At 38.7% G+C, this 144,179-nt stretch overlaps 1 protein-coding gene across 1 annotated transcript; it reads left to right on the top strand.

The window, feature by feature from the left end:
* The first annotated feature begins 64,120 nt into the window (after nucleotides 1-64,120).
* LOC149143613 (transcriptional repressor ILP1-like) lies at nucleotides 64,121-115,109 on the top strand. The gene is made up of 6 exons (XM_089446444.1): nucleotides 64,121-65,622; nucleotides 69,417-69,584; nucleotides 84,818-85,497; nucleotides 85,649-85,931; nucleotides 86,180-86,469; nucleotides 114,536-115,109. The coding sequence occupies exons 1-6, from the start codon at nucleotides 64,339-64,341 to the stop codon at nucleotides 114,726-114,728; spliced, it is 2,898 nt and encodes a 965-aa protein (XP_089302570.1). The 5' UTR covers nucleotides 64,121-64,338; the 3' UTR covers nucleotides 114,729-115,109.
* The last annotated feature ends 29,070 nt before the right edge of the window (nucleotides 115,110-144,179 follow it).

Raw genomic sequence — 144,179 nt, 5'->3', positions numbered from 1 at the left:
ATAAGAAATTGAATTTGCATCCTTTGAGAGAGGTTTGAAAATGGGGTCATTTAAAGGGATATCCAAATATCTGTAAGAAAGCATACAACAACATGCGATAGTACATATTTTTTGAACTCAACCACCTATAAAGAATCCAACAACAAAATGAAACAATTCTGGTGGAACCTGTAGCATTTTTACATAGTTTGCTAAAAGTAGTTATTTTCTAGACCTTTGTTAGAGCAGGATTATGTTCATTATGCTTCTCAAAATTTGTGGGAATTTTAGGGTCTCACATTAACATTCAAAATAACAATAATCCCGAAAAATATTGCATCCACAAGGAAACACACAAAAACAATTACTTTGTTAGGAAACTCTCTAGCAACACACCATCCATCTCGCAAATAGATTTCATTTGAATTGGAGGCTACATCACTTAAAAACCCTTCAAGGTAAGTGAATCTGACTTGCACTCTAATTCCTTTATGTAGTGTATTCATTTACGACTTTTATGCACTCTATTCCTTCTGGTACTATATATAGATTTTATGCCACAGAAGCAGGACGTTGTAGAATATCCTGATAGCTATTCCTTTTTATAGTTTTGGATTGGTTGCACATTTTTCAAGGTAGTCCATCTTAGGTTCCACCATATTCAATATTTACAAGAAGGACATTGAGGTACCAAGGAAGCATCTTAGTAAAAATAATTAACAACCAATCAAATGATTAACATAGTCTAAAATTGTTCATTGTTTTTTCATGAGTAACATTCAAAAGTTTTATCTCTTTATTTTATTGTAATTGAAGTTAGGAAACTTTTGATGATTTGTAATATTAATTTGAAATATGAAACCCTAAAAACTGAAACATATACCAAAAGCCTATAAAAACTTAATTACATTACAATAATATTAATCTAAATGATGAAACTAAATTGAGGATATTATTTTGTAAGCATTTGTGTCTTAAATACAACTGAGTTGGCTTCAAAAACCATGGATAAAGTATAAACATTTGCAACCAATATCGATCCATCAAAAATCACCCATTCATCATGTTGCATATAATCACTCTCCTAGGGAGTTTGTTGAACAATTCTAATTCCAGGGTATTACTGAAAAATAAATTATTTTTTATGCTTCACATTTCAAGATGAGATTTAACTTTACTGTACACTTTTCAAGTGTTGGGACAAATTCATCAGTGGAGGAACATGATGGTCATGAACACATTTTCTATCTTAAGGTTCAAGGGACAAATTTATCTTAACTTCTCCAGGCCTTTATTTTATGAGTCAACAACATCTTCAAGAGGATCCTCCAGCTCAACTAGCTCATTCCTCACCTCATGGTCTTTACTGTCTTCCCTAATCCTATCTCCATTTTATTCAATCAATTCAACATCCATTGGAATTCCACTTTTGGAACACCCCCTTGAGTTTCATATCCCTAAAAATCAGTTCCAACATGCTCCACTTCTTTCTCGGAATTATTTACAAATATTATTTTTATCCTTTTGTACGTATCAGACTTCTCTACAGCGGGTGATGACAAAGTTGAAACTTGTAATAAAAAAACAACAATTATTTGAAGAAGATAAGGGAAACAAACTCATTTTGTAATGTTCCAATATCTATGGAATTGAGAAGCATTTGAGCCAGGTTCATGGTTTCTTCTATCTTCAATGCAATCACCAGTCTAAGTTGCATAATCAATAGACAAAAACAATTTTTTTTACTTGAGATGAACCCAGAAACCAATTTTTATTATTTGTCACTCAAACTTCTAGCTTTTTATTATATTGCAATTGAAGTTGGTTGTGTTATTCATATTGGTAATCCAAGTTCTATAGATTAAAATAAATGAGAGCAATTGATAGCCTTTTTCTTGTAGATTAAATACTCTTTTGCTCTCATTAAATTGAACTCGCAAATATTTTAAGTGGACACTCCACCAATAATCAATATTGTATCATAATAGTCTACTAGGCTCAAATCAACCACGTGTTGAGAAATTACATGAAGTTTTTTAAGCAAAAAAACTTAACCCAACTTATTATGAAAACTTTTAGGGGGTATGGTAGATCCATTGTTTCCTTTACGTAAGAGTAACATTTCTCATGGTTCATACATTCCTAAGATTGTATTGTTATTTCTTTGTTGTGAAAGTATTGGACCTGGGAATTCAACCAACTCAATATCATGTTATATGACACAGCCAAGACTCTTTGATGACTAGCAAGTGTGTTGTAACCATATCTACCTTCCTATTCTTTGAACCTATGTAGGAGTTTCATAAAGAAACATGTAAAGTAAAACTTATTCAGTGGTAACTGATTGTGTAGTGCATGCGGAAAACAGAGAGACATGGTGTGACAAAGTAATCCTTGTTGAATCATCACATGGATACCTATGAGATTTTTTCCACAATAGTAAATATATCCTAAAAGTAATTAACAACCAATCAAACATTTAGCAGAGTCTGAAACCGTTCATTTATTTTTCATGAGTAACATTTAAAAGTTTCAGCGCTTTATTTTATTGTAATTGAAGTTAGGAGAGTTTCGATGATTTGTCATTCAAACTACTAGCTTTTTATTGTATTGCAGTTAAATTTCATTGTGTTCTTCATATTAGTAATCCATGTTTGGCGTCCTTAAAAATCACAAGGAACTTTCATATGGCTTTGCACAAGTCAATCTATATTTCCTTGTTTGACAAATTTTTGTTCCTCATAGATATGCCCACCCTGATGTGGACATTTCCAAGCATTAAAACTTACATATAATAAAATTGCAAAGCAGCTTCATGGGTTTGACTCTGTTGTATTATCTAAGATGGATCTCCATGCATCTTGGTGCAAGCTCATAACTTTTCCAAAGAATGTGGATTGAACAATGTGAAGCAAAAATTGAAAATTATTTGCTTCAAGCAGAGAAGGTACAAAAATGCACATGTAGAGTTATGTTTTTATTTTTATTTATTTTCATGTATCAGGCATTTTGTTCGAGTAACTTAACGGTAATTATGAAATGTATGTATGACATAAATCCTTCTCATCCATTCTACATTGACACGCAATAATGCATAAATCAACACATTCATAATCAAATTGTGTGCAGGTAGAATGTAAAAGACTCCAAACTTTTCATCAAGTGAAATAGTTCAATATTGAAAAATGGTCAGAAATAACTATGAGAGGATAAATAAATATGCACCAAACCTTCTCAAATTTATTCCTTACAACTTTTCCTTTGCAACATCAGGTGCAATTACTAGTTATAATTACTATTAAATTTAAACAAGCTACAACAATGCCAACGAAACTATAGTGGGCAGTTGTTTAACCTTCCATTTAATCCAAAGTTCCATTAAGCAAATGCATTAAATTAAGTTTAAAGACTCCTAATAAAACCATCTAGTTTAATTTCGTTTTAAATTTCCTACTTTAAAACCACCCTATGCTAACTAAATTTCCTACCTCGGGACCACCTTATACAATTACTATAATTAGAGTGTTTTTCTTGAATTTTGATATGCCTAGAGCTTTCATTAGAGTCATGGGTAGAACAATGTTGAGCATGCCACATAGTCAAGTGGAGTTTATGTTTGGAATTTTGATGTGACAAGGAAGATATGCAGAACTTGGGGTTGGGAACTTGTCATATTAACATTATCATCACATTACTAAATAGGGCATACACGTGTAAGGTATACACATAATTTTAACTATTTTATTATTATATTATATCACTGTATATTTGTATAATAATAATAAAAAGTATATTATCAAAATTAATATTTTCCTTTCATTTTGTTAATATGAAACATTCATATGCATCATTGTATCAACTAACATGATGTCATGAAAATTAGTATTTACATGGAAATATATTGATATAATAAAGTAATACATAGACTAATGTTGCATGTTGATCAATCTTTAATTCTATTTTTTTCAATAATTATATAATATATCTATATATACAAACAAACTAACACAACACAACACCCAACACACACGCACACACAAAATATATGTATATATATATTCATTTTTTAATTATATATCTGATTAAAAAAACACTAAATTTTAAATATTAAACCTACTTTTCATAAATATATAACGTGGACTTTTAACTAACACTTTTTTATATAAAACATTAAGTTGCATCAACATTTATGACAAATATATAATATTTAAAATTTGCCCGAGACAAACAAAAGTTTTAAGATAACATTATAATAATTCATAAATATAAGACCTTTCAAATGTAGATTAAAACACTTGAATTATGAACTCAATTGTAAGACACCATAATTACCATTGTGGACAGACATTGTCTTGTTATATGTAAAAGTGATTTGATTGATTTAAAAGGCACATGATGATAGGCTAAAATCAATGAAATCACATCATGGTGAACATTGATATTAAATAAAAAATATGTATAGAGAATGTTGTCTCGGTCTTTCGCATATACTAGGAAGTGGGGAAGTACAGGCATTAAAACGCTCATTGCTAGTCCTCATCAGTACAAGTATTAAAACACAAGTTGCAAGTACCTTGACATTTATTTATGGATTTGTACGCTTGACTTATCTATCTTCATACAGTCATTACCCTACTCTAGGAAATATAGTGAAGTACAATCATTACACAATAAGAGGGTAAAAATGTGAACCAATAAAATTTAAAATAAATAAAATAAACATTATTAATAAATAACAAAAAAATGTTAAACTTTGGAGAGGGTTGCAATTTTTTTTAGTCAAAAGAAGTTAATAGATAATCAAAGAAAAAACTGAACAAGACATATCCTGTCTGCAGCAAGTATAATAATAGCTAACAACCAAGCATAATCAACATTGTTCCACCTCTTCATCATAGACATACTCAAAGAAACATCATAACTTTCAACTCATTATTACAAACATTTACAACAAGTCAACATAGCAAAATCATGAAACACTAAATAATAATTTCATTTCATTAATAGAAAGGTAGGTACATTTATCTGGTTCTCTTAAGTTTACTGGCAACTAAAGAAGGGAGAGCCACTCTCCACCCAACCATAGGCATAGGTACACTCCAGATTTCTTACAATTAGCCACCCTTGAGATAGTACGATACCTTAAGGGAAACTTCTCTTAGGAATTTACAAAATTCAAAATCAAGACAGAGCACATGAAAGGCACTCTACTTCATGTAAGAATAGATTTTATACATTTTATAAAATTATATTTTTTTTTTATGACTATATATATATATATATATATATATATATATATATAATTTTAACTTGCAGCACTATACGAGTGGAAGATCACTAAAATGCTAGCATTTTTCCAATACAACTACCTCACAACATATAAACTACTTTAAGATTAATCTTTCTTGGTAAAATTTAAAAGGCTTGGTAGTCATACTCTACCCATTACAAAAGAACTACGGGTAGTATAAAATATCATGTATTTATCAATTTTATGTATATATGTTTTTTACTATAATATTTGCATTATTATAGTTGTTACGGGACTTGGTTGGACCCGCTGGAGCTGCGCGCCTGCCTGATTGTGTCCTAGGAGATCGACCCCAACCAGCAGTGCAGCGGCCTGGGCCTTGGCCCCTGCCATGGCCCTCCCGGATCCGCCTCAGGAGGATCACGATCCTCAAAAAGCCTTCTCAGATCTGGTAAAATCACTTCCTCCCCAGCGCCCCAGACCTGCAATTTCGAAATTTGTTAAGAAGCTAGATGTTCTTCAGGAAGTTCAGCTGCCTCCAACCCTTCCTCGCATGGCAGCGCTATCCCTTGCTGAGAAAGGACTCATAGGGCAATTTACAGGCCTTTGGCCATCGCCAAGAACAGTTCAAAGATGGGTCGAACGAAACTGGTCAGACAAGATCCCAGGAAAAATATCAATAAGATTCTGCGGAAAAGGGTATTACACATTCCATTTCGAATCCAAAGCAGACAAGGATTTGATCTTCAGAAACGGGTCGTACTTCATGGATTCCAGGGGTCTCTACCTCAATAAATGGACCCCAGATTTCGATCCGAAATTGGATATCCCCAGTGCCGTTCCAGTTTGGGTCTGTCTCCCTCACCTACCTCTCCATTGCTGGGGAGATGAGTCGGTTCGGGCCATAGGGAACGTTGTTGGCAAATACATTGACCGAAGCGAGCCCAAGGACAACATGCAAGCCTGCGCAAGGATCTGTGTCGAAGTGGATCTAGGTAGAGGACTGCCGGAAGCAATAAAGCTAAAAGTGGACGACTGGAGCCATATACAGCAACTGGACTATGAGCAGATACCATTCAAATGTAAGGTATGTCACGAATACGGGCATTTTGCTAACAGATGCACTAAAATTGTTAATGCAGAGAATGATGAGCAAGACGATCACTGGAAACCTGTTAAAAAGAAGAATTCGCCCCCCCCCCAAGCCTTCCATGGATTCTGACATCCCTGGACCCTCTATCCAGCGCCCTTCCTCTTCCTCTCCCGTTCCATTTGGCCCCCTCCTTCCCGATCCGCCCCTCCCTTCCTCCTCCAACCCCTTTCTTATCCTTTCCACTGACGATTCCGTCCCTGAAAATCCCTCCATAGAGCCCCCAGACTCCCATCAACCTCAGATCATCTCTTCTCAACCCCCTCTCGAGCCCCTTTCATCAAGGATCACCAGAAGCTCTTCAAAAGAACATGGAGCAACCAGCGATACATACAAAAAACCGGGACCTGGCAGAAAATCCGCTAAGCAACATAGGGACGAGAATGCCCAGAAGGACATAGCAATGGGCACACAAACTCCAATAGAGTCCTTCATCCTTGGACACCAAGAGAAAGAGACAAGTGGTAAAGACCAAGAGAGGCGAGCACCTCTCCGCACGCCCAATGCATCATGATGAAAATCCTTTCATGGAACAGCAGGGGTTTAGGGCACCCCTCTAAAACAGCTGCCCTCAGAGATCTAATTCACAATGAGAAGCCAGAAATTATGCTGATACAGGAGACAAAACAAGATCAGCAAGAAATGAAAAAAATTATAGATCAGCAGAAACAATACTTAGGAAGTATTAGCGAATCTAGAGGAGCCTCGGGAGGCATTGTCACCATTTGGGACAGCAGCAAATGGATCTGCACTGCAGCAAACCCCCACCAGAACTGGATCAGAACTACTCTTGACAGCAGAACAGGCAATCAAACAGTAATCATATATAATGTTTATGTACCCAACCATTACAGAGAAAAGGAAATTTGTTGGGATGATTTGAAGACAAGCATTGATGGGGAACGAAATACAAATATTATAGTCGCAGGTGACTTCAACCTGATCTTGCATGCCAATGAAAAAAGGGGAGGCACCTTCGCTTCAGATCCCTTTAGAGGTTGCCTGGAGACCATCATTCAGGACCATGAATTAGTTGATATTATTCCTAAAAACCATAGATACACCTGGAGCAATCGTAGGATTGGCAGTGGCAATATAATGGAAAGACTAGACAGATTTCTAGTCAACATCTCGTTCCTCTCATCCTTTTCTGTAGGATACACCAACATCCTCAATACCTCTGCCTCTGATCACTATCCCATCACTCTAACTTTGGAAACCCATTGTCCTCTTGGCCCTATTCCATTTAAATACAACCCTCTTTGGAATCGGATTCCTACGGCCAGAGAAATTGTTAAGGAAACTTGGAGCCAACATGTGGAAGGCTCGCCATGTTTTATTTGGGAAACCAAATTAAAAAGAACCAAGAAGGCACTAAAAGATTGGGCCAAAGAAAGTTATCAGGAGCCAGAGGAGACCAAAAAGAAAGTCAAAAATGAATTAGAAGATGTGCAGGCAAGGATTGAAGAGCATGGACTAACGCAGCAAAGCAAAGAGCAAGAGAACGCATTATACGTACAGCTGAGCTACATTAATAGGGAGGAAGAAACCAAATGGCGCATAAAATCTAGAATTATGGCTCCAAGGGGGAGACAAAAATACAACCTACTTCCACAAACAGGCCACTGCTCGAAAGCTCAGAAACAATGTAAATACAATCTTGGACAGCGAAGGAAATCGGCACAGCACTCAAGAAGCCATAAGGAATGCTGCTTCTAAGCACTACAGGGACCTCCTAACTGAAGTCAAAGGGGCAGAAGACTACTCTGACTTGCTCCAGCATCTGCCCAAAGGAGTCACTAAGGAGATGAATGACAATCTAAGCAAAGAAATTGAAGAAGAAGAAATTAAAAGAGCAATCTGGAGCCTGCATCCTGATAAGGCACCAGGGCCTGACGGATTCCCCATCTGCTACTACAGGGAGTTCTGGACTTTGATAAAAAAAGACCTGACAAAGATGATTCGGTGGGTGCAAAGGAAAGGGAAACTTGGAGGATTCACCAACTCCACCTTTTTAGCCCTCATACCCAAGGAAAACCGGCCTTCCTCCTTCTCCAGATTCCGTCCCATTTCCCTTTGCAACTCTTCATACAAAATTCTAACCAAAATCTTAGCCACCAGACTCAAACCCCTCCTGCCCTCCTTGATATCTGAAAATCAAGGAGGTTTTTTGCCCAACAGACATATCACTGACTCCATTCTTCTTGTTCAAGAAGCCATCCATTCAAGTCTATCCAGGAAAGAGAAAGGATTTGTCTTAAAGCTTGATCTGGCGAATGCCTTCGACAGAGTAAGGCACTCCTTCCTAATTGTTGTTCTAAATAAGATGGGCTTCGAAACTCCCTTCATTAATTTTATTGTTGCCTGTATATCCGGGCCCTAGATCTCCCCCCTGATCAATGGTAGACCAGGTGAAGCATTCCAATCATCCCAGGGTCTCAGACAGGGCTGCCCCCTCTCCCCCTATCTCTTCATACTCATGGCAGAATCCTTCAGTCAAGCTTTGGACCATAATAGAAGAGTGGGTCTTATAACTGGTATCAAATTTGGGAATGGAGTAAAAAATATTAATCACTCACAGTTTGCTGATGATACCTTATTAATTGGGGGAGCCTCCACTACAATTGCAAGACGATTCAAGAAACTGCTAGATCAATTTATGGGGTACTCTGGAGGCTTGGTAAATCAGCTCAAAAGTTGTATATACGGATGGAACACTTCAAACCATGTTACCCACAGCATTGCAAACATATTTGGTGTCACATGCAATCTGGAATGGACCCACTTTTCCTACTTGGGCATGCCAGTGAGTTTGGGCCCTCTGAAGGCTGAAACTTGGAACGGGATCATTGACAAAGTAAAGAGGAAAGTGCAGCAATGGGGAACACTGTGGCTCAACCCTGCAGGCAGACTCATCCTCCTTAAATCAGGTATCACTTCCCTTCCCCTTTATCGCTTTTCTCTATATCAGGCTCCTGCCATTTTTCACCATAAATTGGAAGTTGCTCTTCGCCATTTCCTTTGGCAAGGGGGAAAGAATGACAAAAGCAAGTTTAATTTAGTCGGCTGGAAGCATGTTATCCAAACCCAAGATAGAGGAGGTCTTGGTATCAGATCACCAAAATTCTTAAATCTGGCCTTTGGTGCGAAAATTGTATGGAGGTTAATAACAGGACCCTCAACGTGGTGGAAAAAGGTGCTGGAGATCAAATATCTAAATTTCCCCAGGCAGCATCTTCTTGACTCCAATATCCCCAACAGAGACTCCACTAAAATCTGGAGGTTATGCAAGAAAGCACTTCCTATTATGATCCAAAATATTTCGAAAGTCCCAGGGGGGGAGCCAGCATCAACTTTGGAACTGACAAAATCCTGGGACAACAACCCTTGATTATGCATAAAGAGGCCACTCCAGTCATCAAATACCTCAACAATAGAGGTATCCATAATCTAGCTCAAATTTCCAGCTGGGATCCTCATTCCCATGTTTGGACTGGTTGGTCCTTCCCAGAAATTCCCAACGCTTTAGAACCTAGTCTTAGCTGCCTGAAGACGCTTCTCCATAGTAAGGCTCCTATCAAAGAACATGAAACGGATGGCTTTTGTTGGGATTCAACAGGAACAAATTATACAGTCAGAGCAGGCCACCAGCACCTATGCAATAGCACCTTTCATATGAGTTTGTGGAGTCATTGGAAAATTGCTTGGCGAACAGAATCTCTCCCAAAAATTAAATTTTTTATATGGCTTTTGCTGAAAGGCAAAATCCTAACAGCAGAGAACCTAAAAAGAAGAGGCATCAATGGCCCATCCAGATGCCCCAATTGTTGTAAGGCTGAAGAGATAATGTATCATTTATTTATAGAATGCCCCTTTCCTGTAGAATGCTGGAAAAAGATGTCTTCCATTGGCAAACTAAACTGGGAACCTCATCACACCATAGCCGAGGCAATCTACAAATGGAGAAAATGTTGTCCCTGGAAAGAAAAAAGAAGTAACTTGGTGAAGAGAGTATGGAACACCCTCCCTCACACCTTGCTGTGGCGAATCTGGCTAGCTAGAAACAAAAAAAAAATTCAAGATAAGGGCTCAAATACACGAACAGCCTGCAGCAAAGCCAAAATCCTTGCTTTGGAAATTATTTCAATCAACACCACTGGAAAAATCGATGCAACACAATACAATGTCGAGGGACGAGATTTAATAAGTTACATTTTGGACAGACAGCATAAAGTACAGGAAGGTAACAGGAGTGAAGCACAGAACAAAGCAGAACCTAGATCATGGAAAGTCAGACTAAAAGAACAAGAATTTGCCAATTGGATACAAAAGAGCAACTGCTTTTCTTTGTTCTTCGATGGGGCATCCAAATCAAATCCTGGTATAGCTGGAGCAGGGGGACTGATTATTAATGCCAATGGGGAGTGCATCCTTCAATATGAGTGGAGTCTAGGGAAGGTTTCGAATAACAGAGCTGAAGCTCTAGCTTTGTTTCAGGGCCTAACTCAACTAGGTAAACTGGGAATAAAGAAAGCAGTGGTATTTGGGGACTCCTCTGTTGTAATCCGCTTAATGGTCCACCAGCAGAACTCTCCCAACACTTTGCTTCAACAAATTAATAGACGTAATCAAATCCTCCACCAGGCAATGGAAGACATTCAATATTACCATATTCTTCGAAACCTTAATAAGAAGGCTGATGACAGTGCCAATAGTGCGTGTGGAAGACCAGTTGGCACCTTAAGATGCAACTCCAGGGAAACATTTCAACCTTTGCCATGACTCCAAACAAAATCATCAGCGCCAAGCCCAAAAACACTGACAGGATCGAAATGAATCATATTCCTTGGGCTGTCAATGGGATTGTTTTCTGCAACAAGATATTCCAAGGACACGAAATCCACAATACATACATCAAGTGTGACAATCTCATCATTCTCGCCGGCAGATCTCCCAACAGATCTGATTCAAGGACCCTTCAGGATTCTTTTCAGGTTCGCCAGCAGGATACCCTCCTTCATCCCGTGACTGGACGGCCCCTCTCCCGCCTCATCTCCCTTCAGCTCCCTCCTATATTACTCCCCCTTCCTTCATTCTCCAATGCTAATTATTTCTCCCTCCGACGCTTGGCTCCCAAGCGCTCTTGTTCTCAAGTGGTTTCCTGCGGACAGTATTGTTTAGTGACGCATTGCCTCTGTTCCAGAAATAGTCTCTGCCCTCTAAGTATCGATTCGAACCTCTGGCCAGGTCTCCCTTTATCTTCCCATCTGACTGTCTTTTGCGCCTACAGGCGGTTTCAGACCTTCATAAATTCTGCTGAGTGTTATGTTACCTCCATCCTCTCTGTCCCCTGCGCTGTGAGCTTTATCCCTACCTTTGTTTGCATCTGCTACTCATCCCAATCACCCTCAACAGCAACTATGGCACGCAACGAAGACTGTCTGCATTGTGCGGACTTGCAAGCCGAATTAGAGGAAGTCATGGCCCAGCAACGCATCCTGGAGAATCAACAGAGGATCTTGGAGACAAGGTTTGAAGACCAGAACCACATCCTGAACGAGAAATACCGAGCTGAAATAGATCTTTTCCTGCATAGGGTTGCCTCTCTTTATGATCAGTTTAGTCACTTATCAAATCGATGCAGCCATGCGGAAGAATAGATTTCAATCCTGCAGTATATGATGGACAAGCAAAATAAAGCAGCCCCCAGTACCTCAAGTGCCCAAACAAGATGAAGTGGATCCAAAACCGGAGGATTCCATCGCAAGGCAAATTAGTCATATTGAAATAGATTAAAATGTTCTGCAAATGTCAATTTTGGTTGTTTCAATTTGTAAGAACTTATAGTAGCTCAGGTAATTTTAGAATTAGAACAAGCAGAAAGAGGATCAAGGAGAGATCTCTATTTTGTAACTCCCCTGATCCAAGCTGCCATCGATATCTAATGTATTTCAGGAGCTCTGACTCCTCTCCTTTTTTCAGCCACTAATACAGCAACCGACTTTGTTAAAATATATATATATATATCTGCATTATTATAAAATTGTAAAACATAATGCATTAGCTCTTCTAAATGTTTTCGTTCACACTAAAATATATAAATTTGATAAGGAAAAGCATAAATTTAATAATAAAATAAAACAAACTAAATTGTTAATTTATTATTTTTCTTTATTTACAAATTTTATTAGAAAATTATTATTATCTAAGACTTTTATGAATACTTACCATTACATTAAAATATAAAGGGTATGTATAAGTAAATTGGTTCTTAATTAGCCCTGAGGGTTAGCTCAATTGGTCAAGGTCTCGTTGCTAAAGCACCTTGCCATTGGGAGTTCACAGGTTCAATTCTCATCGATAGCCTCGGGGCTAGGCTCAAATTAGTTTGGTCGGGGGTGTGGTCCCTTCAGGTGGACCTACACTAATTTTCCATGAAAAAAATAAAAATAAATAAATAACTTGATTCCTAATTTCATTTGTTTAAATTTTGGTTTTGCTAATTTAAATTGATTTAGAGATTTCATTATATTTAAAAGTTGTAGTTTTAGGTTGAATACATTTTTCTTGTACAGTAGAATCGGTAACTAGAAGGCCTAATCGCGACACCGCTCGAAATCAAACCTGGTTGTTGCCTTATATTAGGTTGAATACTTACCATTACATTAAAATGTAAAGAGGTAGGTATAAGTAACTTGGTTCCTAATTTCACTTGTTTAAATTTTGATGTTGCTTATTTAAATTGATTTAGAGATTTCATTATATTTAAAAATTGTACTTTCAGGTTGGTGAAGTTATTGTTTTTAATTGCATATATTTGTATAGGTGGATCCTTTCCATTTTTATGTGAGAAAATGTGTTAAAAAGAAAATCAATTTGAATGCCCTTTATCCCAAGTCCATTTTTTATGATATTTCTTCTAAGTGGTTATTTTGTATAATGTTTTTTTGCAAGTGAATCATTTGTTGGATTGTTGTTTAGTGGCTAAGATGAATTGTTACTACAAAGATGATCTTGATCTAGGTTTAAATCTCAATTGGTGTATACACCTTTGCATGCATTTTAGAGAAGGTGTTGGACCTCCTAATAATGGTTTCACTTTATTTTAAAAAAAAAATGAAGTTAGGCACTTTGCATTACGTCAAAAAAGGATTACATATACCAAAAAAATTATACCACTTGTGTGCTTGAAGGGAAACTAAATCAGTAATATAAGTTCAGAGTTGCGAAGACATTGTCTTGCTAGATCATCTTGTAAATAAAAACTTATAAAAACAAGTTGGTTGTGTCAAACCTTGACATACATTAACATGAGAAGACAAAAATACTACTAGTGTTGCAAAGCAAAAACCTAGTGAGCCATAACAACTATTTGGCAAAATCTCCAGGGATCTTCATTGGCTAGCCACTACTCTCATTCAAGGAGAAGGAGATGTCCAGTGATCTCCTGGTTAGAACAATCAAGTTATGGCTTATACAATCAATTTTTTCCTCCAACTCTACCAATTTGATCGAATTCTCCCGTCGAGTCTTCTTATACCTCCAAATGTCGCCTACAATATTCAAATGATATCTGACATTGTGTCGGCTCCGTGCCATGATCGACGAAGTGACGAGAGTGCATGAAATGCGTCAAGTATAGTGAGAGCCACAACCCCCTTTCTTGTGAGCTAGAATCATATCAAGGTGGAGGGCGAACGCCCGCTCCTAGGCACCCTCCTTGGAGGATATTGGTTTCCCTTTATCATCAAAGAAGATTTTACACATTATTTTTATAAGGAAAACCTTACGAGGAAATGCAAGGGATGCTTCCCTATATTCATGGATGGTATCCCTACTTATTGACATACATAAGAATGCCTAATCTAGGGGAATTCAAATTGGGTACTTGTTGACACAAAACTAGCTAAAACCCTAATAACATTGACATCAATTAAGTAAATTGACCCCTTAAATTCAAACAACCTTAAAATATTTGACAAGCAAATTAATTTACAAATTTTTTTGTGAATCTAATAGTTTCATTTATGCCAAAAGATTACATCAATGTTTACAGTTTTCAAAAATCCTACAGACCTCACTCTTACCAAATTAATTGTCCAGTAGGTAATTGCCAAAACAAATTACAAATTTCTAGAAAAAACATGGCTAACTAGAAACAGAAGGGCGCATAAAACCAAAAAACTTTTAAGATCAATATACAACCAAAAACCATTATGAGTTTGATAAATTTACTAGAGTAGGATGCTTCGATCCAAAGCCCAGTGATGGCAGAGGCTTGAAGTCACAATGCATATGTTTCTCCATGTGGGCCAATATTCCTTCAAATTCGTCCAATTTATTCTATAGGTGCTATTGGCTCCTTTACGGGCTAGCCAATCTATCTTGCATATGCCACTGGTTTCTCTAAAGATCATTCATGAAGGCAATAATCTTGTTCCTGACATTATGTTGATCCCTACTAGGCTTATCTAAAAGCAGAGTGATGTGTCACAGATGACTGCCAAAGAAATCTTGAGCAGGGACGAGTGCTTCAATACCAGGAGCATGGGTTAGGATAGGGTCAATGACCTCTCCTTGTCCTATATCCTCCAATCGAAGTTTTCCATGTTGTCCTCTCTCACCCATCCCCCTCTTAGCTCTGCCACGTGGATATGGAATTTTGATATGGACAAAAAACCAACAAGACCTCAAGACAAAAAGGTTACTAATCTATTGAAGGTGTCAAACTCACTTAGACATCCAAATCCTCGAGCTGATCCTAAATAACCATCTACTCAAATGGATACATAAAATACCCAAGATGAAATCCCAAGAGCTAGATGGTTGGAAGCTCACAACCCTCTAATGGAAAGACACAAAGTCCTCGAAAGAACAATTTGAATGAGGAGGGAGACCCAGCAAGAAGGTGACTAATCGTGTCCAACCCAGACTAGGAACCCAGGACCTCAACTACTAGAATTAACAAACTTTGAGAGCCAAGGTTGAAACTAGAGCTAGGAAATAACCAAAACATCCACCAAAATGCCAAAATCCCAAATTAAGTTGATAATGTACTAGACAACAACCGAAGTAGTGAGGACGACCTGGAGAGGTAGTGGGTTGACAATTCCCTTGCTAGCCGCACCCCCGAGGCCTTAGACAGAGTAGTGAAACCCCAACTTCCAAAATAAGACACAGGACTAGAAAGCTCCCAAATTTCCCAACAAGAGATGAGAAAAAACCATTAAAAAAAGTGAGACCAATAGCAGTTGAGAGGTAAAACCAAGATGGGTGAACAGTTAGTCATGCCTTGTTCCAGCCCTGTGAACCTAGGATCAAACTCAACTGGCACTCAATTATGCAGGAGAACGTGACAAACACCTTAATTTTGGGACCGAACTACAGTTTTGAAAGTCGAGGAACCCTTGTGCAAGGATCCCAAATGCGCTACAACTGAGAAGTCTTAGCATCACCTCGAGCTCGGCAGCCTTCAATGCATGAGTCTCCTGGCTTCACCCCCCTCTCCAGATAAACAAACTAGACACACATATGGCTGAAGGTAATTCCATTTATAGTGTCGCAGAACCGGAGTCCTTGCTGCCATGTGAGGTTTATACCCTCTTTCATTTGCCTTTCCTCCATCATCGAATTGAGAAAATTAAACTTACCTTACATTGAAATGAATTTAATTTGCATGCAAATTTGCATGATGGAGGTGTGCCACACCACCCCACCTTAATAACCAAGGGAATCGGTGGGGTGACGGGCACCCTCCCTGATGACCTCATCCCTCCATTTGTTTAGCCCCATCGGGGAAAATTAATTTACAATATTTGTTTTATAAAATATACTTTGTTGTAGTAAAAAAATAGTTAACATTATTAAAAATTAGTATTAAAAAATACTATATTTCACATTATTAAAAACAATATGTTAAAAATAATCAATTTTAAGGAAACAAAAGAATTAGCATTATTAAAAAATAATATTAAATAAAAAATAACTAAAATAACATGTACGCTATTTTACATTATCAAAAGCAACATGATAAAAATAATTATTCTTTTTTTTAAGAGTACTACTTTGGAGAATCGATAACTTCGAAACTCTCATTATTACACCAAATACAACTTTTCATAAGCACCACTAATGGGCCAAATACAACATGTCTCTCGAGACTTGAACCCACCCAATTGGGGAAACAAATTGTTCACCAAACCACTTGAACTAAACTCCTTTGACTAAAAAAAAATCAACCTTTATAAAATAAATAAATATTTTAATGCAAATTTTCATAATTATTCACATTAAACATAAACTTCTAAAATTGAACCATGTAAATAATCTTAATCATCCCATGTTTTAAATAAACACTATGCTCATCCTCACTAAAAAAATTACATATGATTTGTTTCAATTCATTAATAATACTCTAAACTTGTAATGCACTTACCAAAAATTTCATTAATGATTAATAGTTTATTTGCTCACTAATTCAATAACTAATTCATCGTTTTTTTCTTTATTTTTCAATTTTTATTGATTTTATCTTCAATTTCAGCAACAATTTCTTATTATCATTCCCAGGAATCTTATCCCTCTAGAGTCTAGAAAATGGGCAACATTCCAAAATTAAAATAACTTCTCATTTCTCAGTAAGAATTTTTATCACCATTTTCACTATTAGTTAGCAGCAAAATTTATAAAATTTGATAATAAATTTTATTTTTTAAATATTTATAATTTCTTTCATTTAAATCTTTTTTTTCCCAATTTTTTTCCTTCTTATAATAAGGCTATTTCTTTCTTCAAAATTCTAATGTAGTTATTTTTGAAGAAAGCTTCCCTTAGATATTTCATTTTAAATGTGGAGAGCTCTTTTTATTGGAACAAGAATTTTATTTTTTAACAATAAAATTGTTGACTTCTTTAGAGTTGTAATATGGATAGCTTTTGGAGGCGGCCTCCATTGCATTTTCCCCTTCATCACTCTCTCTTGCTTTCCATAAAAGAACTCAAAGTTTTCATTCCTTTTTTATGTTTAAAAATAGTTCTATTTACTTCTTTTTTTCAACAAAAAAGAAACGTTTTTGTTATTCTAGTTGGAATAAAAAAACATACAGACGTAAACAATCATACACAATAAGTTTTGTAGCAACATAATTTACAGTATACTATTAGAAGGGTAGATGACAGCATTATCCAAGAGAGGTAAATCACTAAACAAAACTAGAGAATTTAGTTTTTTTCCTGAATATGAAATTGTCTAAAGAGAGATCAAGATATATCAACAAGAATCTGCTAAGGGATGTGTCCCCAGCACTAAGAAACATCAAAAAGTAGAAAAAATACTCTAAGATTTTTACTAAAAAGAAAACCCAAAAGTTTTGTTTAAAATATAGGCGCAGAATGAGCGCTTTCAGTTGAGCTGCTGACCAATTCTTCATAACAAATGACACCAGTGTCCATAAAGAGAGCTCTTTTCGATAAGAGATTTGTTGTTATGTTTAGTTCTTTGTGGATGTGTTGGTAGCTGATTTCCAAGAAACATTTCTTTAACTCCACAATTTTAATTTTCCAAGTAGCAAGGTTTAGGACTGCTAATTGAGCTTTACCTGCCAACCAATCCATTAGGCATTTTGAATCTCCTAGAATTTGAATGCAATTAATTTTTTTAAAATCTACTATCCCCTTGAGCAACTCCATCAAAGAAACCAACTGGGAAAACATTATGATATGATTGAGAAATTGATCTTTCTTTGGTTTTTTTTAATTTGTTTCAGGTTATATTACCTAAAAAGTGTTAAAATAATGGAAGATTGTTGGGTTAAGCTGATATTTGAATTTTTTTAAATAACCTTGTTTCTAAGGAGTCAGATTCCCTAAGCAACAAATATTGGTGGGGAAAAAATATTTTTTGACTTATTTTTCCAATGGAGAAGAATATCCTTCAAGGAGGTCTGGTCAATTTTCTCCCTTATATATAAAACCTATAAATCTGATTACCATATTTCCTTGACAATCCGAAAACGTACAAACAAGTGGCCCACTGTTTCTTCCTGAATCCTACAGATACAATATAAATTTAGCCTAGAAAAACCTATTTTTTGGAGGTTTTCCTAGGTTAATATTTTATTTTGCAAGGCTAACTAGAAGAAACATTTCATATTGTTGAGGATGTTCCAACTCCAAATATGTTAGATGATCCAAAAATACTTTTTATCATAGGTTATAAAATTAGAATAAAATAATTATTAATTTAAGATATTAAATTAATAATTATTATTCTAGAATGTTTAATTATTTAATGGAGACTTTTAGAATTAGCATATTGTTGTAACTAGATATGACTCTCCAAATGAGTCGTATCTTAGGATCTATTATAGGAGATTAGTTAGCTAGTTGGTTTGAATAGCATTTATTGTAAATGGACACTTGTTATTGAATAAGTGATCCATAATTAGAGGTAGTTAGGACATGGAGCTTATAAATAGCTCATTGCAAGAGTGTTTGTGTTGTTCGGGTGTAAGCTCTTGCAAATCAATTATGTAATTTTTTTTTTTTCTGATTAATAAAATTATGTGTCTGAGGACACTTCTGCCATTATTGTGGTATCAGAGCTATGGTAATGCTGCAGTTGATTTGAGGAAGAAATTCCAGCAGTTGATTTGAGGAGATTTCAGCTCAACAAAGTTCTGGAAAACTCCATTCAGTTGGCCAGCAAATCAGTGAGGAGGCTTTTCTGGCACTGCCTGTACAGCATCAAACTCATACCGACAGACGACTTCGACTTGGTTAGCAAATGATTGATACGGTAGAACGATACATTCTCGGCACATGCCATGAGGAGGATTTTGCAGGAGCATCTGGACGCTGAGAGAGCCATAGAGATGGACGGTTCGGTGTTTGGTACATCCCTGGGGCGTTGAATCTCTAATTTCCTTTTTTCAAATTGCTGTTACAGAAGTGAGTTCGCCAATAGGGAATTATCAGTTATTGTTTAAATTTTTTTACACTCCGGATTCCAATATTGTTTTAATAGACCCAACATTGGTTACATGGAATACAATTTCAGAATTATTTTTCACTTGGTTTCAGCCCTTAACGGTTTTTTGGAGTTATCAAAATCTCAACGAATCCTATATCAAACTCTTTGACCAAATATCGATTATCATAAACTCCGGATTCCAATATCCTTTTTACCGGCCGAGGATTCCAGGATAAAGGCACGTTATCAGCACGACTTTATTCAACTCGTATTTCCATGGAAAATAATGGGCGACATTTCTTTTTTATAGTTGCAAACATCGAATTTTAAATTGGCATAAGCCACGTTTCAGGAAACACAACAATTGGAATTGATTTCTTTGCTGTTCTGATTATTCCTTTCAACTGATTTTGTTTCGGATCTAATAGCCCAGCAAACTGTCTTTGCACCAGAACTTCAAAGGGAACCTCAGGTACAAACAAAGCATTTTCGAGCCAGTGGCATTTTGAATTGTCATTCTATCATCATCAGTCAAATCCTCACACGGTTCAACCTCCTCTAAGCTATTGACAAAAAGCAACTGAAATATATAATGGATGCGTGCTCCTCCTGACAGCCTGCCAGCGTAAAGCGCAAGTGAAGCCTGCCACCTGCCAGCTTGATCATAAAGTTTTTTGTGTGGGGTAATTTGTTGCATATAGTATTTTAACGCGGTTTGATCACTTTGTAATCTTGGGAAATTATTGTAATGGAGTAATAAGGGACATGTTTTGAATGTTTTTTTTAATAAGGAGGTTTATTTGTAATTTGTAAATTGGGGAGATTAGGTGTATCGGGAAATTTTTTTTTTTAAGAAGTTCTTTGGGATCATCAAATTGTAACTCAAAGTATTTTACTTTGAGGGGGGTAAATTTTTTTTACCAGATTGTGCAAAGCACCATTGTAAAAAGTCAAATTTTGAAAGTTGCCCTGTAAAAATTTGAGAAATTAACTAGAGCCAAGTGCAAAGCTCAGTCAATATTCTCCTGTTTTGACGACTATTCGAGGGTCAAGGCCAAGCCCCGATAGATCGTGTTTTTTGCGTGGTGTGTTGTGCTGACTATCTTGTCCTTTCTATTCTGCTTCTTGGTGCGTCTCTTCAACGCCAAAATGTCTAAGTTAATTAACTTATTTTCTGATTCCGACAAACTAGAAGGCACCAAATCTTATAAAACATGGCATCGACTCATCGAAAGCACACTCATTTATAATGAATTATGGCAAGGAATATGTGATGGCGATGTTAAGCGTAATAAACCCACAAATGCAGATGCACTGGCAAAATGGGAAATCAAGAATGCTAAAGCCTTAGCCCTTATTAAATCGTCTGTGAATGATGAAATGTATGTACATATAGAGAATGCGACAGATGCATGGACTGCCTTGAAAACTTTTAAAGACCTCTTTGATACTCAGCCTGAATCAAAGAAGGTTGATTTACAGTTAAAATTGTTGCAACAGAAATTAACTGAAGATGGTGATATTCTTGAATATCTCTCCAGACTTAAGAATATTAAGCAAGAAATTATTAATGCTGGTTTTCCCGCAATTGATGATAGCTTCATGGTTACAATTGTAATTGCTGGACTTCCTTCTTCCTACACACACTTTTTAGAGACTCTACAAGTAACTGGGAAATTAGAGAAATTAAAGTTTGATGAACTTTGTGAAATGTTAAGTCAGCATGATAAAACTTTTGGGAAGAAGAAGAAAGTTGGTGAAGATGTTTTTCTCACAGAAGCCAGCACAAGTAAGTCTTCAGCAGATAGTTCTCGAGGAAGAGGCCGATGGAATCAGAATCAAGCAACACATAATCGAGGTCGAAGCCAAAGTAGAGGCAACAATTTTAACAGAGGAGGAAGAAATAATTTTCAAGGTAGAGGAAATAACCAAGGAAGAGGAAATTTTCAAGGACAAGGCTACAATAATCAAGGTCGAGGACAATCTCCAAATAGAGGTCAAAGCAGAGGCAGAGGACAATCTTCAGGACGAGGAAGAGACTTAAGTCAAATTGTATGTCGAAGATGTAACAAAGTTGGCCATTATGCTGAAGATTGTCGAACTTCACTTAGTAGAATTCCCAAGTTTCAGCAGCATTCAGCACAATTTGCAAATGATCAAGATGACGACAGCTCAGAATATGTTTTTACTTCCTCACCAGCATCACAAATTTCATCTCATCTTAGAAGTGACTATGAAGATGCCTGGATCTTGGATTCCGGGGCAACTCAGCACATGACATGTCGACGTGATTTTTTCTGGAATTTTCAAGAATGCCAACTTAATTCAATTTTTCTTGCTGATGATACAAAACATACTCCTTATGGAAAAGGAGTAGTGAAAGTTTTTCTCCCTGACATTGGAGAAAAATTGATTTCCAATGTATGGTATGTACCTAGTTTCAAGAAAAATTTGCTCTCTTTAGTCACGATTCGACAAGCAGGACATCAGGTGATTATGGAAGATGGTTTAGTGAAGATTAATTCAGTGAAACAGAACTTGAAAACAGTTATGACAGGGTATGAAGATGGAAAACTGTTACGGATGAAAGGGACAGTTATTCCAAGGCATTCTGATTTTGCAGGGGCAGTGACTACAGGTATTTCACCTATCAGACTATGGCATGTAAGATATGGACATTTGAATTTTGAGAGTCTTTCACAATTACAGAAACAAGGAATGGTTAAAGGACTTCCCACATTCAAAAGGGAAAATGCAAAATGTGAAGCTTGCATTTATGGGAAACAAAGTCGAGAAAGTTTTCCAACAAGTTCATGGCGTGCAAACAGGCGGCTCCAACTAATTCACAGTGATGTTTGTGGTCCACTACAAACCTCATTTGGTGGTTGCAAGTATTTCTTACTATTCATTGATGATTTCAGCAGAATGACTTGGGTTTACTTCTTGAAGAACAAGTCAGAAGCATTTGATAAGTTTAAAATTTTTCGCCAACTTGTTGAAAATGAAATCAAAGAAAAGATAGGTACTCTCAGGACGGATAATGGGGGAGAATTCACTTCAAATGAATTCAAAACTTATTGCAGTGAAAATGGCATAAGACGACATCTCACTAATGTTTACACTCCACAACAAAATGGAGTAGTTGAAAGAATGAATCGCACTTTGTTAGGAATGGCGAGATCCATGTTAACCTTTAAGAGGTTAAGTCCAACATATTGGGCGGAAGCAATACATACAGCTGTCTACTTAAGAAACAGATCTCCAACTGCTTCTTTAGACGGAATCACACCTTATGAAGCTTGGTTTGGTTTCAAACCTCGAGTTAAACATCTTAGAGTTTTTGGGTCAGTGTGTTATGCCTTAGTTCCGAAAGAAAAACGAACTAAGCTTGACTCAAGAAGTTTAAAATGCACAATGATTGGCTATTCTGATGAGAAGAAAGGGTATCGTCTTTTGACCAATGGAAAATTCATTGTGAGCAGGGATGTCATTTTTGATGAAACAGAGAGTAAGAGTGCTGAAGAAATTGAAAATCTTCTTCACAAATTAGAAACTAAGGGAAGTAAAAGAAGTGGAAAAATACAAAGTCAACCAACTTCACCAAATTGGTATGAACTTGATTTTCCTTCCTCTGAAGATGAGTCATCGAGTCCCTCTACATCAACAACATCATCAGGATCTTCTAGCAGTTCATCCGCATCTCCAAGCAGCAGCAGTTCTTCAGACAGTGAGTCTCCACATTCTTCACCTGAACGACGAACATCAGTTTATATTAATCCTCTTTACAATGATGGGGACTTTACAGAAGCACAAACAAGTGAGCACCAACTTCCGAAATGGGCAGTTCAACTTTTGAAAGATGTAAAGCCTGATGAACAGAATAAAACTGGCACCAGAAGGGCACATAGAAGTGAAGGCAATTTTGCCTTGATAGCAAATGATTTTACTGAACCTTCCACATACAAAGAAGCAGTAAAACATAAAGAATGGCAACAGGCAATGGTTGAAGAATATAAAGCAGTAATTGATAACAACACTTGGAAACTTGTTGATTGTCCAGCAAATGTTAAACCCATAGGATGCAAATGGGTTTACAGAATTAAGTATAATCAGAAGGGTGAACTTGACAAGTATAAAGCACGACTTGTCGCAAAAGGTTTTGCGCAGCAGGAAGGCATTGATTATGAAGAAACCTTTGCTCCAACAGCTAAATGGAACACCATCCGATTAACACTTGCATTGGCCGCTCAAAAAGGATGGAAACTTCATCAAATGGATGTGAAAAGTGCTTTTCTCAATGGGGATTTACAGGAGGACGTGTATATGACCCAACCACCAGGTTTTGAAGTTGAAGGACAAGAACATAAAGTCTGCAAATTGATCAAGGCTTTATATGGGTTAAAACAAGCTCCCCGAGCTTGGTATGCAAAGATGGATGATTACCTTAAGAAAGTTGGTTTTCATCGCAGTGAATCTGATGATACTTTGTATGTGCGACAACAGGGAAAATGTTTGGTAATTCTTGTTATGTATGTAGATGATTTGATCATCACTGGCAATCATGATGATCATATTGCACAGGTAAAAAAGGAGTTACAAGCAGGTTTTAAGATGACAGATTTGGGATTACTTCACTACTATCTTGGAGTTGAAGTCTTCCAACGTCCACATCATATTTTCCTTTCTCATAGTAAGTATGCAGCAGAGGTTCTTCAGCGATTTGGCATGCAAGATTGCAAGCCCGTTCTCACCCCCATGGAGCAGAATTTGAAACTTTCAAAATTTGAAGGGGGGGAAAAGGTGGACAGTACAACTTACAGGCAGTTGATTGGCAGCTTGATTTATTTGAAAAATACTCGTCCTGATCTATCTTACGCAGTCAGTATTCTTTCACGTTTTATGCAGGAACCACGAGACAGCCACTGGAATGCAGCCAAAAGAGTTCTTCGATATATCCAAGGAACAAAAGATTTTGGTCTTCTTTACACAAAGACTAAAAATTTTGTACTTGGTGGATATTCTGATGCCGACTTTGCTGGGAGTATTGATGATCGAGCATTAACATCAGGTTATTTAATGAATATGGGGTCAGCAGCAGTATCTTGGAGTTGTAAGAAACAAGCTACAGTGGCCACTTCTTCAGCAGAAGCAGAGTACATTTCAGCATGGGAAGCAGCATGTGAAATTGTTTGGTTGCGCCGAATTTTGCAGGACTTGGGCATTTCTCAGGGAGAAGCTACATCATTGTTCATTGACAGCCAGTCAGCCATCAAACTTGCCAAGAACCCAGTTTTTCATTCAAAGACAAAGCATGTGGACACCAAGTATCATCATATCAGGTCGCTCATTGCCAAAGATGTCCTCAAACCAGTTTATTGTCCTTCCGAAGATCAGATCTCCGACATTTTCACCAAACCGCTTGGCAGAATAAAATTTACTAAGTTCAGGGATGAACTTGGTATCTGTTGTAATGTATCTTTGGATCCTAGGGGGGAATGTTAGATGATCCAAAAATACTTTTTATCATAGGTTATAAAATTAGAATAAAATTAGAATAAAATAATTATTAATTTAAGATATTAAATTAATAATTATTATTCTAGAATGTTTAATTATTTAATGGAGACTTTTAGAATTAACATATTGTTGTAACTAGATATGACTCTCCAAATGAGTCGTATCTTAGGATCTATTATAGGAGATTAGTTAGCTAGTTGGTTTGAACAGCATTTATTGTAAATGGACACTTGTTATTGAATAAGTGATCCATAATTAGAGGTAGTTAGGACATGGAGCTTATAAATAGCTCATTGCAAGAGTGTTTGTGTTGTTCGGGTGTAAGCTCTTGCAAATCAATTATGTAATTATTTTTTTTCTGATTAATAAAATTATGTGTCTGAGGACACTTCTGCCATTAAAATAACGTTATTCCACCAACAAACTCCCTGATCTACAGTAGAAAGAGCAATGGCTTCATATGCGTATTTTGCTTTCACCCTACCAAAAGAAGTATTCTAGCTTCATACAAACAAATCCTTTGAGTTATTTAGGATGACACTGTTGCTATATAAGTGTCCCTCAAGACCCAAATTTGCAGGATTCAACCAGTAACTATTCGAGAAAGGACAAGGCTCCACTCTTTTGACATAGTTCAAGGAGAAATAACCTTTAGAATTTAAGATATGTATTAGTTTTTGAGATCATTTATAGCAACCAAAACCATCAATAAAAATATCCTTGCCAAGGATCACCTAAGAACCATCCCCAACTTTCTAGGCAATACAATTGAAGAGAAAGGGGAAAGAGTCCATGAGGGCTTTCCAAACAATGGAGTCCTTGTTAACTGGCTTATTTGTAACAACCCCGAGTTGATTTTCCATGTAAATAAAATAATACCAAAGTCATGGGACATGTTTTCCAAGCTAAATGGTGGGCAAAACATTATAGTGGGCACCACTTGTAGTTAATAACGGTTGAAATTGGCAAAGGAAGGCAATAATTGGCATTTAATTATGAAAATAAAGGAAAATAAGAGAAAAGGAAGGTGAAGAGAAATAAATTTGCATGCAAGGGAAATTACAGGGAAAATGAAGAAAAAGAGAGATCAGTGATAAAAAGGCATCAGAGAAACAGTTCACAGTTTTTGTCACTTCAGTTTTGGTTCTATCTTTCCACACTCTCATTCTCTCATACTCTAGCACACTTAGAAAATTCTTGAAGCATCCTTGGAGCACTCAAGCATTCACTTGGATTTGGAAGAAGACAAGCAACAAAGCAAAGGAAAGCAAGGAAGTGCAAGGAGACAGTTGGATCAATAGCTACAACATGCTTACTTTGCATGTAACAAGTTGCATGTGTGATCTCCTTGTTGATTTTTGGATGCATGGTATATGCATGTGATTCCTTGGTTATGTGTTGTCATTGGCATGGAGATTTGCCTGGATTGGCAGTGGTTTCAGCCTTTCCTTGCCATTTCTTGGATAGCCACAGTGTAGCAGGTTCCCCATTGGTTTTTCTGATTAGTTCTCAGGTTTCCTATGGCTGTGGGTTGGAACAAATTCTCTGGAGCCTTGAAACAACTTGGGTTCCTTGGAAGTTGTGGGTTGAGTTACTAGTCCCTCGAGCCTGTGGGTTGGGACAAATACTCTGGAGCCCTTAAACAACTTGGGTTCCCTGGAAGCTATGGGTTGAGTTACTAGTTTTAGAGCCCTAGACAACTTGGATAGAGACCAATCTAGTTGATGTTAGTGATTTCTGAACCGATGTTAGTGATTTCTTAATAGTATAGGTGAGATCACTGTGCTTGAGGGTTGAGGTGGTTTGGCCTCTAGAAGCCCTGGTTGGTTTTATTTTTGGCTTCTTATGATCCCACATTCATTCTTGGATTATGGCGCGAGGGTGATTGGTTGAAAGAGATATTTGGTTCAACCCAATCTATGGTTGGGTGGTATGTGGAAGTCCCTAACTTGGTTGGCATTTTCATATGTTAATATGAGTTATTTTCCTATTATGATCTATGAGCACTTGTATTGATTATTATGGTGATCTTATGGTTGATTCGTCATAGTTTATTTTATGGTTTTATGTTGGTTATATGCATGGTTATATGATGTGATCTAGCAATGGATCTTGTTCATGATTTGATATGTTGTTGGATGGTTGATTAATGCATGGGCTAACAAGTTTTATTGCAGCTAGCTTGAGAGGGAATTGAGCCTTCTTGGTGATTCTCATATGAAATTCAAAAGCTTATGATCAGATATGCATTCATGACCTATAGCTTATATGATTGTCATTTGTTTAACGAAATGTTTTTCTTGCATTAAGCATGTATTGATCAAGATATGGCTCAATTTTTGTTTGTTTAACATTTTTATCCTTATTGTCATGATTCTGGAAAGTTACATGCAGTTCAAGGTAGTGGTCAGGAGGCTTTCCTAAAAAGTGGCATAAATCTCGCAACCGCATGCACCGAACTAAGGAATTTGGGTCATAATAATTGGCAGTCAGGCATATGTGTGCGGTTATAGCCTCCCAACCACATGCATGCAATGTTATGGGTGCGTTTGGGGAGTTTATCTTGTGAAAAAGAGTTCCAACTCAGGGATTGATCACCTAGGTTGGTTTGTAGGCTCCTGAGTGGTCTATAGTCTCTGAGGGACGGTTGTAAGTTTTCAGCTAGTCATCCCCACCTCCATAACTAGAACTTAGAAGGTCGAGTCATATCATAGTGACACTCAACTCATATTTACCCTAGAGAGCTTGTCAAAGTGGGTAAATGTGGGAGGAGGCATTACAGGGAGGTATCAAGCTTCCAGGTTCAGATGCTTGGAGTGGATGGGCTAAATGCATACAGTTATGCATGCATGTTAGTTGTTTATGTGTTCATCATGCATGCATGTAGGTTACTTATTTTTATGATCATGATATTTATGTATGAGTTGATATGCTTGTGAAGATTATATCGTGCTAATCTGAAATGATTTGTGTAGATGTGATAGCCTCCCATGAACTTCATTAAGGTATGATTTTTATTATGTCTCTATTTGGTTATCTAACATGACATGTTTGCAGGAGATAGAAGATCATAAATGAAGAGAAAAATGGTGGACTATAGTTCACATGAGTCCCCTTACATGCCTAATGCGAAGTCAATGGAATGGGATAGGTCAGTTGTGCAGCAAGGAGAAGAGTACCCTCCTAATTTAGCAAATACTCCGAGAAGTTTGAAGGCAAAAATCAAAAGTTGTAAGGAAGAAAATAGCAGTTTGATTGAGACGCAGGAAAGGCTTTCCCCAAGCAGAGGTCAATGTAGTTATCCTTCACAACCTTTCAGATTTGTAGAAGTAAGGACAACTGAGGATCAGTAGTGGACAAGAGAAAAAGACAAACAGGGCATATGGTAGCAGGTCTCGATTAGGATACAAGTTGGACATAGATGGTATGGTCAGAGGTGGCAAATCTTTGGATACACCTAACAGACGGGCTAGCACTCATGGATTTTATTCTAGTTCTGGTTCTAAGAGACATCATTGTCACTACCACTAGAATCCTTATAGGATAAGTGAGATGCATTTTTGTCCAGAGGAGTTCAAGGAATCCAAGCCTCCTACTTTTGATGGGGATGTGAAAAAATCAAAAGATATAGAAGCATGGTTGCTTGGGATGAAAAAGTTCTTTGAATTCCATCATTATTCAAAGAATATGAAAACCAAGATAATGATCTTCAGTCTCAAGGGATAAACAAATATCTAGTGGGAATATGTGAAACGCGTCATAGGCATCACGGTAGAGGAGCTTAATTGGAATGAGTTTAAAAGAGTCTTCAGGAAAAAGTACTTGTCTAAGAGATACTATGACGAAAAGGCCAAGGAGTTCTACAAGTTGAAGATAGGTTCCATGACAGAGGAAGATTACATGACCTAGTTCTTGGAGTTGTTGAGGTATGTGCCCTACCTAACAGATGAGAAGACAAAGGTCCAAAGGTTAAGTATGATGAGCCTCAGCCATTGGAGGAAGTCATCGGTAAGTTGAAGCATTATTATGAGCAGTCTAAGTGCAAGTCTGAGCCTAAGTGAGATTGGAAAGATAATGAGAAGATTAATGAAAGTGGGCTAAGAAGCAAAGAAGACCTCAAGATGCAAGTGACAAGGAGAATGTAGTGTCGTACAAGAAGTTCAATGTAGTTGACAGAGGACATGGATTTCAGCCCGAGGAGCAGAATAAGGGTGATGGTAGGAAGTCTTTGAGGTGTTGGACTTGTGGTGGAGAGCACCGCAAGAGTGAGTGTCCATCGCACTAGGGTGGCAGGCCTCATATTTACAGTGCTCAGGAGGCACAAACAGTTGGAGATGTTGGGAAGAGTATTCCTCGGATTTATGCAGCAATGGATAGCAGGCAGACTAATCATCAAACATCCATTATTGAGATGGAAGGTAAGCTTTGTGATCAAGTTGTTTCCATTTTGATTGATCTTGGATCTAATTATAGTTATATCAATCCTGACCTGGTGGATAAGTGTCGCTTGAATAAAGAAGTGCATGCGGAATCTTGGTTGGTACCAGTTGGCTACAGGGACCAAGAGAAGAGTTCATCATTGGGTGAGATCTTGTGCATTTGAGTTGAATGGTATGCCTACATCAACACATCTAAATGTGCTTCTGTTGGGATCATACAGTTTTCTTTTGGGCATGGATTGGTTGTACATTCACAAGACTAAAGTGGGATGCTATGATAAGGGTATTGAGTATCTGGATGATGATGGAGAAAGAAGATTCTTGCAGGGAAAGAAGAAGCCTGCATCAGAGAGAATGGTTATAGCTATGCAGGAAAAGTGTGGTTGTCGGAAGGGATGTGTATTGTTTGCAGTGCATATTTCCAGTGACAAAGGGATGGATGTTGAGGATGATGAAGTCCTGAAGAAGTACCTTATTTTGCAGCAATTTCAGGATGTGTTTCCTACAGATATTTCAGAGTCACCTCCTCGTAAAGAGGTGGATTTTTCTACTAAGTTGATGTCGGGAGCAGCACCAACATCTAAGGCACCTTATAGGAAGAGAACTCCATAGTTAATGGAATTGAAGTTGCAGCTTCAGGAAATGCTTGACAAGGGATACATAAGAACAAGTGTATCGCCATGGGGTACAACAATATTGTTTGTAAAGAAGAAGGATGATACTCTCAATTTGTGCATTGATTACATGTAGTTGAATAAAGTGACTATCAATAACAGGTATCCATTATCACGAATTGATGACTTATTTGATCAGTCGAAGGGAGCAACAATATTCTCAAAGATTGATTTGAGATCAAGATATCATCAGGTGGACATAAAAGAAGAAGACATTTACAAGACTACATTTCGTACGAGGTATGGACATTATGAGTTTGTGGTGGTTTCTTTTGGTCTTACCAATGATCAAACCACTTTCATGTGTTTGATGAATAATGTGTTGTGTCCTTACCTGGACAAGTTTATGATAGTGTTTATTGATGATATATTGATATACTCCAAGAAAGAGGAAAAGCATGTAGAGCACCTGACACCAATATTGAGATTGTTGAGAGAGCATCAGTTGTATGCCAAGCTCAGCAACTGCAGTTTCTTTTAGTCTCATATTCACTAGTTGGGACATGTTGTTTCCAAGGATGGGATATCAATGGACCCAAAAAATATTAAAGCTATAATGGAGTGGCCAACTCCTAAGAATGTGGATGAGGTCAGATCATTCATGGGAATAACATGTTATTACAAGTGGTTCACTAGGAACTTCTCATGGGTTGGTTATCCTGTTACATTCTTGTAGAGAAAAGGGAAGAAGTTCGAATAGACTGAGGAGTGTGCAACTAATTTTGAGTAGTTGAGGCATTTTCTTACAAATGCTTCAGTATCAAAGATTGCAGATCCTAATAATGAGTTTGTGCTATGTACAGATGCTTGCAAGGAAGGAATTGGTGGAGTCATGATGTATGAAGGACAAGTGGTTTTCTATGAGTCAAGGAAGTTGAATGAGCATTAGAGGAAATATGTGACTCATGGTCTTGATTTGGAACTTATCATTCATGCATTAAAGATGTGGAGACATTATCTTTTTGGCAGGAGGTTCGTTTTGATGAGTGATTATAGTGGGTTGAGGTACTTGTTTAACCAACCCAATCTGAATGTCAGGCAAGCTAGATGGTTGGTTACCCTTAGTGAGTTTGACTTTGAGATCAGGTACATTAAGGGCAAGGAGATAATATGGTTGCAAATGCTCTCAGTAGGAGAGTGCATGTGAATCACATTTTAGTTGTGAGCTCTTATGGGACATATTTGTAAGAGAAGATCTTGCATGCAATGCAACATGATGACAAGTACCACCAACTAAAGCAAAGATTGCAACAATATAATGAAGGTGATATAAATGAGGAGTATCACCTCATGACAGACGGCTTAGTCAGATTTAGGAACAAGATTTATGTGTCAGATAGCAGTGAGCTCAAGAAGCTTATCTTAAGGGAGTTTCATGTTAAGCCATATTCATGCCACCCAGGACATCAAGAGACTTTGACAGCAGTCAAGAAGTTCTATCATTTGTCGAAATTGAAGAAAGAGGTGGTTGAGTTTGTTGTGAGATGTTTGGATTGTTAGCAGGTGAAAGCAGAGTGTAAGCATCCAGCTAGTTTGTTGCAGCTTATTCTGATTCTAGAATGGAAATGGGAGGTCATTTCCATGGGCTTCATTACATGTTTGTCGAGGACATCAAGACAACATGATTCCATCATGGTTTTGGTTGACATGTTGAGCAAGGTAGCTCACTTTATTGCATTAAAGTCTACAAATTCAGTTAGTGAAGTAGCTCAGATCTTCATCAGGGAGATAGTGAGATAGCATGGTGTTCCCAAGAAGATCATATCATATAGAGATGCCAAGTTCACTTCCAAGTTTTGGAAGGAGTTGTTTACAGGCATGGGGACAAAGTTAACATTCAACACAGTTTATCATCCGCAGATAGATGGACAGACAGAGAGGGTGAACAAGATTCTTGAGGATATGTTGCAGATGTATGTCATGCATCAGTAGAGGAAGTGGGAGGAGTATCTTCCACTAGTGGAGTTTGCATATAATAATGGGTACTAGGAATACTTGAGGATGGGTTCATTTGAGGCTCTTTATTGATAGACTTGTAATACTCCTATCAACTAGAGTGATCCACGGAGCTGGATCAAATATGTTGGCTAATATGGAGTAGGAGATGCAAGTTATCAAAATAAATTTAAAGGAAGCACAGGACTTGTAGAAGAGTTATTTGGATCAACGTAGAGCATACAAGGAGTTTTAGGTTGAATAGCGTGTGTACTTGTGCATCAAGCCCAAGGGGAGCTCCTTGAGGATTGGATCATGTGCCAAGATGGAATCTCGATATTGTGGGCTTTTTTAGATCATTGAGAGGATTCGACCAGTGGCCTACAGACTTGCACTGCTGCAAATAGTGAAAGTCCATGATGTTTTTCATGTTTAATTTCTTAAAAGATATGTGCAGGATGTTGATCATGTGATTGATCAATCCGTATTGCAGGTGGAGCTAGAGAGAGAGTTCCAGCCAGAACCTCAGTGCATTTTGCAGCAGAAATAACTCATGCTCTAGAACCGAGCAATGGAGTAAGTTAAAGTGCAAATGGAAGCACTTTGGGCTCGATGAAGCTACATGGGAGTTGGTTGATGAGATGCAGGAATTGTATCCATATTTATTTGTTGGTTGAGCAGATGTGTTTGGTTTATGTGTTTTGGTTTATATTTATATATGGATATGTGTATTATAAGTGTTGCAATGAGTTGTGTTATAAAGCTCCAATAAGCAGTATGTTGTAAATAATGCATCGAGTTGTGTTATAAAGCTCCATGGGTAGCATGCTTTTCTAGTATAAGCATCATTGAACACTGATGACGGTGTTCCCCCAAAGGGGAGGGGTAGGTAACGACCCCTGGTTGATTTTCCATGTAAATAAAATAAGACCAAGGTCATGGGACACATATTCCAAGTTGAATGGTGGGAAAAACATTATAGGGTGCATCACTTGTGGTTAATAATGGCTATGGAAATTTGCAAAGGCAAAGAGGCAATAATTGGCATTTAATTATTAAAATAAAAGAAAATAGGACAAAAGGAAGGTGAAGAGACACAAAGTTACATGCAAGGGAAATTAGAGGAAAAATGAAGGAAATGAAGAAAAAGAGAGATCAATGATAAAAAGGCATCAGAGAAACAGTTCACAGATTTTTTTTAGTTCAGTTTTGGTTCTATCCTTTCACGCTCTCATTCTCTCATACTCTTGCACACTTAGAAAATTCTTGAAGTGTCCTTGGAGCACTCAAGCATTCACTTAGATTTGGAAGAAGACAAGCAAGAAAGCAAAGGAAAGCAAGGAAGCACAAGGATACAATTGGATCAACAGCTATAACAAGCCTACTTTGTAGGTAACAGGTTGCATGTGTGATCTCCTTGTTGATTTCTGGATGCATGGTATATGCATGTGATTCCTTGGTTATGTGTTGTCATTGGCATTGAGATTTGTCTGGATTGACAGTGGTTTCAACTTTGCCTTGCCATTTCCGGGATAGCCATGGTGTAGTGGGTCCCCCATTGCCTTTTATGATTGGTTTTCAAGATTCCTATGGTTGTGGGTTGGAACAAATTATTTGGATCCTTGAAACACCTTAGGTTCCTTGGAGAATGTGGGTTGAGTTACTAGCCCCTGAAGCTTGCGGGTTGGGACAAATGCTCTGGAGCCCTGAAACAACTCGAGTTCCCTAGAGGTTGTGGGTTGAGTTACTAGTTCTTAGAGCCCTAGACAACTTATATAAAAACCACTCCGATTCATGTTAGTGATTTATGGATCATATATGTGAGATCATTGTGCTTGAGAGTTGAAGTGGTTTGGCCTCTAGAAGCCATCATTGGTTTTATTTTTGGTTTAACCCTTATGATCCCATGTTCATGTTTGGATTATGGTGTGATGGTGATTAACTGAAAGAGAGATTTGGTTCAGCCCAATCTATGGTCAGGTGGTACGTGGAAGTCCTTGACTTGGTTGGCATTTTCATATGTTAAAATGAGTTATTTTCCTATTATGATCTGTGAGCACTTTTATTGATTATCATGGTGATCTTATGGCTGATTCATCATAGTTTCTATTATGGATATATGCTAGTTATATGCATGGTTTTATGATGTGCTCTAGCTATGGCTCTTGTTCATGATTTGATATGTTACTGGATGGTTGATGAATGCATGGGCTAACAAGTTTTATTACAACTAGCTTGAGAGGACATTGAGCCTTCTTGGTGATTCTCAGATGAAGTTCATAAGCTTATGATCACATATGCATTTACAAACTGTAGCTTATATGTTTGTCATGTGTTTGATGAAATGTCTATCTTGCATTAGGCATGTATTGGTTAATATATGGCTCAAGTTACGTTTGCTTAACATTTTATCCTTATTGTCATGATTATGGAAAGTTAAAGGTAGCTCTAGGTAGTGGTTAGGAGGCTTGCCTGAAAAAGTGGCATAGATCTCATGATCGCATGCACTAAAAAAAGGAATTTGGGTCATAACCGATGACAACCAGGCCTATTCGTGTGGTTATAGCCTCCCAACTACATGTATGCAGTGTTATGGGTGCGGTTCGGGAGTTTCTCTTATGAAAAAGAGTTCCATCTCAGGGATTGATCACCTGGGGTGGTTTGTAGGCTCCTGAGTGGTTTGTAGTCCTTGAGGGATGGTTGTAAGTTGTCGGTTAGTCGACCCCACTTCCATAACTAGAACTTGGAGGTCGGGTCATATCACAGTGACACTGAACTCTTGTTTACTATATAGAGCTTTTCAAAGTGGGTAAATGTGGGAGGAGGCGTTACAGGGTGGTATCAAAGATTCTAGGTTCAAATGCTTGGACTGGATGGGATAAATGCATATGGTTATGTATGCATGTTAGTTCTTTATGTGTTTGTCATTCATGCATGTAGGTTACTTCTTGTTATGATGATAATATTTATGTATGAGTTGATATGCTTGTCAATATATCGTGCTAATCTGGACTGATTTGTGTAGATGTGATAACCTCCCCTGAACTCCATTAAGGTATGATTTTGATTATGTCTCTATTTGGTTTGTATAACATGACATGTTTGCAAAAGATATAAGATTAGATATCAAAAGCAAAATGGTGGACGAAAATTCGCATGACTCCCCTTATAGGCTTGATGCAAATTCAATGGAATGGGATAGGTCAGTTGAGTAATAAAGAGAAGAGTACTCTCCTAATTTAGCAGATACACTAAGGATTTTGAAGGCATAATCAATAGTTGCAAGGTAGATAATAACAGGTTGATTGAGGCACGGGAAAGGCTTTCCCAAGCTCAAGAAAAGGAAGCGGAGGTTAATGCAGTTATCCTCCAGAGCCTTTCAGATTTTGTAGAAGTAATTACAACCGAGGATCAGTCATGGACAGGAGGAAAAGACTAATGAGGAATATGGTATTAGGTCTCGATCAGGATATAGGCTGGACAAAGATGATAGAGTAAGAGGTGGTAGATCTTTGGATACACCTAACAGGAAGGCTAGCACTCATGGATTTTATTATAGTTTCAATTTTGAGAGACATCATTGTCACCACCACCAACATCCTTATAGGAGAAGTGAGAAGCAATATTTTCCATAGGGGTTCAAGAAAGCCAAGCCTCCTACTTTTGATGGGGATGTGAAGAAATAGGAAGCTGTATAAGCATGGTTGCTTGGGATGAATAAGTTCTTCAGATTGCATTATTATTCAAAGAATATGAAATGCAAGATATCGATCTTCAGTCTCAAGGGAAAAGCATATATTTGGTGGGAAGATGTGAAGTGTGTCAGAGGCATTAGGGTAGAGGAGCTTAGTTGGCATGAGTTTAAAAGACTCTTTAGGAAGAAGTACTTATATGAGAGATGTTATGATAAAAAGGCCAAGGAGTTTTATGAGTTGAAGATGGGTTCCATGACAAACGAAGAGTACACGACCAAGTTCTTGGAGTTGTCGAGGTATGTTCCCTACCTCAAGGATGAGAAGACAAAGGTCCAAAGGTTCTGTTGTGGCCAGCAACAACCCCCCTTCTTATTTAGTGTTATCCCTAATACTAAATAAATGGGGACCCTTTGTTAAAAATCTAAAAAATCAAAGTAGTGTTTAAATTTCCTTTTTGAATAAAATCACGATCATAAACTTATGAAACCCCCTTGGAAAATCCTAAGAAGTCTAAGTTTTATGATAAGGTAAGTTAAAATCTTTCCTTAGGAAATATCGCATCGCATAAGATAGCGGGATGCCACCTTACAAGCACAATGCCAACATTTGTGAAATCACAATATGCGATAATGAACAAATATCGCATCGCATTCAGCATAACTCACGTTGAAATACTTTAAATTTTGCCGATATGCGATAGCGCCGATCGCAAGATCGCATCTCGCAGGAAACAGGTTAACGAAGATTGTCACCATAACATTTCTGCGATTTGCGATATTGCGATTTCGCGATGTGGCAATAATACTATAATGCGATGTCACGAGCGATCGATTTTTTGCGATATTGCAATGTTGCGATCTGCGATGTTGCGAATCAAATCGCAAAATCGCTTCATCGCAGATCTTTCGGGCGCGTTATTCAAGAAAATTATTTTCCTTAAGCGGACACCTGGTTATGCGCTTTAATGCTAATAAATGAGGTAGTTGCCAGTTTTAATGGATTATGGGTGCGTGCTTATCGAAAGAATCATTTCACGTAAGGTGGTATGCTTGATATGTCTGCGGCATTTAAAACTTTTCCCATCACCCTTCCTTATCATTCATTTTCGCTTCACTTGTGAATTGTAGGAACGAAGGACAGAGGCCGATACAAAGCATTACGCAGGTTGAAATGGGAAAGAAAGGCAAAGCCCCGAGCTCATAAGAAAAGGAAATGGTGCCCTTATATACAGACACGGCCTGTAACAGAGACGCAGGAATAGCTACGTAGGAAGGCATGTATAATCTGCTTGAAGAGGAAAATCCTGGGGTAATGGAAGTAGTTACTAGCGCAGGCTCAGATGATTCTTCAGAAGCGTCCCTTTCAGAGCTAGCCTGCTCATTCTTACACCGGATAGCAACAAGGCCAAAAATCCTCCCATATACAAACATGGTGAAGTGGATACTGGACAGTGCAGAAATCAGAAACAAACAGTTTAAGACTCAATGTCAAGAGTTCACAGAAGTATTATGTTTACAAATATTGAACTTTATATCTGTTGGAAGGAAAAAGCGTAAAAGGCAAAAAACGCATCAAGGAAACCTGGATCAAAGAACGGAGGCATTTTCCGATGCGCGATTCGCTGAGAAAAAATTCTAAAAAAGGAAAGTTGTTAGTTGCTTAGCCACCTGCAAGTCCCGAAAATCGCAAGAAAGTAAAACTACAGGCAGATTGGAAACAAAGAGCTCAAGAAAAGGCACAATCAATCCAAGGGTTAACCAGGTTGAACTGGGATTATTACTGGGCTTACTTGGTTAAGCCACATAGCCAATGGATGACTGTTAAGTGTATCATCAATTCGGCCGAAAAGATGGTGCCAGCGCTTGTCGATTCTGTTTACTCAGCTCAGCTAAAAGCGGAAGTCAGCCAGCCGACTCTGCTCAAACAGATGCTGCATGCGTGCAATTTCAAGGACCAAATACAGAAGTAGTTTAGTGTTAGATTTAATTTTAGCTTTAATTTTGTTTTATTTTCCTGAAAAGAGGACGGTCATTTAAACCGCATCCTACATTTTTGTAATAATTTATTTTTAGAATTAGTTAAGTAGTATTTAAACCCTTCTCATGCATTTAGAGAAGGGTCCTGAAATTTATCAAAAACTTATCCCCAGAACATGCACTTTTGTACCCTTTGAGGAGGTTTTGATGAATGAATGGAACATGATTTATTAATGTTTGCATTTGATATCTGCTACTGATGTTGCACTTTTGTACTCTTAGTGGATATTTGATCAAGGAGAGATAAATCGTGATCACTTGAAGCTCATGAGTAGGATTAGTTATAAATGGTATTTCTATCTCTTAACTATTTCTGTGTTGTGTTAAAGTGATGTTCATTTCAGTTATTTATATATTAATGTATGAATGCCTGAGTTATCATTTGGCACTTTTGTACGGTGATAGCTATTTATTTATGCTTAGTGTATGAGTAGCTCATTATGCGATATGTTTTGCACAACTGTTTCGTCTAACTTTTTATACGAAGTGGTTCATCTGTACTGAATTCTTTTCTCATAACAGCTGAATGATCTTTATTACCAGTCGTTATTTGAAATCATTTTAGATCGGATAGAAGAAAAATCACACCCCGGGTTAGTGTAGATTTACATATTTCTGTCATTAGAATATAGTTTCTTTATTATTAGATTAGAACTAGAGTAGAAGTATTCCATTTAGAAACTGTTAGAAACAGAAATATTCATCTTTCTCACACACACACAAATTGGGAAACTGGTCCCATATCCCCAGTCGGACCCGCTATACCAAACGGAAAATGAGCTGCCAACCAAGGTCCGGACCGGGCGGGTATCCCCCTTGTTGTAGACCCGATTTTTGGGGCTTCAAAATATTTGGCACTAGAAGGAGGGTCGAACGGTGAATGACAAGCAAATCCAAATCTAAATACCATTCTGAGAGTAAATCGCCCTCACCATCTCCTCCGAATTCTCCATTGCATTTAGAAACCTTAAATCTATAGTTAGAAGTCGTTGGATCAACAACTGCTGCTACAAACCTTGACATTTCAGAGCAATCTCCTATTGAACCTCCTGAAGTTGAATCTTTGATTCATAAACTTCAGCGATTTTCTATATCTCCTCAGAAATCTGATAAATCTCAAGGCAGCGTGACTTCGCAATACAACCCTACTCATCCTCTCACCAGGTTAAAGAGCGAAAAGTTTGGTATTCAACCAACCGAATTACCTCTACCTTCTAGGAAGAGAGCAAGGAAGTCTCCTAAAGGATGCGATAGTGATACTCTTTCATCATCATCATCCATCTCAACCTCTTCACCGCGAAGTCAACCATCCACTCCTCCACTTTAGATCATCGTCCATCAGCCTATTGTAACTTCCTCAACTCCTTCTCAAACATCTGGAGTCATAATATCCTCATCTTCTCAACCACAAGGATCATCTTCTGCACTTTCTTCTGTTAGTAGTTCAGCAATGGCCCAATCTCCATGGAATAATCCAGGGGCAGTCTTAATGCCTGCACCCTTGAGTCAAATACCGGCCCATCCTGAAAAATGGCTGCCTAAGTTTAACCCTGAGGCAGGCATGCTAGCAGAAGAACATATAAATAACTTTATGTTGTCCATAAATCTCAATGGAGTTACTAATGAGGATGTTGTTGTTCGACTTTTCCCTTATACTTTGCAAGGAACAGCCGGATCATGGTATTTCTCATTACCATCTGGATCTATTACTAGTTGGGACATCTTCCAAGAACAATTTTTGACCAAGTTTGGTGATGACAGGTCTACAGCGACACTGATCAATGACTTGTCTAATCTTAGAGCTGAGTCAAGAGAACCTATCAAATATTTCAATTTACGTTTCAATAAAATCCTAAACAAAATACCTACTGCTTCTCAGCCTAGTGAAGAAGTGCGATGTGAATGGTATATTATTGCCTTACCATCAAACTTAGCACTCTTTGTTGATAGGGCTAACAAAACAACTTTAGTTGAAAATATGAAAGAAGCAATAACAATAGAGAAACGTGTTACGACCTTAGAAAAGAAAAATGTGATGGAAGAACGAAAATCTAAGAAGGTCTCTTTCAAAGAAGATCCCAAGAAAAAACAACAGAAAGATCCATTCGATTTAGAAGGATTACAAAAAGTTTTGAAGACCATGTCTAACGAAATGGTTGACATCAAGAAACAGGTAACAGAAACTTCTTCCAAAAAGCCATACAGGCCTTTTAAAAGAAATCCTTCAACTGATTCCAAACCCCCTAACGCTATTTCAAATGCTGAATCAGAAGAAGAAGAAGAGGAAAACGCTACTGAAGAGCATACCGATGAAGATGAAGTTATAGAATTGCAAGGTATGTGGGATTTCATCCTCCCAAATGAGGAAGATTAAGAGGTATTCTCGGTTAGTACTCGTAGCAGAAATCAACTTGATCCTCCTCAACCTACACCTAAGCCAAAGAGCGCAAGCTCAATGACTAAGGATAAAGTCACAGCCAAGAAAACATCACCTAAAGTGACTCAAACCAGCCCAGTCCAAACAGACACATCTACTCCATCTAAAACGCTAATCGTTTCGGATGAAATGGAGTATAACATTGTTGAAGACATGAAAAAGACTAGGGAAAATATTACTCTTTTTGAATTGAGCAAGTTAAAACACCAGCAGAAAGTACTTTTGAAAGAATTACATGTTGTGCCAGTTGCACCTTTACCTACTGCTGTAATCTCTCAAGCTTCCCATGACGTGGGAAGAGCTCCAACTAATATGATAAATAAAGTTGATCCAAACGATATCGCATTAATTGGAGGAAGATCGAGATCGCATACTCCCCCTTTTCTTCTTACTTATGAAATTTTCAATAAAAATGTGCATAATTGCTTAGTGGATTCTGGAGCTTCATCGAATATTTTACCAAGATCAGTTTGTGCAAAATTGAATGTTCAACCACAAAAATCCGTTGTGCGCATAGTTTAGCTAGATCGATCGCAAGTTGTAGTGATTGGTGAGTTAAATCAGGTTACCATAAGACTGTCATCCAACCCAAAGGTATGTCAAGTTATCGACATTTTAGTTGCTGATATTCCTGAAATTTATGGCTTAATTCTTAGCAGAGATTGGTCAGAAAAACTTCATGGATACTTTGCAATTGAATGGTCACATATGTGGCTGCCTTAATAATGATAAACCCAACCAAATAAAAGTTGAACGTGAACGACATCAGAAATACATAGTAATAGAACTCGAGGGAGAAAATGAACCAGTAGCATATAATTCTAACATCATTGGCAATTATTCAGTAGATTCTTTCTTAGGAAATTTTAATGCTCATACTTCACCTTACTTAGAACATTCTGTTTTGTCTCAAGTAGAAAAATTTTCTCAAACAGATAGTTCTAAATGCATTAATTTTATAGATAGTCGTGTAAATAAATCTTTGTTTTGGAAATTATTTTTTGATGGTTCTAAGTCTAACGAAGGAGCAGGAGCACGATGTGTATTAGTAAGCCCAAAGGGAGATAAAACCATGTTAACTTGCAGACTCGAATTCGAGTGCACCAACAATACCGCAGAATACGAAGCTCTAGTCCAAGGCTTGTACAAGGGAATCGGATTAGGCGTCAAATACCTGCAAGTTTTCGGAGATTCTGAAATAATAATTAGACAGATACACAATACTATACACTATTTATCAGGTCATTTAAAGCATTACCAATCTTTAGTTCAAGATCTAACTGAACATTTTGTAGCATTTAATATCTCGTCAATTCCCAAACTCTAAAATGCTAGCACAGACCTCTTAGCCAACGTAGCTTCCAAGCTCATTCCTTCAAAAGATCTTAGCCCTGACCGATTTTCAATTGAGTTAATTTTTAGACCATCTATCCCTGATAACATCACCAATTGGAGGATTTTCAATGACGATCCTGATATCGTGAGTTTTCTCACATCTGAAGGATCCTACACCAATCAAATAATTGACGAAGACCAACACGACCAACAATTGCAACAGGATAGTACTAACAATGCTATACCTAAGTTAGTAGTCAAATTAGAGGACCTTTATGATTTAAAAAATCTACCAATTCAAAACTCCAAAGTTCAAATTTGAATTATGAATTAGTAAATCTAGGAACTGATGCTAAACCACAGAACATCAACCTAGGCCTTGGCCTAGCCCCTGAAGAGAAATTAGCATATATTCGTCTCTTGAAACAATACAAAAGTGTCTTTGCTTGGAATTACGATGAACTCAAAACATACGACACCTCCATCATCCAACATACTATCCCAATGATTGATAATGAAAAACCTGTCCAACAGAAGTTGAGAAAGATCCATCCAAATTTAGAAAATCAGATTAAAACTGAACTCAACAAGTTATTGAAAGCCAAGATAATCTTTCCCGTTAGACATTCTAAATGGGTCTCCAATATGGTACATGTTAGAAAGAAAAACGGGGATATCAGAATCTGCATTGACTTTCGAAACCTTAACAAGGCCTGCCAAAAGGATAATTTTCCTTTACCTCCCATGGAACAAATACTGCAGGCAGTTGCAGGCTCAAAATTAATGTCATTCTTGGATGGGTTCTCAGGATACAACCAAGTGTTGGTACATCCCGACGATCAGTTGAAAACTACATTCAGAACTAAATGGGGCACATACGCATATCAAAAGATGCCATTTGGTTTGATTAACGCGGGTGCCACATTTCAAAGAGCCATGGACATCGCATTCAAAGGGTTAGTTAATAAGTCAGTAGTAATCTATTTGGATGATATTACTGTTTATTCCAAGAAATGAAACAACCACCTCAGGGATTTAAAACAAATCTTCCAACGTTGTTTAAGGTATGGAATTTCACTTAACCTGAAAAAAATCCTTCTTCGCATTGAGTGAAGGAAAGCTTCTAGGATTCATAGTGTCAAAATCTGGAATTCACATTGATCCTGACAGAATCAAAGAAATTTCCGCAGTCCCCCTACCTCACAATAAGAAAGCCATGCAATCTTTCCTTGGCCAGATCAACTTTGTAAAGAGATTCGTTCCAGATTTTTCTAGAATCATGTCTCCTCTACAAGCCATGATTAAAAAGAACACAAACTTTAAATGGGGCCAAGACGAACATGAGGCTTTCAACCTGATCAAACAAGCCATTATCAACACTCCATCGTTAGCAACTCCGAATTTTTCCGATCCTTTTATTTTGTACACTTTTGCCTCAGATAAATCATATGCTGCGATACTCACTCAAGCAAATCAAGAGAAGGCGGAAGCCCCAATTGCTTTTTTCAGTTCCAATTTACAAGGTGCTGAATTGAATTATTCAGATGTGGAAAAACAAGCTTATGTTGTTTTTAAAGCAATTAAATATTTCAGACCTTTCTTACTCAAGACACATACCAAGATCATAGTACCGTTTCCAGCGGTAAGAAATCTTCTAGTACAGAAGGATGTGGGTGAGAAAAGGGCAAATTGGGTTACTGCCTTACAAGAATACGACGTAGAAATCAAACCAGCAAACATTGTAAAAGGTCAAGGCTTTTGCAAACTGCTGGCAGGAGCATCGCTAATGCCCGAAAATCCATCTGAAGAGGTACAAGTATACGAGGTAAGCCTAAACGATGCTGAGTCATTATATGCTGATATTATTTATTATTTAAAGAATGGATATGCTCCTCCAAACCTTGATCACACCAAGAAAAGAGCCCTAAGGTTAAAAGCCAAACAATATCAACTTGTAAATGACGTTCTTTTCAGAATAAATTATGATTATGTTCTACTTAGATGTCTTGAGAAAACTGAAGCTGAAAAAGTTTTGCAGGAACTCCACGATGGGCCAGCAGGCGGACACTACGCTAGAGATGCAACTGCTCATAAGATCTTACGCGCAGGCTACTACTGGCCCACATTATTCAAAGACGCACATAACTACGTAAGAAAATGTCAAGTCTGTCAAACTGCTGCCGGAAGACAAAAAAAAACCATCCTTGCCACTACAACAAGTTACCATCGAACAACCTTTCAATCAATGGGGATTGGACATAATAGGCGAGATCATTCCTCACTCTTCTAAACAGCATAGATACATCCTCACAGCGACATATTACTTTACTAAATGGGTAGAAGCAGTTCCACTCAAGACGGCTAATGCTGAAAATATCATTGAATTCATAGATCAATTCATAATCACCAGGTTTGGATTGCCTTCCGCTTTAATGTTTGATAATGCATCATACTTTTCTAGTAATGCAATGACTGAGTTTGCACTCAAAAGAGGTTTCAAACTTAAATATTCTACCAATTACTATCCATAAGGGAATGGTTTAGTCGAGTCCACAAATAAGAACTTAATTAGAATTATCAAGCGAGCCATTGACCAAAATCATAAAAATTGGCATAAGTCTTTGATATATGCTTTATGGGCAGACCGAATAACACAGAAAGCCTCTATCAGCACTTCTCCCTTTAATTTAGTTTATGGGAAAGAAGTGGTTCTTCCAACACATCTGGCAATTCCCTCTTTAGCCTTAGTTCAATACATTGATGAAGTACCAACTTCTTCTTTACAACTTAGGCAACTGGAATTAATTAAATTAGAAGAACAATGAGAAAGGGCTAAGATTACGCACGCTCATCATCAAGCATTAGTGAAAGCCTCTTTTGATTCCAATATGGTATCCAAAAAAGATTTTCAGATAGGAAATTTAGTTTTAAAGTGGGACAAGGCTCATGAGGAAAAGGGAAAACATACAAAATTTCAAAGAATGTGGCTTGGTCCTTTTCAAATTGTAGAAATCATAGGTCCATCAACCTTCATGTTACAAGATTTAGTAGGGAAGAAAGATTTTTTACCTGTTAACGGTCAAATTCTCAAGAAATATTTTCCATAGAAGATCAGTCTTCTATTTTTGTAGAATAGTTGTTTTTCTTTTCATAATAAAACCAGTTGTGAATGGTTGTAATAGGAATTTATGAAAAAGACACCAATTCTCTTTCAAATTTTGATCTTTCGCTTGTATAAATAGCAAATCTTTTGGAAAATTGATCTTTATTATTGAAAGATACAGTTAAAAACTCTAGCCTAGATATGATACTAGTTTCAACTTCATAAAAATTTGATGAACACAACCTTTAGTGAGAAATTGTTTTATATCAGTGCAACGAAAGGTATCAATAACAAAATAAAGATTCTCTGTAGAACAACTATTTCCAAAAACTCTACTATTGTCGTCCAGAGCTATCTTAAGGAAACAATGACTTCCTCCCTACTAAGGAAATCACAACTTTCAGAGGAACAATCCAAGGATACACTTTGTCTTAAAGAGTGAGAGGTCTCATCACGAGCCGGCTTATCATAATCACAGATATTATAACTTGCTGACTTTGCCAATACTGCATACCACAACAGGGCAAAGACTCAAGATTGTTGCAATCAAAAGGCAAGGGGTCTCATCACGAGCCAGCTTGTTCAGCAAAGTTATAAATCAGTGAATGACTGTGTCATGAATTGGCCACCAAACCAAGACATTGCTCTTTAAGAATAAAAAAGAAAAATTAAAGTAATAAGTGTGGATATGCATTCTTTTTTTGGGAATTGTGGGTTTCTTTAAGTAGGATACATGATAATTGCTGGGTAACAGGTAACCCTGTCGAGGCTATAAACGCCTGCTGGCAGCAGAGGCTCTACCTACGACAAATGAACATATTTAAAACTAGTTTACATAGAAGTCTTTGTTTTATCTTTACAAGCCAAGTAATGGCTGATGTAAATACAAGGACTAGCTTGAGGCAGCAAATAATCAAAGTTGAGAATAGTTGAAACAAAATGTCATTGACAGGTTAGAATATAATGTACTTTATCTTTCTATAATAAAGTTTAACTTTCTGGAAAAATTTCTGTTTTGGAAGTTCGGAAATTCAAAAAAAAAAGAGATAACTGGTTCTTCCAAGTGAATCGCCAATTGTTGTGGCCAGCAACAACCCCCCTTCTTATTTAGTGTTATCCCTAATACTAAATAAATGGGGACCCTTTGTTAAAAATCTAAAAAATCAAAGTAGTGTTTAAATTTCCTTTTTGAATAAAATTACCATCATAAACTTAGGAAACCCCCTTGGAAAATCCTAAGAAGTCTAAGTTTTATGATAAGGTAAGTTAAAATCTTTCCTTAGGAAATATCACATTACATAAGATAGTGGGATGCCACCTTACAAGCACAATGCCAACATTTGCGAGATCGCGATATGCGATAATAAACAAATATCACATCGCATTCAGTATAACTCACGTTGAAATACTTTAAATTTTGCCGATATGCGATAGCGCCGATCGCAAGATCGCATCTCGCAGGAAACAGGTTAACGAAGATTGTCACCATAACATTTCTGCGATTTGCGATTTTGCGATGCGGAAATAATACTATAATGCGATGTCACGAGCGATCGATTTTTTGCGATATTGTAATATTGCGATGTTGCGAAGCAAATCGCAAAATCGCTTCATCGCGGATATTTCGGGCACGTTATTCAAGAAAAGTATTTTCCTTAAGCTAACACCTGGTTATGCGCTTTAATGCTAATAAATGAGGTAGTTTCCAGTTTTAATGGATTATGGGTGCGTGCTTATCGAAAGAATCATTTCACGTAAGGTGGTATGCTTGATATGTCTACGGAATTTAAAACTTTTCCCATCACCCTTCCTTGTCATTCATTTTCACTTCACTCGTGAATTGCAGGAACGGAGGACAGAGGCCGATACAAAGCATTACGCAAGTTGAAATGGGAAAGAAAGGCAAAGCCCCGAGCTCAGAAGAAAAGGAAATGGCGCCCTTATATACAGACACGGCCTGTAAAATAGACGCAAGAATAGCTACGTGGGAAGGCATGTATAATCTACTCGAAGAGGAAAATCCCAGGGTAATGGAAGTAGTTGCTAGCACGAGCTCAGATGGTTCTTCAGAAGCGTCCCTTTCAGAGCTAGCCTACTCATTCTTACACCGGATAGCAGCAAGGCCAAAAATCCTCCCATATACAGACATGGTGAAGTGGATACTGGACAGTGCAGAAATCAGAAACAAACAGTTTAAGACTCAATGTCAAGAGTTCATAGAAGTATTATGTTTACAAATATTGAACTTTATATCTGTTGGAAGGAAAAAGCGTAAAAGGCGAAAAACGCATCAAGGAAACCCGGATCAAAGAACGGAGGCAGTTTCTGATGCGCGATTCGCTGAGAAAAATTTCTAAAAAAGGAAAGCTGCTAGTTGCTCAACCACCTGCAAGTCCCGAAAATCACAAGAAAGTAAAACTACAGGCAGATTGGAAACAAAGAGCTCAAGAAAAGGCATAATTAATCCAAGGGTTAACTGGTTGAACTGGGATTATTATTGGGCTTATTTGGTTAAGCCACATAGCCAATGGATGATTGTTAAGTGTATCATCAATTCGGCCGAAAAGATGGCGCCAGTGCTTGTCGATTCTATTTACTCAGCTCAGCTAAAAGCTGAAGTCAGCCAGCCGACTCTGCTCAAACAGATGCTGCATGCATGCAATTTCAAGGACCAAATACAGAAGTAGTTTAGTGTTAGATTTAATTTTGTTTTATTTTCCTGAAAAGAGGACGGTCATTTAAACCGCATCCTACATTTTTGTAATAATTTATTTTTAGAATTAGTTAAGTAGTATTTAAACCCTTCTCATGCATTTAGAGAAGGGTCTTGAAATTTATCAAAAACTTATCCCCAAAACATGCACTTTTGTACCCTCTGAGGAGGTTTTGATGAATGAATGGAACAAGATTTATTAATGTTTGCATTTGATATCTGCTACTGATGTTGCACTTTTGTACTCTTAGTTAATATTTGATCAAGGAGAGATAAATCGTGATCACTTGAAGCTCATGAGTAGGATTAGTTATAAATGGTATTTCTATCTCTTAACTATTTCTGCCTTGTGTTAAAGTGATGTTCATTTCAGTTATTTATATATTAATGTATGAATGCCTGAGTTATCATTTGGCACTTTTGAACGGTGATAGCTATTTATTTATGCTTAGTGTATGAGTAGCTCATTATGCGATATGTTTTGCACAACTGTTTCGTCTAATTTTTTATACGAAGTGGTTGATCTGTACTGAATTCATTTCTCATAACAGCTGAATGATCTTTATTACCAGTCGTTATTTGAAATCATCTTAGATCGGATAAAAGAAAAATCACAGCCCGGGTTAGTGTAGATTTACATATTTCTGTCATTAGAATATAGTTTCTTTATTATTAGATTAGAATTAGAGTAGAAGTATTCCATTTAGAAACTGTTAGAAACAGAAATATTCATCTTTCTCACACACACACGCACAAATTGGGAAACTGGTCCCATATCCCCAGTCGGACCCGCTATACCAAACGGAAAATGAGCTGCCAACCAAGGTTCGGACCGGGCAGGTATCCCCCTTGTTGTAGACCCGATTTTCGGGGCTTCAACAGGTTCATCAAGGGATTTCCTTTAGCATTTAAAGATTAGATTGATTATGATGAGCCTCAATCATTGGAGGAAGTCATCAGGAAGTTGAAGCATTGTTATGAGCAATCTAAGCGCAAGTCTGAGCCTACGAAGGATTGGAAAGGTGATGAGAAGATTAAAGGAAAGTGGGCTAAGAAATGAGGAAGACCTCAAGATGCAAGTGACAAGGAGAATGTAGCATTGTCTAAGAAGTTCAATGCAGTTGACAGAGGACATGGATTTCAACCTAAGGAGCAGAATAAGGGCGATGGTAGGAAGCCTTTGAGGTGTTTGACTTATGGTGGAGAGCATTGTAGGAGAGAGTGCCCATCGCACTAAAGTGGCAGGCCTCAGATTTGTAGTGCTCAAGAGGCACAAACAGTTGGAGGTGTTGGGAAGAGTATTCCTCGAATTTATGCAACAGTGGATAAAAAACAAACTAATCATCAAGCATCCGTTATTGAGATGGAAGGTAAGCTTTGTGATCAAGTTGTTTCCATTTTGATTGATCCTGGATCAATTATAGTTATATCAGTCATGACTTGGTGGATGAGTGTCGCTTGAATAAAGAAGTGCATGTAGAATCTTAGTTGGTGCAGTTGGTTACAAGGACCAAGAGTAGAGTTCATCATTGGGTGAGATCTTGTGCATTTGAATTGAATGGTATGTCTATATCAGCACATCTAAATGTGTTTTTGTTGGGATCATACAATATCCTTTTGGGCATGGATTCGTTGTGCATTCACAAGACTAAAGTGGACTACTATGATAAGGATATTGAGTGTCTGAATGATGATGGAAAAAGAAGAATCTTGAAGGGAAAGAAGAAGCCTACATTATTGAGAATGGTTACAGCTATGCAGGAAAAGCGCAGTTGTCGGAAGGGATGTGTATTGTTTGTAGTGCATATTTCCAGTGCCAAAGGGAAGGATGTTGAGGATGATGAAGTCTTGAATAAGTACCCTATTTTGCAGTAGTTTCAAGATGTGTTTCTTGAAGAGATTTCAGAGTTTCCTCCTCATAGACAGGTGGAATTTTCTATTGAGTTGATGTCGGGAGAAACACCAACATCTAAGACACCTTACAGGATGAGCACTCTTGAGTTGGTGGAATTGAAATTGAGAACAAGTGTATCTCAGGTTGTGCATTGATTATAGGTAGTTGAATAAAATAATTATTAAGAACATATATCCTTTGTCGTGGATTGATGACTTATTTGACCAGTTGAAGGGAGCAACAATATTCTAAAAGGTTGATTTGTGATTAGGATATCATCAGGTACACATCAAAGAAGAATACATTTACAAAACCACATTTTGTACAAGGTAAGAACATTATGAGTTTGTGGTGGTTCATTTTGGTCTTACCAACGCTCCAGCCACTTTCATGTGTTTAATAAACAATGTGTTGTGTCCTTACCTGGACAAGTTTGTGACAACGTTTATTTATGATATATTGATATAATCCAAGAATGAGGAAGAGCATGCAGAGCACCTGGCAGCAGTATTAAGATTCTTGAGAGAGCATCAGTTGTATGCCAAGCTCAGCAAGTGTTGTTTCTTTTAGTCACATATTCACTACTTGGGGCATGTTGTTTCCAAGGAGGGGATATCAGTGGACCCAAAAAAGATTAAATCTATCATGGAGTAGCAAACTCCTAGGAATGCAGATGAGGTCAGATCATTCATGGGACTAACAAGTTATTATAGGTGGTTCATCAGGAACTTCTCATGCATTGGTTATCTTATTACATCCTTGCAGAGAAAAGGGAAGAAGTCGTAGTGGACTAAGGAGTGTGCAACTATATTTGCTTACAAATGCTTTAGTTTTGAAGATTGCAGATCCTGATAAGGAGTTTGTGGTATGTATAAATGCTTGCAAGAAAGGACTTGGTGGAGTCCTGATGCAGAAAGGATAGGTGGTTTTCTCTAAGTCAAGGAAGCTAAATGAGCATGAGCGGAGCTATATGACTCATGATCTTGAGTTGGAAACTATCATTCATGCATCGAATATGTGGAGACATTATCTTCTTGGCAGGAGGTTCGTCTTGATGAGTGATCATAGTGGGTTGAGCTACTTGTTTGACAAACCCAATCTGAATGCCAGACAAGCTAGATGGTTGTCTACCCTTAGTGAGTTTGACTTTGAGATTAGGTACATCAAGGGAAATGAGATAATAGGGTTGTAGATGCTCTCAGTAGGAGAGTGCTGGTGAATCACATTTCAGTTGTGAGCTCTTATGGGACAAATTTGCAGGATCATATCTTGCATGTAGGGCAACATGATGACTGGTACCAACAATTGAAGCATAGATTGTAGTAGCAGAGTGAAGGTGATAGAGATGAGGAGTATCACCTCACAACAAATCGCTTGGTCAGATTCAGGAAAAAGATTATAACAATGAGCTCAAGAAGCTTACCTCGAGGGAGTTTCATGTCAAGTTGTATGCAGGTCACCCAGGATATCAAAAGACTTTGACAACAATGAAGAAGTTCTATCATTGGCCGAGCTTAAAGAAAGAGGTGGTTGAATTTGTTGTGAGATGTTTAGACTGTTAGCAGGTGAAAACAAAGTGTAAGCATCCAGCTAGTTTGTTGCAACCTATTCTGATTCCAGAATGGAAATAGGAGGTCATTTCCATGGACTTCATTATAGGTTTGTTGAGTACATCGAGGCAACATGATTCCATCATGGTTGTGGTTGACAGGTTGAGCAAGGTAGCTCACTTTATTGCAGTAAAGTCTACAAATTTAGCTAGTGAGGTAGCTCAAATCTTCATCAGAGAGATATTGATATTGCATGGTGTTCCTAAGAAGATCATATCAGATAGAGATGCCAAGTTCACTTCCAAGTTTTGGAAGGAGTTGTTTGCAGGCTTGGGGGTAGAGTTAACATTCAACACACCTTATCATCTGCAAACAAATAGATAGACAAAAAGGGGGAACATGTTTCTTGAGGATATGTTGAGGATGTATGTCATGTTGGGTGTGTGTTATATTCTTTCCACGACTAGCCCCACGTGAGAAGTCGGGGGGTCAGTCCCCCACTTTGTTGCACCGAGTGCAGCGGGGGGGTCATAGGGGGCGCAGTAGGCCAATTTTTTTTGGACCCTATACTAAGGTGGACGGACCTACCTATGGTTTTGTGCATGGGTTTTGCACATGGTTTTGGGCATGATGGTTTTCTACCCATGATATCTTGTAGATCCAGTCAAGGGAACTATGGTTATGTTCTAATCCAAGGTTAATGGATGGGGTTTATAAATGCTTCGGCATGTATTGTAACATTAAAAGGAATATAATGAAAAATCAATCTGATAGTCCAGGTTTTCTAATCCAGGGGAAAATATCTGTGTATATTTGTTTTATGTTCTTGCCATTGTTTATTTTTTATCTCTTAGAATTCGTATGCAGTTAATTTTTGTACAGGGTTAAAACCTACATGTCATGCATCAACAGAGGAAGTGGGAGCAGTAAATTCCACTAATGGAGCTTGCATGTAACAATGGGTATCATGAATCCTCAAGGATGAGTCCATTTGAGGCTCTTTATAGACAGAGTTATAATACTCCCATCAGCTGGAGTGATCCAATGAACATGGTATTGATTGGATCATATATGTTGGTTGAGATGGAGCAAGAGATGTAGGCTATCATAAGGAATTTAAAGGTAGCACAGGACATGCATAAGAGTTATGTGGATTAACATAGAGCATTCAAGGTGTTTCACGTTGGAGAGTATGTGTACTTGCACATCAAGCCCAAGAGGAGTTCCTTGAGGATTGGATCATGTACCAAGCTGTCACCTCGATATTGTGGGCCTTTTGAGATCCTTCAGAGGATTGGACCAATGGCCTACAAACTTGCACTGTTGCCAACAATGAAATTCCATGATGTTTTCTATGTTTCATTGCTTAAGAGATATGCGCAAGATGTTGATCATGTGATTGGTTGGTTTGTATTTCAGGAGGAACTAGAGGGAGAGTTCCAGCCAAAACCTCAGCTCATTTTGTAGCAGAAACAACTCGTGCTCCAAAACCAAGCAATATAGCAAGTTAAAGTGTAGTGGAAGCACTTTGGGCCCAATGAAGCTACATGGGAGATGGTTGATCAAATGTGGGCTTTGTATCCTTCTTTATTTGTTGGTTGAGGAGACGTGTTTGGTTTCTGTGTTTTGGTTTATATTTATATATGCATATGTGTATTGTAAATGTTGCAATGAGTTGTGTTACAAAGCTCCAATAAGTAGTATGTTGTAAATATTGCATCGAACTGTGTTATAAAGCTCTAATAAGCAATATGGTGTTTGTGGTTTCAATGGTTTGGTATGATGTAAATGTTGCATCGAATTGTGTTATAAAGCTCCATAGGTAGCATGTTTTGTTGGTTATAAGCATCATTAAACACCAAGGATGGTGTTTGTCTAGTCAATCTAATGTCTTAAATTGCTCTACATAAATTATCAATCCGGGTATCGTAAACTGATGAAGTGTGGTGCACCATATGTGCTTAGTTAACATTTTTCTTACTTCGTTGTTTTATAGATTTTATTTTGTTTTTGTTGGTTTCTTAAAGTGTCTAATGCAAATGGAAATCCTATTCTAAGGTCTTAAGAATACTTTTAAAGGACAAGTATGGATAGAGATTTCAAGACAAGGCCTATGTCCCTAATGGTAACTTCCAAAACTTAGCACTTCAAAAGATCTCAAAACATGTTATTGATGGAATTAGTACTTAAACAAAAGTGTAAATATGCAACTACTTCAATCAAAATGGAATGCAACAACCAATCAATGAGCTAGTGACTATGAAACCCAGTATCCTTGTTGCTGTATAAAAAGAAAACTGAACTTAAAGCAATTCAAAAACTGTAAGCAAAGTAAACTAAATCATATTACATCAACTCATATTTTGACCCCTCACCATTCGACTCGCTCTGGCTATAGGAGGTAATCATAAACAAATTGAGCAATCTGATATCTAATTTGCATAAAATGAAACTAATATTAAACTACACATTCATACTTCAATCCCTCACCATTCAACTCGCTCTGGCTATAGGAGGTAACTGAAAATGACATGAGCAATTCAATAACTAACTTGCAGAAAAATAAACTAATATCAAACTACGCATTCATACTTCAATCCCTCACCATTTGAGTCGATCTGGCTAGAGGAGGTAACTGAAAATGACATGAGCAATTCAATAACTAACTTGCAGAAAAATAAACTAATATCAAACTACGAATTCATACTTCAATCCCTCACCATTTGAGTCGCTCTGGCTATAGGAGGTAACTGAAAATGACATGAGCAGTCTAATATCTATCTTGCAGAAAAGTAAATGAACAAAACAAAACTGAAAGAAATAACAATGCTGGAATTAGAACTTAGAAAATAAATCAGCAGAAGGACAAGATGATTCCATCATGTCATTAGTCATTAAAAAGCTATGTGCATTACTAATCTACAATCAAACGGTTGAACACACTTGCATGAATTAAAATTGCATGAATGAAAAATCTAATCTATCAAACTTGAAAGCAATCAAATGACATAATGAAATCAAAGCAAAATTTACAAAATGAAATCTACTCTACCTTACATTCTAATATGCTCCATGACATCTACTTCACATCTCCTTCCATGTTGAGAACATCAAAGCTTTATTCAAATTCTTCAAAATTACAAAGTACAACAAAGTTCTCCAAAGCTTTCAAAAGCCATCAAGGAAGAACTACAAACTCCAAGCTAAATAACTCACAAGCTAAAAGACTAACAATTGAAGGAGAGAGATCTCCTATTTATACAAAAAGATGAGAAGCCGTCTCATTAATGGGAGTCCATGAATCTCTCCCTCTACCTCTAGAGTCCTAATCAAAATAGGAACTGATAAGAGACATGTCTTCTTAGAGTTACAATACAATTAGGAGATGTGACACATATCCTCATGATCCCATGATTCTTTCCACTCAAATTCGAATTTGGCCTTAGAGTGCCACATAAGGGTCGTCTAGAAGCCTTCTTTCAACCTACACATGTCAACAATCTCAACCCATTTGTTAGGTATAAGCATATGCACATTATTTTCTAATTTTTAACCACAAATTCACTTAAAAGGCTCAGAATTAATAAAGATTGGAAAAACATAAATGTGGCCCAATGATAATGAAAGTGGGATGAATGTGGTGACATAGTAGTGAAATGGAGGTGAAATGGAGGTGATATAATGGACATAATAGTGAAAGTGTAATGGAAATGAATGACATTTTCAAGACTCAACAATGTTTCCTTGAGGGGGAGGGGTTTGTAACAACCCCTGGTTGAATTTCCATGTAAATAAAATAAGACTAAGGTCATGGGATACATATTCCAAGCTAAATGGTGGGAAAACCATTATATTGGGCATCACTTGTGGTTAATAAAGACTATGGAAATTGACAAAGCAAAAGAGGCAATAATTGACATTTAATTGTGAAAATAAAGGAAAATATGAGAAAGGAAGGTGAAGGGACACAAATTTTCATGCAAAGTAAATTAGATGGAAAGTGAAGGAAAATGAAGAAAAAGGGAGATCAATGATAAAAAGGCATCAAAGAAACAATTCACAACTTTTGTTAGTTTAGTTTTGGTTCTCTCCTTCCACACTCTCATTCTCTCCTACTCTTGCACACTTAAATCATTCTTGGAGCACTTAAGAATTCACTAAGAATTGAAATAAGACAAGCAAGAAAGCGCAAGGAAAGTTACAGGTAGTTTTAGGCGGTGGTCAGGAGGCTTGCCTGAAAAAGTGGCATAGATCTCACGACCACGTGCATTAAACTAAGGAATTTGTGTCATAACCATTGGAAGCTAGGCCTATGTGTGCAATTATAACCTCCCAACCACAACATGCAGTGTTATGGGTGCGGTTGGAGAGTTTTGCTTGTGGAAAAGAGTTCCAACTCAGGGATTGATCACCTGGGGTGGTTTGTGGGGTTTTGAGTGGTCTGCTGCCCCTGAGCGATGGTTGTAAGTTGTCAGTTAGTCAGCCCCACTTCCATAACTGGAACTTGGAGGTCAGGTCATATCATAGTGACACTCAACTCATGTTTACCTTGAAGAGTTTGCCAAAGTGGGTAAATGTGGGAGGAGGCGCTACATCATTTACAACTGATCTGAGCCAATCCACCACAGGCACCCGTCCAAGATACTTTTCCTTTATAACTTGGCTCCAAATACCTTCACCAAACAAGCTTCTCACATGTTCTTTAGAGCCAGAGCCTTACCAAACCAAATCAGTTTCTTGAAACCCCACCCCCAAAATTTCTTTGGCTTAGACAAGGAATCCCAATTAGCAAGGTGTAGCCCTTCCATGTTTTTCTTCCCTGTCCACAAAAAATTGAATATCCTTTGCCTTATATTATTCAAGATTGATTTGCGGATCTTGGATAAGGAGAACCAAAAGACAAGGATGTTTTCCAGAACATATTTCACTATTATCATTCTTCACCCCAGGGAGAGCAAGTTATAACACCACAAGCTTATTCACTTCTTAATTTTTTTAAGTAGCCACATCTAATCTTGTTTTTGGCATCTATTTGGCTTGAGGAAGACACCAATATATTTTAGGCCTTTTTCTAGTGCATCCACCTAAAAAGGCATAAATGACTTTATGAAAGAGAGGGAATCCCAACTTACACCATTATGAAGAAAAGGGGATATTTTTACATTAATATCCATTCCAAGGGCCTGACAGAATAATTTTATCACCCTTTGGAAAACCAACCATTCCGAGATAGATCCAAACCCCAATAACAACACATCATCCATAAAAAGTAGTTGAGTAATATATTATTTTAGAGTGTAACACCCTCATCCCACGTCTATCAAAGTAACCAGCCAACCGGAGTAAATATGCAACGAGAGGCCACTGTAATGGGATTCAACCTCCTAAGTGACCTTAAGGAAGTGGAATCGATATAAACACACCACACGAACCTTTCACATCAGCAACAAAACTCCCAAGAGCCATCCCAACCACTCAGGTAGCTAGCCCTTGAGACCAACTAAAGTTTTAGATCATTAAACCCCCGAACGCTCCCTTGATATGGACAAGCATGCGTCTAGGAGGCTCTAGACGCTCCCATAATATGGGTAAGCATGCATCCAGGGACTTTTTTGCCTAGTGATGTGCCTGCATCTCTGGGATTTGAGCCACTTTTTCAGGCCCAACAGCCAGGTCACTTGCCCATAACTCAATGACACTTTCAAAACTGAAAGATAACAACATAATAAGGATACAAATGCAATTACTTGAACAAGAAATTGACTGGACCCCTACTAGCCATAACAAGCATTTCGTCAAACATGTCACAAATATGTAATCTACAGGTTTAAACAATAAATCAAGCATAGGGGTCTCGTATTTATCTGGTTTGTGGGCTTTTGAGTGGTCTATGGCCCCTGAGCGATGGTTGTAAGTTGTCAGTTAGTCAGCCCCACTTCCATAACTATAACTTGGAGGTCAGGTCATATCATAGTGACACTCAACTCATGTTTACCCTGGAGGGTTTTCCAAAGTGGGTAAATGTGGGAGGAGGCGCTACATCATTTACAACTAATTTGAGCCAATCCACCATAGGCACCCTTCCAAGATACTTTTCCTTTATAACTTGGCTCCAAATCCCTTCACCAAACAAGCTTCTCCACATGTTTTTTAGAGCCAGAGCCTTACCAAGCCAAATCAATTTCTTGAAACCCCACCCCCCAAATTTCTTTGGCTTGGACAAGGAATCCCAGCTGGCAAGGTGTAGCCCTTCCCTATTTTTCTTCCCTGTCCACAAAAAACTGAATATCCTTTGCCTTATATTATTCAGGATTGATTTGGGGATCTTGGATAAGGAGAACCAGAAGACAAGGATGTTTTCCAGAAAATATTTCACTAATATCATTCTTCACCCTAAGGAGAGCAAGTTATAACACCACAAGCTTATTCACTTCTTAAATTTTTAAGTAGCCACATCTAATCTTGTTTTTGGCATCCATTTGGCTTGAGGAAGGAACCAATATATTTTAGGCCTTTTTCTAGTGCATCCACCTAAAAAGGCATAAATGACTTTATGGAAGAAAGGGAATCCGAACTTACACCATTATGAAGAAAAGGGGATATTTTTACATTAATCTCCATTCCAGGGGCCTAACAGAATAATTTTATCACCCTTTGGAAAACCAACCATTTCGAGATAGATCCAAACCCCAATAAAAACACATCATCCATAAAAAGTAGTTGAGTAATACATTGTTTGAGAGTGTAACACCCTCATTCCACATCTACCCAAGTAACTGGCCAACTGGGGTAAATATGCAACGAGAGGCCACTCTAATGGGATTCAGCCTCCTAAGTGACCTTAAGGAAGTGGAATCGATAGAAACACACCATATAGACCTTCCACATCAGCAACAAAACTCCCAAGAGCCATCCCAACCACTCAGGTAGCTAGCCCTTGAGACCAACTAAAGTTTTAGATCATTAAACCCCCGAATTCTCCCTTGATATGGATAAGCATGTGTCCAGGAGGCTCTAGACGCTCCCACAATATGGGTAAGCATGCGCCCAGGGACTTTTCTACCCAGTGATGTGCCTGTGTCTACGGGATTTGAGCCACTTTTTCAGGCCCAGAGGCCAGGTCACTTTCCCATAAATCAATGACACTTTCAGAACTGAAAGATAACAATAGAATAAGGATACAAATGCAATTACTTGAACAAGGAATAACTAGACCCCTACTAGCCATAACAACCATTTCGTCAAACATGTCACAAATATGTAATCTACAAGTTTAAACAACAAATCGAGCATAGGGGTGTCATGCTTATCTGATAATCACTATGAATCATTGTTCCCTTATATCATTAGTTGTATTATCATCTATTAGGTCATAGATACATTGTTCATTCATTTACAAATAAAAACATGAGGAGAGGCATACATCATCATTGTCATATAACATGCTTATAACCAGCATAATAACAACAAAAATATCAAGGATACATTAGGCATAAAATCCACATATACACCAGTACATTTACACATAAGATATCAAGGAAAGAACCTCTTATTAATGAATGCAAAAGCCAACCTGGGATGGGACTACCACATTCCACCCGACCATAGAATGGTTGAGCCAATTCTCTCTTTAGCCATTCACCCCCTAGCATATTCTAAGCATGAATGTGGGACTCAAACCAAAAGAACCAACTAGGGCATCCCGAGGCTAAACCACATCACCCTCATCAATAGAAACCAGGCTTTACCGTAATCCATCCCGGATCACTAGGCCAAACAATAAACATGTAATAACAAGCTTTACCATGATCTCCACCAGATCACTAGGCCAAAATATGCATGGATGCCACAGGATTTCTCCGCCTACATCATTAGGAATTTTCCTGTCTCCTAATCTCTCAAGCTTTACCGCAATCCACACCGGATCACTAGGCCCTAAATCGAGACCCACTCTCCAGGATTTACCGCATATCCCATCCCGAGATTACTAGGCTTGATGGAGAGCACCCACCTCCAAGCTTTACCATATATCCCGCTATTCATTGATCGAGGGTTCCTAGGCCCACCGAGGCAACACAAAATTCGGCTTTACCGCAACCCACAGCCTGGTTTAGGGTTACTAAGCCATGTGTTCTATTATTCAGAGATCCACCTCACTGAGCTTCGAATCCATTTGGCAATCCAACTCAACCAAAATATGAGAACCCCATCACACCATGGCTATCTAGAAATGGAAAGGCTAGGCTGAAAACATTGTCACACCTAGAAAAATCCATGCCATAACATCAAAGAACCACATGCAATACCGTGCATGCCAAATCTAGCAAGGAAAACACAGATGCAAATTGATACCTATAAAGAATCGTGTTGTAGTTGCTTGATCCTGATCTTCCTCACTTGCTCCTTCCTTCCTCTACCCTTCTTTTCCTTTCTTGATCCAATGCCAACGTGCTCCAAGAAAAATCTAACTGAGAGAGAGAGAGAGAGAGAGCTCCATAACTGAACCGACAAAAGGTACCAACTGATCCTCAGAAGCCTTTTTATCAATGAGGCCTTTATTTTCTTCATTTTCCTTTATTTTCCTCCTCACATGCAACATGTGACCTTTTACCTTCCTTTTCTTCTAATTTCCATTATTTTCACAAATAAATTTGCCAAAAATACCATTTTGCCTTTCCAAAGCCTTAGCTATTGCCTTTGCTAATTTCCTTGACCATAATAAACCAAATGAACACCCACATTAGGATTTCTTGCCCAACATTAAGCTTGGAATAAGTGTCCCATCAACCGTGGTTATTATTTTGCCTTTATTAGCTTTTATTACATGGAATTTTCACAAAGGTTGTTACAGATAGAGACTTTAATTACTTTGATGTTTTATTTCTGCTTTTGCTCCAGCAAAAGGAGGCTCAATCCCTCCATAACTAGTAGGAATGAGAGAGGAGAGAGAGGACACCCGTGTCTAAGGCGTCTAGAGTAAGGAAAAGTGAAAGAGGAGGATCCATTCATCAAAACAAATTTTTTTTGCAGAGGTCACACACTCCAAGATCTAATTAGTGACCTCCAGTCCTAGTCCAATATGCAACAAGACTAATATAAGAAAAGTCCAATTAACTTTGTCAAAACCCTTACTGAGATCCATCTTGACGACCAATGCTTCCATAAAATTTTTTATGGAGTGGAGGACCTCTTGAGCAATGTCAATTGCATCATGGATTTGTCTATCAGCTTGAAATCTGAATTGATTAAGTGTCCTCTTCTCTGCTAACTTATGTTTTATTCCATTAGAGATCACCTTTGAGATGATTTTGTACACCAAGTTAAATAGAGAAATGGGTTTGTAATAAAAATAGGTCTTTTCTTTTGAGCTTTTTGGAATCAGAGCTAAACAAAGTTGCATTCATAGCTTTGGAGACTTTCCCGTCCTTTTAGATTCCTCTACCGCTTTACAAAGGTCAGGACCCATTAATTCAAAGAAGGATAGAAATAGTTCAACTGTGATGAGGCTCCCTACCCTTTAAGAATCATCGGGATTGAAGAATCTCAGATAGCTTTGGATGAGTTGTAGCTGAGGGATAATATTCTTTGCACCAGAGTCTCTAAATAGAGAAGAAAAATGGTTTATCGCAACAACTTTTAAATCGTTTTGACTAGTAACGATCTTACCATCTTCCACCTCTAGTTCCCAAACAAAATTTATGATTCTTATGTGATTAGCATAATTATGAAAAAAATTATGTTTATGTCCCCCATCTTTATCCATGCCGCTTTGCTTTCGAGCCTCTGGGTCTCTTCTTCCAACCTCATAATATGCTGTTTTCTAGTTTCCAAAGAGCTCATCATATGTGATAACTCCACAAAAAAATTTAAGGTGATAAATCATGAGAGATTTGTTCATACTCTTTCTCTATGACAAGAAATTCATTAGAATGCTCAACTTTCCTTTTCTTTTCCCATTCCACAACTATCTTCTTGTGTTTTGTAAGTTCCTAGCAAGGGTATCCACTGCAAAAGAGCAGTTAAAAACTGAATTGTTTTGCCAAATGTCAAACACCAAAGATCTGAAAGAATCCACTTCCAGCCAAGCGTGATTAAATTTAAAAGGATAAATATTTATATGCTCCTCAAAATACAACTTAAGAAAGATTGGAAGATGGTTCAAGATTTTTTCTTGGCTTATCCATGATCAAAATCTTCTCACTTTATTAGACAACTCACCAACCATCAAAAACCTATCAAGGAGCTTTGTTATGCCTCCCTCACCGGTTCTGCCATTCCTCCAAGTGGGAGCTAATGGAAAAGGAGAGATATCACAGAGGTCATTGATTTGTAGCATCTCCGAGAAATATGTGAGCGTGGGTTTAGAATGAGCACGAGATCCCCAAGATTCCCTTGGCAAGGTAGTAAAGTTTAAATCTCTTGCCAACATGAGAGAAAAGTCCAATAAAAGCGCACTAGCTTGGACTTTGTCCCAAAATTCATGCCTTTCTCCATAGGGCCTGTAGTAGTTAACCAAATTGAGCGGATGGAGGAAGCCTCTTACAACACCTTCCAAGATAATTCTAACAGACAAGGAGAAAGCCTGAAAAAATTGTAGATCTAAGATTCCAAAGAGAGCAGACACCTCCTAACAAGCCAACAAAATCCATAAGACAAGAAAACCAACGAGGGCATATATGTCAAAAGGCCTCCATAGCCTTCTCCCTTAGGACCATGGTCTCTTGAAGCAGAGTAATGGAGGGTCTATGAATTTCAACTAGTCTCTTAAGGGAGTTGAATTTGGAGGCACTCCCAATCCCCCTTATGTTGAGGGACAAAATAATCATTTGGAAAAGGCTATAGAGGGCTTATGTGCTCTAAGGGCCCTAACATCCAATTCCTTGTAAGAAAGGGGAAACACACTTAGTCCAACCTATATGGCCCCTTGAGAGGAAGCATCTCTTGCTAAATATTTTTTATTGTGCTCTTTTTTCTGACAGTTATGTTTTCGATCAGAGAGAGAGGTTCCTTCAAAATATGATCAAGAGGGGTTGGTCTAGAAAAAACAGGCAAGGGAGACATATTTAAGATGTCCTTGAAGGAAGGAACTAAGGAGTGCATGCCAAGATTAGTTGGGATAGAGGATCATTCAATTTGGGACACAGGAGTGGGAAGGGGTATCGAGGGGGCATTATACTCCGGGTATTTTGTAGCAAAGGGTTTGGGCCAATGAAAAGATTCCACTAGGAGATCAATTGGAGGCGAGGAGGGTTTGCCAAGGCAGGCATGAAAGAGGGTAGTCATAGGATAACCGCTCTTTCTTAGGACACAATTTTGACAAGGTTCACAATTATTACAATCTTCCCAGTCAATAGAGAGGTTACTACAAGGATCCTCTGTAGGAACATTTACAAACTTTGGAGGGGATGGTAGTAGAAATGCTAGGAATATTTTTTGATGCATATGATATTGTGACAAAAGAGCAAATATTTTGTTCTAATTGTTTAATCATCTGAGAATCCTCAAGAGACAAATATTGAATAAGGGACTGGGAAGAAGTGAAGAACTTACTGGCAGAGACATCACTCCTGAGAGGGGGTTTCGCTAGAGATGCTTTGTTCATGCAGGGGGAGCACCAGGTTCTAGGATCAATCTGCTGATCTCTAAGGCTTTATTGACATCATTATTGACAACATCCTAAGGATGAAGCACTAAAACTGACAAATGTCTGCTAACGTCCTCGTGAGCCTTAACACCGTCATCCACAACCAAAACAACCGAATAATGAGAAGGAATAACATATATAGGATTTTGAGACCCTCACATCCATTGGCATCAGCTATCAAAGCCTCCTTTGGATTCGAGCTCGACTGCATGGGCTTAGTGACATCCAGGATTAGGGAGGAGGGTTTTTTGAAATTCGACTGATCCATAACAATCGCCCCAAGTTTGTAGTCTTCAACTTTCTTTAAAACCTGCATGAGATTTTTGTTCCGAAGCTCTCATCGAGGAGGAGCCATATAGGGACTCACCAAGTGCCGCACTCTTCTGCAATTTAAACACCTAAAGAGGTGTTCCAATAATCTAGGGTTTGGATTATATAACTTTTTCTTTCCACTTGATTTTCAGCACCCAGGGAACCCCTCTGAGATGTTCATCTCCATAAGAACCCAAACCATCCTTTTGTTCACCACTATCAGTGAAGCCTCCTCTTGATACATAACCTGCCAAGGGAGATTGCAATTTTAATGAAAACTTCCTTAGACTAGAGCTCCAAAGGGAAGCCTAACATCATGACCCAAAGGTTTCGACAAGGTTGTTGCTCTATACTTGGACATAAGTTATGATGCCAACACCGAAGCCACATGGTGCCTCTACTTAACACCTAATGCTCACTCAAAATTAGTTATAGTTAAGGTTCAGTCAAAAAATGAAAATGAACCCATTTATGACCTATATGCTCACAACAGGAATGTAACCCACCAGAGGTTTCTAGGTTGCCTTCACCTAGGATAAAATTTGCTCATGGGTTATGGAAATGTAGTTAAACTTACCAATTAGGGCACGTTGGGACATCGATTCAATCTTGTCTAAGTTCACATCAAACCCTAGGGTTAGTTATTTCATTGCAAAAAGGGCCTTGAAGGACTTTTGTTCACGTTTTTTCTTTGCCTTTTCCCCTGTACACTTTGGAGTTGTCCATGCTCCCCCTGCTCCATATTTCCTAATGACCACCTGAGATAACTATTTCGCTCTTACATTATGGTTTGAAAACAACACCCTCCTCTTTGAAGCTAAGGACGAGGGACACTACTGCAATTTAAACTTCTTATTTGTCAAGAAGGCAAGAAAAGAGTCTTCTGGGGCCTTACCTGCAAACCAAACCCCATAACCTAGAAATTCAAAATTATCTGCTAAATCCAGTGGAGAAAAACGACAAGCTTAACAAAACTTTACAAATGAAAACATTTTCCATACAACCAACCAACAACTGTTTTTATAAAAAAACGTTAATATTGAGCCACTAAACAATAGAGAAAAAGATACACACTATTGGTGATGTGGCACTATATTTATTATTTAATCCAAAATCTCAAAAAATCATATTAAATAAATAATCCAAAATCTCAAAAAATCATATTAAATAAATAATAAATATAGATAAATTTTAAATTGGTTTAAAAATATGATTTAAGTAAATAATCATTGTAAATAAATTTCTAGAATATAATTTAAAAATACGTTTGCTTAGTTAGAAGCTGTTTTTTGGCAGAGTTAGAAAAATAAGTTAATCTACCGGTGAAAAAGAACACCCTACAAACAAACCAGTTGGCAGGTTAACATGAATTTCTTTAAATAATACTAATTCACAATAATAACGCGTAACTAAATTTTGATAGATTTCGCCACTGTTTAAAAATAAATCAAATAAATAACGCAAAAGCAAATTTTAATTGTGTTTTGTAAATTGTGTTGCAAAAGCAAGGTGATTTAAACAGGGTTGCTCTGTTACATCTGTTTGGTTTTCCAAACTTGTTATCATGTCTCCTTGATCAAAGTCTCACGAAGTTTGTTTCACTTCCATTGATTCGCAAGAAATACGAATTGGAGCAGGGGCTTAAAGATTTGGCAGTTGGTGGTGGTGGGCATAGCGTGTCAGGGCTGGCTGCTCGTTCGTAGGATGAACAGCAAGGCTAAAAATTTCAGGCGTCGAGCCGAAGATCACGAGGAGGAGGATGCCAATGGCAATGGCAACGAAAATTTGGTCATCAAGCCATTGCCCAGCAAAACCCAGAAGCCGAGCAAGCAAAAGCCTTCGAACAGGCCCGCCCAGGGTTCAAATCTCCTCAGCTTCGCTGATGACGACGGAATAGCTAGGAAGGACAAACCCAAACAAAAACAGACATCATCCAGGCCGCTGCCGCCTCGGAACCTCCTGAGTTTCGACGCCGATGAAGATGGCGGAACAGAGCAGGGTTTCCAGAAAATGAAAAAGAAAACGGGGCTCGGTGTAGCCCATGGTTCTGCGCACAAGATTGCCCCGTCAAAGGACCGGAGCGCGCCACCCACGGTGCCTGCACTTACCTCGAATGTCCAGCCCCAGGCGGGTGAGTACACCAAAGAAAAGCTTCTGGAGTTGCAGAAAAATACCAAAAGCCTAGGGGGTTCGAAACCTCAACCCCTGGCCGAGACTAATAAGCCCTCCGAGACCGTGGTTGTGTTGAAGGGTTTAGTCAAGCCGTCTGGCGAGGGCAACGGGTTGGGATTAAATGAGGAAAAATTGAAGGGCGAAAAATTTAGACCGGAAAAGGATAATGTAGAGGACAGTTTAGGTTTGAAGGGCATCGACACGGATGACGTAGGAATTCCCGACCAGGCGACCATAAATGCTATTAGGGCCAAACGCGAGAGACTGCGGAAGGCCCGAGCCGCCCCGGATTATATTCCTTTGGATGGTGCTCGGATGTCTGTCCATGGCGGCGGTGAATTATTGAAGGACGGAGCAGACTCCAGCGACGACGAAGTTGAGATTCATGGCAGGCTTGCAATGCTGGGGGACAAGCCCAGCGACCTTAAGAAAGGGGTTTTTGAGTCACTGGAACGGGGGACAGGTAATTTGAGCTTGAGAGTAGACAGAGAACACGGTGATGAAGATGAGGACGATGAAGATAAGAGATGGGAAGAAGAGCAGTTTAGAAAGGGTTTTGGAAAGCGAGTAGATGATGCTTCAAACAGGGGGACGGCTCCGCAAGCGCCCGCGGCCGGACTCTCGGCCCCGGCTTCCACTTCCGCGCCCGGTTCATTTCAGGTGTCTCCGACGGTTGGATATGCAGGGAGCGCTTATGCAGCTGTCCCGCCGCCAAATTGGCCTATTGATGGAAGCCGGAGCGCTGAAGTGATGTCGCTTTCCCAGCATGCTGAAGTTGCAACTCGAGCTTTACAGGAAAGTCTTCAGAGGCTCAGGGTAAGTTAGCTTTATTGAATTTCTCCATTTTTTTTGATATGCTTGTGAAGTGATGCTTCATGAGTTCGTCGGAAGAATAAACTTACCAACAATCATGTACTCAAACGGCATGATGAGTTAGCTATTCCACCAAAATTCGGAGTTGTGCCTGCCACTGGGAATGGGGACCTTCCCTAGATCGGAACCTTGGTGTATGGCTTTCAAACCAAGCAACAAGTTACAAGCTATCGTTCTCATCATTTCCTTCATAGTAGATAATGCAGAAAATAGAAAATTCAGGATCATCTAACACTATAGGTATATTAAAATAAGTCAATTTAGTGTTTGTATAATTTTCTTGGAAACCTGTTAAACTTTCAGTAAACTCCAGTAAACTAAATGTATTTTCAATGATCTGTAAGGCATACCAGCAAGTGCTTGAGTAATCTCTGGGTTGGGTCTTTGGTCGTCATACTAGTAATCCGACTCCGACTCGGCCGAGGGTCGGCTCGATTTCAATGACTCGGTCGTGCTAAAAAATACATTAAATATTTATTTTTTATAAAAACACATAATTTTAAAGATTTTCATTCATGTTTCCAAACACACATCATTAGAATATAGATAGAAGACAACATATGATCAAAGTAGGCTCATGAATATATCCATTATATCAAAATGGCACCCAGCGCACTGTCCAATACATACACGATGATGATATAGAGATCAAAACAAAAACACATAATCAAAGAGGCTATAAATGGCCTCTACAACAAAAGTCTGTGACCAGTACTACTGGCTACTGCTAGAGTTGCCAACATCATTTGGCTCAGTGTTACTTGGGAGCGGGAGCGAAAGTGGGGAGCGAGAGCGAAAACGAGAGCGGGAGTGACATTTTCAGAAGCTCTTGGTTTGGGAGCAAATCGCAGAGGAGTTCGACAACCAATGTCACTAACATCAAGGTACATAGAGGGATTGGTGCTCTTGATTAAATACGAGTTCCATACCTTAATAGATGACAAAATTCAATGGAAACATTGCAATCCTCCAATTCTGAAATCCTGAAAAACTGATAAGTTTGCTGGATTTTGAATGAAATCTAAAATTCTACTTTCTCCATATGAAATCCAATGAGGCCGGAACCACTCTCAAACATCCTGAGTCATTTCATGGTAATGTTAAAAATTTAAGTACTTCATTTTCATCCTTTTACTTTAAGAATTTAAAATTACCATGAAATTTGAATAGCATATCAATACTAGGAGAGGGGAATGGACCCCAAATAGCATTTAACTAATTTAGAAAACACCTTGGAGTCCAAACCAATCAGCAAACACTTCAAAATTTCATTAAAAAAATGACAAATTGCTGTTTTGATGGGGTTACGGGCCGCAGGTTATGACTCAGCCGAGTCAATACGGAAACGGCCAAGTTGGCCTAGTCATGGCTGACTCGGCCTCCCGAACCGTTTCCTCCACCGAGTCACAATTCTGGGCATTGAAACGGATCAACTTGACCGTTTCCGTTTCGAATTGGCCGAATTTTAAAACTATGATATCACCAACATCCTCAGCAAGGTATATGCCACTGGTTGAGCAGAGATATGCTCTACAGCCCAGCATGGGAAAATGTTGGCTACATTTACATTACATACATTGAGGGGAATGGAAGGGGGGAGATGGGCTAGTTAAGCATTAAATCATATAATAATAATAATAAAACATCAGGCTTGTTTAATTAAAAAATAAATAAAGTGTAAAAAGTAATAAAAGCAGTGGTAAAAGTAATAATAAAAATAATAAGTAATAAAAGTAGTAGTAAAATTAATAATAAAAATAATAAGCTTGATCAATTCACTTTATTATATTGCAATTTTGTTTTTACTAATAAAACATGTTAAAGAAAAATGTCATGCCCATATGTGTGAAGCTATATGTGTTATGATGTTTTTAATAGAATTAAAAATAAGAATATTTCAATTTCTATATAGAGATATGAAATATATAAAACTATAAATAGATCCATCTTACCATATAAATTAGAATAATGAGGTTTGCACCTCGAGAGATCTGACCCCTCTGGATGGCTGATAGATCTGGGGTTAAGATGGATCTGTGCTAATTTAATAAACTTGCATCTAAGAAGACATCATTTAATACACATTTTTTTGTACTTTTGCTTATCAAATAATGTATCCTAATTAATTCACCAGTCTCTGCAAGCCCCTGTCAAACCAAATTCTCTCTGAGGCCCCTAATGAGGGGATCTGAATTTGAAATTCACGAAGTTAAATCTGCATGACTACAATCATTTTTTCATCCCATGTCGGTGTTGATGATGGGAGTGTGTAAACAAACAATAATACGCATCAAGTGAATTGAAAGAATGAATCTCCTCATCGAAACTGGCAGGAAGGGAGGTGGATTAGGGTTTCTTTTGTTCGTTATATGATCTCTCTGTCATATTGTGAGGGCAGCCATGGGATTCGGGTGAATTTGTGGTGCTTTTCATTCTCAGAGTTTGTTTTCTGCTTAGGTTTAGGCAGCTTGCATTTCCTTTTATGCATTGATGCCTTACTAGGGGAACCTTTTTGATTTATAAATTTTGCTCCGATAACAGATGTAGCAACCCCCTACCCCATGGCAATTCAAATTTGTCAAAAAACACAAAATTTAAATATATATATTTTTAATAGTAGATGTAACTAGTTATGGTTATTAGTACAAAAGTTTCCAGTTTATGGTGCACACTGTTGTCACACATCGTAAACATATTTAGTTTCAAGATCGATGTAATTGCAGCGTCAATACTTCAGAAGTACTCAACTTCGTTCATGCCATGCACTGGATTCAGGGATCAACAAAGTAAGGAGGTGATGGTTCTCCTTAGCCATGTTGAGATTCCATCAAATCTTCCATGGTTGGTGCTCATGTACTGCTCTGTCCCTGCTTTTTATGGGGAATCAGTTAGTTTTTAGTGCTTTTAGTGGCTTGATTGTAGTGTCTTTCCTGCTTCAATGCCTATACTTCTCACTTTAAAAAAGTTTGACATATCTCTGCTGCTTCTATATAAAAAATGGTTGAGCCTTCCCTGCAATTTTTTTTGGTTATTTCCCTCCCAGAATCCTGTGTTGCAGTGACCTAAATGTCTTAATTCCCTTGAAGGAAAATCAGAGGTTGTCTCCTATCATTCATTCATGAAAGTTATAGTTGACTTAGAAGTTAGGACTAATTAAGAATCAATGAACTCAATTGTTCCAACTTTTATTATAAGATTATAATTCTTCCATAACAATGCATGCAAAATGGATGCCTTTTATCTTTCCAGTGGTTGTGTTGGATTAGTTCATGGAGGATCATGCGGCAAAGAGATTTCTGGCTGGATGGTTTTTGGTTGACAGACCAGTTTTCTTTATTTAATATATTGACGTTAGTAGTTATCAAGTCAATGTTTTAAGTGTCTTTTCACTGTTAGCAATTAGTTCATGGAGGATCATGTGGCAAAGGGATGGCTGGCTGGATGGTTTTCGGTTGACAGATCAGTCTTCTTTATTTAATAAATTGATGTTAATATTTATCAAGTCAATGTTTTAAGTGTCTTTCCATTGTTAGCAAAACATAGCACTCAAGGCCTCATAAGTGATCTTGTGGTTAGTTATATATTTATTGCCTTTTAAAACTAATGATGAAAGTTACTTGGAGTGATATGAGTTGTTTTTTTTAGAGCACCGTTTTCCTTTGCTGTAGATTCGAGAATTATATATCTATTCTTTGTGGCTAATTTAAATATTTGTATTTTTTTGTTTTGATATGAAGGAAACCCAGGGAAGGACTCAGGCTGATTTGCATAGAGCTGATGAGAATCTGTCCGCGTCCTTAATGAACATTACTGTTCTGGAGAAGTCTTTAGCATCTGCTGGGGAGAAATATGTTTTCATGCAGAAGTTCCGTGATTTTATTGCTGTTATATGTGAATTTCTAAAGGTAAATTTGACGACTTTTATGGTATTTTAATAGCTCATTCAGAGAACTAGGATTTTATGCCACTGCAAACTGTTTGGAAGTCAGACCAATGCTTGTGGTTTTTCTTTTGATGACTAGTGTTTAAATATTTGTAAACTCTCGTGTAAACAGTTTCATTCTTCCCAATTCTGTTTTGTGTATTGTATCACATAAACACCTTCTATCTGGCAATTATTGTTGTAACCAAAACAAAAAACTTAGATATAGGTGGGAAACCAACTACATTACATCAGTCACATAAAATACTTAGATATAGGTGGGAAGGTCCTCCGACTGCTTTACATTTAGCTTTATAAGTATTTATACAGTATGATAATGGGTGGGTTTGTTACCTTCGCTTTCCCCTACCCATTTATTAATCTCTCATGACACTCATTATCTATTACTTTATGTTAAAATTGCAACTAGGGCCAAACTCCATGTGGGTCATCTTATTTATGGCAACTGATATTTTTCTTGGATCCCTCTCATCGAGAGGTGTAGGATTGATCTAAAGATCATCTGATTCCGACGAGTATTTATGGAGATATAAATTTATTTGTGTTATGGGACAATTCGTCAAGGTTGGCCAACACCCAAATAACCCCCACGTGTGCTCAACGTTTTAGTATAAAAGGAGGTGGCATGAGAGTCATTAGTACACATACTTCACTCTTGATTTCTCTCCACTTGTTTTGGGTTTTAGTGGAAGAGAAATCTAGGAAGATGAAGCCCTAGCTGCAGTCCTAAAGAGGATGATCTACCCGCAGTCCAAGAGAGGAGATCCCTGCTTCTATACGCTGCCCCAGCCTGCCCTATATGCTGCCTAAAGGATGCCTAGCCACAGTCCTAGCATTAACACAGTGAAAGAGGCCTATGCTCGCTGCCCTAGCCGCAGGTCTATCATGCCCTAGCTGCAGCAAAGAGTGACAGAAGAACGTGGTGTTTTAGGGCTGTTTCTAGGGTATGTTTGAGGGCCAAATTGCTGTGAGGGGAGGCCGAGACAGCTCCCTAGAGGGCCGAGGCAAGGAGAGGCTGGTTCAGCCTGCGTGGAGGTGTCTTGGGTGCAGAATTCTTGAAGGAAGGGCAGCATATGGTGCTGTAGGTGGGCCGCAGGTCCTAACTCTCTTTGGAGGGCAGCGTGGAGCTGTTTAGGGGCTATCTATGCCCAGGACAACAGCGAAGGGTGCCAGCACCTCTTCAAGACTAGGCTGCAGCAAAAGGGAGACTGTTTGTGTAGGTATTTAAGGGTTGTTGCAGCATGCACATGCCCTAACCAGGGACAGCAGTACAGCAGACTTGGAGCAGCAGCTGTATCGTGTGTTGGGTCAAAGATTTGACCTGTTTTGGATCAGTTTGTTGAGCAGCAATGGGTACATGATGTACAGTGTGAGTACATGTTGTACAGTGCAGCATAGTGCACATAGGAGCAGCAATACATAGCATACACATGCCCTAACCAGGGACAGCAGTACAGCAGACTTGGAGCAGCAGTTGTATTGTGTGTTGAGTCAAAGATTTGACCTGTTTTGGATCAGTTTGTTGAGCAGCAATGGGTACATGATGTACAGTGTGAGTACATGTACAGTGCAGCATAGTGCACATAGGAGCAGCAATACATAGCATGTTGTACAGTGCAGCATGGTGCACATAGGAGCAGCAATACATAGCATGTTGTACAGTGCAGCATGGTGCACATAGGAGCAGCAATGCATAAGCATGGTGTAGATCAGTGTTGCTGGAGATTGGTGCAACAATGGGACAGCATGGTTATGATGGACATATAGCAGCAGCAAGAATGTTTTGCAGCACCAGGATGATGAGGTATTGCAGCATGCATTTGTTTGCATCATAGTGCAATGAAGAGCTCAGCATAGTGCAGCAGTACAGTGATGGGTACAGTCATGATTAATGAAGCATGATGAGATGCATCATAGTGATGACGGGTGCAACATGGTGCAGCACAGTCAAGTGCAGCATGATGATGAGGTGCAACACAATGATAGGTGATGGAGTCACCTTGGAGAATCAGTTGAAGCAGCATGTCTTCCACTGAGTTCACTTACCTCATGTATCATCTTCTTAGAGATGTACTATGCTCTTATTTAGATAAGTCAAAGTGTTGACTTCTGTTGTATATGTACTATCTCTCTCTCTCTGCTGAACTATTGAAGAAACATATAAGAAGAATTGGTCAAGGGTTTCCCCACATTGGGGTTTGTCCCTGGCTAGCGCCACATCTTGTGTCCTCTTGTCTTGGCTTGTCTTTTGCGATTTATGTTTATGTTCTATATGCAATTTACTATTATGCTGATGTGATTACTAATCTGGAAAAGATATTGAGCTTGCTATGAAAATTGAAATAAATTGCTCTAAGCATAGAGCATACCTAAAATTAACATGGTATTAGAGCTGAGGTGAAGACAAAGTCCAAGCAAGAGTGAAAGAGCAATCACTGAAGACAGTTGGGAAAGGACCAAAGGCTCAATGGATTCTTCATCCCTCTTCAAATTCACCAAGGGTGAAGTCTAAGCAGAGAATATTATCAAAATGGCGTAGCGGAAGCTTTTGATGGCCTACCTAAAGATCACTTCAATTGGAAGTCCAGATCTAAGGGTGGAAGGAAAGGCAGATTCCTTGCTTGCAATAAGTTCGACCATTATGCGAAGGAGTGTCCGAATGATAGGGACACATCACTTGATGAAGATAACAATCATTCCAGGGACATCTTCAATGAGCAGGGGAATGACAGATAATGCAGGTCATCAAAAAAATAGTTGACTCTTCAAACAAAGCAAGGAACCCTAGGTATGAAGAATCAAATCTTGTTTTGATAAGATAAAGAAGCATTATCTTATATTGGCCCTCTCCTCCACACTCTTTGGGAATCTAGCTTATTGATTGTAGTGCTTCAAGGCACTTCATCGGATAGAAGGATGCACTCTCTAATTTGGTAGAGATGGAAACAATTGTGGGATTATACTTGGAGTCAATGCCACCTATCCCGGAAAGGGTAAGGGAATGTTACCTCTCAATTGAATGAGGTTAACTCGATTCATTTATAAGAATCTCTTTATGTACCTGATCGCAAGAAGAACCTGGTGTCCATTTCGACAATGGAAATCAAAGGTTTCAGGGTGGCATTCATCGATGGAAAGGTATGTGTTTGAAAATAGAATTTTCAAAGATGCTTTTACTCATGGGTTCAGGGTTGGCAATTTGTATCAAGTTGTAGCTTGCAGGAAGTCCATTGGGGACCATGTCAGTTGACACATCTCGTCTATAGCACCATAGATCTACTTATTATGGGGCCTCACCCAATGTGAGTCAGATGGTGGCAAGGATGCCTAAATTCATAAAGAGCATGAAGGTACATGTCCGAGATGTACCGAAGGAAAAGCTTACAAGGGGACCATTCCCTTCATGTAGCAGGTCCACAAGTTTGGAACAACTCGAGGGGTTTGAGATTCATGATCGGGAATCTCATGTATGCAGGTGGAAGAAAAGACCTCTATGGCTTGAAGCAAAACACCCCGGGCTTGATATGAGAGGATTGATAACTATCTGTTGAAGCTGAGATTCACTAGGAGTGAAGCCGATCCAAACCATTGCTTGAAGGTTGTGGATGATAGACCTCTCACACTGGCACCTTCTGAGGACGACCTCTTTTTGACAGGTGCATACCCTCTCATTTGCAAAAATAAGAGGGAGTTGGATTTCGGATTTGGAATGGTGAATTGCAAGCCTGTGACTACCTTGATGGAGCTTAATTTTAGAAGTTATGTGGTAGTAATGCTGGACCATATTTGGGAAATGCCTCTGAGTTTCATAAACTCATTCGCATTGATGTTCTCGGTGAACATCCGTTTGGATATATGTTTTGCAGTTAGCATGTTGGGCTCATATTTGGTTGAGTCTCACTGGATTGATGCCAAGAATCATTTGAGATATCTTCAGGGCACAATCTCTTATGGATTGAGATACACCGTCGGAAATGTGAAGCTGCATGATTATTCTGATGCTGATTAGGCAGGCAGTGTGGAGGATCGCAAGAGCACTTCTTGGTGCTAGTTCTCTTTGGGTTCTGCTAGATATCCTGGATGAGCAGGAAGCAGAAGACAGTTGCTTTGAGCACTGCTGAGACCAAATACATAGCTACGAGTATGACCTCGTGTGAAGCTGCCTGGTTACAAAAGCTCTTCAGTGAGCTGTTTGACACATGATGGATTCCATCGTGACCTTCTGTGACAACCAGAGGGGGATTTGATTGTTGAGGAATCCCGTGTGTTATGATTGCTCCAAACATATAGACATCAGGTACCACTTTATCTGGGATATGGTACATCGATGAGCAAGAAGGCTCCATCGCATTGGGACTGATGTGCAGGCCGTAGACATTCTGTCGAAGCCCGGAGGAAAGGTCAAATTTGTGAGTTTTGAGAATGACTTGGAGTCGTTGAGAGACCCTCTTATGCAGGTCCTGTATGATGCATGCATTGAGATCTAGGAGCTTTGGCGGGCTTGGGGTACTTCTTGGAGCAACAAGTGACAATAGGGCGACTCACCCTCCCCTGGTGGTGCGCTGTGTACAGGGTGAATGGTTCAACCTTCCCCTGTGATACCCCGTGGCGACTTATGGACAGGATGAGTGGTTCTCCTATTGAGGCATCCTACCCATGCAGTCTGGGACTCATGGGAAGTACCTCTCATTTGGACAATGAGTAGGGAAATGGGGTTAGGGACCATAGTAGTACTGATGGACGCATTGTGTATCTACTATACTACCTATGCTAGGATGACCTACATTGATCTGGGATCAATTGGAATTGACTTCGGGTTAGTAAGAGTGATATAGCTCACTCTCTCTTGGAACTGATCTGGGATTAGTACGAGTGGTTTGAGACACTCTCTTGATATTGATCTGGGATCAATAAAACTGACTTCAGGTCAGTATGAGTGGTTTGAGACACTCTCTTGATATTGATTTGGGATTAATGAAACTGACTTCGGGTCAGTATGAGTGATTTGAGACACTCTTGATATTGATCTAGGATCAATGAAACTGACTTCGGGTCAGTATGAGTGGTTTGAGACACTCTCTTGTGATATTGATCTGGGATCAATGAAACTGACTTCGGGTCAGTAAGAGTGACATAACTCACTCTCTTTTGGAATTGATTTGGGATCAGTAAGAGTGGTATGACACACTCTCTTCATATGGCACTGACTTTAGGTCAGCAGAGAATGGTACGAGACATTCTCGATCAATTCTTCTTCATGGTTCAGCAAAGCAGAGATAGTACAGTCTGACAGATGGATCAATAGATGGAGTTCTCCCTAGTTGAGAGGGAGTGTTAAAATTGGAAACTAGGGCCAAACTCCATGTGGGTCATCTTATTTATGGCAGCTGATATTTTTCTTGGATCCCTCTCCTCAAGAGGTGTAGGATTGATCTAAAGATCATTTGATTCCTATGAGTATTCATGGAGATATTAATTTATTCGTGTTATGGCTAGACTACCATGAATTTCGCAAAGAACACAACAAATTGATACATTTTTCTTCTTTTGTAACAAAGACATCAACACTCAATAATTTCTCTCCCATCCTCCGAAAGTATGTTTCTTCCAAAGAAACAACTTATTTATTAGTGATTTTGAGTTATCTGATACTTTCTTGCTAGTGTCTTCCCCGGAGACATTCAACAACACTGAATTTGCAAGACAAAGTTGAATCATACTTATTTTTTTTGGAGTTTCTCCTAATCCTTTGTCCGGACATTTAGTTGGAGGTGTTTGGAGATGCACAATGATCCATTGTTCTTTCCTCTATTTTAAGCTTCCAAAGCTCAATTTTTTGGTTGTTGAACTTCACAATCTCAATTCTTGTGTTGCTACCCATGCTTCTTTAATTGAAGTTCTATCTTAATACTCCCACTCAAACAGGTTTATCTTTGATATTGATCAAGAATGACAATCTTGAATAGATCCACGTTAAAGATCCTCAACCTTTGATAGTGGAGACGTTCCTTTGCAACAAAAGTTGCCAAATGAGCTTCAATACTAGATGTTGGGCTTAAGGCACTTAATTTACAATATAGATGCAAAAAATCCAAATACAATGACAACTAGACATATAAACTAGATTAGAAGCTCAATTTACATAGACCTTTGAAAATCATGAAAGAACTTAAAGATCAGAAAATAAACAATGGCACATCATAAAGAATTACATAACACATTGATTTGGAAACCTTTAATGGAGAAAACCGACAAATCATTAAGCTCCACGACTTTTATATTCTCAATTGAATATTATAACCAATCTATAATGAATGTTGACCTTAGTCCACATCTAAGGCTAATGCATTCATCTTAATCTCTCTGCTTTTAGCATCTCATCGGCCTTACATCATGCTCTATTTGAAGGCATAGGTAAACCATAATTCGAAGCATCTCAAATTAGTACATGTGGCTAAAGATCATTGGATGAAATCTCGGGGATCTCGAGATTTAGAATTCTCGATTGTAGTCGATTCTCTTTCGACCACTAGTCAACCACCAGTCTAAGTTGACTGTTCGCTTTTGCCCACTTTTGCTTGATTGTGATCCCTTCAACTGCTCCAGCCAACTATGTTGATGTTTGTAGCTTGGGTAGATACTTCTTCACATGCCTAAGTGACATCTGCTCAGTTGTGAGCAAGTTGTTATTGTAACTTAGCCTACGTCTAACTTAGGAAAAAAACATAATTATTATGTTGGCTATTGAGCTATAAGGCAACTCATGAAAAGTAAAGTAATTTACTTTAGTGATTATGTTTGAATTCCAACTACCGATCTAAGTGAGGTGAGATCTAAACTTAGTTGTCAATCATTTTGGAGAGTAGGGTTAGGTATTTAGCTCAATGTAAGCAAGGCTAAAAGAGGAGAAAGACACATGCAATGACACTAGCCATTGAGAGATATTTTCTTAAGTGAGGAGTGTGACACTCAAGTGTGTTGGGTCCAAGGAAGGTACAAGGGTGCAACATAGGAGATTTAGATCAACAAGAAGATCAAGGATAGATATAGGGCTTTATCTGTTGGATCAAATCCAAGGTATATTGCAAGTGTATCTTCTTTAGTTGGGCCATTATCCCAAGATGGGGGCCCAAGTAGGTTTTGAATTATTAATGAATAACTGTTGATTAGGTAGAATCTATTTGTGTTAGTTGTGATTGATATTGGTGTAATTTTAGCTTCCTCTAATTGCGTTAAGAGCTTAGTCTTGCATTTATTCGGTGAAGTTGTAATTTGCTATGTTAATAATGTGCCGAGTGCTAGCTTCAATGGAAATTTAACATATTATTGACTTTTATCAGTTGCTTGACTGACCATTGACTTTGATTAAGGTAATTGCTCTTCCAACTTGATTGTTGACCTACCGACTTGACCATCAACTTGTCTTCCCTAGTTGATTTGCTCCCAACCAGACCACTGATCCAGACTTATGCAAGAACGCAGAATAATACAAATATAAAGATAAACACAAAGATGCAACGGAAATAAATCTTCATTTCTTTAATATGAAAGAATTGAAAAGATGCTTAAATATAGAATGGAAATAGACTAGCTCGGGCGATGGTAGCTTATCTCTGAGAAGAAATGTGGCGGCGCATGCATCTGAACTTAGTTACAATGAGGCTCCAATGCCTATTTATTATTGAGAAACAATGGAAAACCCTAAACATCTAAAAACCTAGCCCTAGGAGATGAAGCGACAAAAGTCTGTGGGTCCCATTGGGTAAATTGGTACATCAACTTCCTCGTGTCATAACTTGGCATACGATCTTTGTTTGATGTGTATGATACCTCATTAGAAAGATCTATTCGAGGACTACAACTTGCCACTGCAAATGTTAGTTGAAAGCTCACATTTGCTTGTTTTCCAAAAAAACGTTGATTAGGGCCTTAAAATGGCTTTGGAAGTTTAGGACCTGAAAAACTACCAAAAATAGTAAATTGTGCTACAATTAAGGAAACTGAAAGAAACAACAGTGGGGGTCCACCAATATCCACCTGGATTAGTCTCCCTCCGCCCCCCCAGGAAACAATGGTCCTTACTCCTTATTGCGTTGAGTGCCTCCATGTGATGGGAAATTTCTGCTGAACTTGGTCCCTGGTGAGCCACTTGCCTTAGTGCAGGAGTTGGCTAGTTTTGACAACCCGATACAGTTGGATCGTCTGCTGGCAAGTGTTCTTGATCTGCGTGTCCATGATTCGATTAGTTGTGACTTGTTCCATGCAGTCTGGGTTTAGTTCTGTTGGTGTGAGTTGTTTTGCAATGTTTGATGTGTCCAACAAAGGGGGAAAGTGTGGCCACAATTGGTCCACATTGAACACTAGGTGCAAACCAAGGAATGGTGGAATGTTGAGTTCGAAAGCATTGTCTCCTACAGCGTTAGTGATGGTGTAAGGCTCATAATGGAGTGGGTGAAGTTTGCGGTGGGCCCCAACGAGGCGCTCCCTTTGCAAATGTAACCAAACTTTGTTGCCCACCTGGAACTTGTGTGCACTCAATGTTGATCATGACGCTGTTTGTACTTAGCATTTGCTCTGTCCAATATGTCATGGACCTACTGGTGGATGTGTTGAATGCGTTCAATGACGCTAGTAGCTTTGTCAGCTTCGGATCAGACATTAGCCGAATTTGTTTGCGTAGCTGCAAGTGGTATGGAAACATCAATGGGACATAGTCGCTGGAATCCCAACCCCACCTGAAAGGGGTTGTGGCTAGTGGAGCTATGGAGAGCTTTGTTGTAGTTGTGCTGGACATAGAGTGGCTTTCTTCCCATGTGCGTGGATGCTTCGAGTTGTACATGTGCAAGATGTGCACGATAATCCTGTTGACGACCTCTGTTTGGCCATCAATTTGAGGGTGGAAGGCCGTGGACTTAGTGAGCTTGGCATCCAACAACGACTAGAGGCTTGACCAAAATGTGCTTAGGAACCTGCTGTCCCGATCTGAGATAATGGACTGCGGGATCCCAAAGTGTACCTACACGTTCAAAGAAGAGTTTGGCAATGGCTTCTGTTGTGATACTCTTGCAGGCTGCCCGAATGGCCATCTCAGAGAATCTGTCAACGACCACGAAAACACAGTGGTTGCCATGCTTGGTAGAAGGAAGGCCTGACATGTAATCCATGGAGATGGATTCCCAGGGCCAAATAGGAGTAGGCAAGGGAGTATACAAGACTTGCTTCTTGATTATAGGTTTGGAAATGGCGGAGGCAATGCAAGATTTGATGTACTTCCCAACATCTTGTTGAAGGTTTGGCCAATAAAAATACTTCTGCAACATTGCCACTATTTTCTCTACCCCAAAATGTCTAGTGAATTGACTGTAGTGTGCCTCCCAAATCATCTTGGCACGCTCACTTGAAGGAACATAGAGGTGTCCCAGGTGGCATAATAGTGTGCCCTAAAGATAAAAGTCTAGAACTTGCTTGCCTTCTAGGAGCATCTGGTATGTGGTGTCAAATTCTGGATCACATTTGTAAATATGCGGCCATCCTAAAGTCTCGTGTTCATAGGGGTCGAGCACAGTGGTCAGCGCCATAACGGGTTGTCGGCTAAGGCAGTCTACAACATTATTGGTGCTGCGCTTCTTGTACTTAATGTTCAAATGGAACCACTGCAGATATGTAGACCATTTCTGATGGCAATCGTTCTGTAGCTTTCCTTGTGTCTGTATGAACTGCAGGGGTTGCTTATTTATGTGGATGATTGTTTCCTTCCCCAAAATGTAATGCTTCTATTGTCTGCAGGCCTGGAATACATCTCTTTGTCATAAGTGAGATACTTTCGGATTGTATTTGAAAGTGTCTCACTGTGATACGCCACCAGATGCTCTTGCTAGGTAAGAATTGCACTAATAACATAGTCGGAGGTGTCTATCTCAATTTCAAATGGTTGCTATAGGTTTGGTAATGTGAGCACTAGTGTAGAGCAGAGACGATGCTTCAACTCGGCAAATGCCTTTTGTTGGGATTTGGACCAAAAGAACTTTGCTTTTGCTTCGCCCTTAGCGACTCAACTCAAAGGCCAAGTGATATGAGAGAATCCCAACACGAACTTGTGATAGAAATTGGCAAGACCCAGAAAACTGCGGAGCTTTGTTATAGTGGTTGGGGCTGACCAATCCCGAATAACTTGTATCTTGGCTGGGTCCACATGCACACCCCACTCATCAATAATGTACCCCAGATATTGAACTTGGGTCATACCAAAAGTGCATTTCTCCAAATTGGCACACAATTTGTGTTGTCGCAGGGTTTGGAGGACTTGTCGAATATGGTGTAGGTGCTCTTCCTAACTCTGGTTGAAGATTAGAATGTTGTCTAAATACACCAACACAGATGAGTTGGTGAAGGGCTGCAAGATGACGTCCATCAACCTCATGAAGGTTGTGGGGGCATTCGTCAATCCGAAAGGTGTTGGAATTTCTAAGTCTGACACATTAGAAACCCTTCATGCACTTTACTGATTTATTCCTACCTACTTGTTCTGTTAATTAACAAGTTATTTACCATGTAAATACTAGAAATAAATACAAGTACATGCTCAACACATTACAGATCATCAACTGAAGGAAATAGAAACAAACACACAAGTGACACCGCTGTTTTTGGACTAATGTCCCTGGAAAAACCCAATGCAGGAAAACCAATGCAACTATTTGAGGGTTTGATTTATTAAGCAGTTTTAGAATACAATTTGGGTGCCAAATCCGGCTCACCCAACAGAGAAAAATCTCGGCAGTAGTACTTCTCTACTCGGAAGCAAATATTCCGACTGAAACCCTGGATAAACACTTTGGCAACTCCACAACTCCAATTTGCCCCTCGAAACCCTAGCGTCAGCCTCTCTCTGGCTTGACCCGCGTCAGCTTCTGGAGGCACTATGTCAGTCCTCTGGCCCTTTGCGTCACTCACGCTGGCCCTCTGAGGCACTGTGCAGCTCTTGGTTGTCTCTGCGTGAGCCTTGGATGGCTCTGCGTGAACCCTTGGCTGGTTCTGCGTCCCTCTCTCCGGCTACTGCGCTGATCCTCCCGGTGCTATCTCTGCCTCTCTGCTTCTGTATTCACTGCCCCTTAGCTGCAACTCTGATCACTCTCAATTTTCTCAGCAAACCCAGCCCCAGAAAGTCGAAATCTTGATCTCTTGGTGTGTTCTCCAAGTGACCCTCAAGCTTCCTCTTATAATTTTCTCGTTGACAAATCAACGGTCGAGATAAAGTCCCTAATCAATGGCTAAGATTATATCTCGCTTGATCTATGACTTTTGGACCATTCTAACACAATTTTATATTAATTCACATTAATATTTTATTTTCCCTAAGTCTAAACTTAGGGACCCCATTAAAAATATTAATTAATTTAATATCTCCCAAACTGTTTAGAATCTGCCCAAACCCTTTTTGGGTATTAGAGATCTCATGTGCCTTAGCCTCTCCACCAATTTTTGTGGCTAGAGCACATCTGATGCTACCCCAAATCAACACTCCCTCTTAGCGAGGATTGTGCTCTATTAATACTCCTCACTGAGCACCACTTTGATCATCTGGGATCGGTCCCTATGCTGATGCTAGGCCTGCTGCCCAACATCCTCTACACTGCTGCATCTTGTACTGCTACCCATGGCCCTGCCATTGCTACTGTTGCATCCGTACTACAACTCCCTTTGCATCTGTGCTGCTGCCCATGGCCCTGCCATTGCCACTGCTGCATCTGCACTGCAACCCCTCTTATCGTACTGCATTGTGTTGCCCATAGCACTACCACTGATAACTGCTGCACTACAACCCAATTACTGAGAAGTAAGTAACTGATCTTCCAACTCTAACATCTTTGTTAGGCTAGAGACGCCCTTGATGCTGAAACTCCCTCTGTCGCTGACAAGTGCTCCCTCTTTGACCTCTGCGTTGCTGCAACAACTCCATGCATCTCGCACCGTTGCACACCTCTCTGTGCCATCCTGCACTAGTGCAACACTCACATGCTTCTCGCACTGCTGTCTCACATTGTCCTGGGAATCCTGTTGCTCCCTCTGTCGCTCCATCCACATCTGTCTCTACTGACATCCGCCAGTATTGCTACTCCTCTTCGAGGCTCCTGTAGCAAGGTATAATCCAAGAGGCTGGGTACCTCGAGGATCTTGCCCCTCATCGCCTGTAGTTCGTCTGACTACAATTCGATGTCTCCCCACTTTCGCTCAAGTGGTGTGTGTGCACTCATGGCACAGTCATCGTCTGTCTCCACTTCCTTCTCTGCCCTTGCTGGCGCTGCCTTGGTCTCAGAGGCCTCTCCCTTACTCTTCTTCCTTGGACACTGGGTCGCATAATGACCCAACTCCCCACAGTGGAAGCATTTGACCTTGGAGAGGTCCTTCTTCTTCCGTTTCTCCTGCTTTCCCTCAGATGCTAGGGCAACATCCACCTCCTCCTTTTTGATTCTGATCCCCTTGCCGCAGCTTCCTGCCTTGCTCAGCCTTCTGATCTCTTCTTGGCGAAGAGTAGCCCACATTTCCTCCCAATCTAGAAGGGTCGCCTTGCCCAGTATGCTTTGGACAAACACCTCCTAGACTTCTAAGATTGCGTTCAGGGCTGTTCTCACCCAATTCTTGATCTGGTGTGGCCCCTATGGAATTCAGTTGATCCTGGATCTCCTTTAATCGACTAAGGAATGGGTCGATCTGTTCTCCCTTCTGCATTTGGTATTATCGTAGCTGATTTTCTAGTAACATCCTTCTCTGCATAGAAGTATGCTGGTACAATTTCATTAGGGCCTACCACATCTCATTTGCTGTTTCCTTTTCGGCAACATGTGGTACTACATGGTCCTTGACCCCATCAAGAATGATGCTCTTGGCCCTTGCCATTGCCTCCTCGTACTTGTCGTTATCAGCTGGGTCAATTGGAATGACTATTGTCCTTAAGTCAAAGTGATTGACACGATTCCTATCTAGAACTGATAAGATTTTGGCCTTCCAGTCCATCTTGGTCTCTTACCCCATTCAGTGCCATCTCGCTGCTCCTCTACTTCCCTCCTGGAAGTTCTCGATATGAATCCCTTTGAGCCTTGATTTCCCTCTTGGAAACCCTTCTGCCAATGGCGAGATGCCCCCACTCCGATCCTTATTGCCATTGCTCCGCTGATCCGGATTTCTTGGCTAGAAACCCTCGGTAGCAACTCCCTCCTCCTTGGTCTTGCCTTGTTAGGTACTATTCTGACTATAGTACCTCACCAACTCTACTTTGCAACTTACCCACAGCCTCCTAAACCCCAACAAACTGAAGGTTAGAGCTCCTAGGCTCTGCGCAATCCTGGTATCGACAAATCAGCCTCCTCAGCCAACTGTGTCAGCCCTCTTGGCCTCTGCGTGAGCCTGCCTTTGCCTCCCTCAGCCTCTGCGCTGCCTCTTCTTGGCTCAATCTTGATGACGCAGGCACTGCATCACCCCTTCCTTGTTGCTACTCTGCTAGGAACAACTTCTGTCACTCGGGACAACTGTTTTAGACTTTCCCACTCTCTTGGCCGTCTTATTATATTAATTACTCTTTGCATCAAGAGTTAGGAATGAAAATAAAGAGAGTCCAAAACAAAGAAAAAAAGTGGGGGCACTTGGACACCCAAGTGTGAATTGCACCTGCCAAGTAGAGCAATAGAGGAAGGCTTATCTGATAAATTGATCAATAACTTGATTCTATTAATGAACTGATAAGATATTAACGAGGGGAGAATCCTTACTGATACTGTAAGGGAGTAAAACCCTAACTTAGAAGCTTAAATTACTAATAAAAGTGATATGGTTTGTATTACATAAAATTGGACATCTACAAATTCTGAAATACAATATTGTAAAGGTTTGTGACTAGAACATTATTACAAAATCTATTTATAAGCATATATGCAGAATAACTCATGTAAATAGTCTAATGCCCAATGAAATATCATGGTGAGATACACAACAGACTCTATGATATGCTGGCTGGAATGGGATGATATATAAATTAGATATCAGAGTACCAGGAATCCACAAGAGTCTTTTTAACCATATTCCGATAGATTTCTACATGCATAAAGAATGCCACCTTTCCAACTTAACAATTCTCCATTTTGCATTTATAACAAGGAATGTTGCCTGTTGCTAAATTCCATAGTTTGAAGTCTTCATATACATTTCTTACACTATCCTCAATCAGCTAATTCACCATTTACATTTGGCTATAATACATTACAAGCATATGTTCTTTTTATTTGGCTGTCTATTATTGATGGTACACAGGGCTAAGCTTTAATTCGGTTTCCAGTGCTAAAAAAGAAATATATACATGAAACATACTCTCTATCATGTAATTTTCCCTTTCTGTTTGGAATCTGGATGTCTATCCATGGATGGTTGCACTGCATTAAATTCTAACTTGGTATCTTTATTTCAATCACCCCTTTTGAGGTAAATTATGGATCTCTAATCAAAATGATAGTTTTGGACACTGCATGCAATGTAACGCTGTCCCTTTAATATCCTGTTTAAAGTTTGGTCGATATATCCATAACTATGAAGATGCTTTCTTTGGTTGATATATCCATAACTATGGAGATGATTTCTTCTAGTCCAGCTTGAATAAAATTTGTTATCACATTTTATATATCCATTTGAGCATGTCTCCAATGGTTGGAGTAATTCTGGAGGCTATTAATGCTATGTCTGAATATTCTTTTTTTTGGCAATTCTGACATTGAGCAATGAAATTCTATTGTATCTTTCTTTAAGGGATTTAATGTAAAATATCGATTTGCCTTTAAGAGCTTTTAGAAAATTGAAATTCCTTTTAAAGGTTATGTGATCTTTCTCGATGTTTATATATCTGTTGCTTCTCGTTGGGTCTCCTTGTTCTGCTAGTTGAAATTTCCCCTGGCATAGTGATAATTATGTATCCTCTGTTCAATTGAACATGCCATGCTATCACTGTGCTCTAGTCATCATAAAATTATGTTTAAATGAGATTTCCTGGTTTACACTGGTTACCAATTTGCAAAATGCAGGAAAGTGCCTGGGGGTTTCCCTGTGAAGTTTTCTTGAAAATAAATATATTGCATATTTGCTAGTAATTTTGTCAATCAAGAAATTTTTAATTTTCTCAGGATTGAGCATCATCTGGTGAATTTGTTGCAGGACAAGGCTCCTTATATAGAGGAACTAGAAGAGCAAATGCAGAGGCTACATGAAGAGCGTGCAACAGCAATTGTAGAAAGACGGGCAGCTGATGATACTGATGAAATGGCAGAAGTAGAAGCTGCAATCAATGCGGCCAAGTTGGTCCTTAGTAAAGGTGCTGGTACAGCCACTGCTGCTGCAGCTGCTTCAGCAGCACAAGCTGCTGCTGCAGCTGCAAGAGAGGGATCAAATTTACCACCTCAGTTAGATGAGTTTGGTCGTGATGTGAACTTACAGAAGCGAACAGATTTGAAGCGAAGGGATGAAGCTCGGAAGCAGAGAAGATCTCGTTCTGCTTCAAAGAAAGCTGCATCTTTTGCTTCCAATGGCAATGCTAACCAACATATAGAGGGGGAATCTAGCAGTGATGAAAGTGATAGTGACTGTAGGGCTTATCAGTCTAGTCGAGATGAGTTGTTACAGACAGCTGATCAAATTTTTAGTGATGCAGCTGAAGAGTACTCAAAACTTTCTCTTGTCAAAGAAAGATTTGAGGGATGGAAGAAGCTCTTCTCCTCAACTTATCGTGATGCTTATATGTCTTTGAGTGCACCTGCAATTTTCTCCCCATATGTACGGTTGGAACTCCTAAAGTGGGATCCACTATACGAAGATGCGGATTTGAATAATATGCAATGGTATGTGACTTCCTGATTTGCATTGTTGAGTCTAGACTCTAAATGTTTTTTCTAATGGTTAAATAGTACCGGTTCTAGTAGATAAAAGGTGAGCTTGTCTTAATATATTTCTGTCTTATATTACTGATACAGTGCGAGGTTTGCCATCCAGGCATGCTCTGCTTTTTGATTATGGTATGCCAGAGAATGCCAGCGATTTTGAACCAGACGATGCTGATGCAGACCTTGTTCCAGGTCTTGTGGAGAAGGTTGCATTACCAATTTTGCATCATGAAGTTGCACATTGCTGGGATAGGTTGAGTACAAAAGGGACCAAAAATGCAGTTTCTGCAGTACAAGTAATTCTGACCTACATTCCTCCATCAAATGAGGCGCTGCAAGAATTGTTGGCAGCAGTTCGTATGCGCTTGGCTGAAGCAGTTGCAGAACTACAGGTGAGGTTCTTACAGATTCATTGAATTCTTTCTCCAATATAATTGACTGTATGGTGTTGAACATCTTAAAAATAGTTCATCAGTAAAGAAGGGAAGCAGAATAAATTGCATAAAACATTGTGTTCCATGTGTATGACTGTAACCTGTTTCAAAGCTTCTTGGAAAGGAATAGTTATCTGGAGGTTAGCTTGTTTTATGTTTTAGATGTAGTAAATTCCTTATTTTAGTTTTCCTATTGTGAATCTTAGGTGCCAAATTGGAGCATTCCTGTTATGAATGCTGTATCTCAGGCAGCACGGATTGCTGCATATAAATTTGGTATGTCTGTTCGACTGCTAAAGAACATTGGTTTATGGAAAGGGATCTTGGCAATGCCAGTTTTGGAGCAGCTTGCCCTGGATGAACTTTTATGTGGGAAAGTGCTTCCCCATCTAAGGAACATTGTGCAGAATATTCATGATGCAATTACAAGGACTGAAAGGGTTGTTGCAGCATTATTGGGTGTTTGGACTGGTCCCAATTACTGTGGGGAACTTAGGTATGCTCCTGTTTCTGTTCTTTTTTGTTTAATGAAATTTTATATTTCTACTTTTTCTTTATTCTATCTTAATTGCATTCTTAAATTTGAAAAATAAATATCATTCTATCTGGTCAAAATCTAGTATTTTTGATCCACTTTATCAATAATATCGAGTAGGACCCATAAAGATTGATTCTTCAATTTCTCTATCTGAAACCTCTGCTGTTATGGTTCAATTTGGGACAGTTCATTTTCTTCAGGTCCTGCATTGAACGAGGATGGAAGCATATTTGATTATATAGAAGCAATCATTATATGCATATCGATTATATAGTTTACGTCATGATCCTGTTATTATTGTTTGAACAATAATCTTAATTAACTGGAAAAACTTGGGAGTTATATTTATATACTTGAACAATTTTTGACAAAATTAAAGTTTGATAAGTTCGAAAGACACTTGCCAAAAAACCTTACTTGAATGGATCCTGCTAGGACCAAGTTCTCATTTCTATGTATGTTTAATACCATAGCACAGAGGATGTGCACTGTTAATCCATTTCCCTTCTTCAACACTTTCAGTCACTAAGTTTGAAAAGTATAGTCATAGCTGAAATTGGGCATTTTCATCTACTTTCTTTTTCATAGACTGGACATTACAGGTCATGGGATCATTTTTGTTGTTGTGATCAATGCTATCTCACTGCATGGGTATAGGTTGTGTTTTGGTCCATGCAGTGACAACAAAAGTAAACTAACACCTATCGATGCTTATGTGCAACATGTTTTGAACACAGACAAGGGAGCATGATGTTTAGCTTATTCTATTAGTGCAAATATCGCCTAGTAAAGTGTCTGTGTCCTTGAAAGGTTACACACAATGGCTTCATGCTCTCCTGCCAAGTTTATCTACAAAACACAAAAATTACGGTGAGAGCTATCTTCAAATCACACATCTTCACTGTGCTTGTAGCATCTCTCAAGAACACTGGAAAAACTATACTTGTTTATAATTTTCCAATTCTGACAAGTCCAAAATTTGATTCAGATCATGCTTCTGGCAACTAAAGTAGAAAATATTTTTGTGACATTGATTGGAACAAGAACCTTCTAGTGAAGGACTTCCACATCTCAATCTTCCATATAGGCATAGAGTGTTAGGTATATTTTACATCTTTAAAATTTGAAAGATGCTCTGATCCAATCCATATTGATATCGGATCTAGTCAGACTAAAAATGCTGCATTTTTCTGCAACTAATGAGCAGCTATTAAAGAATTGAACCAACGGATGTACATGATGGTTGTTATTTGGGTTAGAATGTGAGCAACCTTTAGCTATTAAAAGAACATGTGTATGAGATGGTAGTTTTGCGGCTTGCCAACTACCCACAAGGAGCCTTCTATACACCTTCCAGGTTATAAAGCCAAAGTAAATCAATATATCCCGTGGATCCAGGTTATAAAGCCAAAGTAAATCAATATATCCCGTGGATGAAATAATCAAAACTTGCAGTTAATCTGTCAGTCTCCTGAAAAGATAAATTGGCAATAATTGGGACATACTCGGGAAAAATCAGCTTATCTTGGTGTGCCTGCAGTGTAAAATGAAATAATTGGGATTGTTTTGGAATTTGTTGATTGCATTGGTATTAATCATGTTAATTTTAGGCAACAATGGTATGTTCTATGCTTTAGATCAATTTTACTTCAATTTCTTTATTAGCCCAATATCAATATCCAGATTAGCAATCACATCAACATGATAGTAAAATGCAGATAGAACATAAACATAAACAGTAGAAGACAAGCCAAGACAAGAGGACACAAGATGTGGCACCAGCGAGGGACAAAACCCAATGTGGGGAAACCCTTGATCAATTCTTCATTTTAGTCTTCAGTAGTTCAGCAGAGAGAGATAGTACAATTTACAAATCTGATATTTCGTAACAACAGTAAAAGAGCCCTAACCAGAAAAGTCAACGCTGGTCAACATGGAAGATTTGACCCTCAACAAAATGGTCAACTTCAATCAACTTTGGCCTTCAAACAGTTAGATGAATCAGCCCTCAAAACAGTCCAGTCAAACTGGGTCAAACAGCCAACCCTATGGCCAGCCCTAGCTGCAGTCAGCAATGGTCAAAATCAATGTTGGCCTCTATTTCTGTGCCCGTAAATGCGGCCTGCCCAAACAGAAGTATCTCACCTAAAAACGCAGTCAAACAGGTCAACGTTGCTGGTCAACGCTGGTCGAAACACTTCCTGAAATTTGTTCAACACTGGTCAATGCCCAAAACAGAGTTTCGTCCTCCTTTCCTTCGCACGTTTGAGAGAGAAAGCTGCCCAGAAAATGCGTACCCAATCAGATGAGGAAAGAGAGGTGTGAGGATGAGTGTGTCCAAATGAGGCTAAAGCATCATGTATTTATAGCAAATGTTGAGGATGAATAGACGTGACTGCTGGGCTTCTGAGCTTACATAAGTTAGCTAACCGACCTTGCCAATTTGTCCATAATAAAAATAAATTCATAACTTCATTCATACATGTCGGAATCGGATGATATTTAGATCAATCTTGCACCTCTCGGGGAGAGGAATCCAAGAAAAATATCAACTTTCATAGATAAGATGACCCATGTGGAGTTTGGCCCTAGTTGCCAATTTTAACACTCCTTCTCAACTAGATAGAACTCCATCTGCTAATCCATTTGCCAATCTGTACTATATCTGCCATCAATGCACTGTTCTGCTGAACTATGAAGAAGAAGATGTGATCGAGAATGTATCATACCATTCTCTACTGACCTAAAGTTAGTCCCAAATAGAAGATAGTGTCTCATACCACTCTTACTGACCCGAAGTCTGTTCCCATTGATCCCTGATCAATATCGGTCATTCTAGCATAGGGAGTATGATAGTACACGATGCGTCCATCGGTAGTAATATGGTCCCTATCCTCATTTCCCTAGTCATTGGCCAGATGAGAGGTACTTCCCATGAGTTCCAAACTGCATGGGTAGGATGTCTTAGCAGAAGGATGAACCACTCATCCTGCCTACATGTCGCCACGGGGATCACAGGGGAAGGTTGAACCACTCACCCTATGGTTGCTCATTGCTCCAAGAAGTACCCCAAGCCGTCCGGAGCTCCCAGAGCTCAATGTCCAAATCATACAGGACCCTCACAAGTGGGTCTCTCCATGACTCCTCTCTCCATGACTCCAAGTTGTTCTCGGAAGGTCAGGAACTTGACCTCCTTAGGGGCTTTGTCAGAGTATCGACGACCTCCTCATCAGTCCCAGTGTGATGGAGCCTTATTGCTCCTTGTTGTACCATATCCCGGATAAAGTGGTACCTGATATCTATACGCTTGGAGCGATCATGAAACACAGGTTTCTCCGGTAATCGGATCCCACTCTGGTTGTCACAGAGGATCATAGTGGTATCCAACACATGTCCAAACAACTCATTGAAGAGCTTCCTCAACCATATAGCTTCACAGGAGGCCATACTATCAACTATGTATTCGGTCTCAGCGGTGCTCAAGGCAACCATTTTTTGCGTCTTGCTCATCCAGGATATCGAATCAGAATCCAAAGAAAAACAACATTCATAAGTGCTTTTGTGATCCACCACATTGCGAGCCCAATCAATATCTGAATAACCATGCAACCTCACATTTCCGACAGTGTATCTCAGTCCATTAGTGATTGTGCCCCGAAGATATCTCAGAAGATTCTTAGCACCAATCCAATGTATATGATGAGGCTAAACCATATATTGGCTCAACGTGTTAAATGCAAAACATATGTCCAGAAGGGAGTTCACCAAGAACATCAGTGCTCCTATGAGTTGACGATACTCAGAAGCATTTCCCAATTCAGGTTCAACAACACTACCACATAACTTCTTAAAGTTAAGTTCCATCAGAGTTGGCATAGGCTTGCAATCCACCATCCCAAATCTTTCCAGTATCTTTACAACATATTTTCCTTAAGATACGAAAATTTCTCTTGGCTTTTGCCAGACCTCCAACCCTAGGAAGTAGTGCATCAGTCTTAGTTCCTTCATCTCAAATTCAGAAGTCAACTCTCTCTTACGTTTGTGAATGAGAGGGTTTGCAGCTGTCAGAAAGAGGTCGTCCACATAAAGTACCAATATGAGAGGCTTATCATTTTCAACCTTAAAGTAAAAGTTCAGATCGACTTCACTTCTAGTGAATCTCAACTTCATCAGATAGCTATCAATCCTCTCATACCAATCTCGGGGTGTTTGCTTCAAACCATAGAGAGCTTTCTTCAACTTGTATACATGAGAATCCCGGTTATGAACCTTAAACCCCTCGGGTTCCACATAGACGTCCTCTTTGATCGAACCATGCAAGAAAGCAGTCTTGACATCCATCTGATATAGGTTCCATCCTGGCGAGGCAACAAGGGCTATGATCGAGCGGATGGTGGTGTGTTGGGCAACAGGTGCAAATATCTCATCGTAATCTACACCTTCCTTTTGGGAGAAGCCTCGAACAACAAAACGAGCCTTGAACTTTTCTGTACTTCTATCAGCGCCATGCTTGGTTTTGTAGAGCCACTTAGAGGTGACAATTGATTTGTCCCGAGGAACCACATCCCAGACATCATTCTTCATAATTGACTCGTATTCTTCATTCTTCGCATCCTTCCATACTTGTTGCTTCACGGCTTCTTCGAATGATGAAGGCTCATTTGGAATGATAGTGCTCATGACGGTCAAGTATCCTTGATACCTGTTCGGCTTCTTGCTTTCACGAAAAGTCCCCCTTGGTGCAATATTTCTCTTGACATCTTCGAGAATCTTCCTAAGCCATGAGTGTCTCCTCTTGGAGGAGGAGGGCTCTTGAGGAGGAGGATCAATAGGATCCATAGCAATGTTGCACGAAGCGGGAGCGAAGCGGAAGCGTTTTTTGGAAGCGGGGACGCCGAAGCGTCATTTTCCAAAAATCTAGGAAGCGAAGCGTCCGCGGAAGCGTCTGCTATATATATATATTTTTTATATTTTTTTGCATTTATACTCAAAACAAACATCCCAAATACCAAATTAATTGTAGAAGACATGAAAACATGCATATTTTTGCATAAATCAAGATAGATATAACATCCATTGTACATTAATGATCTAGAATCTAGATTCTTCTCCTCTTGTCTAGCCTTTGCCTCTACCTCGATTGTCTAGGGATATTAGTCAACATTGCCCAATTTTGATCAAACTACCTAATTCAAGACTTAAAATATGGTAGAAAAAGCTTAACATGTTTGATCGATGATTTTGACTTGATTGAAAGGTAATTTTTTGCTAAGGGCGTGCCGCGTGACAAAGGAGTTCAACAATTAACACCACCAACACCAGGGTACATATAGGGCTTGGTGCTCTTGATTAAATGCTAATCGCATACCTTCATACTTGATATAATCTAATGAAATGCCACAATCCCATTGATCCTGAATACCTTAAAACTGTTAAGTCTGCTGAATTTTGAATAGGATATGAAATTCTATTTTCTCCATATGAAGTCCAATGAGGCTGGAACCACTCTCAAACATTCTGAGTCATTTCATGGTAATGTTAAAAATTTAAGTAAAAGGATGAAAATGAAAAATAAAGGAGAATGTCACTTTTACTTTAAGAATTTAACATTACCATGAGGGAGCATCCGCTATATTTATATTTTTTTTTGCTTTCATTTGTCACCCTAACCCAAGGTGGACCCACCCCCAACAAGCAAACTCACCTAAAATTTAAAAAAAAATTGAAAAAAAAACGATTTTCTAAATGCTTTTCCGGAAGCTTTTCTGGAAGCATACGGAAGCGTCTGGGAAGCGCCTGGGAAGCGCCTGGGAAGCGCCTGGGAAGCGTCTGGGAAGCGCCTGGGAAGCGTCTGGGAAGCGCCGTACGAAGCGTGCTTCGGCGCTTCGGAAGCGCCAGCGCTTCCAAATTTCCAGGAAGCGTCTAAAAAAGCCGAAGCGGCGCTTCCGGCCAAGCTTCCTAGGCGCTTCCGTACGGGACGCGCTTCGGGGCTTGGAACCGGGGGGGGGGGCGCTTCGTGCAACACTGATCCATAGGTTCATCAACATTCGACATTGTTTCATGTTAATTTTAGGTATGTTCTATGCTTAGAGAAATTTATTTCAATTTTCACAGTTAGCTCAATATCTTTTCCGGATTAGCAATCACATTAGCATAATAGTATATTGCAGATAGAACATAAACATAAATCTCAGAAGACAAGCCAAGACAAGAGGACACAAGATGTGGCGCTAGCGAGGGACAAACCCCAATGTGGGGAACCCTTGATCAATTCTTCTTATATGTTCTTCAATAGTTCAACAGACATAGAGAGAGATAGTACATATACAACAGAAGTCAACACTTTGACTTATCTAAATAAGAGCATAGATCATCTCTAAGTAGATGATACATGAGGTAGCTGAACTCAGTTGAAGACATGCTGCTTCAACTGATTCTCTCAGGTGACTCCATCACCATGCTGCTCCTCATCATCACGCTGCACCTGACTGTGTTGCACCATGCTACACCCATCATCACTGTGTTGCATCTCATCATGCTTCACTAACCATGACTGTACCCATAATTGAATTGCTGTACTATGCTTAGCTATGCTATGCATTGCTGCTCCATGTACTTGCTACACCAAGTACCTTTGCTGTCCCAAGTACCATTGCTGCACTATGATTGCTGCATCATGTACTCGTTGTCTCATGTATCCATCATGAACCATTGCTGCACCACGTGGCATTGCTACAATGTCTGTGACTGGTTAGGGCATATTTGCTTGCTGTAATAACCCTTGATCAACCACCAAAACAACCCTCCTTGACTGCGACTCACCCTTGGAGAAGTGGTGGCTCCCATCACTATTGTTCTGGGCATAGACAACCCCTAAACAACTCCACGCTATCCCTTGCTGTGGTGGTATGGCCTGCGGCCTACCACACAACTTTGTTGTAGCATATGGGCTCCTCCAAATTGAGTTTCTAGCCCACCATATCAAACACTAAATGACTTGACACTAACCTCCTTTGCCTCGGCCCTTTAGGAAGGTACCTCGGCCCTCCTAACAACAACTCGGCCTTCACAATGACCTTGAAACAACCCACGTTGTTTTGTCCCTCTTTGCTGCGGCTAAAACAGAGAATGTTTAGGGTGGCTATATTATGAATAGTGTTTAGGGTAGCTTTGATATGGACAACGTATAGACTTCTGTCCACCATAAGAGTTGCCCTCTATAGGCTACCATATTAGGACGTAGAACCTTCTCTTCATTGCCTGCATGTAGATCTAAGGCTTGCCTTCTCCATGACAATGTTGAGCTAGGGCATCCTCTCCTTAGGGCTGCGTAGTTTCTTAGGATCTCTTCCTCCCACCAAAAATCCAAAGACAAGTGGAGAGGAAGAGATCACATGAAGTGTGTGTATAAATGACTATCAAGTCACCTCTTTTTATACTAAAATGTTGAGCACACATGGGGGTTATTTGGTTGCTAGCTGACCTTGACGAATTGTCCCATAACACAAATAAATTCATATCTCCATGAATACTTATCGGAATCGGATGATCTTTAGATCCTAGACCTCTCGATGAGAGGGATCCAAAAAAATATCAGCTGCCATAAATAAGATGACCCACATGGAGTTTGGCCCTAGTTGCTAATTTTAATACTCCCTCTCAACTAGGGAGAACTCCATCCGCTAGACTGTACTATCTCTGCCATCAGTGCCCTGCACTGCTTTGTTGAACCGTGAAGAAGAAGAATTGATCGAAAATGTTTCATACCATTCTCTACTGACCCGTAGTTAGTTCCATATGAAGAGAGTGTGTCATACCACTCTTACTGATCCCAAATCAGTTCCAAAAGAGAGTGAGTTATGTCACTCTTACTTAGCCAAAGTCAGTTTCATTGATCCTAGATCAATATCACAAGAGAGTGTCTCAAACCACTCATATTGATCCTAGATCAGTTCCAAGAGAGAGTGAGCCATATCACTCTTACTGACCCGAAGTCAGTTCCAATTTATCCCAGATCAATGGAGTTCATCCTAGCATAGGGAGTACGGTAGATACAATGATGCGTCTATTGATAGTACTACTATGGTCCCTAACCCCATTCCCTACTCGTCGGCCAAGTGAGAGGTACTTCCCATGAGTCCCAGACTGCATAGGATGCCTTGATAGGAGAACCACTCATCCTGTCCATAAGTTGCCACGGGGTATCACAGGGGAAGGTTGAACCATTCACACTGTACACAGCGCACCACTAGGGGAGTGTGAGTCATGCTATGGTCGCTTGTTGCTCCAAGAAGTACCCCAAGCCCCCCCGGAGCTCCCAGAGCTCAATGCATGCATCATACAGGACCCTCATAAGAGGGCCTCTCAACTACTCCAAGTTGTTTGGAAAAGTCACAAATTTGACCTTTCCCCAGGGCTTTGATAGATTGTTCGCGACCTGCACATCATTGTCAATGTGATGTATCCTTCTTGCTCATCAATGTACTATATCCTAGATAAAGTTGTACCTGATGTCTATATGTTGGTGCAATCATAGAATACAAGATTCCTCAATAATCGAATCCCCCTTTGGTTGACACAGAAGATCACAGTGGTATCCATCATGTGTTCAAACAACTCACTGAAGAGCTTCCACAATCGGGCAGCTTCACACGAGGTCATACTCGTAGCTATGTATTCGGTCTCAGCAGTGCTTATAGCGACCGACTTCTGCTTCCTGCGCATCCAGGATATCGAAGCAGAACCCAAAGAGAACCAACACTGAGAAGTGCTCTTGCAATTCTCCACACTGCCTGCCTAATCAACATTAGTATAGTCATCCCAAATCTGGTCCGGCATCACTACCACATAACTTCTGAAAGTTAAGCTCCATCGAGGTAGTCACGAGCTTGCAGTTCACCATTCCAAAACTGGAATCCAACTCCCTCTTACTTTTGTAGGTGAGAGGGTCTGCCCCTGTCAGAAAGAGGTCATCCTCATAAGGTGCCAGTATGAGAGGTCTATCATTCACAACCTTCAAGCAGTGGTTTGAATCGGCTTCACTCTTAGTGATCTCAGCTTCGTTAGATAGTTATCAATCCTCTCATATTAAGCCCGGGGTGTTTTGCATCAAGCCATAAAGGGCTTTCTTCCACCTGCATACATGAGATTCCTGATCATGAATCTCAAACTCCTCGCGTTGTTCTAAACCTGTGGACCTGCTACATGAGGGGAATGGTCCCCTTGTAAGATTTTCCTTCGGTACGTCTCGGACATGTACTTTCATGCTCTTCTTGAATTCAGGCATCCTTGTCACCATCTGACTCACATTGGGTAGGGCCCCATAATAAGCAGACCTCCGGTGCTATAGATGAGATGTGTTAACTAACTAACATGGTCCCCAATGGAATTCTTGCAACTTGATACAAATTGCCAACCTTGAACCCATGAGTAAAAGTATCTTTGAAAATTCTATTTTCAAACATGTACCTTTCCATCGATGAATGCCACCCTGAAACCTTTGACTTCCATTGCTGAAATGGACACCAGGTTCTTCTTGTGATCAGGAACATAAAGAGATTTTTATAAATGAATCGAGTTACCCTCATTCAATTGAGAGGCAACATTCGCTACACCCTTTACGGGATAGGTGGCATTGACTCCAAGTATGATCCCACGGTTGTTTCCATCTCTACCAAATTAGAGAGTGCATCCCTCTATCCAATGAAGTGCCTTGAAGCACCACAATCAATAAGCTAGATTCCAAAGAGTCTAGAGGAGAGGGCCAATATAAGATAATGCTTCTTTATCTTATCAAAAACAACATTTGATTCTTCATACTTGGGGTTCCTTGCTTTCTTTGAAAAGTTGACTATTTTCTTGATGACCTGCATTACCTATCATTCCTTCGATCATTGAAGATGTCCCTGGAATGCTTGTTATCTTCATCAAGTGATGTGTCCCTATCATTCGGACACTCCTTCGGATAATTGCCGAACTTATTGCAAGAAAGGCATTTGCCTTTCCTTTCAACCTTGGATCCGAACTTCCCATTGAAGTGATCTTTAGGTAGCCATCAAAAGCTTCCGCTGCGCCACTCAAATAATATTCTCTGCTTCGACCTCACCCTTGGTGAATTTGAAGAGGGATGACAAACACATTGAGCCTTTTGTCATTTCCCAACTGTCTTCGGTGATTGCTCTCACTCTTGCTTGGGCTTTGTCTTCACCTCAACTGTGATACCATGTTAATTTTATGTATGTTCTATGCTTAGAGCAATTTATTTCAATTTTCACGGTTAGCTCAATATCTTTTCCAGATTAGCAATCACATCAACATAATAATAAATTGCAGATAGAACATAAACATAAATTGCAGAAGACAAGCCAAGACAAGAGGACACAAGATGTGGCGCTAGCTAGGGACAAACCCCAATGTGGGGAAACCCTTGATCAATTCTTCTTGTATGTTCTTCAATAATTCAACAGAGAGAGAGAGAGAGATAGTACATATACAACAGAAGTCAACACTTTTTAAATAAGAGCATATATCATCTCTAAGTAGATGATACATGAGGTAGTTGAACTCAGTTGAAGACATGTTGCTTCAACTGATTCTCCCAGGTGACTCCATCACAATGTTGCACTTATCATTGTGCTGCTCCTCATCATCATGCTACACCTCATTACACTGCACCATGCTACACCCATCATCACTGTGCTGCATCTACACCCATCATCACTGTGCTGCATCTCATCATGCTTCACTAATCATGAATGTACCCATAATTGTACTGTTGTACTATGATATACATTGCTGCTCCATGTACTTGCTGCACCAAGTACCTTTGCTGTCCCAAGTACCATTGCTACACTATGATTGCTGCATGATGTACTCGCTATCCCATGTATCCACCATGAACCATTGCTGCACCATGTTCGCTGCACCATGTGGAATTGCTGCAATCTTTGTGATTGGTTAGGGCATATTTGCCTGCTTTAATAACCCTTGATCAGCCACCAAAACAACCCTCCTTGACTGCGACTCACCCTTGGAGAAGTGGTGGCTCCCATCACTGTTGTTCTGGGCATAGACAACCCCTAAACAACTCCACGCTATCCCTTGCTGTGGTGGTATGGCTTGCGGCCTACCACACAGCCTTGCTGTAGCATACAACCTCCTCCAAACTGAGTTTCTAGCCCACACATCAAACACTAAATGAATTGACTCTAACCTCCTTTGCCTCGACCCTCTAGGAAGGTACCTTGGCCCTCTTAACAACAACTCGATCTTCACAATGACCTTGAAATAGCCCACACTGTTCTGTACCTCTTTGCTACGGCTAAAACATAGAATGTTTAGGGTGGCTATATTATGAACATTGTTTAGGGTAGCTTTGATATGGACAACGTATAGACTTGTGTCCACCATAAGAGTTTCCCTCCATGTAGGCTACCATATTAGGACGTAGAGCCTTCTCTTCGTTGCCTGCATGTAGATCTAGGGCATGCCTTCTCCATGATAACGTTGAGCTAGGGCATCCTCTCCTTAGGGCTGCGTAGTTTCTTAGGATCTCTTCCTCCCACCAAAAACCCAAAGACAAGTGGTGAGGAAGAGATCACAAGAAGTGTGTGTATAAATGACTATCAAGTCACCTCCATTATACTAAAACGTTGAGCACACATGGGGGTTATTTGGTTGTTGGCTGACCTTGACGAATTGTCCCATAACACAAATAAATTCAGATCTCCATGAATACTTATCGGAATTGGATGATCTTTAGATCAATCCTACACCTCTCGATGAGAGGGATTCAAGAAAAATATCAGCTGCCATAAATAAGATGATCCACATGGAGTTTGGCCCTAGTTGCTAATTTTAACATTCATCTTCTTTTGCACCCTGTTTTTTGGTGTCAGCTTCTTTACCCTTCCTTGGGATAGGAAGGTTGTTGATCTCGCTGAGGGCCATATCTTGTAGAAATTTCTGTTTTCCCACCCCGGTTTTCAGTTTCTCCTTATTTCTCCCATATAGTTAAATGCCCTTTCCCATAACCATACATTTAACAAGCTGAAAAAAATAAATTTGTTGAAAACACAAATTCAGGAAATTTACAGAATGTTGGAAATTGCAGAAATAAAAATCAGCAGTAATAAACAGCCATTAAAACACATTTAAACACTGAGATTTTTGGTCAATGTGACCCTGGAAAAACCCCCTACAACTCTTGGGGAAAACCAGTTTGAGAGCTCTTCTTTATTTCTGAAAATTGCCTTTTACAGTGAGAAATTTTCAGCAAAAAATCAGCAAGCAAATTTACAACTTATCTCTTTTCCCATGCTTCACAGCAAACTGGAAATTACAGCAAACAAGACAGCAATAAATGCTGTACGGTCTCCTCGATTTTCGTCCCACTTTCAGCATTAAATGCTGCTGTATGGCCCTCGTTTTGCGTGCAGAAAAAACAGCAAACTGCTCCTCGATTTTTGTGCAAACCTCTCCTCGAAAATCGTGCCAAAAACTGTCTTTCACTGTGTGCTGAATCAACTGTACAAATCTGCTCAACTGCTGTCTTGGAATGTGTGCCAAGCTGCTGTCTCCTTCTCGTCCCTGCTCAGAAATCTCTCTTGCTCTCTTGCTCTCCTTCTCCCAATCTGCTCATGAAAGAATTGAATCGAATGTGAACTTTTCCTCATTTTCCTCCCTTAATATAACTCCAAATGACTTTTGGGTGACCCAAGTGACTTTTGGGTGATCTCTAAATCCAATGGCTGAAATAGATTTAGATCAATGGCTGAGATTAAATGCTCATTTAAATCTCACTTTTTATTTTTTAATTCACCCCACTTTAATAAAGACCCACTTAGTCATTTATTTCCAAAGTCACTTTTCCTTTCTAATTTTTCATTGACTTTATAAAAGTCACTTTAAAATTAGACTTATTAACTTTATCACTTAAAGTCACTTTTAAATTAGATTTAACTTTATAAAATTATAAAGTCACTTTAGGAGAAAAATTAAATTCTTTTGGACACTTTTCCCTAGGCCAAAGATCAAAGCCTAAGGGAACCACTTGTCCTCTGGTACCAAATTTCAACACTCCCTCTTACCGAGGAAGGTGTTCCTCACCACACCCATCTTGTCTCTAAAGGAGACATGCTTGCCCCGTGGTAAGGCTTTGGTAAGGATATCTGCAACATGCTCATCAGTAGAAATATACTCAAGCTTCACAACTCCCTTCTGAACATAGTCTCTGATGAAATGATATCTGATCCGAATATGCTTTGACCTGTCATGAAATACTAGATTCTCCGTGAGTTTAATGCAACTCTGATTATCACAGTAAATCACTGAAGGTTTCAACGGCTGACCAAATAAGCCAAACAACATCTTGCGAAGCCAGATAGCCTCACAACTAGCTAGACTGGCTGCCATATACTCTGCTTCCGCTGAAATCAGTGCTACTGACTGCTGTTTCCGGCTGAACCATGACACTACTGCTGAACCCAACCCAAAACAACACCCTGAAGTGCTCTTCCTATCAGAAGCACAACCTGCCCAATCAGAATCAGTGTATCCTGCCAATCTCACTCCATCTCCCTGCCTGTAGTCTAGACCATAATCCACTGTCCCCTGCAAGTATCGCAAAATGTGTTTTGCAACCACCCAGTAAACCTTCCTAGGCTCACACATAAACTGACTCATCATGTTGACTGCAAAACAGATATCGGGTCTAGTGTTGACCAAATACATCAAGGAACCAATCAGCTTCCTGTACAATGTGGGATCCACCAACTCGGAATCGGAAGCATGAAGCTTCTTCCAGTTGGTGATCATTGGTGTCGACATGGGTCTACAATCCTCCATGGGGAATCTGCTAAGGATGTCCACAATATACTTCCCCTGCCCCAGGAAGAAATGCCCCTCCTCCTGCCACACCTCCAAACCCAAAAAGTAATGCATCAAGCCGATGTCCTTCATCTCAAACTCCGTCGCAAGATCTCTCTTGCAGTGCTCTATGAGTCTCTCTGCACCTGTAATGATCAAGTCATCCACATACAACACCAGAATGAGAGGCTCCTCACCAATCACAATAAAGTAAAGGTTCGGATCTGCCTCACTCTTTGTGAAACCCATCCCCTGCAAATATGTATCTATCCTGGAGTACCAAGCTCTGGGAGCTTGCTTCAGGCCATAAAGGGCCTTCTTCAGTCTGCACACATGGGACTCCTTCCCATGCACCTCAAAGCCCTGTGGCTGCTCAATGTACACCTCCTCCTGTATGAAGCCATTGAGAAATGTGGTCTTCACATCCATCTGGTGGATCTTCCAACCCATCTCTGCTGCTATCGATATAATGGAGCGGATCGAAGTATATCGAGCCACGGGAGCGAAGGTCTCCTCATAATCAACTCCCTCTACCTGGGAGAACCCTCTAGCCACAAACCTCGCTTTGAATTTCTCAATGCTGCCATCTGCAGCATGCTTTACCTTGTAAAGCCATCTGGAAGTAACCACGGATTTGCCCTCAGGCCTCGGCACCACCTCCCAACATCATTCTTCATGATAGAAGAATACTCCTCCTGCATGGCCTCTCTCTAGACCTGCTGGCTAGCTGCCTCCTCATAGCTAGAAGGCTCAGAGTCAAGGATGCTGGTAACCATCGCCATATAGCTACAAAACCTCTCAGGTGGTCTACTCTCTCTGACCGGCCTCTTCGGCTCAGCAACAGATGTGGCATCTCTCAAGGTGTCCTGAAGCCACTTGGGCTTTCTCTTCCCTGAGCATGCTTCTCCCATAGGAGAATGAAACTCCTCCTCCTCATCACCATCAGTAGCCCGAACTCTTGACTATCTGTCTGCTGTCCTCCTGCCTGCACCTGAACTTGTAGAAGCTGAGGTACCGTGTGAACTGTCCATCAGTGGACTCCCTAGTGAACTGCTTTGCATGCTGCCCGGAGCACCACCCCTCTGGCTCGGCGAGCCACTGCTCACTGACGGCCCTGACATCCTCATAGATGTACCTCCGGATCCTCCTGATCCCTGCCCACTGATCCCTGCGACTGACTCAATTGCTGCTGAGGGTCTGGCTGATCCAGATACTCTAACTCCCGTGACCTCCTAAAGGCCCTGTCCTCCTCGAACTTCACATCCCGTCTGACAACAACTCTCCTCTGTGCAGGAATGTAAATCCGAAAGGCCTTTGAGGTCTCATTGTAGCCCACAAAGATACCCTTCTCTGCGGTGGGCTCTAGTTTGGTCCTCTTCTCCTTGGGTATATAGGAGTATGTAATGCATCCAAAGATATGAAGATGACCAATATCAGGCTTCTTCCCAGAGAAAGCTTCCTCCGGAGTCATGTGCTCCAAGGCACGATGCGGACTCCTGTTCTGCAAGTAAACAGCTGTGTTGCAGGCCTCTGCCCACAAGAACAATGGCAACCCCTGATCATGTAACATGGCTTTGGCAGCCCCTATGATGGATCTGTTCTTCCTCTCTGCAACCCCGTTCTGCTGGGGGTTGTAAGGAACAGTGAACTCCCTCCTAATGCCTGCCTCCGCACAATAGTCAACAAACTCTCCAAGGGTGTACTCTCCTCCATTGTCCGACCTCAAGGACTTGATCTTTCGACCTGTCTGAGTCTCCACAAGAGCTCTGAACTCCTGAAACCGCTTGAAGACCTCACTCTTGGTCTTCAAAAAATAAATCCAGGTCCTCCTGGAGTGATCATCAATGAATAAAACATAGTACTCATATCCACTCAAGGAAACATGAGACATCCGATCGCTCACATCGGAATGAATCAAATCAAGTATCCCCGTCACTCTGCTGTCACTGCTGGGAAAAGGGGATTTGGCAAATTTGCCCATCGCACAACCTCTGCAAGTATCAAAGTGATCAGTACTGATACTGACACACCTGTAGTGATCTCCCGCAATGTCCTCAAGGCTCCATGATACATATGTCCCATCCTGCGGTGCCAAATCTCACACAGCTAAGAACTGCTAGCTCTGCTGTCGGTACTACTGCTCAATGCCAAAAGGGGCTGGAATGCAAACTTGTACACCTTTGCATGGCGTACACCTATCACTCTAGCTGAATCCGCTGGAGTGCCCCTGGGATACATCAACACCTGTCCTCCCCTGAACAGTACCTCATATCCTCTGTCCTCCAAAGCTGAGACAGATATGAGGTTTTTCCTCATCCCTGGCACATAAAGAACCTCTGACACCTTCAGGGAAGGTTTGGACTCCCTCTGAAATGTCACTGTCCCCACCCCGACTGCTCTAACAACTCTGTCATCACCGAGTACTACCTCAATATTAGTGCCACTCTCTGAAAGCTCTGAGAAGTACTCACGGACTCCTGTCATATGACGTGAAGCCCCACTGTCCACATACCAGATACCTGAAGATGCTCCGCTAATCGAGGGAAAAGCATGCTCCCTTTGAACCTGTGTGGCAGGTGATCCTGCACTAGAGGACTCACACGTAGTGAACGCAAACTCTCGGTCAAAACGACCAGCAAAGTTCTCAATCTCTGCTGAAGCTGCCACGTCCTGGTTCTTCCCCTTCTTATTCTTCTTCTCCGAACACACAACTGCATAGTGTCCCATCTTTTGACAATTCCAACACTTCACCTTGGAATAGTCCTTCTGTGTGTTCCCCTGTTTACCTTTATCTTTGCCTTTGCCACCACCACTGCTTGTGGAAGCCTGGTTCTTCCCTTTGCCTTTCTTGCCTACTGCCACCAGTGCTACATCCTCATCCTGCTCAATTGGCTTGACTGCCCCAAGCTGACCTTTCCTGATCTCTGTCTGAATGCAATCATCCCAAAACCTCTCCCATGTGGGAAGGGTCTCACGTGCACAAACCCCATCAGCAAAGTTCAACCATGAACGAGGGAGGCCATTCACTGCAATCCGCACCAACTCAGTGGTTGGATGGCCTCTCCAATCACTGCCAACTCATCTCTCACATTAGTAATCTTTGTGAGATATCCAGCTGCACTATCATTACCCATTTTAATGTTCTTCAACTTCTCCTTCAGGACCATCTTCCGGTTCTCATTGGTACTCTGGTAGAGATTGGACAATGCTGTCCACATCTCATGGGCATTGCTCTTTCCTCTCACATGAGGAATGCAATGGTCTTTGATTCCGTCTAGAATCAGCCTCTTACCCTTGTTGTTCTTTTTATTATAAGCTGTCAACTGAGTAGCATCAGTGGGCACAACAACAGGGTTCTGTGTGGTATGCACCATGATATCCCAGACTTTTGCCTCCTTAAAGATACTCTGCATTCTCTCCTTCCAAACGCTGTAATTTATATGCCCATCCAGCCTATCCTCCACCCTCAATCCCAGTGACATCCTGCTGTCCTAAAACTGAAAAATAGCACTGCTGTAGTAAAGATAAAACTGCTGTTTATGAAAAAATCAGCTTGCTGGAATTTTCTGAGTGAAAAATCAGCAACTGTAATTTTTTCTTTTGTTGTCCCAAACTGCCCTTCAGCACTCAAGCTCTGATACCATGTAGAAATTTCTGTTTTCCCACCCCGGTTTTCAGTTTCTCCTTATTTTTCCATATAGTTAAATGCCTTTTCCCATAACCATACATTTAACAAGCTGAATTTTCTTTTTTTGCTGAAAACACAAATTCAGGAAATTTTACAGAATGCTGGAAATTGCAGAAATAAAAATCAGCAGTAATAAACAGACATTAAAACACATTTAAACACTGAGATTTTTGGTCAATGTGACCCTGGAAAACCCCCCTACAACTCTTGGAGAAAACCAGTTTGAGAGCTCTTCTTTATTTCTGAAAATTGCCTTTTACAGTGAGAAATTTTCAGCAAAAAATCAGCAAGCAAATTTACAACTTATCTCTTTTCCCATGCTTCACAGCAAACTGGAAATTACAACAAACAGGACAGCAATAAATGCTGTACGGTCTCCTCGATTTTCGTGCCCACTTTCAGCATTAATGTATGGCCCTCGTTTTGCGTGCAGAAAAAATAGCAAACTGCTCCTCGATTTTTGTGCAAACCTCTCCTCGAAAATCGTGCAAAAAACGGTCTTTCACTGTGTGCTGAATCAGCTATACAAATCTGCTCAACTGCTGCCTTGGAATGTGTGCCAAGCTGCTGTCTCTTTCTCCTCCCTGCTCAGAAATCTCTCTTGCTCTCTTGCTCTCCTTCTCCCAATCTGCTTATGAAAGAATTGAATCGAATGTGATCTTTTCCTCCTTTTCCTCCCGTAATATAACTCCTAGTGACTTTTGGGTGACCCTAGTGACTTTTGGGTGATCTCTAAATCCAATGGCCGAAATAGATTTAGATCAATGGCTGAGATTAAATGCTCATTTAAATCTCACTTTTTATTTTTTAAGTCACCCCACTTTAATAAAGACCCACTTAGTCATTTATTTCCAAAGTCACTTTTCCTTTCTAATTTTTCATTGACTTTACAAAAGTCACTTTAAAATTAGACTTAGTAACTTTATCACTTAAAGTCACTTTTAAATTAGATTTAACTTTATAAAATTATAAAGTCACTTTAGGAGAAAAATTAAATTTTTTTGGACACTTTTCCCTAGGCCAAAGATCAAAGCCTAAGGGAACCACCTGTCCTCCGGTACCAAATTTCAACATATCTTCGTCGAAGGTGACATCATGACTTATCTCAACTTCCCTTTGACCAACCACATAAATTCTATAACCCTTAGAATTTTCACTATAGCCCACAAAGATTCCTTTCTTCCTTGATGCACCGAACGGGGCTTTCGAAATTTCTAAAATGAGAGACATTGGGTTTCTTACCAGTGAACATTTCTTCAGGAGTCTTGGAGTCCAATGCTTGATAAGGGCATTGGTTTTGAACATACACGGTGGTATTTGCAGCTTCATCCCATAGGAACCTGAGAAGCCCTTGATCATGAAGCATGGCACAAACAACTTCTACAATAGTACGATTCTTCCTTTCAACTACGTCATTCTGCTCGGGAGTGTATGGGGTTGTTGTCTCCCTTTTAATGCCAACTTCTCTGCAATAATCATGGAATTCATTGGATTTGTACTCAGTCCCATTGTCAGTCCTCAATATTTTGATTTTCTTCTCGGATTGGTTTTCGATCAAGGCTTTGAAGTGATGGAACCAGGTGAACACTTCATCCTTCTTTTTCAAGAAGTAGATCTAGGGCTTGCGAGAATAATCATCCGTAAAGGTGAGATAATATAAGTACCCTCCCAAAGAGTTTATGGGCATCATATAAGATATATGGGAGTGGATCAGTTGCAATATATTTGTGGTCTTGCTATTACTTGGGGGGAATGGTCCTTTTGTAAGTTTTCCTTCGGCACATCCGGGACATACACCTTCATGCTTTACATTGAACTCGGCCATACTTGTCACCATCTGTCTCACATTGGGTAGAGCCTTATAATGAAGATGGGCAAATTTCCAGTGCCATAGTTTAGATTGTAGAGATGTGTCGCAAGACATGGCTCCCAATGGACTTCCTCCAACTTGATACAAAGTGTCAACCTTGAACCCAAGAGTAAAAGCATCTTTAAAATTTCTTTTCCAAACACATATCTTTTCATCGACGAATGCCACGTTGTATTTTTTGTCTTCCATTGCCAAAATGGACACCAGGTTCTTCTTGAGATCGGGTACATATAATACTTTTTGTAAATGAAGTGTTACCTTGATTCAATTGAAGGGTAACATTCCCTACTCCCTTCACGGGATAGGTGGCATCGTCTCCAAGGATAATCTCCAAGTTTGTCTCCTCTATTGGATTAGAGAGAGCTTCCTTGTATTCGGTGAAGTGCCTTGAGGCACCACTATCAATTAGCCAATTCCCCAAAGTGTCCGGTGGAGAGGTAGTGGAGAGGGCCGATATAAGATAGTACTCCTTTTGCTTATTGTTAACAACATTTGATTCTTCATACCTAGAGTTCCTTGCTTTCTTGGAGGATCGACCATTTCCTTGATGTCCTGCATTCCTTTTTCCTTTTCCATTGGACTTGCCATTCCTTTGATCGTTGTTGTTGAAGTTGCCCCTGAATGATTGTGATCATCATCATGCGATGTGTCCCTTCTAGTTGGACACTCCCTTGCATAATGGCCAAATTTATTGCAAACAAAGCACCTGCCCTTCCTCCCTCCCTCCCTTAGATCCAGGCCTTCCATTGAAATGGCCTTTAGACCCTGCATTATTTCTCCTTTTGGCATGAGCGGAGAATGCAGTGGGGTTGCTTCTATTAGAAGGCATTTCTTGCTCCACCATTCTTGTTTCTTCTTGAATGCATCTCGACATCAATTCTTCAAACCTTGGAATTCAATCATTATTGAGAATAGTGGTTCTAAATATATACCACTTGGGTGGGAGTCCTCCAAGGGCAGTGATAGTAAGTTCCCTGTCATGAATGACCTCTCCAATCGAAAGTAGATCATTCTTGATCTCAGTGATCCTTAAGAAGTAGGATTGAATATCCTTGTCCTTGCCCTTCTTAATATCCTTCAACTTATTTTTGAGAAATAAAATTTGATTAGCATCACTAACCTTGAACATGCTGATCAACTTGTCGTAGATCTCCTTAGAGGTCTTCAATTCGGAGATGTAAGCCACCCGATGCTTGTCAATGGAATCTCTGATAATCTTCTTTGCTTTGACTTCATCCCTATTGTACTTGGTCTTCGCAACAGTCGGTGCATTTGAAGGAGGTTCAGGGATTTTACCCTTCACATAATCCACTTCTTGTTCTTCCAAGGTCAAATCAAGAGACATCTTCCATCCATGATAGTCAGATTTATCATGGAGCTTGTCTTCAGCGGGATGAGGAACCCATAGAGCCTTTTGCCCTTGTCCAACTGTCTTTGGTGATTGCTCTTTCACTCTTGCTTGGGCTTTGTCTTCCCCTCACCTCTGATACCATGTTAATTTTAAACAACAATGGTATGTTTTATGCTTTAGAGCAATTTTACTTCAATTTCTTTATTAGCCCAATATCAATATCCAGATTAGCAATCACATCAACATGATAGTAAAATGCAGATAGAACATAAACAGTAGAAGACAAGCCAAGACACGAGGACACAAGATGTGGCACCAGCCAGGGACAAACCCCAATGTGGGGAAACCCTTGATCATTTTTTCTTTTAGTCTTCAATAGTTCAGCAGAGAGAGATAGTACAATTTACAAATCTGATATTTTGTAACAACAGTGAAAGAGCCCTAACCAGAAAAGTCAATGCTGGTCAAGAGGGAAGATTTGACCCTAAACAAAATGGTCAACTTCAGTCAACTTTGGCCTCCAAACAACAAGATGAATCAGCCCTCAAAACAGCCCAAAACAGTCCAGTCAAACCTGGTCAAACAGCCAACCCTGCGGTCAGCCCTAGCTGCAGTCAATGCTGGTCAAAGTCAATGTTTGACCTTGATTTCTGTGCCCAGAAATGCATCCTGCCCAAATAGAAGTATCTCACCAAAAAACGCAGTCAAACAGGTCAACGCTGGTCAATGCCCAAAACACAATTTCGTCCTCCTTTCCTTCGCACATGTGAGAGAGAAAGCTGCCCAGAAAATGTGTACCCAAACAGATGAGGAAAGAGAGATGTGTGAGGATGAGTGTGTCCAAATGAGGCTAAGGCATCATGTATTTATAGCAAACGTTGAGGATGAATAGACGTGACTGTTGGGCTTGTAAGCCTACATAAGTTTGCTTGCTGACCTTGACAATTTGTCCATAATCAAAATAAATTCATAACTTCATTTGTACATGTTGGAATCGGATGATCTTTAGATCAATATTGAATCCAAGAAAAATATCAGCTGTCATAAATAAGATGACCCATGTGGAGTTTGGCCCTAATTGCCAATTTTAACAAATCAAGATTAATTCGATTAATTGGAGATTATTCATCTATGATATAAACACTAACTGTTACATTTACTTTCATAGAGAGAAGGATGCACAACAGGAAAAACTGTGATTGAAGCCCAACCTCCAAACAAAGTATTTAAAGTCATATTTAAGGAGCCTTTTTCGTAGTTTACGTAACCTCCATTAAACTGTTGTGGTTTAGTGATTGAGCTTAGCTACTTCCATTTACAGTTTTTTAACTGATCTGGAGGTATTTCCTGGACCATATTGCTGCCTTCATTAATCTTGGCTTTGCTCTCACTGATGGTGTGCTGCAGCTCATCAATCTCATAAATAAAAGACACATCACAAATTTTTTAGGAGTGTCCTTGATGTTATCCATTTCCTCTACAATGCCCCTTCCAAATGCTCACGGGCATCATCCTGCAGTTTCTTTGACAACATTTGATAGTTCTGCCTCTGTATGTTGATGGCCCCATCATAGTTAAGAGAAGCAAACCAAAATTAATGGACCAAGTGGATAGTGGGTGATCTTATGGACTTGGATGTTTATTTAGAGGAGTGATCACGTCAGATCGGGTTTTGATATAATCATAGGTCTTCGTTATTAGATAATTAAAATATTAGGTCCTAAGGTATGAAATTACTAGTGCTTGGACGTGTTTCCTTTATTAGATAATTTAAGGTCCTAAGGTATGAAATTACCAGTTCTTGGACAATATATAGTAGACATGCGTTTGAATTCTCTTGAAAGAGTTATTTTTCCAAGGAAACCCTCTTAGGTTAGACACAATTATGTGATTTTTTAAAATTTCTATCTTAGAAGCTGTCAAACTTTTGATTTTGTCAGTTGGGTCTCTATAAAAAGGCCACCTTATGTCTCCTAGTCTGAACATGCTGCTCAATAAGGTGATACAATATTTTGCAGTTTGTTGATAGATTTTCTGGAAAACGGAGCAGAGTTAAGTAAATTTGAGAGGCATTTTGTAATCATTAACTCTGGAAAGGAATAGGCTATCACATCTTGACAGTCCATCAGTTCAAGGCATTTGCTTGCACAATTTCATTCTATATTCTCACAGTTTCCAATATCTATACTGTCATTTGATTGCAATATATCTGACAATGTTGAAGATCTTGAGCTCTGCCATGGTGCTCTTCTTGTTAAGAATTTAGCCAGAGAAGAGATTGCCTTCCTTTTGGTTGCCTTGCTCTGATTTTGTTGTAATTTTAGGAGTTTCCCAGTGTGTTTTGATAGTTGATCTGCTTTTAAAGAACTCCATCTCTTTTGCAACCATGGATTAAGTTTTGGCAGGTGTGCAAAAAGTCATTCAGAAAATCATGTCTTATAACTAGGATAAACCACTGCTAGATTTCCTTCATCTCTGCACAACACTTCATAGTGCACAAGGCCTATCAATCTCTTCCTCAGGTTTAGAATCATAGGGAAAATTTTGTAAAAGAAGCTTTCACAGAGGCCATTGTTGGATATAATTACTTGTTGCCATAGTCCTAACATCATGATAATTCAGTGTTCCACCAATTCTCTGAGATGTGCAACCATGGATTAAGTTTTGGCAGGTGTGCAAAAAGTCATTCAGAAAATCATGTGTCTTATAACTAGTATAAACCACTGCTAGATTTCCTTCATTCTGCACAACACTTCATAGTGCACAAGGCCTATCAATCTCTTCCTCAGGTTTAGAATCATAGGGAAAAATTTGTAGAAGAAGCTTTTACAGAGGCCATTGTTGGATATAATTAGTTGTTGCCATAGTCCTAACATCATGATAATTCAGTGTTTCACCAATTATCTGAGATGTGGGGATGTGGGAGTCGGGAAACACATGTAGTTGATATCGAAAAGCACTCCCCAAATTTTAGGGGATGTCAGGGTCTTCAACATAGTGGATCCCACCTGAAATACTAAAAAAAGATTAAACTAGATTATATGAAACTTAAAACATAAATGATAAATCATTGCAATTTTAGAATCTTATACATAACTATGTAACATAGTAATTAATAAATCATAAATCATTTACAGACTATCGCCATTGTATCTCATTATATTCAGAAAATTGAAAAAATATAGGATAGGAAAACCTTTCCAAGTTTAGAGGCAATACTTTTTTTTTTGCTAAAATCATGGCATAGAACATTGGGGTGCATAGAGGGTTTCGTGCTCTTGACTCAATGTCAATTACATGCTCATACATGATAGAGCCAATGGAATCACTGCAATCTGGCCAATACTGGAAATCTGAAAACTATCAAGTCTGATGAATACTGAATGAAATAAGAAATTATAATTTCTCCATACTAAGTCCAATGATGTTGGAACCACTCTTAAACATCCTGAAACTCTGTTTTTTTCAAAGAAACAGATATGAGAGTTTTATTAAAAGGGAAAGGTGGGATCCGGCCCAGAACCGTTACATTTCTTCAAAATTATCAGTATTCCTTGCAGGTTTGAGATTGAGCACGAAGGCTAAATCCAATCCTTAAAGTGATTATCCCATGATACAAAAATTTCAGTTCCATTCCAGCCGAAAATTTTCCAAAATACCTCTAAGATTCAAATACATTTACATTCCATTTTGCACTACCTTTTTTATTTAATTTTGATTGGCTTCTGGTTTTCCTTGGCAAAATATTTTTTCCCCCCTTCCCTACTTGAATCCAACTCACATTTTTGCTGTGTGTGATGGATCACCCTTCAATGAGTGAGTGTTGCTGTCTTCAATTTCTTCCTTATCTGCCTGATCTGCCCAAGAAGTTGCAAACGCTTTGGCCAATTTTGATTACATGTTCAGTGTCATAACACACTTGATATTGAAATGAAACATTTTCGTAGTTGATCTTTTGTACCCACACATAGTCAGGAGCTGTCAGATTAATCTCAGCACGAAAACACTTGTTGAAATCCATCTCAACACATATTTGAGCATAAATGGCTTTATAAAAATATTTAGATTTTGGGTTGCAGCAATAAAACTTCCCCAATGCATTACCGATGGAAGATAATGTTGGAAGGTTCCAAAGATGCAAGGGAAGATTCGTGAGTCTTACCGAAACAGGAGCCGTGGAAATTGACGTCGTAACCGAGTCAAAGGTGGGAGACCAAGACTGCCTGAAAATGCCAACACTGCCCCAAAACCAGTGCCTAGATTAACAAATATTCTGCTTATCCTCAATATTATAAAAAACCACAACAAAAAAACCCCGAGCCAAGGGATAAATATTCAAATCGTCAGAAAAAAGGGGTTTCCATGTTCAGAGATCCATTTGTGGAGATCAGTGAATCGTGGCCAAAAACCATTAAATCTGCAGACCAAACCCTGTTCTGAACTTTTTTTTTCACCGCTGGAGGCATCCTATTTTAGAGGAACGTTAAAGGCCGGAGATTCTTGAACAACCAGAAGAACAGATCTTGATTTTAGCATGGCACTGTACGAAACCAAGGCTTGAGCTTCCATTCCTTTAATAGAAACAGATTTCTTCTCTGAATTGCTGGAATTCACAATTGATTAGAGAGCTGCAGAAACCCTAGCCGCTGCTCTCCATCCTTCCATTTTTCTTTTTGGTTCCCTTTTTGAAATATGGAACAATTCATGATAATGTTAAAAAATTACATGAAAGGACTTAAAGGATTTAATATTACCAATAATGATGAGGGATGGGGGCAACAGGCTTTGGTAAAAAGGAAGTGTGGAGTGACTCAATTTTGAGGGGAACATTCCCCTAGTGCATTTCCTTGCGTCTCCCACAAAAAAGGGACATTGGGGAATGTTGTCCTTAAGTACCCATGTCCTGGGAGCATGGGGAGTGTATCCCTACCCTCGGAAACACATCCCTGTTTAATACTGTGATAATTAGCTTTTCTATGCTAAGATTAGAGGCCAGTATTTGATCACATATTCTCATCACACGTGATCAAATACTTGTAGGCACAAATTCTTTTAGTAGGAGGCATCACCAGTTAAAAGGAAACATGGCTATTCATATAAACATGTCTTTGAACAGAAACTTTGTTACAAGTTTAAAGATATTTATGAGGTTAGATGAAGGTTTTCACAGACCAAAGCCATTCAGTAATCTAAAATTGAGATCCTTTTGAAGTATACAATAGGATCCTTGACTTATTTTTGTCAAGTTCATCTATCCATAAAAGCGAATATAGTTGAAGACCCCTTGTGGCATGCATATCCCTACATTGATTGATCCTTTTTTGAAAAATTTATCAATCTCTCTGTTATCCACCTTTGCATGGATTACTAGAATAATAATGATGATGATGAAAATGAAAACGATGATAAAATAACAAACAATACTAATAACAGTAATGGCGACAACAGGCCCATACTCCCCAACAAATTTATAATTCCTGACACAGAATAATTTGTCAATAACAATATTAATAGCAGTAATGGTAACAATATGTCCATAGTTCTAACCAGCTAGATCCATTTTTAATCTGGATCTTTCAGGCACTAACGGGGTCAAATTTCTGGAATTGCAATTCTTTTTTAGAGTGCAAATATTTGAGGAAAGGTTTGCCTTACAAAGATTTGACCCTCTCAGCCCTTGATTTATTATTAAGATATTAAGCTGATTTAAATGTTATTATTTTTATTTTTCCGACTGATGCCACATCAACGTTATGTTATGTTGCACATCTCTCTCATATCGGGCTGTAGAATGTCTCCCGGCACAACAATTGTATAATTCTCAAGGACAGTTATAGTTGTGAGACTAAGGGCATGAACTCAGTGTCAGTACTTAAAGTTGGGCCCATCCTTCTACCTGAACCAGAATTGCATGCCCTGTGTAATAAAAAAGAACTAGTGTTTCTAGCTTGTTCCATGTTTGTGTTCATTGTTTTATGAAAATTGAATTTGTATTACTCCCAGGGATTTGTTCATTTCTATCAGGGCCATACTTGTCAACAAATCCATAATACCTGACACAGAATAACATACCAATAACAATATTAATAGAGGTAATGGCAACATTAGGTCCATACTTCGAAGCAGCCTAGATCCATTTTTAATCTGGATCTATCAGGTGCTGAGGGGATCAAATTTCTGGAAGTGCAATTCTTTTTTAGAGTGCAAATATTTGAGGAAGGGTTTTCCTTTCAAAGATTTGACCTCTCTCAGCCATTGATGCTTATCATTAAGACTTTAAGCTGACTTAAATGTTTTTATTATTATTTTGTTGACTTATGCCACATCAACTTTATGGTATGTTGCACGTATCTTTCATATTGGGCTGTAGAATGTGTCTCTTGGTACAACAAGTATATAATTATTAAGGACAGTTAATAGTTGTAAGACTAAGTTCATGAACTCGGTGTCAGTACTTAAAACTTGGCCCATCCTTCTACCTGAACCAGAATTGTTTGTCCTCTATAATAAAAAAGACCTGTAGTTTTTTTAGCTTGTTCCATGCCTGTGTTCAATATTTTATGAAAATTGAACTTGTATAACTCCCGGGGATTTGTTGATTTCTATTATTTCTATGATTTCTTGTGCAGTGATTTCTTTTATTCATTTGAGAAGAGAGAACCACGAGGGAAAATTTGTAAAATAATGCAAGCTAGTGTAGCTGAGTGACTTCTTATTAAATATTTTGCATTTTAATCCTCTGTTCAAGAGTGCATATTACCTCAACATTCATACCTGTTAATAGTCTACGGTGTTTGCATTAGTTAATATTAGAAAGGAGTCTCACAAGGCTCAAACTCGAGACAGGCTTTAGATGACTGAAAAAAATTAATGATGAAGCAATGAAGAATAAAAATTAATAATGAAGCAATGAAGAATTGTTGAAGGGCATATATTCATGTTTTAAAACAAAACATGAAGTCATCAGCATTCAAAGTTCTAACGTATGTGAGATTATTAAATTTCAGTTCGGCATTTGGCCTTAACTAATTGATAATGCAATGAAGAATTGGTCAAGGGAACATGGCTTGTGTTTTTAAACTAAAACATAAAGTTATCAATATCCATATTTCTAATGCATGTAAGATTAAATTTGACCGAGGATGCACAAAGTTTAGTAGAAACTGTTGTTTTTGTTAAGAAGTCCTGACTTGCCACCTTTATTTAAAAATATGAATTTGTACTGATTCATCATTTTTCTTCTCCACAGCTGCAAATTGCTTCCTCTGGTTGAATACATAGTAACTCTTGGAAAAGAGCTTGAGAAAAAGCAAGCACTAGGTGCCAGCACTGAAGATATATCTGGTCTTGCTCGTCGGCTGAAAAAGATGTTAGTTGAGTTAAATGAATATGACAAAGCTCGGCGCATATTGAAGACCTTCCAACTGAAAGAAGCTTTGTAGGTGGTTTTCACATCACAGTTTGGTGCAGTTTCCAGTTGAAAAACCACAATTCTTCCTTCAGACCGTCACAGTAATGTCAGCCCTAATTTTAACTTTCACTTGACTTCCTCTCTTGGGATCTTTTCATGGAAGTCTAATCCTCGAATGACCCAGCCAAATCTTTAGCATGTATTTCGGTCAGGTGAAAACATACAAGTTTCTAAGAGAGAATCGAGAATTAGGGTGGCAACCCAATGTGTGTACTCTGTTGGATACTATAAATAATGCCTGAGATTCACAGGTTTTCTGTGCAGTTTTGCATTAGTGACAGATTGTAACATATTTTTCTCCAATCAACACATTTAGACAAGAGCCCTTCTGAGAGAACTGAATGATGCTGGAGTGCGTAGGCAATAACTGCAGCTATGTAACTTGTCTTAATGCACTTACTTTGTCATTCCTTTCGTCATTGTTTGGCATTGATGCCAGTGCAGTTGTAGGTAATTCTTTTCCTTTCTGACAGCGAAAGTGTCTTTAACTTCGTAACACATAGAATGAGATGAAGCCATAATGAGGTATGTTGTCTCTACTACATATGTTGTTTCTACACGTGTTGTCTCTACTACATTAAAGCATTTTCTTAATAACGATGCCGTGAACATTATCAAGGTTACCTTGGGTCATATGCAAAGCTGACAAGGCTTCTCATTCCTGGCGGTGCAGGCCTATGTAGGAAAGTTTGTTGTCTAGCGTGATTTAGTATCCCCCAGTTTTGTTTGTTCTCTTAGTTTATTGTTACTTTGCCGTCTACATTGCCCTGATTAACAGCTATGTATGTATAGCCCTTTTATATCAGTTCTTTTACAAAATGTTGTGTTTGAGAAATTAGCTTCATGATAGCTCCTGAGAAGAGATTGTAATGATACCTGACTAGAATTCTAACTCACCAGGCAGGTGGATGAATATTTGAATTTTATGTTAGATATTTAATGCTGATCTCCTTGGATTTACGGTTAAAATCCTCGAGAAACTGGGATATTGAAACTGAAACACCCGTGATCATAATTATAGAAAATAACTAGTAAAAAATGAGAGTCTTGCAGGTATTACCTAATAGAGGCCTTGGCTTATTTAAATGAAACTTTCGTGGGAATAAAAATGGAAACACAATTGTTTAAAATTAAGGTATTATCTAATGATAGATTAAGACTATTAGAAATGCACTTATTGAGCAACGCGGCCTTTAAATAGTGACTTGAATGTTGAGGTCGGGCTCTACTTGTCGTTATGGAAAAAGCTTTTGCTTTCAGGTTTATGCTCTTTATTCTCAATTTAAAAATGTTCGTGCAGGCTCTCGATGAAGTTTTTACTGCTTTGTTACTCCAGGGATTTCAGTGGGTATTTAATTAATATTTGGTTGGCATCCTGGAGTAGGGTAACAGTGAAGGTTTTGCTTGTTACCTATGAAGCTTTGGTGGTCTTCGTATTTTTGTAAGATTAGCGGGCATTTTTTCCAGCTTATTTATCAAAATGCAAGAGCAGGATCTCAATGCAATATGTTTGCTTTGACAAGTGAGTTTGGTACACGATTTATAAGGACAAAACTAATATATTTTATTTTATTTATTTATTATCCAAATAGGATAGTAACAAATAATAATGATGATACTGATAAGGTTTTTGCTTGTTATCTATGAAGCTTTGGTTGTCTTTGTATTTTTGTAAGATTGGCGGGCATTTTCGCCAGCTTATTTATCAAAAAAAGTTGCAAGAGCATGATCTCAATGCAATATGTTTGCTTTGACACGTGAGTTTGGCACAAGATGTACAAGGACAAAACAAATATATTTTATCTATTTATTTATTTATCCAAATAGGATAGTAACACATCACATATATTTTATTTATTTATCCAAATATGATGTAACACATAATAATGATGATGTTGATAATCGTTTACAGAGGCCAACTTGATATGTTGAAACTCATGGAAACAATTAATAGATTTGTTTAACATTTTGTTTCTACTGTGGAAAGATCGAAAAATTGGAGAGAAACTCTGGTAGATTATTCTGGTTTTGAAGAGAGAGTTTGGTAGATTGTTTTGATTTTCATGAGTTCATTAGCAATAGCATTATGTAATATCCTCTTCAAAATCATTTCTAAGATTATTGCTGAGAGAATGAAACCGATCCTAAACTCCTTCATTTCCAGGGATCAACATGCGTTTTTAAAACACAGATATTTTTGATGCAGTCGCCTCGACTCAAGAGTGTTTGTTCTCTGTCTTATCAAAAAATATTGATGTTGCTATTTTAAAGATTGATTTGGAAAAGGCATATCACTGTGTGGACTGGGGGTTCCTCCGTATCCTCCTTGCAAAAATTGGTCTGAGGTCTCAAGGAATAAATTGGGTGATGGCCTGCGTTGAGAACGTTCAATACTCAGTCATCATTAATGGATCCCCTTCATCTCCCTTTCAGGCGGAAAGAGGACTTCGTCAAGGATGTCCTCTCTCTCCTCTTCTTTTTATCCTAGTCATTGAAACTCTCAGTTTGTAGATCAACAAAGCAGTTGCAGAGCATCGATGTGTTCCGATAAAGATTTGCAAGAACATCTTTCTTTCTCATAATCTGTTTGTTGATGACATTCTTACATTTGCTATGCTCTGCAAATCTAGCTGGTTATGCCTTTCAGGTATCTTTCAGAAGTTCCAATCCGCATCGGGCTTGGTCATCAACAGAGCCAAATCCATTTTATATCACAGCGACTCAAATCTGGAGCTTGCGCAATGGATTGCTGCACTATTTGGTGTCAATTTGGCATCAATTAAAGACGGCTTCAAATATTTGGGCTTTTTCCTCAAGCCAAAAGCGTATCGTAAACAGGACTGGGCTTGGTTGATTGATCGTTACTACAAAAAAATTTCAAGATGGGAGATGCGATTTTTATCCCTCGGAGGCAGACTTATCCTGGTTCAATCTGTGCTTTCCCAACTTGCGGTTTATTGGGCTCACCTCTATCTTCTGCCTGCTACTATTGTTAGAAAAATGGTCTCTTTATCAGCAAATTTTCTATGGGGAGGGCGTTCTCATCATTCTAAGATCCACTTGGTAAAAATGGATTCCATCTCCTGGCCGAAGAGGTCCGGCGGATGGGGTCTCCTACATTTGCGGTCTTTTGGCAAGGCCCTCCTCTGCAATTCTCTTCACAGAGGCGTCTTTGGTAATGGCAAATGGAGCGCCATTATCAATCAAAAATATTTGAAAGGTAGGTCAATGGTTTATTGGTACAGGAAGAAGACTCTTGGTTCAAAGAGAGGATCCGCTATCTGGCTTGGTTTCAGAAAGGTTCAGGACCTCTTCTTCCATTTTCTTAGGTGGCGCGTTTCTTCCGGCTCCAGCATCCTTATTGGCGTAGATTCAACTGTATATGGCTTGGAAACAAAGCTCACGCCTCAACTGATTTCATTTTTGCACGCACGGGGTCTGTTCACATGGGACAAATTGATTTTGTCGTGGTCATCTTCCTCGCCAATTTGGAAGGATGCAGAGGATCTTGGTCTGCCTCTTTCTCTGCGACAGATTTGGGAGTTGGCGATAAAGTTTTTTGCTGATAAAGGAATCAAACAAATAGGTAACAATGATGAATTGATATGGTCAATGCCGAACTCAACACAGCCAGTGCGCGTAGAGGACTTATATGAAGCTGCCTCGACAAATCTTCAGCTGCGGCTCGCTCCAATCTTCCCTTTAAAATTCTGGAAAGCATCTTGCTCGCTCAAGGCAATTTTATTCTCTTGGCTGTTTTTTTCCAATTGGAACCTCACATGGGAGGTCCTTCAACGAAAGGGATGGTCGGGTCCAAGCAGATGTGTCATGTGTCGTCAAGCGCCTGAAACAAATGTCCACATGTTTTTTTAGTGTCCAGCATCGGCCCAAATCTGGTATGAACTTTCCTCTTCTCATGGTTTTTCTCAACAGGTTTTCTCTTCCGTTCAGGAGGGATTTAAGTGGTGGAGTGCTCAACGTCCTGAATGGAGATCTTTATTCATCATCACGTGTTGGTGTCTCTGGAAATGGAGGAATGCCTGCATTTTCCAGGACTCCAAGGATCCTATTCTCTCTACGCTGGTTTACATCTCTGCTATGCTCGATCCAGCATGTCAATGATGGTTCTTCTTCTCATGTTTTCTTTTCACGCGGTCTTCTTTTCTTCTCTCACTCAGCTTTCATTTTGTGTCCCATGTAGATCTTATTCCACAGAAATTCCCTCTCATTTTTGGAAGATATCCAGGATATGTTTTGATATATTGGGTCTTCACATATGGATTTGTTTCAGCTCTTTCTTGTTATAGGCCCAGATTTCTAGCTTTTGCAACGCCTCACCTAATATCTTCTGAATTTTCAGGAATAGCCGGCCGACATGAAATGGCTTTTATGTATCTTCTCATTATATTTTCTTAATATAATATATGATGATTTTCTCTCTGAAAAAAGTTAGGATGATTCGTAATGTTAAAATATTTTGAAATTGTAATTATGTGCACGGAGATGGTATTTTAGGAGTCTTTTTCGGTCTATACGTTCATATAGAAAGATCATATATTGTTTTTTCTCGCTTTATTTTATCAGAAAGTTCATATGATCTATTTAATGGTATCAGTAGTGTACAAATGGCTTTTTCCTTTTATTTTTCTATAGTTCAGCGAAGAATTTATATCTCTACACCATCATCTCTCAAGTGTTAACTATTTTATGTTAATACTTGAAGTACTTAATCATTTTTAATTACGAGTATAAAACATTCCAGATTTGTGCAGTTTCCTGCTAGTGTTCTTTAAAAATACGCAGGGCTTCCACTCTTTATTAATCCATTAACTAACGCTGTGGAGCTTGTGACTAAGCTAAATTCCAAGACATTAGCATAATTAACTGTTGGGAATAATACTGAGCGGGGAGGCGGGGATGGGAATCAGTGTTTACAAATCAGTAACTCTTTCATTTCCATAATCAGATTTATATACACTACTTTAGTGAAGGGAACTCACGTGTACACACAACTGTTTTTGAAGCAACCAACATATATCCAGTGAACTTATGATTCAGTTAATTCATTATCTGTTGATCTTTAATCAACACATCAGTATTTTATTAAACATTAAACAGTAACCATGTGTAATAATAACAGAATATACCATCACACATAAACAACACACATGAACACTAAGATTTAAGGCAGAAATCCAATGTGGGTGAAAACCACTTGCTGTTGTTGTCTTTGTTTTCTTTTAATAATAAGAAAATTTGTTTACAATCTTGTATTGGTGCAGACTCATACCAGTGCGTAGGCACCCACCTGCAAAAGGCTACAACCTTTTCATTTTCCAGCTTGTACTGGAAGGGAGCTACAACCCCCTAGCTCTTGTACTAGCCATGTGTTTACTAGTACGTAGGTGTTGATTTATAGAAGGCTACGACCTTCTCTTTTCCTCCAGGGATCACGTTTCATAAGTTTTCAAATTGGATGCTCCTGATACACAACAATACACATGAACGTCTCGTTTCATCAAATTTTCATACTGGTCCCATTAGTAATATTGAAGCTCAAAATCATTCACCACTGTAATATAACCATCAAATGCATCTGCATCAACTAATCATTGAAGCCCAATCAATCTCTGATATAACTGAAACCCAATCATCAATCTCTAATATAATTGGAACAATCAATCACTGAAACGTCTGAACCTCTGATACCATTGATTCAAACAATCACTGAACCTCTGACACCACTGAATCAACCATTCATTCAAACTTGATCAAATTCAATCAATCAACTGGAATACACAGATCAGTGTAACCAGTACACAAATTTGAACCTAGAACACTGCATTAACAACCAGAACTAACTGTAACCTCGAAAGGCATGTGTTAGAATATATACGCTTCTTTAAGGAAGCAAACGTGTGTGTATACGCTATTTCCTTTTGCCCAATCTGCGTATATCTTTAAAGATACTAAATCATAAAACCTTTGAACCACAAACTGTACCAATCAGTGACATTCTGAAGATCTACTGTCATATTACAGAGTTCTAAACAGAGAGCAACAAGGATCACCCTTCTTCTCAATCAATTAATCAATGAGACACAAACTCTTTATGCATTCAATTTTATTTTCAGATCTAAGAAGACTTTATTGACAAACATCAGTAAAACAACAGCGCTGATCTGATATATCAGTGCTCCTTGAACATCAAGCTTTTTTGTTTGTATACACTACTTGGAAGAGTCGAACCAGCGTGTATATGCACCTTCACCAAAGCAAACCAGCGTATAGATTTGCAAATACTTATAACTTCGCTGCAATTCCCAACTTCAGACATACCCAGAACATCACATATAAAGGATAAAACATGTGTTAACAATCAGATCTAGCCCATCCATTATCGGATCACATAATGATAAGTTATTATGATCTTGATCCATCATTAGATCTCATCCATCATCAAACGCTTAGGTGCATATTTAGTCTATAGAGCAAGCAAAGCATCAGAAACCCGTAACATGCATATTTGCTTTTGATTTAACACTTCATAAGATATTCATTACTTGTGCATTTATCCCTTTGATCTTCTCCTCCGTATATAGTTTTAGGGATTTCTCAATACTTTGGACCAAAACCACTTAAGACCAAAACCTCAGACCAAATAATTTGGACTGAATACCTTGTACCAAAACCTTTATTTTCCACTCATACGCGTTTTTCCTTCTGTGGTAATGCATGCATATGTATGTGCATTTTCTGTTCCATGACCTGCCTGTATACGTTACTTGGACAAAGTGAACTAACGTATACTTTTTAAACCATTCCCTTTCTTCAATTTCTTAATTCTAATCTGTAGCCCTTTGTTCCTTCATCTTATTCTTTTGTATCATTACTTTGTTCCCTCTGAATAGATTTGTAATAATGTGATTTGTCATATTACTTCTGAAATGATTCCTTTGAACTGCTCTGCATTTTGTCACATCTGTAAACACAATTGCCATGTATCCTGTCACCTCTGAAATGATTCCTTTGAACTGCTATGCATTTTGTCACATCTGTAAACACAACTGCCATGCATTCTGTCACCTCTGATATATCTCTTGTAGATTCATCTAGTTACCATATACAAGTGAGTTGTTTTGCTACAAGTGGGTTGCCATTAAGTACAACACATATCATAATGCCAACATTAACATCCCTTGGATGTCAAGTGGTTATTATGTAATCAGTGTTCTTCCATTTGATGATCATAAATTTGTTTTGTCAATGTTATTAGCAGAGTATAACTTTGTCTTATCAATGTTATTAGCAGAGTATAACTTTGTCTTATCAATGTTATTAGAATATCACTGTGCCTAAATTAATCAAAACATGAAAAAAGTATAAGCATAACTTTCAAAACATGAAAAAAATATAAGCATAACTTTGCATCTTAGATAAAGAAATGTGTTCTTTTATCTACAATGTATATAAAATCTTAGATATAGAAATGTGTCCTCTTATCTATATTGTATATAGCTGCAATTTGTGACGCAGGTTATGAATGTGTGTACCTTGAAGCCCAAAAAAGAGAGCACTAAAATTGAATAATATATGAGATTGTAAATAACGGAGGATGAGAAAGGCTCGTTTAAAATTGTTTTTAAAATAGGTTTGTGAACAATAATTTTTTCAGACTAGTTAGGTTCCTTTAATTCTTGTACAACAAACATGCTTTCCATCATGGAAATATTAAATTCCATGGTTCGCTCTTCACAATTCAGAACCCTTTGACTAGGAGGGCACGAGTTAGTGTATTTATCATGTGAAAGTCAGTTTTCTTGATCCCAAACACAATCAGTAGTACAAGTGATTGGCAAAAGACCGTCAACGAGGAAAATTAAACCTTATTCGACTGATAAGAAAGCTCATTGCATGGTTCTAGTTAATACTAGTCCTACTTTATAAAGGATATAGTTAGATTCAAGTACATGTAAGATGTGTTATGAAACCATGAGCTTTGCCTTACTTGAGTATTGGTAGTTTATAATGTTATTTGAAAAATTTATAGATGTATCTTTATTTTATTTTAAAAATTAGCAACATATTTATATTGTTAACATCATCATGTTCTTTGTGGGAATTGAATTTGGGCGGGGAGGATTCCATTCTTTTCTCACAACCACCTGAAATAACTCTAATTGGCCTTTTTATCTCTATTTTCATTAACACAATCCACTTTAATAAATTGTCATTAACACAATCCAATCTAACGAGCCGGTTTTCTAACTTAGTCAATGCATACATCCTCATTGCTTTATCCCATAATTTGAACCAATTTATGGCACTGGACGCTGTGTGTCAACTACAATCCTTTTCATTTAACTTACATATTTTATAAATTGTTTTTCATTTTATGTTCTTTTGAATATGCTTGATTCCAAATTTATGTCTCTTACATGGGATATTTTTCCTATAGAAAGGGTGCTATAATCTTATGTATAAATTTCATTGTAGAAGTTAATGTTTTTGAGAAATAATAAGTACACTGTTTAAATTTTGTGTGTGAGTTTACATTACATTAATAGAATACAAAATTCAAAGTGGATAGTTATTGAAAGTTGCCTAGTTTTTAATCCTTATTTTGATTCTTTAGTAAACGTGGATACCATGGATTGGGTAAATACAGTTTTTATTTATTAATATTGAATATTTGTAAGTTGAAATATCATGATGAATGGAATGAAGTAAGAAATATTCAAAGATTTATTGATATCTATACATGTTATTGTAAAATCAAGTTTCTTAAATTTAATTGTAAAGGAAATTGTGTCTTGTGAAATGAAAATATGTACTAAATATTTATTTTGAATTGAAATGGAGATGGATGTAATCTAATTACAATTGAAATTTTATCAATGTATTTTCAAATTACATACAAACAAAATTGAGTCAATGTATTAACAAACTAAAATACATATATGAAAAGTATTCTTAATTTCGAAATGAATTTGAGAAACTTTGTAGGTTGCTTGTGACATATATATTGGGATTTTTTTTGGATTAATGAAAAATATAAAATTGTACTAGAGTATTATTAACATTATTTAAATGGCTAACACTGGGGAGACACATAATTTTATCAAAATAATATAAGAATACCAATTATAGAACCAAAAAATATGTACATAGTTTCTATAGAGATATTCAAAACAATAATCATATCACAGAACATCCTATGTATGATGTATTTGGATTGATGACAAAATTATTTGCAAAGGAGAGCAAAACATGATAACTTAACAATGGATATTCAAGCACAACAAAAGAGAGAAAGGAAAACAAGAGCAAGCCATAGTTGTCCAAACAATGATAGGAAGAGAGTAGGTAACTTTCATTGGTCAATTGTCTTGCATAGTGGCCTTCTCAGTGGTGAACACACTACTATTGAGCTCAACTAGTTTGGGACGTCTTTACAAAATTCCATCAAATCTTCGGTGATAGATTTGAGGTTGGTCCAAGAAAGTTTATCATGTCCCATTTGAGGTCTTTACTTTTGTGCATCACATTAGGGATGGTCTTTGGTGTACTAATGCATGCCCATGACTTGCATAAATAATGTGTTTTTTTCTAATTGTATGCTTAGGATCTTTAAGGGGACCCAAGAAGGCTCACCTTCAACCCAAACAACATCTTTCCTCTTAAATTTGGTCTCTCGTGCAAGTGGTCCATCCTTTTTATAGGCATCTCATAATTCTTGCTATGGATGGCAAGGTGTAGAGTAATGTTATATTGAATTGTTGTATTTCTAGGGTTATTTTAAGGCTAACATTGTATATAGGCTTGTAACTCCTTTGGAGGAAAGTGTGCTACTCTTTTGTTAGGATATTTCGACACATAGGAAATAGTTAAGTACAACTTGGTCTAGTATAGAGTTAGGTAAAGTGTGTTTCTTTACCTTGTACATTTTGTAACTTACAATCCGACGGTCACGATATGTAGCGATCCGATGGTTCATTCTCTCCTCGGTATTACCGACACTTGATCCGTGGCTTAACACCCGATTGGTCCATGATATCTATTTAAAGAGCATGGAGGGTCATTTGTAGGGTAATCCGTCTATGAGAGAAGCATATGTAAATTTTCATTCTTTTATTAATAAATTGCCTGAAGTGGCCGCGTTGGCTTAGGCTGTGGACTGTTTCCCTTTTTGAGGGTTTTAATCACGTCAAAATACTGGTGTATTGATCTGTGATCTGTTTGTGAGCGGTGTCCTTTGGTGTTCTATCTAAGAAACTTACCCTGTAAATTCCTACATGGTATTAGAGCTATTTGAGGGCCGCGCCCCTTGGTGATCCAAATCTGAAGCCGGTAGAACTGCATCCGACTGCCATTTCCTAGATCTGCTGTTTCTGACTGCTTTCGGGCCGAGAGGACTGCTCTGTTGTGTTGGGAGCATCTGTTCCAGTGAGGAACCCCTTTCGTTTCACGCAAAAAGGTTTCAAGTAGCCCTAGCTGCGTCATTTTTAAGATCTGGAGGTATACAGTGTTTATTTGAAGTTTACAGTTATTTTCTCTTTGTTTATTTCGGTTTTCAGTTTATTTAGATTTTTTATTATCGGATCTATACCTTTCATTTCTGCATATGCTCTTTGCCCTGCGACTCTGTGCGATCTGGGCAAATCAGAAACAGAAAGGAAGGATTTTTCACATGCGTATGCTCTTTTCCGTTGCGCCTTAGTGTGATCTCGGAAAATCAGAAACATTGAGGAAAATATATAGTTTCTGGCTAAAGCTAACTTCGAGCTGCAAGGTTTGTTTTTGAAAATATTTAGTTTCTAACTAAAGCTAACTTCGAGCCGCAAGGTTCGTTTTTTTTTTTGTATGTCCGTGTTGGGTTTTGTGTTTTTTGTTTTGTAGGGAAAAAGAGCTTTCTCAAAGCAAGCACGCAACCCAAAGCATCAACCCCCCCCTCTCTCTCTCTCTCTTTCTCAAACTTTTTGTATAGCTCACTTGGTGCAAAGCTAATTTATGAGAGTAGAGGTCCTGGGTTCAAGTCTCCATTTTGTGGGGGCAAAATTTTCATTTTCGCACATTCCCGCACTTCATCGACGACTTCATCAAATTTTCTTCAAAAAGCTATAACTTCTTCATCCGAAAGTCGTTTTCAGAACCATTTTTTTGAAACAACCTAACTTTTCGAGATCTTTCCATTGAAACACTTAGTTTCAACATCTATAGCTTCAGTTTTTTTTTAATGGAAATTCCATGCCAAGTTATTCTTGACAGCACCAACTACTTCCAATGGTGGTCCTACATTGTGGATTTACTTATAAGTAAAGGTCTTTACAGAATAGCCACAGGCCAAGAGACTAAATCGAAAGATGAAAACAAGGCAGCTAAATGAGAAAATAGACAAGACCAAGCACGTGGGTTGATAGGGATGTCTATTTCTCCAGATCTTAGATTCCATATTGCAGAACTTGATACTCCTGATGAAGCACTGCAACAAATTACTAAAGTCTTTGGAATTAAAAATGAACTTAAAGCCCATCAACTTGAAAATGAATTGCTTACATTGGACCCCAATAATTTTTCTTGCATTGAAGATTTTGTCCAAGTTCAAGACCCTTAGACTTCTCTTGGAAGGTGTTAAGGTTAAGAAAGAAGATAGTAGCCTTATCTACTCCATTCTTACTAAGTTGGGACCAGCCTATTCTGTGTTTGTTTCCACCTTCCATTCTACAAGAGAAGCCTTCATTTCTAAAGGACAAACCTACAAGTCCCCTTCATTTGATTCCTTTTGTGATTCTTTAATAAGAAAACAAGAAAAACTCTTACACCTTGGTCTTCTTCATCTTGGAAACTCTTCTAAGAAAGCGTTAGCCGCCCAGCAGCAACCAAATCCAAAGAATCCTAAGAAGTTGTATCCTAAAAAGAATGGTCCTAAACCAAATAAGGGTCCTAAGCAATTTCAGCCTCAAAATGAAAAATCATTTCAACAAAATGATAAGACAAAAAAAAAAAGGGAAGAACACTGATAGACATTGCAACTTTTGTAATCGAGATGGCCACTTAGAATCCAAATGCTTTAAGAAGATGGAAGCCTTGGAAGCAGCAATGAAGAAACATAACATCCATTTGGAGCAATCTTCAACTTCAACTTCATCTTCAGGAATGACACTTTCTGCCTGTGGTTGTCAAGCATCTCGGTCTGGCTATGCACTAAATGTATTTTCTTCTTCTCATTCTCATGAGTGGCTCATTGATTATGGAGCTTCTTATCACATGGCCAAAAACAAAGCCATGTTTTCTTCTTTAAATGATTGTAACACCAAAAATATATATGTTGGTGATGATAGATCTCTTAGTGTTGTAGGGACTGGAACTGTTCATCTAGACAATGGTCAGTTTAATGATGTATTATGTGTTCCAACCTTATCCTGCAACCTTCTATCTGTATATCAGATAACCCATTCAGGGGAAGGTGAAATTGTTGAATTTTCACCTCACAATGTTGTAATCAAGGACCTAAGAGATCCTAAACATATTTTAGCTACTGGCATTGCTGATAATTCTACAAGGTTGTATAAGTTTCACAACTTTGGGTCATCAAATCTTCCCTCAGTGTTTGTTGCTCATAATGATGAAGTGAGCAAACTTTGGCATGAGTGATTTGGTCACTTAAACTATCGCTCTCTTCAGAATCTATGTAAAGAAAATATGGTAACAGGTCTTCCAATGGTATCTTGCAGAGATGGTGTTTGTTCTGGATGTGTACTCGGAAAACATCATTGGGACAGTTTTGAAAAACGTGCCTCTTGGCACGCCTCAACCCCTTTACAGCTCGTGCATAGTGATTTATGTGGTCCACTTCCAGTTGCTTCATTCTCTGGCTACAAGTATTTCTTAACTTTCATTGATGATTTCTCCAGACGCACTTGGGTATACTTCTTAAAACTCAAGAGTGAAGTATTTAACATGTTCTTGGCCTTTAAGGCCTTTGTTGAAAAACAATCTGGACATCAAATTCTTAAGCTAAGATCTGATAATGGCGGAGAATATGTTAAAAACACATTCATCAAATTTTGCACTGAGAATGGAATTCAAATGCAACATACTGTTCCATATACTCCACAACAAAATGGTGTAGCTAAAAGGAAGAATTACACCTTAAAGGAAATGGCTAATTGTATGCTTCAATCTAAAGGACTTAGTCTTAATTATTGGGCAGAAGCAATTAACTGTGCAAATTACATAATAAATCGCACTCCTACTAAGGTTTTAAAGAATATCACTCCAGAAGAAGCATGGAGCTCAATCAAACCAGATGTAAGTCACTTTCGTGTTTTTGGAAGTGAAGCATGGGCCCATATTCCGGATGAGAAACTAAAGCTTTAGAACCAAAGAGTGAAAAATGTATTTTTGTTGGATATTCTGAAGATGTCAAAGGATATAGACTTATTCCACTTAAGTCCAAAAATGTTATCATTAGAAGAGATGTAAAGTTTGATGAAAATATATCGGCCTGCAAGCCTAGTTCGGCGGATGTGCCACCTCTCCCTATCTCTTCTACTTTTGAAAATATTTCTTCTTCAGATGATGAAAGCGAGGATGAAAATCCTCCCCCACCTTCTCAGGATCCTCCTTCAGCTCCTCAACTTCCAAAATGGGTCTGTGCTACTCGGGATGCAGCAGGTGATCTTGCCGGTGATCCTACAGATCAGCGACGTACACGTTCTTAGTTCGAGAGAGCCTCTTCTTTACTGGCTCAAGCTTCAATGAATTATGATCCTGACACCTTTGCAAAAGCTTCAGGCCATCCAGATTGGGAAGCAGCTACGAATGAAGAATATCATTCATTATTGGCAAATGATACATGGGATCTTGTTCCTCTACCAAAGGGACGAAAACTTGTTAGATGCAAATTGGTTTACAGAACCAAGTATGGACCAAATGGGAAAGTTGATAAACATAAAGCTCGTATTGTTGCTAAGGGTTTTTCACAAGTTGAAGGCATTGACTACAATGAAACCTTCTCCCCTGTTGCCAAAATGAACTCTATCCACCTTGTTCTCTCCCTTGCTCCTTCTTTCAAATTGGAAGTCCATCAGATGGATGTTAAATCCGCCTTCTTGCATGGGGACTTGCATGAAGAAATATATATGGAACAACCTATTGGCTTTATACAAATAGACTCCAGCCTTGTATGTCGACTTAAGAAATCCCTTTATGGTCTCAAGCAAGCTCCTCGCGCTTGGTATGCCAAAATGGATAACTTTCTTTTAGAATCTGGCTTTTCTAGGTGTCATTCTGACAATACTGTCTACACCAAGAAAGTGGGCAAGTCTCTTATCATTCTTGTTCTTTATGTTGATGATCTTATCCTGACTGGTAGTGATCCCAACCTTATAAACCATGTGAAGTCTAGCCTTAAAAGGAAGTTTGAAATGACAGACTTAGGACACTTACATTATTTTCTCGGTCTTCAAGTTTTGCAATCCAAGGAAGGTATTTCCCTTTCTCAGTCCAAGTATGCCTGTGATATTCTACGCCATTTTCACATGGAAGACTGTAAGCCAGCCCCTTCTCCCTTTCAGTGTGGAGTCAAACTTTCAGTCATTTGTACTTCTCTTGAAGTTGATGCTACCTTATACCGTCAACTTGTAGGAAAAATTTTGTATCTAACCCATACTCGTCCTGACCTTTCCTTTGTTGTTGGCCTTGTTGCTCTGTTTATGCAAAACCCACGTGAAAGTCATTGGAAAGCAGCTAAAAGAATACTTCGTTATGTTCGAGGTACAGTTCAGTTTGGGATTCATTACAGTGCCGAAGCATCTCCTCTATTGGTTGGTTTCACTGATTCCGATTGGGCTGGTGACCCTGATGATCAAAAGTCTACTGCAGGTTATGTGTTCACTCTTGGTTCAGGACCTATTACATGGGCTTTCAAGAAACAAGGTGCCATTTCTCTTTCTTCAGCAGAAGCATAGTATCGTGGTGCCATAGAAGCTAGTAAGGAAGCCTTGTGGCTTCGTCAGATCCTGTCAGAGTTTGGCTTTCAGCAGCAGCATCCGACTACACTTTGGTGTGATAATCAAAGTGCCATTCAGCTATGCAAAGATCCAGTCCAACATCAGCGCAACAAACACATTGAACTGCACATGGACTTCATCAGAAAGCTCATTCACGACCATGTTCTTGAAGTGAAATATTGTTCAACAGATGATCCAGTTGCAGACATCTTGACAAAAGCTCTCACAGAGGCGAAGTTCACTAAACTTCGATTTATGGTTGGAGTTCAGAAAGTTGTCACTAAGGGGGGATAGGCTCTAGTGCCTCCTTCCTTCTCCTATTGTGTCATATTTGTAAATCCTTCAATCCTATCCCAAGTTGTTCTTAAGGGGGGATGTTAGGATATTCCGACACATAGGAAATAGTTAAGTACAACTTGGTCTAGTATAGAGTTAGGTAAAGTGTGTTTCTTTACCTTGTACATTTTGTAACTTACAATCCGACGGTCACGATATGTAGTGATCCGACGGTTCATTCTCTCCTCGGTATTACTGACATTTGATCCGTGGCTTAGCACCCGATTGGTCCATGATCTCTATTTAAAGAGCATGGAGGGTCATTTGTAGGGTAATCCGTCTATGAGAGAAGCATACATAAATTTTCATTCTTTTATTAATAAATTGTCTGAAGTGGCCGCGTTGGCTCAGGCCGTGGACTGTTTCCCTCTTTGAGGGTTTTAACCACGTCAAAATACTAGTGTATTGATCTGTGATCTGTTTGTGAGCGGTGTCATTTGGTGTTCTGTCTGAGGAACTTACCCTGTAAATTCCTACATCTTTAAGTTGTGTATAAATACACAAATTTTGTTTTTGAGTAGTTCTTTTTTTATTCTAAGTAAACAGTTTTATTTACCTAAGGACACTTATCAAGTGTTGTGCTCTTTGCACATGGGTGTGTTTCTCTCTATCTCTCATGCACTTATTATTAGGCTCACTGTCTCTAGGATTGTGGTCATCTTGGCTTATTTCTCTTTCAAATTGTAGTCACCTTTAGGTTGGCTTGTTCTTCTCTTATTGTAGAATTTGAGGTGGTCAATTTTGTTCTATTTTGATGCTATTTTTTTGTGAATCTCGACAAGATATAGAGCAATTATGAATCTCAGTAACTCAACTTGGTTGTTAATCTATTTTTTTTGGTTCAGGAGGCATTACTTGTCACTTCTCTATTAATGATGAATGAAGGTTTTTTTAATGATCTCTCCTTTTTAGAGTTTCATAGGGTTTGTTTTTTCAAGTGATTAAATCCTTCTTAAAGGTCAATGCCTCTTTTATATAGGGCTCACAATGCCTTTTTAAAGGTTTAAGCTCATGTTTAAGGCCATAGCCTTTTTTTCTAGGGTTGAAACCTCCTTGAAGGTCATTTTGGTCTTATATTAAAAGGTAGCTACTAGTTGATTTTTCTTTTCTTTTCTTTTCCTGGATGAAGTTGACATATCTACTTCTCTTGGGTCTATTAGGAAAACTTTTGAATACTCTATAAAATCTCTATTTATGTTGTCATTGAACTTGAGTGACTTAGCTCTAGTGTGCACTTTGCATGTTGGCCCCCCTCCACTTCAGAAGGATGGTTTTCCACCCTTGTAAATACCAGACATATGACCAAGTATCAATGTCCTCTTTGATTCATGATGGGTTATAAAAGATTTAAATGATTACCTAAAAGTAGATTCTTTAAGGTATTATGATGTGAGACATGTTTCTTAGCCCCTTGAGTTGGTTCATAATGTTATTTGTGTTAATTATAAATTCTAGATCTAGTTTTAATTCCTAGTAATTTTAATAACCCACAAAATATCTCCGCAATGATTGTATGAAAATACAATGGAATTTTTAATTTATAAAATTAAATCTTTGAAGCAAACATAAGAAATCAATCACGGGGAAAAGATCCCTCCAATTGGTCTTCACTTTTATCCTCAGAATAGTGAGGGCTCTCTTATTGGGTAAATGACCATACAGAGAAACATACAAGTTGCAATGAATTTCTGAAAATTGCTAGGCACCTGAATATCCTATACGACCGTTGAAAAAAATCATGGATTGAACCCTCAACTAGAAACCTTGCTCTTCGAACCTGAACTACCCCTTATGCATGTTGAATCTCAACTTCTACGCAAGTGCGAGAGGTGTTGAAGAATGCATTTGAATTATAATGAGATTCTTCTAGCAATGATAACAATGTGTGAAGTACTTTTTATTTTTCTTATTACCACAATCTTGTCTTATTATTATCAGTGCGTGTTCTCTTACTTCATCAAATAGTTACCAAAACGAAATAGACAAGAACACAAGGTGTTGGCTCTTAGCCAGGGCTAAACTTCTCTCTCCTAGAGAGGAAAACCCTTCTAGAAGTTTCTCTTATTGAAGCTTCAATTGACAAATGCCAAAACCTAGACCCTTGATAAGAAGATCCTCCAAGCACAAGTCAAGCCTTTCTTGAGATCACTTCCTCTTGCAACACTTCGTCATCCTCCTATCGACAAATGAAAACTTTACCGTAGTAGCCCTAGTTTGTATGCCCTAGAAGAAATATACTTCTTCTCTTCCTTTGCTTAAGATAGATACTTCCTTAATCAAGGAGAAGACCTTGTTACTAACCCAACCTAACTCTCTTTTCTTCACTGTGGTTACAAATCTGGAACAATAGAAGTATTTCTTTCGTTTCTTCGCACATGTGGAGGATACCTTCAAGAATTGCAGCTTTGCATGCTCTCTTACCTTCGCTTGAGAGTCCCTTCCTTCGCTTGAGTAAGAGGCCTAATTGGCACTCTTTTTCTAGCCCAACCAAGCCTCTTCGTATGATTGTACTAGGTGGTTAGTTATGGCTGCAGATTGAGCCTCCTTTTCGCACGTGTCACTGTAATTAGGCCTAAAATATGCCTTGTGAACTCGATCTTCTATCCCTCCTCCTTCGATGTAAGATCGACACCTTTCTTTGTCCTTTTTCATACCTTTTTCTCTTCCTTCTTCCTTGTTGATTTCAAAGATGACTTGCTGCGCTTTGGTGAGGACGAGTGACCCTATATATAGTGGTCTGTCCTCCTATTTTGGACTGACTTGATCACTTTAGGTCGAGTTGTCTTTGGAGATTCGAATTAGTCATTTTTATGAGGCCGACATATGGAGGAGACTTGTGACTTCACTTGGAGGTCTTTCTTGGACTCTAATACATAAATTTACATGGTGTAACATGCCCTTAAGGGTATTCAACATTTACTTTGACTCTTTGAATTTCCTATAGCACTTTAACATGTGCTAGACCTATGCAATGAGAAAGAAACTCATTTTTATATTTTACAGAAAATAATATTTCTTTTCATTTACAAGTACAAAGATCAAAATTACATTTATGAAGACCGAACCTAGTTACACTTTCTTCAACACTCCCTCTTAATTAGGGAGGTATTCATAAATCATTACAAGGTGTTTGAAAATTTTCAATATGAAGAATTCACATAAAAGAAATCAGATTTCCAATCCATCAGTTATAACATCATAGTAACCAACATTGTTTCCATAGAAAGGCCTTGATTGATAGCTCTATCTCTCAATAGGTCAAAGCACAATGTTGGCGAGACCAATGATTATAGACACCTTCATCATTGTCTCTGAAGGTACATACCCACCCGAGTGTTCACTGAGTATGACCTTCGAGGACTATTCTTGTCTTGGGTTCCCAGTGCTCAAAGAATATCAGTCCTCTTGCCTACTCTTGTCTTGGATGCCCTACACATCCTCAAAGAGTATCAGATTCCAGATGCTTAACCAATCCCCCATTCTTTCTTCCAAAGTGAAGACACGAATGTTGTGTCTATCTCTCCCTCTCAGCTAGGGAAGATATGCCCATTTATATGAAGGAATCTACCCAAGCTCCCTCTTAATTAGGACCCAAGCTCCCTCTTAATTAGGGACTTGTCAGAGCTCCTTCTTAACTAGGGTCTCTCCTATACATCAAAAACTTTCTTCTTGTGGGACCTTCAGCTGCTTGATCAATTTCTTTCTTGATGTCATGAAGTTCATTCAATTTTCCTCCTTGTAGGGCATCAACCATCGCTCACCTTCCTTCTTAGTTTTTCATGTCATTTTTTTCTTCATGGAAAGTGGTCTTCTTGATACATATCTAGAACCTTCGTCATGTGGCTACTTCTTCCTCATCATGTTTCTTTTAGGAGTTTCCATCCATCACATGAATGCTTAGTTGTACTTGTACTTACAACTCTTGTTCTAGTAGCCCTGCATGAACCTATCCAGACATTGTTCAAGAATTCAAAGTATAACATTAAATCAAATAGTACCTTGCGAGATGGCTTTCTATCATGACATCTTGTTGACTTGAATCATCAACATCCTGCTTTTTCACATCTCCAAGGCTTTTTCAGGTGTCAAGGGTCCTTTGATATTTTTCCGCCTTTGTCAGAGTTCTTGTGCCTTCTTCTGGGAGATGCCTTTAACAAATTTGTCGGATGTTGATTCCTAGTGTCCATGGTGTCCTTTTTATCCCTAATCTCTTTGCTCATATGCTTCTTTATAGATTGCTTAGTCAACCACCTCATACTCCTTATGAGGACATTTCTTCATGTTGACCTTCATCTGTGTGTGAATCATGTCTTCGAGCATATTCTTATTGAAAGAGATCTTCCCTATTCTTGACCATGCTTTTTAGAGCCATTCCCTATGCTCATTAACACATATGATGACATGACCTTTTAAACTGAAAACATAGATGCATACATACCTCATCTTAGTTCTTTGATTATTTCAACTTCCTTTGATAGCTTTCTCCATTGAGATAATCTCAATCTTATTTGCTTTGCTACATCTTTCTCAGCCTACTTATCATCCTTTCTTGAATCCCCATAAGTGGGATTCCTATCAAGACATCTTCCTTTCGTGAAAGTCATGAACCTTCTTATTGACGATTCCACCAGAGGACCCTTATAGTCCTCATTCGGTAAATGCTCTTTCCTGTTGATGATAGTGGCCTTCTAAGATTATTCTTCTTGATCATGATCATTCCTTTGTGCATTGATGAGGTAATTCAATGGCTACATCCTTCCTACCTGAATATCTTTATATGAGCTATTTCTATATAATGCTCCTATATTCCTGAAGTCTATTCCATTTTCATAAACCATGCATTCTATCCTACTGCTACATGTTCCTATGATACCCAAAATTTTTAAAGAAGACTTATGTGAATAAGTTGATTTCAATCATAGTAGAGATCTGGAGGGTCCTCCTTCTTCTTTTTATCTTCTTTCACTTCTTTGGTAATGTGAGCTTCTTCTCATTTCCTCTTATTGTTTTCCTTCTTAAATTTGGGACAATCCCTCTTATAGTGTCCATACTCTTGACAACCTAAGCATCAGATTTTGGACATATCTCTTTTACCCCTTCTCTGTGGACCAAATTTTCCAAATTTGCCTCTTTTCTTGTCCATAACAGCAAATGCCTACTCCTTTGATCCCACATCATCTTTGGCTTTGAGTCTAGTCTCCTCAATTTTGCATAGAGACCAAATTTCATTTAGTGGGGTAGCTTCCTTCTTGGCATATATACTTGATGTGAAGTTGCTCCATTCCTCAGGTAGTGCATTGCATACCACAATTGTCATTTCTTTGTCAGACAACTTCCCATAGCACTTGTAGTTGATCTCTCATCTTATAGATTTTCATGAAGTAGGGAGATATTCTTTCTTCCTTGGATATATTCATCTTATACAATTCATTACGCAATGATATCACTTCTCCAATTGTACTAACTGAGAATATTTCCACCAGCTTATCATAGATTTCTTTAGATGTTTCAAGTTTGGAAACATAAGGAATGAGAGGGTCCTTGATGGATTCTATTTGAATCCTTTGAGTCCTTGTTTCATCCTTATTATGCTTTGCTAGGGCTTGAGTTTTTTGCTTAGCAGGAATAGTGACACTCCTTTGATGTAGTCCAAAAGTTCATTTTCTTTGAGAAGTAGATCAATCTTTAGATTTCATCTTCTAAATTTGACTACAACTAAAATCCTTATACTTTGGACATGCTTCTAAGCTTAGAAGCCCGAATTGATAACTAAATACTTGTGTTAATTTGCATAATAAATTGACCAAACATTTTGGCGCAGTTGGAAATAATACTGAGAGGGGGGTGAATCAGTATTATCAGATCAATAATTTTATTTCCCAAACATATTTATATACACTACTTCAGTGAAGTGAACTAGCGTGTACACGCGACTGTGCTTAAAGAAACCAACGTATATGCAAAGAACTTGTGATTTAGAAAATTTATCATGTGTTGAGCTTAAACTAGTATATCAGAGATTTATTAGACAGTGCAGTAAAAGCAGAATAAAGCATCACACATAAGCAACATACATGAACACCAAGATTTAAGGTGGAAACCCAATGTGGGTAAAAACCACCTGCTGCTGTTGTCTCTGTCTTCTTTTAATAATAAGAAAATCTGTTTACAATCTTGTACTGGTGCAGACTCATACTAGTACGCAGGCTTCTACCTGTAGAAGGTTACAACCTTCTCTCGTTCTCCAGCTTCTACTGGAAGGGAGCTATAACCCCCTAGCTCTTGTACTAGCCAATATGTTTACTAGTACGTAGGTGCTAGCCTACAGAAAACTCCACTCTTCTACCAGGGACCACGTTTCATGAATTTTCAGACTGGATACTCCTGGATCACAACACCACAATCTGAAGGCCACGTTTCATCAAATTTTCACACTGGACCCATCAAAGCTTTTAAACTTAAATTGCATCAACCAATATTCATTTAATCTGAATAATCAGATCACTGACACCAGAACACTGTGCTGAACCCAGAACCCTGCATCATCATTCAGAACCAACTGTAACCTCAAAAATCATGCATTAGAGTGTATATGCTACTTATCTGAACCCAACCTGCATGTATATGCTACTTCTGTGAATTAAACCTGTGTATACCTTCAAAACCACTGCAAAAATAGACTTTTGAATCAACTATGTACCAACCATCAATATACTGAATATCTACAGAGCTTTACACAAGTAGGGATAGAGATCACTTCTCACTTATACAATCAATCATTCAAATGCCAGCCTCCTTATGCATTCAGTTTTACATTCAGATCTACAAATACTTCATTGACAGATAGCGGTAAAACAACAGAATTTGATTAGATAGATTAGTCAGATCTGAAAAGAATCTTTTCTTTTGTATATGCTACTTGAAAGAACTGAACCTACATGTACACACTCTTTGGCCAAGACGAACCTACGTATAGATTTGCAAATATTAACTCAAAACTTTACTGCAATTCCGGACTTCAGATGAACCTAGATCATGATAGACAACAAATAGAACATACGCAAAACATTAGATCTAATCTCAACCAATATTGGATCATTCAAGAATAAGTCATTTTAAGTCTCACGATTCCTGATCCGATATTGAACTCAAGGTGCACATTTATATTTTAGATCCAGTCCCAAACACAACCCTGGAACATAAAATATGCTTCAGATAGAAGTATTCATTAGAATCTTATTGCTTGCCTATTGTCCTAATGCTCTTCTCCTCTTTATATACTCTTAGACCTTTTTCAATACCTTGGAACAAATACCTAGGGTCAATACCTTGGACCAAATACCTAGGGTCAATACCTTGAACCAAATACCTCGGACCAAATACCTTGGATCAAAATACCTTGAACCAAAAACTTGGTTTTCCAACATGTACGCGCTTTTCCTCCTGTGAAAGTGAATGTATACGTTATACGCTACTTTTGTTCTGTTAACTCGCGTGTATACACTCCTTGGACAAAGTGAACCAACGTATACCTCTCTTTCTTTATTATTTGAAGTATGATTTGTAATCCTTTGCTGTCGACCTGCTGCACTGTGAACTGTCATTTGAGTAAGTTGTCATCAAGGACAACACCTCTGATCTGTAATCGTTTGCTATTGATATGTTGCACTGTGAACTGTCATCTGAGTGAGTTTCCATCAAGGACAACACTTGTATCATAATGCCAACAATCTCCCCCTTTGGACTTGATGGCAACAACAACACCAAGACACTCTCCCCCTTTGACATCAAGGGCAAAGGGTGGACCAAGATATTCTCTCCCTTTGACATACATTATGCTGTCCATGCTCCCCCTGAGTACATGCTGAATTCTCTGATTGAGCTCCCCTTTGTACATGCTGAGATGCACTGAAACCGTCCATGCTCCCCCTAAGCACATGCAGAGTCTGCAAAAATATTCTCCAAAAGAATAACATGACTCTATAACTCAACTATGTGAGTATGACCTTCCTATCACCAAAGACTCATACATACATCCATCTCCCAACCAAGTGGGGATATACCAAATTTGACTCATCCACCCAACCAAGTGGGGATATACCAATTGTTTATACATGACAGAAATAATAAATATTACATCATCCATCCCATGCAAAGTGGGGATACAAATTACATCATTTGTCCAAGAGGACCCATTCAAATGTACGAGAAGAAATATCACACCCTATACTTTTACATGACTTAAGCAACAAATGGTATAAATATTTGAAGCCATAGCTGGACTCAACAACTATAATGTTGAATGTACGTGAAGGCTAATGCTCCTCCTGAATCCGTGCTACCCATATCAGAGCCTGCACCACTGTTTTTCCTATCTCGAAAATGTATATGCTCCTTGACCCATAGAAACCCGTGTGTGTATGTGACTATACTTCATGAAACACACATATAATAACCTTTCTCTGAAAAAGTTGGATTTAACAGCAGGATGATGCAACAACTTCTCCCAACGTTTGTATGAGATATTCAAATGTTTCTCTAGGCAGTGGTTTAGTGAATATATCAAAAACCTGTTCTTTGGAGGGAACATACTCCAATTTGACCTTTTGTTCAAACACTTTTTCACATAGAAAATGGTACTTAATGGGTATGTGCTTGGTCTTAGAGTGCATGACTGGATTCTTTGAAATACTGATGTCACTTGTATTATCACATAGAATGGAGATAGGTGGAGTACATGTGATCTGAATGTCTTACAAAGTTTGCATCATCCAAAGTAGTTGTGTGCAACAAGATGCAGTAGCCACATATTCTAATTCAACTGTAGATAAAGCAATTGAACTTTGTTTCTTGTTGAACCAAGACACTAACCTGGAACCCATATAGAATGTACCACCACTAGTGCTTTTTCTATCATCAACACTTCCTGCCCAATCTGCATCTGTATATGCATGAAGAGTAAGATCTCTATCTCTAGGATACCATAAACCAAAGTCCTGAGTTCCTTGAAGATATTTGAAAAATTCTTTTGACTGCTTGAAGGTGTGATTCCTTTGGATTTGCCTGGAATCTTCCAACTATTCCTACTGCATGCATGATGTCAGGTCGGGTACCTGTTAGATAAAGCAGACTACCAATCATGGATTTGTAAGTTGGTTGATGTATCGCTGCTGATTCATCATTTGAGCTGAGACTACATCCTATTACCATTGGGGTACATACAGGTTTAAAATCTTCCATTCCGTACCTTTTCAAAATCTGTTTGAGATATTTGGTTTGTGACAAAAAAATACCATCTTTAGTTTGTTGAATTTGTAGACCAAGAAAATAGGTAAGTTCACCAAGCAAGGACATTTCAAATTCTTGTTGCATTACTGAAGCAAAATTGTGACTCATGGATTCTTCATTTCTACAAAAAATGATATAATCAACATAAACAATAATAATTAACAATTTATCAGTTTCAATCTTTGTATATATATTTCTATCTGTAGAACCTTTTTGTAAAACCTTGTTGGTGTAGATATTTGTCAAGGCGGTAATACCAGGCTCTTGGAGCCTGTTTCAGAACATAGAGAGCCTTTTTGAGTCTGCATACAAGTTTTACATCATTTCCAAGAATGAATCCTTCTGGCTGTTGAATATAAACTTCTTCTTCTAAATATCCATTAAGGAACGCTGATTTTACATCCATTTGGTATATTTTGAATTTCTGAAAGCTAGAAAGAGCAAGAAACATCCTTATGGCTTCAAGTTTGACAACAGGTGCAAATGTTTCTTCAAAATCTATACCTTCTTGTTGAGCATACCCTTTACAAACAAGTCTGTGATTGTTTGTAATGACTTCTCCATTTTCATTCAGCTTGTTTTGGAATATCCATTTAGTTCCTATAATATTTTTATCATGAGATCTAGGAACTAATTCCCAAGTATCATTCTTTTCAATTTGCTCAAGTTCTTCATCCATGGCCTTGACCCAACATTCATTTTTTCATGCTTCATTTACATTTTGAAGTTTGGTGGAGGATAGTAATGCTAGATAGTTTGAGGTCCCTGTAATAGTTCTTCTTGTTTGTACGCCTACCTCTTTTTCCCCTAAAATTTGAGTTTCTGGATGATTTTTCTCAATATACCTGGACGGAGTCTTTTCTTCTACCATTATCCCTTATTTTGGTGCTTCATTGGTTTCTTCTTCAATATCATTTTGATTTGATGTGGGAAAATAATCCCCATCTTCTTCATTGTCATAATCTTCTGTTGATTTTATCTGTTTTGGATTTTTGCATGCTTCATCAACCACAACATCAATGCTTTCAACAAGTTTCCCAAGTATTTTATTATAACATTTATATCCTTTACTTCTGGAAGAACAACCAAGAAGAATACCTTCATCTGCTATGGGTTCAAACTTACCAAGTTTTTCAGCAGTCCTTTTGATAAAACATTTGCTTCCAAAAACTTTAAAGTATTTTACAGTAGGAGTCTTGCCATAACAAAGTTCATGTGGAGTTTGAGTGCTATTTACCTGAACATTTTCTTTTTTGAGAATAGTTACGACAATGAATGCAGCCTCACCCCAGAAGGTTGCAGGAGTTCCAGATTCATCTAGCATAGCTCGAGCCATTTGTTGAACTGTTCTGTTGATTCTTTCTACCACACCATTTTGTTGAGGAGTCCTTGCGGTGGAGAATTTCCTTTTTATTCCATGTTGTTCACAAAAGTCAAATAATTCATTCGATGTAAATTCCTCTCCTCGATTAGATCTGAGGTATTTGATTTTTCGATCTGATTATTTTCAACCAAAGCTTTGAAGGCTTGGAACTTTTCAAATGCTTCATATTTATGCTTAGAAGATCTATCCAACACATTCTGGAAAAATCATCAATGAACAAAATAAAGTATTATTCTGCACGAGATGACTTTTTCCTTGATGGTCCACATAAATCAGTATGGACAAGTTCAAGAGGCTTACTAGCTGACCCTTCTTTTTCCATGAAGTGGACTCTGGTTTTCTTACCGATTTGACATGGTTTGCATATTGTATTTTCTGGGATGCTGATAACTGGAAGATCACAAACAACCTTGACTCTGCATGCTTTTCTTATTTGAGAAAATCTTAGAAGTCTCAATCTTCTATGCCACAACTAATTTTCATCATTTTTGCTTAGACAACACCGTTGTTGTCCTCCCTTGAGTATGTATAAGTTGTTTGGAGTTCTTGTACCTTTGATCACGGTCTCTCCTGTATAAAGCTCACGAACAACACATCTGTTTGATTGAAACACCACTTCATTTCCTTGATCACACATTTGAGTGAAACTCAACAGGTCATGCTTTAAATCGTCTACATACATAACATTTTCAGCTTTAACATTTCCTTTCAAGAAAATAGAGCCTTTACCTTTTATCACAACAAGAGTGTCATTTCCAAATGAGACATTCTTTTCCTTTTCTAAGGCATGATATGAGTGAAGTTTTTCTTTGTCACCTATCATGTGTTTTGAGTATCCACTGTCGATGTACCACTGATTTTCTCGTCCTTCTGCATACAAGGCTATACCACATCTTTCTGTTTGAGATTCTTTCTTTCTCCATATCTTGAGATTTAATGGTGTTTGCTCCTTTTGAGATGTTTGCCGAAATTTACTCCTGCATTCAGATTCTTCATGACCAAAGTTGTTACAGATTGAGCATTCTATTTTATTTTCAAGAGGAGAAAAGTTATTATAGGAACTTCTCTTGATCCCTGTTACATTCCTTCGATTTCGTGCTTCTCTAGTCATGATGGTTTTGTAAGCAATGCATTGAACAACTTTATACCCAAAACTATGACATGAAAAACATTGCCCATTAAAGAATTTCCTGCGACTATCGAATCTATTAACCTCGTGATTGTAGTTTCTATTGATATTCATCTTTGTAGCAAATTGAGTATGATTTGTCTGAGGTTGGTTGTGGCTTCTATTCATCCTTGGAGTAAATTGAGTATGATTTACCTGGTGATCTGCTTTATGCCTTTGCTGACGATTGTCATACTGTTCACTGTTCTTTGCTGCATCAAAATAGCTTTTAGTGGAGTTTGACGATTTCTATGATTGAGATGCTTCTTCAGTATATCCAAGACTTGTCTTTATCAAAGGAGAACGTTGAACTTTGATAATTTCATTTAAAGTTTTTGATCCTTTAGCAAATCTAAGATTGAAAGATTTCGTTTTCTCAAGATCCTTTCTTAGACCCACAATTTCACATTCTAGTTTTTCATTGTGTGTTTTTTTTTAGCAAGTTGGTATGTGAAGGTATCTATAATCATATTCTTTTCTTCCAAACAGATTTTGAGTTTAGATATTTCTTCATGAAAGTCTTACTCTTCTAAAGCATTCCAAAAATTATCATCGTCATAAGACATGAGAAGTTTATAATCATCACTATTAGATAAACCATCACTATCATCTTCTAAAATATTCCAAAAATCATTGCTATCATAAGCCATGAGAAGTCTGTAATCTTGTCCAGTTTCATCTTCATCACTATTAGATAAACCGTCACTATCTTCATGAGTATAGTAACTCCTTTTATTTACAACTTGTTTTCTTTTCCCTTTTGCATATTCCTTTCCTTTTTCATATTTATCTTTATGAGGACATCTGGAAGCATAATGACTGACTCTGCCACAAGCAAAGCATTTGAATGGTAGCTTACCTCTAAACCTTCCAGAACCTCGTTGAAGCTTCTTGACAAAGTTTACCTCATCTTCTTCTTCTGAAATATGTCCTGATTCATTGTGTTCTTCCTTTCCTTTTGCTGAAGCTTTAAATGCGGCTTCTCTCATATCTGATGGTCCTCATTTTCTCATCTCGAAGGTAGTTAAGATTCCATGAAGCTGTGTCATAGTGATATTCTGCAGATCCTGTTTTTCTTCTATGGCAGACACTTTGGATTCAAATTTAGCAGACAAGGATCACAAAACTTTCTCAACTAAGGTAACTTCCTTTATTTCTTCATCCAAATTATTCATACAATTAACAACCTCATCTATACGTAAGAAGTAACTAGCTATACTTTCATCATTATGCATCTTAAGAATTTCATACCGGATTTTGAGAGTTTGAAGCTTAGCACGTTTTACCTGAGAGTCTTCTTCGTAGCTCAGAACAATTTTGACCCATATTTTTTTGGCTGTTTTTAGCTGCATGACTTTGACAAAATCTAATTGTGACGGACTTCCCAATAAAGTATTGATAGCTTTGGCATTGGTTTCATATTTCTTTTTACCTGCCTCATTTGTAGGAATTGTTATTGGAAATGTATATCCTCCTTCCACGATTTCCTAGACATCCTTTCCAAGTGATTGTAGATAGGCTGTGGTTCTTATTTTCCAATAAACAAAGTTACTTCCTGTTGAGTCTTGAAAATGTCATTCATTTCCATTACACTTTCACTATTATGTCCATTATATCACCTCCATTTCACCTCCATTTCACTACTATGTCACCACATTCATCCCACTTTTATTGTCATTGGGCTACCTTTATGTTTTTCCAATATTTATTATTTCTAAGCCTTTTAAGTGAATTTGTGGTTAAACATTAGAAAATAATGTGCATATGCTTATACCTAACCAATGGGTTGAGTTTGTTGACATGTGTAGGTTGAAAGGAGACTTCTAGAAGACCCTTATGTGGCACTCTAAGGCCAAATTCGAATTTGGTTGGAAAGAATCATGGGATCATGAGGATATGTGTCACATCTCCTAATTGTATTGTAACTCTAAAAGACATGTGTCTTATCAGTTCCTATTTTGATTAGGACTCTAGAGGTAGAGGGAGAGATTCATGGTTTATCATTAATGAGAAGGCTCTCATCTTTTTGTATAAATAGGAGGTCTCTCTCCTTCATTAGTTAGTCTTTTTAGTCTCTTTTTAGTCTCTCTTTGGAGAGCTTTGTTGTACTTTTCACTTTTGAAGAAATTGAATAAAGCTTTGATGTTCTCAACATGGAAGGAGATGTGAAGTAGATGTCATGGAGCATATTAGGATGTAAGTAGATTAGATTTCATTTTGTAAATATTGCTT

Source organism: Pinus tabuliformis, chromosome X, assembly GCF_031772625.1.
Source record: "Pinus tabuliformis cultivar Carrire ecotype Pingquan chromosome X, CPIR1, whole genome shotgun sequence".
NCBI classification, from domain to species: domain Eukaryota; kingdom Viridiplantae; phylum Streptophyta; class Pinopsida; order Pinales; family Pinaceae; genus Pinus; species Pinus tabuliformis.
The sequence above is the reverse complement of the archived record's forward strand: the minus strand, read 5'-3'. Positions and strand labels throughout refer to the sequence as shown.

What these genes read in the sequence shown, in the direction of transcription:
- LOC149143613 (XM_089446444.1), top strand. Translation starts at nt 64,339, where the DNA reads ATGAACAGCAAGGCTAAAAATTTCAGGCGTCGAGCCGAAGATCACGAG. An exon ending in TTATATGTGAATTTCTAAAG is followed by an intron (nt 69,585 to 84,817) that starts GTAAATTTGACG and finishes AATTTGTTGCAG; the next exon opens with GACAAGGCTCCTTATATAGA. An exon ending in AAGCAGTTGCAGAACTACAG is followed by an intron (nt 85,932 to 86,179) that starts GTGAGGTTCTTA and finishes TGTGAATCTTAG; the next exon opens with GTGCCAAATTGGAGCATTCC.